This window comes from Pongo abelii, chromosome 1 (genome assembly GCF_028885655.2).
Source record: "Pongo abelii isolate AG06213 chromosome 1, NHGRI_mPonAbe1-v2.0_pri, whole genome shotgun sequence".
In the NCBI taxonomy this organism is placed as follows: domain Eukaryota; kingdom Metazoa; phylum Chordata; class Mammalia; order Primates; family Hominidae; genus Pongo; species Pongo abelii.
Window position 1 is genome coordinate 214,581,272 of NC_071985.2, and position 118,907 is coordinate 214,700,178.

General features: G+C 52.9%; 2 protein-coding genes across 10 annotated transcripts; both read left to right on the plus strand.

The window, feature by feature from the left end:
• Positions 1-22,106: 22,106 nt before the first annotated feature.
• On the plus strand, positions 22,107-73,858 carry IFFO2 (intermediate filament family orphan 2). 2 transcript variants are annotated; one of them, XM_024251158.3, is made up of 9 exons: positions 22,107-23,115; positions 57,264-57,324; positions 58,612-58,707; positions 59,884-60,024; positions 61,345-61,484; positions 66,042-66,162; positions 66,620-66,712; positions 67,628-67,758; positions 69,432-73,858. In XM_024251158.3, the coding sequence occupies exons 1-9, from the start codon at positions 22,451-22,453 to the stop codon at positions 69,535-69,537; spliced, it is 1,554 nt and encodes a 517-aa protein (XP_024106926.1). In that variant the 5' UTR covers positions 22,107-22,450; the 3' UTR covers positions 69,538-73,858. The 2 variants fall into 2 exon arrangements, with proteins under 2 accessions (XP_024106926.1, XP_054396784.1); XM_054540809.2 differs by lacking the exon at positions 59,884-60,024 and having other exon boundaries at positions 22,130-23,115.
• A 1,033-nt stretch (positions 73,859-74,891) lies between these two features.
• Positions 74,892-106,884, plus strand: ALDH4A1 (aldehyde dehydrogenase 4 family member A1). Of its 8 annotated transcripts, none has more exons than XM_009234365.3 (15): positions 74,892-75,669; positions 88,136-88,229; positions 88,788-88,880; positions 91,744-91,791; positions 92,627-92,782; positions 94,822-94,971; positions 95,053-95,127; positions 96,362-96,549; positions 98,881-98,954; positions 100,678-100,874; positions 101,040-101,087; positions 101,856-102,008; positions 102,809-102,930; positions 103,741-103,859; positions 105,359-106,884. In XM_009234365.3, exons 1-15 carry the CDS (start codon positions 75,608-75,610, stop codon positions 105,469-105,471), a joined length of 1,692 nt encoding a protein of 563 aa, XP_009232640.1. In that variant the 5' UTR covers positions 74,892-75,607; the 3' UTR covers positions 105,472-106,884.
• Positions 106,885-118,907: the final 12,023 nt, after the last annotated feature.

Below are 118,907 nucleotides of genomic sequence, written 5' to 3' on the forward strand. Positions count from 1 at the left end.
CAAACTCAGAGCACCTGGCAGGATGGGCCTGGGCTATGACCTGGTCCCTTGTTCTGGAAGAGGGGCAGGCTTATCTGGGTGAGGGGAGCAGGCTGAAGCAAAGCACTTTTCTCTGTGACTTCTCTGGTAATCACAGGCCTCTGAAAACAGGAGTGATGTGGAATCTCCCAGCCCGTTTCCAAAGAATCAAAAGTTCGCCTCTCATCCAGCGTTTAACTCTGCCCTCAGGCAATCAGGTCAAATGGGGATCTGAAGACAGCTTGGGGTAGGGCAGTGCCCAGGGGTCAGGCTGCTTGGTCCCCACAAGCTGCTCTGCGTAAAAGGAAGATGGTAAAAATGACACATCACCCAATTACAAAATGGACAAAGGATTTGAATAGTCATTTCCAAAGAAGATTTTCACACGGGAAGCTGCTCCACATGCTTAGTGCTTTGCATCCTTAGGGAAATGCAAATCAAAACCACAGTGAGATACTACTTCACACCCACCAGGACGGCTACACTAGAAAGACAGATAATAACAAGTGTTGAAAAGGTGGTCAAGAATTGGAGGCTTCATCCATTGTGGTGGGAATGTCAAATGGTGCAGTGGCTTTGAAAAAGTGTTTTCACAAAATGGTAAACAGAGTTACCATATGATCAGGCAATTCCACTCCTAAGTCTGCTCAAGGAAAGTGAAAACAGATGTCCACACAAATACTCGTATGTGAATGTCCATAGCATGTTGGCTATTCACAATAACCAGAGAGTGGGAACAATTCAAATTTCCATCAACGGATGAAGGGATAGACAGAATGTGGTGCATCCATATGATGGAATATTACTTGGCAATAAAAAAGAATGAAGTGTTGAAACATTTACAACATGGACGAACCTCAAAAGCTAGGTGAAAGAAGCCAGACACAAAAGACCCATATTATATGTGATATGGTTTGGATGTTTGTCCCCTCCAAATCTCATGTTGGATTGTAATCCCCAATGTTGGGAGGTGGGGCCCGGTGGGGGGTGTTTGGATTGTGCAGGGTGGATCCCTCATGAATGGCTTAGTGCCATCCCCTTGGTGATGAGTAAGTTCTCACTCAGTGAGTTCACACGAGATCTGGTTGTTTAAGAGTGACATTAACCACCCCCCGGCCCAGTTACACCCTCTCTCACTCCTGCTCTTACCATGTGACTCACATCCTCCCCCTTTGCCTCTGCCGTGATGGAAGCTTCTTGAGACCCTCACCAGAAGCAGATGCCGGTACTGTACTTCCTGTACAGCCTGAAGAACCATGAGCCAATTAAACCTCCTTTCTTGATAAATTACACAGTTGCAGATATTCCTCTATGGCATAGCAAAAACAGACTAACACAGTATGACTCCATGTATATAAAATGTCCAGAATAGATAGATGTATGGAGACAGGAAATAGTGAAATAAGTGAAATTGGAAATTAATGAGTGCCCAGGACTGGTGGGAGGTGTCCATGGTGGGAAAATGGGGAATGACTGCAAATGGGCAATGTTCTAACATTAGAGTGTGGTGATGGTGGCCCAACTCTGAAAATAGACTAAAACAAGTTGAATTGTCCACTTAAAATGGGTGAATTTTGTGGTCTTTAAAGCCGTTTTTTTTTTTTGAATGAATGAGAGTTTTTTTTTTTTTTTTTTTTAATGTTGCCTATGTTGGCCGCAAACACGTAGCCTCACCTCTTTATGCACCAGGACAACTGGCTTGAGCCACCGTGGCTCTCTATTTTTTATTTTTTATTTTTGAGACAGAGTCTTGCTCTGTCTCCCAGGCTGGAGTGCAATGGCGTGATCTTGGTTCACTGCAACCTCCACCTCCCAGATTCAAGTGATTCTCCTGCCTCAGTCTCCTGAGTAACTGGAATTACAGGCATGAGCCACCACCCCTGGTTAATTTTTATATTTTTAGTAGAGACGAGGTTTCACCATGTTGGCCAGGCTGGTCTCCAACTCCTGACCTCAGGTGATACGGCTGCCTTAGCCTCGCAGTGCTGGGATTACAAGTGTGAGCCACCGTGCCCGGCCAATAAAGCTGCTTTAAAAGGAGAGGAGAGAAAAAAAATAAGATAAATAAATAAATAAATAATAAATAAAATAAATAAAAAGAGAGGAGATAGTGATGCCCGTCTTTCAAGGTTGTTGGGGGGATTAAGTGAGAAATCATGTGGATGGTGCCCGAGTGCCTGGAACACAGTGGGAGCTTGTAGCAGGTGCAGTGGGTGACTCCACTGTCCCTCACCCTCATTGGCCACAGCACACACCCCATTTCCAGCTGCTGGCCCCTTCCACTTTTTGCCTGGGACTTTCTCATGCTGCCTCCGCAGGTATAAAGTGATGGGGAATTAACACTCCTCCATCACATATGTAGCTAGCAGCCCTCTGTTAAGTGGCAAACGGGAGTTGGTGTACGAAGACCCCAGATCCCTCGGCTCATGTTCTGCAGTGGCTCCCAGGATCCCCCCATTGGGAAGGAATGAACACTAGTAGCCACCCAAAGGAGGTGGCTGGCTGCCTTCCTTTTTCTGTCTCACTTCCTCACCCCCTACAGAGGTTTTCTGGGATCACCTCCCCAATTTCACCATATTGGGGGGTTTCACAATATTGGCCAGGCTGGTCTCAAACTTCTGACCTCAAACTTCTGACCCCAGTAAGCGACATATTCAGGTACATGAAGCCTTGTATCAGATCAGCTTTTGGGGGCACCCTGGCTTAGGCAGTGCTCCCAAGCACTAGTTGTGATTATGGTCCTATTGGGGGCCAGATGAGTCTCATGACCCCTGCTGGCCCATCCACATCTTGCTCCCAGTGTGCCCCACAAGCCTATTCTCCACCCTGAGGAGGTGAATATAAGGAATGAATTACGCTGAAGGAGCTGAGGCCTAGAGAAGGAAAGACGGGGTCCCAGGCATTCCTGTGAGTCAGTGGAAGTGCCTACACTGAGGATAAGGGCTGGGTTGGCCAGGTGCGTTGGCTTATGCCTATAATCCTAGCACTTTGGGAGGCTGAGGCAGGCAGATTGCTTGATCCCGGGAGTTTGAAACCAGCCTGGGCAACATGGCAAAACTCTATCTCTACAAAAAATACAAAAATTAGCCTGGTGTGGTAGCGTGAGCCTATAGTCCCAGCTTCTGGGGGGGCTGAGGTGGGAGGATAGCTTGAGTCCGGGAGGTTGAGGCTGTAGTGAGCCGTGATCACACCACTGCACTCCAGCCTGAGAGACAGAGAGAGATCTTTTCCCAATAAATACATAAATAAATAAAAGAGCTGGGTGAAGTAAAGATTTACAGTTGTCCCGCTTATCTGAGAGGGCTTATCTGGATGCCTGAAACTGCAGATAGTACTAAACCCTATATATACTGCGTTTTTTTCTATACATACACACCTATGATAAAGTTTAATTTATAAATTAGGCACAGTAAGATATTAACAACAGTAAAAATAAAAGAAAACAATTATAACCATATCCTGTGATAAAAGTTACGTAAATGTGATCTTTCTCTTTCCCTCAACAACTCTTACTGTGCTGTACATATTCACCTGTGTTCAGGCCACTGTTGACCAGGGGTAACTAAAACTGCCGAAGGTGAAGCTGCAGGGAAGGGCGGATGACAGTACTTTGTGCCTGGCTCTGTGTGCAAAGCACTTTCCAGTGCTTGTTCATCCTCATGGCCACTCTATGAGACAGGATGCTACTATTCCCATTTTACTGAGCCTCAGAGAGGTGAAGTGTCTTGTCCAAGGTTATTGGACAATAACTGTCCAACAGCTATTAAGCTGTCCAACAGCTATTAAGTTGTGAGGTTCACATTTGAACCCAGGGCCCGAGCTCTTTGCTACGGTGTTATACCTGGCCTTTCAGCCCTGTTTTGCAGCTGACCCACCTCCTTTCCATTTAGACGGATGGGGACTCTGGTTTGACTAGGGAGGCTCGGCCTTGCTCTGCCTCCTGCTACCTTGGCCCCCAGCCCAGCTGCAAGGATACCATTCAGTCATGTCTTTGGCTGGGGTTTTTTTTTTTTTTTTTTTTTTTAACAGATTTATGTTTAGCGGGGAAGCCCACTCACAGGAGAGAGGCTGGGGCTGGACTGGGAACAAGGACGCTGCTGTGGCCTCCTTTGAGGTCCCACTGACTCAGGAACAAGGCAAGCCTCTTAGTCTGTTTCCTGGCTCATAAACCAGTGTTCATGGGGTACTCTTCTCTGATTTCCTTCCCTTCCTGCCCGTCTCTCTCTCTTTCTCTCTCTTTCTTTCTTTCCTTTCTTTTTATTTTTTATTTTTTTATTTTTTTATTTTTTGAGATGGAGTCTCGCTCTGACGCCCCGGCTGGAGTGCAGTGGCATGATCTTGGCTCACCACTACCTCTGCCTTCTGGGTTCAAGTGATTCTCCTGCCTGAGCCTTCCGAGCAGCTGGGATTACAGGCACTCACTACCATGCCTGGCTATTTTTTTCTTCTTTTTTTGTATTTTTAGTATGACGAGTTTTTCACCATATTGGCCAGGCTGGTCTCAAACTTCTGACCTCAAGTGATCCACCTGCCTCGACCTCCCAAAGTGCTAGGATTACAGATGTGAGCCATGGTGTCCGGCCTGCGCTCTGATTTTCAAGGGTCTGGAAGGAACACCGCAGGGGCAGCTCTTGGCATGGCCCTGCGATCCCTGCGAGAAAGCAGACTTGTACTTGGGCAGACTAGTCCAAGTTTGCTTGCACTCAGTTTGCTTGATTCAGCTGTGAGCAGGGGTAGGGTGGAGGTAAGGAGGAAAAAGATGGGAGGGAACTCACCTTTACTGAGTATCTATCCCAGATCTGACACTGCATTAGGCACTGGGGAATTGTCCCCTCAGGTAAGAGCCAGTCTCCAGTCCCACAGAACCCCCGATCGATCAACTGCAGGGTGTGTGGGAGGGGGAAGAAACTGACAACTGCAAATACAGTGCAGTATAACAGCAAAAATTTATTGAGCACTTACTATGTGCAGGGGTTTCACGGGTGTTATTCAGTCCTAACACTGATCCCAGGCGCAATCTACTGTCACTGCACCCATTTTACAGATGAAGCAGCTGAGGCAAAGAGAGGCTCAGTCACTTGTCTAAGAACACACAGTTAGAACTAGGAGAAGCCAGATTGGAACCCAGGCTGTTTGGCTCCAGAACTTGCAGTCTAAGCTGCCCGTTCTTTGGTCTTATCAATAACAGGAGGCACGGAGGCAGCACGGGGGACAGATCTTCTCTGTTGCGAGTGAAATTGGAGAACACAGTGGTTTCCATACTGATGCCTGATTGAGGCTTTGAAAGATGAATAGGAGTTAGGTACAAAAGAGGCAGGGAGGGTTTTCAGCAGGAGGAACAGCCTGCGTAAAGGTAGAATCCTGTGCTAGCACATTAGGCTTGGGAAGTTGTGACTGGTAGTGATATTACTTGGGGACGGGTTTGGGAGTTACAATTCAGGATCGCTGGAGCATCAAACATAAGCAAGGGAGAGGTGAGGTGAGGCTGGAGACCAGGCTCAAGCCACAGAGGACCTCTCCTGTCCTGCTAAAGTGTGTGAACTTTGTGTAAGACACAGTTCCCTCCCCAGGGGCCTGTCCTGAGCTTGAGGAGACGAGCCAAATTATTAGGAAACGATGATGAATCCACAGCTTCCTCCCATAGAGTGAGGGCAGAAGGGGAAGGGCTGCAGTCCCAGCTACTCGAGAGGATGAGGTGGGAGCATCTCTTGAGACTAGGACTTCAAATCCAGCCTGGACAACATAGAGAGACATCATCTCTTAAAAAATAAAAATAAAAAATAAAAATAAAAAAGAGAGATAGTGGGAAGTGTTTGGGGGACATGCAGAACGGAGGGGGTGTGAGTTGTGGAAAGAAAGCTCAGTAAAGCATATGTTATTTTTAGCCCTGTGTATCCTCCTGCCCCTTTCAAATCTAACTTGAGTTCAAATCCCTGCTTGCTGCTGACTAGCTGTGTCACCTTGGGTAAGCCACTGAACCTCACTGAGCCTTAGTTTCCTCCTCACCTATAAACTGGGTGGAAATAAATGATGACAATCTCCCAGAGTTTCAGTGAGGAGTTCACTGGATCTTTGCCATATCACCAAGATCTTTGCCATATCAGCCAACCACCTCCACCAGGAGGTGGCAAACTCTTTCCATAAAGGATTAAATAATAAATATTTTAGATTTTGCAGCCCATTGTCTGTTGCAACTACTCAACTGTGCCTTTGTAGCAGAAAAGGAGCCTTACACAAGATGTAAACGAATGAACCTGGATGCATGCCAATTAACTTTATTTATGGACCCCGAAATTTGAACTTCATATATTTGTCACTACCACAAAATGTTATTTTTAGAGACAGGGTCTTGCTGTGTCACCCAAGCCGAAGCGTGTGGTGTGCTCATAACTCATTGTAACCTCAACCTCCTGGGCTCAAGCAATCCTCCCACCTCAGCCTCCCAGGTAACTGGGACCACAGATGTACTCCACCATGCCCAACTAATTTTTAAATTGTAGCAATGGCATCTTGCTACGTTGCTTAGGCTGGTCTTGAACCCCAGGCCTCAAGCTATCCTCCTGCCTCAGCCTTCCAAAGTGCTGGGATTACAGGTGTGAGTCACCATGCCTGACTCCCACAAAATAGTATTCTTCCTTTGATCTTTGTTCCAGCCATTAAAAAATGTAAAATCCATTTTTTTTTTTGAGGTGGAGTCTTGCTCCATCACCAGGCTGGAGTGCAGTGGTGCGATCTCGGCTCACTGCAACCTCTGCCTCCTGGGTTCAAGCAATTCTCCTGACTCAGCCTCCCAACTAGCTGGGACTACAGGTGACCGCCACCACGCCCAGCTAATTTTTGTATTTTTAGTAGAGATGGGGTTTCACCGTGTTGACCAGGATGATCTTGATCTCTTGACCTCGTGATCTGCCTGCCTTGGCCTCCCAAAGTGCTGGGATTACAGACGTGAGCCACCATCTCCGGCCATAAAATCCATTCTTAGTTTGTGAACGGTGCATAAACAGGCAGTTGGCCAGATTTGACCCTTGACTCATAGTTTGCAGACTTGTGACCTAAACTATTATATATTTTTTAGATTCACCTTTTACTTACTTAAATTAATTCCTTTGAAAAGGAAATTTTTATCATACCAACGTCACTTAACATAGATACAAGATGGCCATGTAACTATGATAGGCAGGGTGCAGTGGCTCACGCCTATAATCCCAGCACTCTGGGAGGCTGAGGCAGGCGGATCACCTGAGGTTGGGAGTTTGAGACCAGCCTGGCCAACACAGTGAAACCCCATCTCTACTAAAAATACAAAAATTAGCGCGCCTGTAATCCTAGCTACTCAGGAGGCTGAGGCAGGAGAATCGCTTGAACCTGGGAGGCAGAGGTTTCAGTGAGCCAAGATCGCACCATCGCACTCCAGCCTGGGCAACAGAGTGAGACTCCGACCAAAAAAAAAAATGATTAATGCAAATTTACATTATTAAATTCTCAACAGGCCTCTCGTCTGAGCCTGGGGCCTGTTCTTTCTTTGTTGAAGAGGAATAGAGAGGTGTCAAGGACAGATGAGAACAAGACTGAGACTTTCTCCTTGTTGAAATCTGCAAGAAAAAATGGGAAAGGAATGAATGAGATGTTATCTCTTAATATAAGTCAATGTTTATTCAATGCTTTGCCTTGTACAGCCTCAAATCATCTTGGGATCCACGGTGGGAGGCAGCATTGATGTGATGTCATCCAGTGCCTAGAGATCTCTATTACTGGAGACCGCTGGTGGCTGCATGGTGCCCTGAGTTCTAATCAAGATTGCTGAATATCTGGGGAGACAATTTCTGTCTCTGATCAGCCTCTGGGGCATGAGTCAACCTCTGCTAAGTGTTTTGAGCTTGCCTGCTGACAAGTTGATGGCCAATGCAGAGAATTATTATTCTTAAGAAGATAGTAATCACAATTGTGATGAATCCAGGTTGATGAGCCATTAATGCCTGAAGGCTTTGGAGTATTTTTGAAAAGCATCACTAAAATAATAATTGAAATTGCAACAAGGGGGAATCAAGAACATAAAAGCCGACTGAGATAGCCTCGCAACCCTGCCTGCCTTTTCTAGACACCAGCTTGCTGGGGGGCTTCATGAGGCTTGTGAAGAAGACGGGACAAAAGAGTCAGGTTGTTGGGAATTTTAAGGTCCCAAGTGACATGATGCCTTCTGATGTTCTGGGCCTCAGTGGCCTCATCTGAGAAATGGGAATGATAATAGCATATGTGCATGGACCAGATGAGCTCTTCTGGTCCTGTTCCAATTCTGCCAGCTGTTACTCGATGAGATTCTTAACTCCTGGTACCCAGGTGATTGCAGCATGCTAGGTGCTCTCATTCTGGGAGGAAGTACCTAACTCAGAGGTAGTAAACTCACTGCCTGGGGGCCAGATCTAGTTCTTAGATGTTTTTTATTTGACTTGTATAGTTAAATACTTATAAACAGCTTTTGGGATTTATTACATATGGTAAAGTAATAACACAGACAGAAACAAGTACAATACTTTAATAACTGGCTCAGTGAACTGTCATCTAGCAGACATTGGGGTAACCACCAACCAAGCATGGCTGGCCCCTCAGGATTCACCCCGGTCCTGCTTCAGTCCCTTGAAACTGTGCCGTACTTTTTTTTTTTTTTTTTTTTTTTTTTGAGACAGGGTCTTGCTCTATTGCCCAGGCTGGAGTGCAGTGGCATGATCATAGCTCACTGCAGCCTTTACCTCTCGGATTCAAGAGATCCTCCTGCCTCAGCCTCCTGAGTAGCTAGAACTATGGGTGTGCACCACCATGCCTGGCTAATTTTTAAATTTTTTGTAGGGACAGGGTCTTGCCATGTTGCCCAGGCTGGTCAACTGCTGGATTCAAGCTATCATCCCACCTTGGCTTCTGGAAGCACTGGGATTACAAGTATGAGCCACTGCACCCAGCCTGTACTTTAAAATATTATTATTATTTTTAGTTTGGCCATGTGCTGCCTTGCTGTCTTTTTAAGCTGACACTAAACTGTGTTGTTGTTTTTTTCACACCTATTCTGCAATTCTCCGACACCAACTGAGTGTCCAATAATTCAATTCAATTCCGACAGTAACTACTTGGAATGAGTGCAGACTGCATAAGTGAAGGGCTCAGTCCCACAAAACTGCCTGACTTCAGACACTGGTCCCAGGAGGTCACCCAGACTTCTGACCAATTGGCTATAAATCGAGAGTTCTCATGACCCCGCCTCAGGCTCAATATTTCACTTGCACGACTCGCAGAATTTAGGAAAACACTTCACTTATGTTTGCTGGCTTGTCACAAAGGGTACAACTCCGGAACAGCCAGATGGAAAGTATTGGCGGAGGGGCGCAGAGCTTCTGTGTCCTCTCTGGGCCCCCTCCCTCCCACCCAGCACCTCTATGTGTTTACCAACTCAGAAGCTCTCTGAACCCCATTGTTTAGGGGTTTTTATGGAGGTTCCATTATTTAGGCATGATTGATTAAAATCTTTGGCCATGGGTGACTGAATTCCATCTCCAGCCCCTCTCCTCTTCCCAGAGATGAGTGGTGGTGCTGAAAGTTTCAATCCTCTAATTATGGCTTGGTCTTTTTGGTGACTAGCTCTCATCCTGAAGCTCTCTGGGAGTCCCCTCACTAGCAAGCAAAGTACAGTAAATTCTGAGAAACTCAGAAGCCCTGCTGAGAACTAGAAACCAGACAAAAAGATTAAATATTTATTTTTTAATTATATCACAGAGTGCCTTTAAGCAAAGGCATGCACACTCCAATTTGCCACAGACCCCACCATGCCCTGTTATTGCTCACTGCCCTATTCATAGATTTGTTCAGCCTCTGTAGGCATTTGAAATTGTGATGCCCGCTTAATAGATATTATTTGCCTTAATAATAATTGAAACAGTCATTGTCATAATAATAGTAATGATAATGTATTAGTCCATTCTCACACTGTTATAAAGAACTACCTGATACCAGGTAATTTATAAAGAAAAGAGGTAAAATTGACTCACAGCTCCACAGGCTGTACAGGAGGTATGGTTGGGGAGGCCTCAGGAAACTTATATCAAGGCGGGAGTTTGAAGGGGAAGCAAGCACACCTTCACATGGCGGCAGGAGAGAGAGAGCAAAGCGGGGAGTGCTACACATTTTTAAACAACCAGATCTCATGAGAACTCACAAGAACAGCGAGAACAGCAAGGGGGAAATCTGCCCCCGTGATCCAATCACCTCCCACCAGGTCCCTCTTGCAACACGTGGGGATTACAATTTGACATGAGATTTAGGTGGGGACACAGAGCCAAACCATGTCAAATAACAAAGTAGCCATCAACTGTTGGGTATTTATACTATTCCAGGGGCTGTGCGAGCATGTCAGATATAGCATCTTGTTTAATCTTCACAGAAATTCTTTTAAGTTGGCCGGGCACGGTGGCTCATGCCTGTAATCCCCGCACTTTGGGAGGCCGAGGTGGCCTCTCCACAAGGTCAGGAGATTGAGGCCATCCTGGCTAACATGGTGAAACCCCGTCTCTATTAAAAAAAAAAAAATACAAAAATTAGCTAGGCATGGTGGTGGGCGCCTGTAGTCCCAGCTACTCGGGAGGCTGAGGCAGGAGAATGGCTTGAACTCGGGAGGCGGAGCTTGCAGTGAGCCGAGATTGCGCCACTGCACTCCAGCCTGGGCAACAGAGCGAGACTCTGTCTCAAAAAAAAAAAAAAAAAAACAAAAAACAAAACAAAAAGAAATTCTTCTAAGTAAGCACTCTTACTTAAGGACTCTCTTGGTCCATTTGTCTATTTTTCAGATAAGGAAACCAAGGACCAGAGAATTGGGGTACATTTTCTAAGGTAACACAGCAAGTAAGGCAGAAAATTGGATTGAGCCCAGGCTGTGAAGTCGGATGGGGTCATGTGGGGAGTGGGACCAGCTCTAACCTTTGGGGACCGGGTTTTTACTGTATGAGTGGCAGAGGTTTGGTTGTCAGATGCACCTAGCGTCAACCTTCATGCCACCACGCTCGACATGTTACTTAGTCTTTTGAGCTTCAAGTTCCCTATCTAAAACATGAGCACAGTGACAGCCACCTCACAGGGTCACAGTTAGGATTGTATGTCTTAAGCACTGGGTAGAAGTTCCATAAATGATTCTTTGCTGCATCTGGCCGAAGCAGAGGGGTTGCTACAAAGTGTAGGGTCCCCAAGGGGTATCCTAGCTCCACCACCTGCAAGACTCAGTTCAAGGCTACCTGCTCCAGGAAGCCTCCCCAGGTTCTCAGAACCCATGCAGCCTGATTCCAGAACCCATACAGCTTCTATGTCACCAAACACTCCCCCTGGGCCAGGCATATTATCCAGGTGCTTTAAGCTCAGGATTATCTCTACTGCATCCGCCCTGCAATACCTTGGATTTCTCCTTTAATCCTCACACCAGCCCTATGAAGTAGGTATGAGTACCCCCAATTTAAAGGTGGGAAAACTGAGGCTTGGAGAGCGAATTGCCTTCTTTTTCCTCTCCTGCTGTTGAAACATGACCTATGAAGCAAGGTTGGCCTCGAAAGCTGCTTTGTCCTCAATATATCCCCAGGGATTTTGGGAATGGTGAGGGCAGGAGAGATGGCATCAGATTTGGAGACAGAAGTTTGAATCCAGTCTCCACTACTACTAATTTCATAGCTCTGGAAAAAGCCAGGAGCTTACATTTCCTCAAGGGTACAAGGGTGGAAGTTACATTAACCTCGAAGGCTATTGTGAGCCCAAAATGAGATAAAGTGCTCAGAGCAGTAGGCACATAGTAGCTGCCCAATAAATATTTGTTTCATTGCCCTTAAAGCCATGTCTTTTTCTGTGTTCTCATAACACATCTCCAGTTTCTCCCTTGGTCCACTTACCAAATGTGAACAGGTATTCTTGTTATTTAGACACCTGGGGCTGGAAACTTCTGGAAGTCAAGGGCCACTCCCAAATATCTTAAGATTTCCCACTTGGCCTAGTACATTTGATGCAGTCAGGTCCCACCAATGTGTTTTTTTAAAAAAGTGCAAATAGCTTTTCCATTTTTTTCTCCTAATAAAAGTAATCAGCGCTCATTGTAAAATAGGGAAAGAATTTTACCTCCTTCCATCATCTTGATGTGAGGATTACCTGTGATAAAGCTGGTAAGCTGCCTGCCATTGTGTCCGTCACAGAGCCTTCCAAGTATTGTCATTTTCATTTGTTCAAAAAACACATAGGGCATTTCAAAAAGTAAAAAAACATCTGCTGATCTTCTGGGATGTCCTTACTGATATTTTTCCATGTATACAAATTTAGACAATGCACAGATATAAAACACACACACTTTTTAAAATGGTCGTTCTGTGTTTTACAGCATGCCTTCTTACTTTAACGATAAGTGGAGGAACTCTTTCTACACCAATAAATACAGATGTGTTTTATCCTGCTGGATGGCCCTGAGTATTGTACGGTATGGATGTGCCATGACTTATTTAGTCAATCTCCTGTTGATGGCACTCAGTGATTCCCATAATCTGTTCTGGGTAGGGCTGGAAAGTGCTGGGCAGGTGTAGACCAAGGAAGCCTCCCACCGGCGGAGGCCTCTGCAGTTACAAATCAGCCATCAGGGATGTCACCAGGCTGACACAGTGACTTCTGGCTGGCAAGTAATTTTGAAGTTGTGTTAAGGACAATTAGGGAGACATTCCTGTCATGGGGCTGGGATGAGCTCAGCCGCATTCCTCCTTTTCATAGCGTTGGACGGCGCAGTCCTCCGGGACGAAGGCCTTTTGACTCACCCTTTCCTTTCAGTCACCTCCCAGGAGGTGTCTCCATTGCTGCGACTTCTGTTTCAGCAGAAATAAGATGATGAAGCTTCAGGGGACCTGCCCTGCTTCCCTCAGATGGTTTTCCCTGACACGTGAGAGAGTCATTTGTAAACCAGCAGTCAGAGGTGAGGTAAGTGGGGATTTACCGGGCTCACCTTCAGCAAGCCAGTGGAGAAGACAGGAGGGACCCCCAGGGCAAGGATGCCCTTGTCTTCCTTTGCCCTGGGGTTTCTGGAACTCCCAGGGTCTCCCTGGCAGCAACACACTTATCCTGGTTCTGAACTCAGCTGTGGAGTTGTCTGTTGCCCTGAGGCTGTTGTGGACATTGCAGTCTTTAGGCAGGACCTGGCTTACTATTTTGGACCTATGATGTCCAGGCTCTGGAATCTTCCCTTGGCCAGCGAGCTTCTCCTCTCCAAGCCTCAGTGTCTCCATGTGTAAGATGGGAATGATGGGCCTTCCTGAAATTGATGAGGTTAGGATGGAATGAAATGATGCATGTGAAGCCTCGATCTGATGCCTGGCACTCGATTTGATGTCTAGGTGCTCCATAAACCACTGCCGTTAGAACTGATCCGAGCAGGGTGAGGTGAGGATGAACGAGAGATGGTGTGTGGAGCAATGAGAAGGTGCTCAGCGGTGTTGGTTCCTGAGGTCAGGGAGCCATCTCTTTGGACAGAGATAGATGCATCGATTCATACTGTTGGGCACTTTACAGTGCTTTCCCATGATGATAAAAATGAGGCAGGAGAGGCCGTCTCTGCTGAGAGAGGGCTGCAGGCTCTGGAGTGGCCTCAGAGATCCACCCTGATGCAGCACTTGCCCTCTGCCAGGTATCCTTCCAAGGACTTGGGCAGCATTTCATCCTCACCCTCACCAAAACCCTAAGGGGCAGAGGTGCCCTTCCTATTTTATAGATGGGGAAACTGAGGCTGGGAGAGGCCTCTGGAAGAAGCTGTCTTGTTAAGCATTGGGCTTTAAATTAATTAGGGGCTGGGCACTGTGGCTCATGCCTGTAATCCCAGCACTTTGGGAGGCCGAGGTGTGCGGATCACATGAGGTCAGAAGTACGAGACCAGCCTGGCCAACATGGCAAAACCCCGTCTCTACTAAAAATACAAAATTTAGCTGGGCAGGGTGGTGCACACCTGTAGTCCCAGCTACTTGGGAGGCGTGAGAATTGTTTGAACCAGGGAGGCGGAGGTTGCAGTGAGCCAAGATTGTGCCACTGCACTCCAGCCTGGGCGACAGAGTGAGTGAGACTGACTAAAAACAAATTTAATTAATTAATTAGGGCACATCAAAGACAGGGGTACTGTGTCCTCAGGGCAGGACTTCTGGCTGTAGGGAGAAGAGTCAGAAGGCGGATGCTTGGGGCTGGGGCCACAGGGTCTGGCTTCTCCCTCTGGAAGGAGCTGTGAGTTGGGCAGATAGTGTCCTTCCCTCCCTCAAGGAGTCCTCCCTTCCTGAGATGGGGAAGACAGTGAACTGGTGGAAATGCTACAGAGAAATGAATGCTTACAATGGAGAAGAACAGGAGGCCCCTACCCTGGGTTAGGGGGTGTGGGGTGGCTTCTAGGAGAAAGTGCTGCCCTCACCCTCACCAGAAAGTCTAACATAAAAGGGACTGACTTATTAAATGTTAGCTGGGAGGTGGAGCAATCAGAACCCTCATGCATTGCCGATGAGGAGGTAAAATTGCATGGCTACTTGAAAATCTGTTTGGCAGTATTTGCCAATGTTAAACATGTGCATCCCCTGTGACACAGCAATCCTGCCCCTGGGGCGAGTCCCAAGAAGAACAAGTACTGTGTTCACCAAAAGACGTATATGAGAAGGTTCCAGCTTGACTCCTAGTAGCCCCAAACTAAGAAACAGCCCAAATCGGCAGTAGAATGGATAAATAAATGGTGATGCTCATGCCATCTAACTCTATGTAGCAAAGAAAAAGAGAAAAACACAACACACAACTAAATGGATGAAGCAAAACACAACACACATCTAAATGGATGAATCTCATACATGTAGGGTTGAACAAAAGAAGCCAAAACTAGACCGTATGATTCCATTTAATGAAGCCTAGAAAGGAATCTGGGGAAAGAAAAGTCAGCACCTGGTTACCTTTGGGAGGTATCAACTGAGAGGGAGTACGAGGGGACCTTCTGGTGTGTGGGAAATGACCTGGTGAGTTCATCGGGGGTGCATATGTAGGAATTCGTAGAGCTCTACGATTAGTATTTGTGCACTCTACCTATATACGCACCTCTATGCAAAGTCAAAACAAGACAATGAAAGAGAAGGAGAAGGGCTCCCAAAGCTAAGATCTGGCCAATAAGCAAGGGCCAGCCAGTGAGGAGGGGGATGGTGTCTTGGAGGAGAAGCCAGAAAGTGCAAAGACCCAGGGGCATGAGTGTGTGGTGTTGCTTCTCTGCCTGGCTCTAGGGTCGCCGATGGTGCTCCTGTCCTTCTCTTCTCTATGCCCCCTTCCACTCATTTGGAGGTTTCCACTGACACAGTGAACTAGGTTGACAGAAGTCATTTCAAAACATGCTCCTCCAGTCCATGTTTAATGTTCTACTTTTGAGTTGTTGCGGGAGGAGCTACAATCAGAGCAGGAGAGGGGCTGGCCTTGGAATTCAAAGCTGGATTCAAAGCTCAGCTATGCCATGAACTGTGTGTTCTTGGAGAAGCCCTTTCTCCCCTATGAGCCTCAGTTTCCCCATCAGTAAGAAGGTCTTCTTAACATATAGAGTTTTAGTGAGAGAGTTGGCTGCAGGAGGTGTTCAACAGGTGCCCATCATATGGGAATGAGGGAATAAGGTCTGAAGGCAAGGGCCCCATGCCAGGCCCATGGCTCCCCCTAGAGTGACTGAGTGTGACCCTGATAAGGCCTCTGCAAACCCCAGCATTGATCATCTGTCACATGGTACTTAAACCACCTCAAACAGTGCCTGGCACATACCAGGGATTCAAGGAGCATTGGGTTATAATAGCTGGTGCCTAATACGTGCCAGGCATTGCTCCAAATGTGTCATACCTGTGGACTTCTTTTTTGATCCTCCCAGTAGACCTATGGATGTCTACCTTCCCATTTTACAGAGGGGAAACTGAGGCACAGAGCTTTTGAGTGACTTGCTCAAAATCACTCTGTTAATAATTGATGGAGCCTGGCCCTCGTCCCCTGCACCTAACCACACTACCACATGGCCAGAACAGATGAGGCCGCCTAAGCTGCCTCTACTGGGAGGCCTGGAGAAGGTGCCAAAGGCAACCAGGGCTCCCCTAGGGCTGCTGACCAAGATCAGTGCTGTCGGGGCAGCCAGGGGGACACTCCAATGCCCTGACTTTGGCAAAAGCCACGCCCTTTTCGAGGACGGCAAACCCACCCAGAATAATTGTTGAGCCAACAAGCAGCTTAAGCCGCTCATAAGTCCTGAGGTGCCTGTGAAGGCTGAGGCCCGGCAATGAGCTGCCACTGCCAAAACCAGTAAGAGTCACTGTTTTTGCCAAGCTTTTTTTTTTCTTAGCTGTTATCATTGTTTTTTGGGAGGAGAGATGGGACATCTCAGGAATTTGCCTGTGCTGCTGAATTCTCACGTGCAGCATCATGTGGACTCACAGCCACTCCCTATCCTCTGTACCATCATGTTTTACTGTTCTCTTTAATTCCACCATGAAGAGACTTGATAGGAATGTTCTGGAAACTGCAGCCTAGGGGTGGGGATGGGGGATGCGGGGAGTGGGGAGCAGTTTATTCTCCCTGGCAGCAGGACTGAACTTTGGTGCCAGAGGGCCACTGGGTGTGAGACTGTCGGAGATGTTTGTTTTTTTCCTGCCTCTTTATACATTTTATGGGCTTTCCATATTTGCTTAAGCAAAAAAGTTAAAAAATGACAATGATAATAGTTAACATTTATTGAGCATTGCTGGCATTGATTGAGCATTTATTGAACATACTGACTTTCCATGTATGAACTCACTTAACCCTTACAACCACTTTTTTTTTTTTCTGGAGACAGTCTCACTCTGTCACCCAGGCTGGAGTGCAGTGGCGAGATTATAGCTCATTGCAGACTCTACCTCCCAGGCTTACATGATCCTCCCACCTCAGCCTCCCAAGTAGCTAGGACCCCATGGGCATGTGCCACCATGCTCAGCTAATTTTTTTAGAAGTTTTTTTTGTAGAGATGGGGTCTCACTACGTTGCCCAGTCTGGACTCGAACTCCTGGGTTCAAGCGATCCTCCTACTTTGGCCTCCCAAAGTCCTGGGATTATAGGTGTGAGCCACTGCACTAGGTCAGGTATTCTTTTTTTTTTTTTTTTTTAGACCAGGTCTCACTCTCACCCAGGCTGGACTGGAGTGTAGTGGTGCAATCTTGGCCTCTGGGGGTTCAAGTGATTCTTGTGCCTCAGCCTCCTGAGCAGCTGAGACTACAGGCACATGCCACCATACCTGGCTAATTTTTTTGCATTTTTAGTAGAGACGGTGTTAAGCCTTTGGCCAGGCTGGTCTCAAACTCCTGGTCTCAAGTGATCCACTCGCTTCGGCTCCCAAAGTGTTGGGATTACAGGTGTGAGCCACTGCACCTGGCCCCAGGTCAGATAGTCCTATAGTCTTATTTCCAGATGAAGAACTGAGTACAGAAAAGGAAAAATTAAAACTATTGAAATTTAAAAAGAGATCATTAATAAAGAGGAACAAACTACTGATACATGCTACCACATGGATGAACCTCAAAGACATTGTGCTCAATGAAAGTGGCCAGACACAAGAGATCACATATTGTAGAATGTCATTTATCTGATATATGTAGAAAAGGCAACTCCATAGAGACAGATCCCAGATTAGCAGTTGTCTGGGGCAGGGGGTAGGAGTGGGGATGATGAAATATTCTAAAACTGGTTTATAGTGTTGTTTGTACAAATTGGTAAATTTATTAAAAACCATTGACATGGGTGAATTATATAATATGTAAAATATTCCTCAGTAAAGTAAAATAAAGAAATGCAATTACATTCTGCAAATATAACATTTCCTAAGCAGCCATGATCCACTTTACAGGAATTTCTCTAGTAACTAACAGCTCATTCATTTGTTCACCTGAACTCATCTTCGTTGAGCACCTATTATGTGCCAGGTACCATGCCAGGATATGGGTTCCAGGGTGAATCTGATCAAGTGTTTCTGCTCTAATAGAGAATATGGGTTAGCAAGTGTTAGAAGGCTGGGCTAGAAGGGGTGGAGATGCAGATGAGAAATCCAGCAATGACAAGAGAGTATACTTGGGGCTGCCACAGGGTGGGCAGTGCTGGAAGAGCCTGGAGGAAGCACCCTCCACCCAGACCTGGCAGGTACTTGAGAAGGTTCCGAGAAGAGAAGCTTCTGAGAAGAGAAGGTTCCGTGCTTGAGGCTGGGACCTGAAGGATGAGGAGTTGTTAGCAGGTGAAATGGCTGGGGAGTGGGGCAGGAAGAATAAAAGTCATTTTCTCATTCATTTCTTAATTCTTTTATTCATTCACTCAGCAACTGTTCATTGAGAGCAGTTATGCCCATTTCCCTGATGAGGAAATAGAGCCTCAGAGAGGTAAAGTGACTTAGATACAAACCTTAGCCAATCACTTGTCTTAAAAGCCCACCTTTTTCCACTCCCCCCTCTTGCCTCCAAAAAGAGTCTGGACAGGTTAGACACACCGCTGTGACTTTGAGGGTCAAGGAGAGGTACCCTGCCAAAAAACAAAAACCTAATTATCCTTGTTTAGTGAGAGGAGGCTGGCGTGCCCCTCAGGGATGTTCCTTTGTCTGTTGGAACCCTCCCGCTGCCTTGAGGACCCACCTTTAGCCCCCTTTGGATCTTGAATGGGGGAGCCAGCCTGCCAGCGTCTGGGGTTAAGGGGAGGAGACCACTGAATTCATTGTCTGGGCCAGGGAGGACCTACCATTGGAAAGGGAATGGGACCAGAATTCTAGACCAGGCTTTGATACCAATTATTCGGGTGACCTGGGTCAGTCCTTACCTCTCTGTGGTCCTCAGTTTTCTGGTCCCTAAAACAAGAGTACTGGGCTGGCTGTATCCTGAGCTATAGGACTTCTGGCCTCAGACGCCTCCAGATTGATATGGGCTGGAAGTAGGGTGACACATTCGTTCTGATTTGCTCGTTCTGATTTACTTTCCAGGTTTTAGCATCAAGAGAAACCTCAGTTCCTGATAAATTGGGATGGTTGGTCACCCTAGCTGGAGGACTGTTAGGTTAACCTCACCTCACATTTTACCCACAAAGAGCAAGACACGCAGCACCCGCCTTTATTCCTATGTGGCCACGAAACTATTTTCTAGCCATTTTGTTTGTATATATCGTGTTTCTAGGGTTCAGCTGAAAACCCTCCCAGGTCCAGCTACCACTTCCCTCAATTCCTTCAGATCTTCTGGGCTCTGCTTGGCCATCTCCTTTTCCCCCCTCTGCATCCCCTCCCATGCCTCAGGATGGTCTTTTTTGGTTGTCTCCATCAGCTCCCCTGGAACCCCTTTAGCTCCTTCCTCTGCATTTAATGCAGGATCTGTGCCGAAGCAGGTGCTCCACAAGTCATCATGGAAAGTCTGAATATCTCCAGGGCCCAGGGCAGGGCTGCCCCCACCCTCAAGGAGGGCTTCACACCCCAATTCCAGGGCAACTTTGTTGGCAGGACGGATCCTTCCTGGAAGAGGTTGCAGCGAGCCACTCCCCAGGTGTGACTTCTTAACCCTTTCTCTTCCATGGTACCACTCAGGCATTGAGTGGAGCCTGTGGACCCCTTCTCAGAATAATTTTTTTAAAAAGGCATTAGGATTACAATGAAAAGTCATTTTACTAAAAATAGATATCAAAGTATTAACAATTTGTCATATAGTAACATGTGTTCTCCTTTACTAATACATTAGATAAGATTTAGTGGTGGGTCTAATATGACTTTAATTTCACAGTTCTGGTAGCTTAGATGATATCTTGAGATGTTTACAGTAACTGTAGTGTGTTATGTAAATACCTGTGATTTCTACTAGTGACAAAATCACAGGGACATCTACTTGCTGCCTACATTCATAATCAAAGGATATGTTAAAAACCATTGGCTGGGCACGGTGGCTCACGTCTGTAATCCCAGAACTTCGGGAGGTCGAGGTGGGTGGATCACCTGAGGTTGGGGGTTCAAGACCAGCCTGACCAACATGGAGAAACCCCCATCTCTACTAAAAATACAAAAAATTAGCCGGGTGTGGTGGCGCATGCCTGTAATCCCAGCTGCTTGGGAGGCTGAGGCAGGATAACCGCTTGAACCCGGGAGGTGGAGGTTGTGATGAGCCAAGATCGCACCATTGCACTCTAGCCTGGGCAACAAGAGTGCAACTCTGTTTCAAACAAACAAACAAACAGACAACAAAGCATTTAGAGATTAGTGAGGATAAAGATATAACTTTTGTCCACCTCTGTGTCATGGACCCCCCAGAATTCTATCGTCAGTCCTCTTGGGGGTCCATGAACCTCTGCTTCAAGGCAAAGGAGTTTTGATTCCTTAGGTTAGATAAACAAGAACATCATCAAGAGACGAGAGAACGGAGAGTAAAGGGCAGTGTCCAGATTGGGTTGGGTTAAGCAGAGAAAGGTTTCTAGATGAGTGAGTTTCAGAGCTGGGTGTTTAAGGTGAGTCCGTGTTGGCAGGAAGCAAGGAACTGCGGTTGAGGGAAGGAACTATGGGGAAGGTTTGCTTTTGTGGTTAAATAAAAAACACAGCAGACTAACATCACAGCCACATCACTCCAGGGCAAGCCCGTGTCTCCTTTGTCACCAAGAACACCAAGGCATTGTCCATGTAAGACAGTGTGCCTGTCCTCAAGCTTCCATACAAAGAGACAAAACAAACACAAAAGTTAATAACAAGACAAAAATTAAATTGCTATTAAAAAATGCAGTCGGAAGAATCTGAAACATGCCACATATCTGGTTAAGTGCATACAATGTAAGCCACAGGCGTTCAAAGGTGGGGGTTCAAGGTGGGGGTCACCTCCCCTCTGAGGTTTGCGGTGAGGACCAAATGCGGAAATGGACACGAGGCCCGAGGCCAGCATTGTGGAAGGCCGGTTAGAGCATGCACTTTGGACCATTGTGGCTACTTAACGTCTCAGTGACTTTCTCTGTAAAATGGGGATAATAAATAAGTATGGCGCCTGACATATACTAATGTTTGCAACGTGGTTCAGGAGACACCAGAGACTGGAGAGCTTGGCCTTTAACGTGGTAGGTGTGAAAACATTTGAATGAATGAATGAATGAATGAATGGGTCCTCGGGTTGCCTCGGTCTGCCCCAGGCGGCCCGCTAAGCCCCATGTCTGTGAAATGAATCCCCAGCTCTCGGGGTCAGCTTCATCTCGGCGTGTGGGTGTGGGTGGGGAGGTGCTTAGCAGCTCAGCAGAGGCGAGGCCCAGGTCGAGTTTGTGGGTGTCATCCCGGGAGGGTCTTGCTCGGCCTCCCCAACCCCCGTGCTTCTCGGCTCCTCAGTGGGCGGGGGAACCAGCGGGCTTGGCTGTGCCCGGGCCGATCTCGAGAGGACAAGGCCCGCAGCTAGCATCCGAGGAGCCCACCCCCGGGTCCGCAGCGTGGGGCACGTGCCGGCCTAGGCGCCGCCTTATCCCCGGAAGGTCGATCTGGGCCTCCCCAGGCTAGAGTGGGGGTGGGGTGCCGATGCACCTTCGGATACTGTGGTCCCCCAGCCCTTCCAGCCGCGGTCGCCCACATCCGAACGAATTTGGGGCCAAGGGCATTGCGGGCGGAGAGGACAGAGAAACGGAGCCCTCTCGGCAGGCGACGTGGGAGAGGAGCGCCCTAAAAAGTGGAAAGCGAGCGTTGCCGAGGCTGCTGGCCCCTTTAAGAGGCCCGGCTGGCTCTGCGGCAGTTCCAGCTAACACGGTCCCTGGTGCAGCTCTGCGGTCCGGGTCCCCCAGCAGAGAATCGGCACCCGGTGGGGAGGCAGCACCAGACGCAGGAGAGGGCGTGGCCCCGCCGGGGAGCTGGGCGGAGTCTATGCTGCAGAGAAAGCGGGAGAACCCGGAGGTGGGCGGAGCCGAGGGTCTGTGGGTGGGGCCCGGCGCTGCGGGCCTCGTGGGGCGGAGCCTCGGGCTCCGGGAACGCCGCAGAGGGAGGAGGGGTGGGCGGGGCCGCGGCGGGGGCGGGGCCAGTGTCTGCAGTGGGCGGGGCCCGCCGCAGAGGGGGCAGTGCCGGCCGAGAGTCCTCTGCGTGCGGCTGCCGCGGCCCCTCCACAGCGTCTCTGACAGCCCGGGCGGTGCGACCCGCGACCCTTCTGGCCCCGCGCAGATACCGCGGCCTCCACCGCGTCCCGAGGAGCGGCCGAGTGCCCTCTCTCGCCTCGGCGCCCGCATCCGGGGCCATCCGTCCCGCCGTCGCTGCGGAGGCCGCATCTGGCGCGCATCTGGAACCGCCCGGCCGGCCGCGCTGGAGCCCGCGCCTACCCTGGCCCGGCCGCGCCGGGAGCCCTGCCCGGAGCTGGAGCCGCACCTGGAGCCGCGGGCCCGGGGCCCTGAGCCGCGCAGCCGGCGCATGGTGAACTCGCTGCTGTTCGGGGAGATGGCCTTGGCCTTCGGCTGCCCGCCGGGCGGCGGCGGCGGGGGCTGCCCTGGCGGGGGCGGCGGCGGCGGCGGGGCCGGGCCGGGTCCGTCGCCGGTGACGGCGGCGCTGCGGGACGACCTGGGCTCCAACATCCACCTCTTGAAGGGGCTCAACGTGCGCTTCCGCTGCTTCCTGGCTAAGGTGCACGAGCTGGAGCGGCGCAACCGGCTGCTGGAGAAGCAGCTGGAGCAGCAGCAGAGCGAGCGCGAGCGGCGGCTGCGCTACAAGACCTTCTCCCGCGAGCAGGCCGTGCAGACCGGGCCCGAGCTGCTGTGGCCCCCGGCGCCCGGCGGCGGGCACGGGCTCAGCAGCGGCGCGGCGGCCGGCGCCAACGCCAATGCCGTGGCCCTGGGCGGCCTGCCCCCCGGCGGCAGCTCGCACCCGCAGCACTACGGCCGCCTGCCCGGGACCATCTGGAGCTACACGCAGGTGCGGCGCACGGGCGGCGGCGGCGTGGAGACCGTGCAGGGCCCCGGCGTGTCGTGGGTGCACCCCGACGGCGTGGGCGTGCAGATCGACACCATCACGCCGGAGATCCGCGCGCTCTACAACGTGCTGGCCAAGGTGAAGCGCGAGCGCGACGAGTACAAGCGGAGGTGAGTGGCCGCCCCTCCCCCCCCGCCCTGGGAGGGGGCGCCCAGGTCCAGGCTGCCGCGGAATGCGTGTGCGGGACGGGGGCCGGGCGGGCAGCTGGTACTGGCAGGTGGGCTGGAAGCTGTGTTTGCAGAGCGTCTTACGCCAGGAAGGCCCAGTTATCTAGATCCCAGGATGGGGGCGGGCGCTGGCTACCATGGGGGCCACCTCGATGCTGTCACTGGTTAGGCACATTGTTTTCTAGGTGACATAATAACTATCTGTGTTTTATGCGATCTCATTTAATTCTCAGCACAATACAGCGTATTGTGTAAGGCAGTCTTATCCTCATCTTGCAGATGAGGAAACCGAGGTGCAGAAATGCTAAATGATTTGCCTAAGTGGCTTGGCGAGTAAGTGGTGAAACCAGGATTTCAACCAGAGATTTTAACCACTCCTGGCTAGTCTGTCTCCTAGCATAAGTATTTTTACCAAGGAAGTAGGAAATAGGCTCCCCTCCCTCAACATATGAAAAGAAAAACTCTAACCAACCCACTGCCTTTTTATTTCTTGAATTAAATGAGATCACGTTTTTGAAAATGGATGGATCTGCCCCTACCCCCTGGGGCCAGTGTCTGCCGTCTTGCTCCAGCTCAGTAAGGTCCAGCTTGCTGGGTTGGATAACCACAACTACAGCAGGCTGCTCACAAGCTTTTATAAAATGCCTCCTTTCATCCCTCTTCTCCCCACTCCCTGAGTCTCATGGTTTATTGAGCCCTAACAAACTCAGCCTTAAAAGCCCCCAGGAGAAGATAATGTTGGGCTGGAGACTGGACATTGAATGGACTGAGACCACCATCTCTGGCTAGAACTGGGGTCCAGACTCTGCAAGACTGGCCAGTGCATTCCTGCCCAGCCCAGATTCCCCAGCTGGGAAACTGTCATTGCTTCCTGTCTGCAGTCTGGCCGACAATACTGTCTGCTTGGCTTTCCGATAAGAGGAGAGGGGTCTCCTATCCTCCTCCTCTTCCCATAAGAGGAGAAGGGTCTGTCTTTGGCATCTCAGGCCTGGCTGGGGAAGGGGCCCTCTGGCCCTGGCAGTCGCTGTTCCAGGCACAGGCAGCCTTCCATTTGGAGCTATTGGCTCTGAACTCCAGGGCTTGGAGGATGTACTGAGAAGGACCCTTCCTTCCATCTCTAAAGGTCTGTCCAGGGAGCTGGGCATAGGTCTCCTTCCTTATTCTCCCATTGGACAGTCTAGCAACTGGGTAGGATTCAAATGCCAGCCTTATACCTGCTGGTGAGATTATCAAATCACTTGAAAGCCTGTTTGCTCATCAGAGAAATGGGAATAATAAAATCTGCCCACAGTTGCTCGAGGAGAGAGCAGGATGGTGATGCTCTTTGGGAGGTATAAAGTAATCAGGTTGATGTTATTAAAGATGATAGGCACTTTGTGAAGCTAGCAGGGAGTAGAAATGCTGAGAGTCCTCAAGCTCTCTCATGCGGCGCCTAGCTTCCTGGGGGTAGGTCTTACACTCCACTGGGAGACGGGCTTCTCTCCTGAGTTACCTGTTTCTCTGGAGGAGTTGAGAATGGCCCGCGTGGTGCCTTGCCACAGGGAGGCCACCTTGCCACCCCTCATGGTCAACGTCATTAGGGCAGGCTAGGGAAGCAGGCACTTGCTCTCAATGGTGAAACTGGGGAGGGATGGGCCGGGCTCTCCTGTCTGCCACTGTTGATTGTGTCGTCATGCCTCAGGCTTGTGTTGTGTTTGTTTTATTGTGTGTGCTTTTTGGACCTGGCTACTAAAGTGATGGAAAAACCGTGCCCAGTCTTGGAGGGAGATGGGTTGGCATTGAGCAATGATCTATTCAAGTTGCACCCAGGGCGTGGGGTGTGATGTCAGCTTCTGGCACTGGCCTGGAATGAGACGGTGCTGCTGAGACAGGTGGAGTGCAGGCGTCTCTCTTCCCGCCCTTCTGGGATGCGTGCACACCTCTTCTTCCATTTATTTTTTGAAGTTGACTCAAGACTCATGTTGAATTTTTCCAAAGCAGGGATACTCCTTTCCCGGGGCCTCAGTTTCCCCATCTGTGAAGTGAGGTAGGGGGGCTAGAATTGCGGTCCTTGAAACCCCAGGCTTTCTTAGAGATGCTTTAGGGGTTCCTTGAATATCTAATAAAAATGATCATTTAAAAGAACATTAAGACGTTAATACAGTGATAAAAATGTGCTCACCCACCTTTAAGTTCTTAATATTAACTCATTGGGTTCTACTAACATGCTAACTTGTTAGTAGTAAGTTTTGGGTATCTCCTAAGAATTTTCTTTGGGGAGGAGGGTAGACATTTGATAAACATTTTTTAAAAAGTTGAAAAACCACTGGGCTAGATGATCTCAAAGGGTCTTCCCAGCCTTGGCAATATATAAATCTGAGTTTGAGCTCCCAGCCCACTTCTGATCCCCTGGCCATAAGAGAAGTCACCGTCTAAGGGATGAGACCCAGGTGTCTGCCTGGACTGTTGTGTCCATGAAGGGCTTTAAATCATCCCAGGATGTCTATCACAGAACTCCAAGCAATGATGCCCAGAAGGAGCCTAACCCAGAAGGGAAAGGTTCCAGGGTTTCCCCTGGTCCACCTGGAGGAAGCTGCAGTTCCAGAGACCCCCACTTGCTTCCCCAAAGGACAACTTGGGCTGCGAGGCTCAGCGATCTTCAAGCCGGAGGCTTGTTGAGTTCCACCTCCATGATTTCTGGCCACGTTCATGTACTACCGCCTGTGCTATTACTTACATAAAATATTTTAACAACTTCATTGAGGTACAACTTGCATATCACAAAAACTGCCCATTTTAAACGTACAAGTCAAAGATGAGTAAATTCACAGAGTTGTGCAGTCATTACCACAATCCCGTTTTAGAGCATTGCATCAGCCCCCCAAAAGATCCTTCATGTCCATTTACAGAAAATTCCAATTCCAAGCCCAGCCCAGGTAATCACTGACCTGCTCTGTTTCTAGAAATTGGCCTTTTCCGGACATTTCATAGAAATAGAATCACACACTCTTCAGTCTTTTGTGTTTGGCTTTTTTCACTTAGAGAATTTTTTTTGAAGTTCATCCATGTTGTAGCATGTATTCATAGGCTGTTCCTTTTTATAGCTAAAAATATTCCTCTGTAGTGTAGACCATATTGTGTTTATGAATCCACCCAGCTATTCAATGTATTTTAAATTTAAAATGTCAACTGTATACCACTGAGCATCATCTCATGTGCCATCAGTGGTCCACAAACTGTGCTTTGGAAACACCAACCCAAACCAGAGCCCCTGGCCTGGGGTGCCTGGGTCCTGGCCCCAGTCACCACTGCTTTGGTTTTCCCTTGGCCCAACCAGGTCTTTACCACGTGGGAAATGTGGTCGCTGAAGCCGCAATAAGGACAAGGTTGTCAAGCGTTGATTTGGAAACCAAAACAAACATCTCTACTCTGTCACCACCCAGGGCCACTAAAATATCCTGTTCTGACTTTGCAAGCTGGGGGCTTTTCCCTGGAGATTCCCACTGAGTTTATCTGAACTCAACAGTGGAGAGTTCCCTGAGTTGGCATCCAGGAGACCTGGACTTTAGGTCCAGCTCTGCCAATAGGTGCTGTGTGACCTCTTGCCAACTTCTGCCCTCTCTGGGCCTCAGCTCCTCCACCTTTACACGCAGGAGTTCCTGTAGGTGATCTCTCTCAGCTCGCGCTCTACTTTAGGTCAGTGACTCCAAGAGGCCCGTGTCGTGGCTGATCTTTCTGCCTCTGGAGACCACACTGTGTTTGCTGAAGTCTTTCTCTGTTCTGGGCTTCCCCTTCCCTCTCCTGCCTCTGCCCCAGATAACTAGGGTCCAGGCTCCAGGCATAGGCAGTGCTGGCCATCCCATCCCCAGGCTTAACCGGTTCAACCATTTCCCCTGTCTTCATTGGCTCCAAGGAAGGATGCAGGAAAGCTTTAAGGTTGTCAAGAAAAAGGTCCCTCCAGCCTGGCAGCTGCCACGAAGTTGCCATGGGCTGGTAGGGAAAGTTGCCCTGGGCTGGTAGAGGAAGTTGCCCGGCGCTGGTAGTGCTGGCCTAGCTGCCCGTCAAACAGGGTGACTCTTTTGGGGGCCTGGTGTCCCTGTCCAGAAGCCCGTCCAGCCATCCTGGCCCCCTCAGGCCTAGTGTGATTTGCAGCTGGCTGGCCTGGCTCCCCCCGTGCGAGTGTCTGAGTGTATGCGCCCCCCAGTTGAAGTCAGCCTGGAGGCTAGGTTTCTTTTTTTCCTGGTGCCTGGGGTGATTGGAGGGTGGTTTGGGAGCCTGGAGAGACCACTGTGATCATTCAGCCTGGTGGCTTTCAGGTGGGCTTTTTAGAGCCCTGGAGTCCACAGCAGGGCGCCTTGGGAGACTTGGGGGACAGTGGGAGGCTGAGTACCTGAGATTTGAGCCATGTTGCCCACCATAGCTCCATGCCTCTCTGACTCCCAGATTGTCCAAAAAATATTCCATTTTAAAAAGGGTTCTGCTGTTTTAAAGAGAAAGAAACCGCTGATTCAGCTGAGTACTTTCATTTTAAAGGTGGGGAAACCAAGGCCCAGAGGGGGGCTGGCCCTCAGTGCTGAGCTGGGCTGACCTTCCATCTGCCGTGCAGAGCTGGCCTCCCCGCCTCGACATGATGCCCGCATCATCTGCCCGCAGTCAAGGCTTTGTTATGTTCTTTCCACCTTTTTGTGTGTCTGTTTTAAACATTTTTTTAAAAAGCCACTTTCTGGGATGGGAGGGACTTTTGTCACAGCTATTTCTGACTGTGAGCCGGAAGGGGCTGGGCTGTCGGCTGGAATGGAGGACTCCAAAAAGGGATGGTGGGTGGGTCAGCTGGAGTGTCCCCTGCCCGTTCCTGTCACACCCCAGGGGGGCCCTCAAGCAGGTGGGTGCTGGCTCCTGAATGTCCCGAAGCCTGAAGGCTGCCCTGGAATAGAAAGCTGAGGGCTTTGTTCCCTGCCACTCCCATTGACACTTTCGTTATATCTGAAGCTGGCACCAATATGGATTCTTTATTTCTGATTTTCCAGTGAGGCAGCCTTCGATGGTGGAAAAGGGTTTCGCATCCTGGCTCTGCCACTGTCTGTGTGAACATGGGCTAGTGGCTTGGCCTCTCTGAGCTGCCTGTGGGGCTCCCCGCTTCGTCCTCTGTAAAAGAGGGATCATCTTGTTGCTCTTCCAGGGATTGAGAAGGAACAAATGAGGTCTGGTGTTAAGGTACCTGGGGCTTGGCAGATTTTGGGCATACCTACCTCCACCTCAGCCCAGCCCCCTTCCCCTGGCAAGGTCTGTTCCTTTAATTTACAAGGATTTCTCAGCATGGCCCTGACTGCCTAACAAGTCCATTTCAGGGCACGTCGCTGCTCTCTCTGTCCCATGGAGGCGCCAGAGATGGTGTTGGGGGTGGAGGGAAAACGGCTGCTTCTTTGTCCGGCATCTAAGAAGGCTGTTTGACCTACTCTTAGCAGTTGATTTGTGCCTCCGGAAATCTCTCGCCATCCCCCAGCCCTTTCTCTCAACTTCCTTTAAGAGAAACACACAAACCCCTCCATCTAGCGCCTCGGGTCCCTTGAGAACTATATTACAGAATCCCTTGGCTGGGTTGGCATTCTCACTGGGGACAAATTTGGGAGCGATTCTCAGAGCCTCAAGCTAGAGGGAGGGGAATGAGGTCCCAGAAAAAAAAAGGAAGCAGGGAGACAGCTGACGCTGAAGATTCCTTCTCAGAGGAATGCGAGGTGGGGCTTTGCCTTGGCAAACGAGACCGGATGCGGGGCCCCTGGATCCCCCTTCCCCCCACGTGTATGCACACTCACACTCACACACATGTACATGCACACACACACACTCACATACGCATGCAGATGCACTCACCAGGCTCTCCATTCAGTCCTGTGGCCCACGTCCCCACACATGACCGTGTTTGAAGGACACAGAAGGGTAGACCCGGAATTTGAACACGCCCTTTGCTGCAACGAGATGCGTTGCCTTCCAGGAGAATTGATTTAAACTGTGCCATGTGTCAGTGACACCGGAGGCTGTGGGCTTTGCATTTGCAGTCCTGGCTTTTGATCGCATTGAGAGGTGAAGGCTGGCTGGCATTCCATTTATTTCCTATGTCGCGGATGGCTGAAGGCCCGGGACGGGAAGGAGGCAGCCCTGCCATGTCCCTGTGCTTAGGATTAGGGATGTGTTGCTTTTTCCTGACTTTCTGCTGTCAGGCAGTCCTAAGCACCCGCCACCTCCCACCTCACAGCCCCCCACACCCGGAGTTGTAACTACCTGGCATGTGTCTGCCTCCGCATCGACTGGAAGCTCTGTGGGGGCCGGTTCCAGCTCTGGCTTCGTCTCCCACTGGCAGATCCCAGCCGGGACCTGGCCAAGGTCCATGCTGAGTAAATACTCATGCAGCAGGGAGGCCTCTGTGTCTGGCTGCCGTGAGCTAGTAGGCCTCCAGGAGGATGGGACAGAAGATGGACAACACAGACCACGTCCAGGGATTCGGCTGTTTGTGGAGGGGAAGGCCTGCATTTGGAATCAGAAGGCCTAGGCCAAAGTTCAAAGTTTGAATGAACCCCCAAGCCTGGCAGTGTGGGGTGCTGGGGCCCCAGGGCAGGAGTTAAAAGCGGAGTGAGCTTGGGCTAGTCACTGCCTCTCGAGCCTCAGTTTTCTCATCTGTAAAACAGGGATGCTAAGCTCTGTGTCCAGAGGTTGTGGAAGAAGTAGATGGGCTCGCCTAGCTACAGCACAGGGCGTGTAAACAGTCAAGTTCGGAATGATTTCACAGGGCAGAGAGTGGGTGCCCTACAGAGGCGGAGCTGTGCTGGCCCTGTGGGGTGGGCAGAGGTGGAGAACCAAGCTGGAAACTGGGAGAGGGTGTCCCGTGCCCTTTGCTGGCAGCATCTGTGGGTTGCACAGCCCTTTGAGCATTGCCAGACTGTGAGGTGCTTAGAAAATTCCAGGCCAGATGGGAGACTGCTGAAGGTTTGTGACGTTTCCGCCGCCTGCCCATGAGGGGAGTGTCCTCCCACCCACACTGGGCACCGGCCGCTTGGCTTCCTGGGTAGGATGTGGTTTCTCATTCTAGACCTGGTACAAGAGAGGGTAGTTGTCACCCAACAGTAAACCTGGCAAATGGCAATGCCTGGTTCTCTGGAGGGTCTGTGGAGCCCAGGTCCTGGTCTGAGTTTGCCTGTGATGTGGTCTGAGCTTCACTATGCCCACCTGGGAATGGGGACAGTGGGAAGGTGGGCTTGCCCAGCAACCCTGTGAAGACTACATTCTCTCCGTAATGTAGCACAATTCTGTGTATGCCATTTAATCTCTTGCACCTCAGTTTGTTGCTCTGTAAAATGGGGATGTGGTTTCTTAAGAGTTCTGCTTCCCAGGGTTGAGGTAAAAGTCAATTAAAACAGTGCAGTAGGAAAACATTTTGCAAAAGGGTTTGAAAATAAATCAATATGGCTTAATGCTCCTGTTTATTGAGCACCTACTTTGTGCTAGGTGCAGTGATGACTTCTTTAAATATGTGATAATTACGAGAGCAGTCCCAAACGGTGGGAAGTGATTATGCTCATTTTACAAATGAGAGGTTCAGAGAGGTGAAGACATCTGTCCCAGATCTCGCCACGAGTCCGTCTGGGTCTCTGGATCCCAAGGTCAGTGCTCCTCCCAGGAGGTGGCCTTGTCCCATGCCCCTGGAGGTTGCCGAAGGCTGGCTCAGGGTGAGGAGGCAGGCAGGAGGCACGGGGTCTCCCCAGCACCTGTCACAATATTGCCATGGCGGGTGGCAGAATAGGAGGCGGCTGCTGCACTGGGAAGACTCCCTGCTGTCACTTTACAGTAATTATTTCTTGAGAAGCAAATGAATCACTGGCAGTAGCAGGCAGATGAGGCTCCCAGGCCACTGTAGCAGGCCTGTCCAGGCCCCTGCTCTTTGGAGAAGGTCTCAATGGGGGCTGGCAGGGCTGGCAAGGGAGGAGTTGGGGAACAGGGAACACATATTATGACCCGTCTGGTGATTTCCATGCGGTCTCATTTAAACCCGGTGGTGGCACTGCAGGATGGAAACTGAGGCTCAGAGAGGAGAAGTAACTTGGAAGTCAGGCTCCAGATCCAACCTTTATCCTGTGCTGTACCCAGAAAGGGCCATGCCCGTTGCAAGCCGCTTTCCTGCTGTGAGCCTCAGTTTTCACTTCTGTGAAATGTTGCCTAGCAAAGCTGGGGCAGGCTGTGGATCTCAGACTCTCAATTAATGCTCCATTTATCTTGCCCGGCCCCTGAGTGTCCTCAGGGCAGCAGCCAGCCCGAGGTTCTCATCCACGGATCACCAGCAGCAGAGGGCCTCGGGCATTCTGGTGGCTGTTTGGGAGCTCGCCTCCGCCCTGGGCTGGAGTCTCCCTAGCTTTTGCTTTCAGTCAGAGCTGTGAACTTTGCCAGGGAACGGGGAAGTTATTACAATCATTTGGTGCCTCTTGTTGGGGAAGATGAGACTGCTGGGTGTGGGTGTCTGAGGAGCCAAAGTGGTGGTGGTTTCAGAACAGTGGCTGAGTACCCACCGTGGGCCAGGCCCCTGCCCTCGAGAACTCAGAATCTGGGGACATAGACAAATGCGTCATGCCATGTGGCAGCATCACGTGACAACAGCATGTGCCCAGTACCTCTCCAACAGTGCTTGTGGATAGTAGGAGCACAATAAACATGTATTAGTTAATGAATTTCATTAAATATTTATACAACATTTACTCTTTGCCAGGCTTCATTCAAAGCGGTTTGCAAACATTTAACTCATGGAAGCTCTAATAACCCTGTGATTTGGGTGCTATCATTAGCCCATTTTAGAGATGCTAAAACTGAGCCAGAGAGGCAGGGGGGGGAACTGGGCCAAGACACCTTGAAAGTGGCAAGCCCAGGCCTGGTGCGGTAGCTCATGCCTGTAATCCCAGCACTTTAGGAGGCCGAGGCGTGTGGATCATGAGGTCAGGAGTTCAAGACCAGCCTGGCCAAGATGGTGAAACCCCGCCTCTACAAAAAAATACAAAAAAATTAGCCGGGCATGGTGGCAGGCACCTGTAATCCCAGCTACTCAGGAAGCTGAGGCAGGAGAATGGCTTGAACTTGGAGGGCGGAGGTTGCAGTGAACCGAGATCTCGCCACTGCACTCCAGCCTGGGCAACAGAGTGAGACTCCGTATCAAAAAAAAAAAAAAAGAAAGTGGCAAGCCCAGATCTGACCCCAGGAAGTCAGGCTCCAGTTCCAACCTTAGACCTGGGTAGTACCGGAAAGGGCCGTGCCCATTGCAAGCAGCTTTCCTGCTTGAGCCTCAGTTTTTACTTCTATGAAATGGGAGTAATAAATCTGACCTCATGAGGCTGTTTGGAGGACTGTCTAAAATGATAACTGTGGAGCACTTTGTAAACTGGCAAGTGGAGTGCCTGTGGGGACTAAATCCTTGGGAGCCCTGAGCTCTACCCACACTGCGGTTTCTTTTCCAACTTCCCATGCAGGCTGAAGCTCCTTGAAGCTCCATGCAATGCCTTGTCCTCTCTTGCCTTTACGTTCACACCTCCCCTGGATCCTGGGATGGGAGGTTGGACAGAAACCTGCTTTGTTAGACAGCTTAGAGCAGAACGTTTGTGTGGAACCCAAAAGCTGGGAAGAGAGGAACCTGCAAGGTATATTTCTGCTGCCTGTCAGCTCTGAGACCTTGGGAGAGTCACTTTGCCTCTCTGAGCCTCCGTTTCTCATCTGGAAATGGGAATGGTCATGTTGTGTGGATGGCAAGTGCGATGATGGTGCTCCAATTCTGGCTGCCGTGGCAAAAGTCACTAAATAAGGCTGGGGGTTCTGGGGAGAGGAGCTGGGCAGGAATCGAATGGCATTTGGGCCTTGGCCCTGGCAGGAGCCCCTCCACGTGGCCGTGCTGGGGGTGGGGCCTGTCTCTGAGCTGTCTCTGAGATGCTTGCTCAGCGCCCTCTGGCCTGCGTGCTCCGACTCTGGGATGTGTGTTCACACAGACCCTGCTCATCTGCTGCTCGATGGAGAGAGGCCCCTGCAGTGGAGACAGCGCCTTCCGCCCTCTTAATTGGCCATCTTTATTACTTGAGTTATTTAAGACGGTTCTTGGCTCGCTGCCGCCTGTTTGCTGTCTTGGAGGAGGGGAAGAGCTACTGGTCTAAGTAGACCTTGTGAAATTCCCTGGCAGACAGGCTCCTCTCTGTATAGGGTCAGCCTATCTTCCCAGGGCCCGTTGGCACCCCCATTTTGCTCCTGGCCCACTGTGGCAATAGGCAGAAGGCCATCTTGGGGGGTGGTAGTGGAAGCTTTAGGGAAAGCTTGTTGCAAAGTCAGGACCAGAGAGTCTTGGAGGTCTGGGTGGAACACTGGTGAGACCCTGGGGTGCCCAAAACCCAGGGATTCTAGAAGGTACCCAAGCCAGTATAGGGCCAATCAAGAAAGGCTTCCTGGAGGTGACATCACCTAGGTTGTATTTGGAAGGTTCAGTAAGAGTGGAAGAGAAGGAGAGAGGGTGTTCCAGATAGAGAGGACAGCTTGTACAAGGGCCTGGAGTTGAGCTGCTGTGCAGAACACAGTGTGGAGCTGCTCCTGGTGCCCGGGCTTGAGCCTGGCACTGCCAGAACTTGGCCTGTCCTGTGCTTGCTTCTTCCCTGTCTTGTCCTCTCCTCCCTCCTCATGCTCTTCTTGGCTCTCATTTTCTGTCTTGCTCTCCTTTCCTCTCCCTCTTTCCTTTTTTTCTTGTTTTGATCTCTACTCTTTATGGCTGGCTGTCTCACTCCCGTCCTGCTTGGGGCACAGCTCTGAGGGGCATCTTGTCCCCCATCCCTCAGCCAGATGCTGGGCCCTGGTGAGTGGCTCTTGCTGCTGGGGCCTTGTGAGCCCATGAGTATGCATGTATGTACGTGTGTGTGTGTGTGTATACATGCATGTGAGCACAGGTCTGGAGCCTCTGGATTTGGAGCCCTGAAGGTCATTGCCCTGCCTCTGGCCACTGCAGACCCCTTGTACTACGGGGCTGGGGGTAGGGTTTTGACATCATGGTGGGGGGTAAGGGAGGCTGCCTAGTGAGAGAGAAGCTGCTGGTTTGGAGCTCATGGCCACTGGGGACCCTCAGCCTCCCCAGCCCCCATTACGGTCCAGGGCCTAGGATTAGACACAGGTCAGGAATTGGGTGCTGGGGGGAGGCTTGGCTGCTCCCCTTACCTCTCCCCGCCCCAGCCCCTGATCGCCCTGGCTGTCCCTTCTCCCTCACACTTGTGACTTCCTTTCATCCCCTGGATGCCCCAGAGGACTTGAGGTACCCTTCAAGCTCATCTCATCCATCCTCCTGCTTCCAGGCAAAATCATTCCCTGACATCCCAACCAAGTTAGGTATGCCTTCTGTCTTTCAAAGCGACCTTCAGCCATTCTTTAGTGGTTTCTATTTCTCTCTCACCCCTATTTGCATATTCATGACCATTTTATAGATGAGAAAACTGAGGCCCAGCGAAGGAGAGCAGCTACCTTGAGGTCACGCAACAGAGCAGGGGCCGGAACCCAGGTATTTTCACCCTGTCCCCTCCACAGGACTCTCCTTAAACCCTTGAGCTCAGGGCTCCCTCTGGGGGCTGCTGGCACTTTCAGGAGGGGTTTGGAAAACTCCCAGAGGACAGAGCACTTGGAGCAGAGAAGCCACTGCCAAAGGCATGACTCGGAGCCTGTACAGTGGGGTCCGCAGAGACAGGGCCCTGCTCCTTGACCAGACATCTGGGTCCCTGGCGCTATGGATGAAGCTCCCTCCGCCTACAAAAGAGACATCTGAGGTTGCCCGTGGGGTTTGTCTCCATGTTTCAAAAGGCACTTCTCCAGCCTCTGGCCTGGTTTTGTGGTCTTGGGATGCTGACACTGACCTGCTTTCCCAATCTGCCAGCCCTGTGCTTGGCTGCACCATTTCTCTGTGCCTCGTTTTCCTTTTGTATGGGATGGGATGGGATGATGGTACCCACAGGGTGTTGGTGAGCCTGACTCAGGAAAGGCTGCCCTGTCTCCTTATCCCTGGGGTAAGCCCTGGAGCTGGAAGTCTTGAGAACTTTGCCTAGAATGTTGGAGTTGGGTGAACCGTAGAGGCTGATCTTTCATTCCCCACAAAGACCATGTTTCCAGAGCTCCTTGTCTGGGGATGTGGCCTGACAAATAGTACTTTGGGATTTGCACATGTTTTTATATGGAAAGACATTTTTTTTTTAAGACAGGATCTTGCTCTGTTGCCCTGGCTGGAGTGCTGTTGAACAGTCACCGCTCGCTGCATCCTTCAACTCCTTGGGCACAAGCAATCCTCCTGCCTCAGCCTCCTGAGGAGGTAGGACTTCAGGCACACACCACTACACCCAGCTCATTTAAAAAATAATAATAATTTTTGTTGAGATAGGGGTCTTGCTATGTTGCTGGGGCTGGTCTGGAACTCCTGGCCTCAAGTGATCCTCCTGTCTTGGCCTCCCAAAGTGCTGGGATTACAGATGTGAGCCACCATGGCTGGCTGAGTCTTAATATTACATTGCAGTTGGTTTCACACTTACCTTTAAATAAAATATTAGCATTTAAAACATCAGGACTTAAATTTGCCAGATGTGGTGGCACAAGCCTGTAATCTCAGCTACTTGGGAGGCAGAGGCAGGAGAATGGCTTGAATCCACAAGGTGGAGGTTGCAGTGAGCCAAGATCTTGCCACTGCACTCCAACCTGGGTGACAGAATGAGACTCCATCTCAAAAAAAAAAAAAAAAAGAAATAATATAAAACATCAGGACTTATCTGACTTGGAGACTGATGGCCTGAACTCAGCAAGCTACTGCTGGCAGAGCCAGAATTAACCTGATGCCAAGTTGAGGGACTCTCCAACTTGCAGGTTATTCTTTTTCTGAGCCCTAAGGCATAATTCAATTGTGGGGAATTAAAAAGAAATTGCTTCATTTGCTTTTGCTTCATGTTTCCTGTTGGCCCGTGATTTGGGCCTTCTCTTGGGTGGGAGCTCTGGCTCTGAGGTGACACTGCTTGGAGTTGTGTTACTGCTCTGAGCCTCAGTTCTCTCATCTGTAAAATGGGGATGACAATCTTAGCTGATGAGGTTGCAAGGATTTGATGTTGCCTGCAGAGTGCTACATGTGCTGCTGGCTGTTACCGCTCCCTTCCTCCTGCCCTGGCCTGGCTCCCACCAGCCCCCAGGCCCCAATTTGTACATATAAAAACATGAACAAATCCCAAAGTACTATTCGTCAGGCTACGTCCCCAGACAAGGAGCTCTGGAAACATAGTCTTTGTGGGGGAATGAAGGATCAGCCTCTATGGTTCACCCAACTCCAACATTCTAGGCAAAGTTCTCAAGCCTTCCAGCTCCAGGGCTTACCCCGGAGATAAGGAGACAGGGTAGCCTTTCCTGGGTCAGGCTCATCAACACCCTGTGGGTCTCATCATCCCATCCCATCTCATACAAAAAGAAAACGCGGCACAGTGAGAACTGCCTGCTCCCTCCCCCTTTGGCTGAAGACTGGCCTTTTGTGTTCTGAGCACTTCCTCTCCCCAGTAGAGCCTCCTGGGCAGCCAAGAGGAGGTCATGTCCCCTCTCTTCTTGAGCAGACTGTCAGCACAGGGTGACTGGGAAGGCAAGACCTGGCATTCAAGGCTGTGTCCAGTGCAGGCTGTCGCCTGGAGCCTGTGGCTCCTAGGAGGGCCTGATGGAATGTGGGCATGAATGGGGGAGTCTTTCCCTGTTCCCGCCTCCCTGGGGATCATGGACTGTCTCAGCCTCCCCATTGTGTGGATTTGGAAGCAGCCTCAGGGGGTCACATCGCTGGTCTGAGGTCTCAGTATGAGGTAGGGCCAGGATCAGGATTCGAACCTGCCTCTTGCAGACTGTTACCCAAAGTACTCTCTGCCACACGTGCGAGCTCATTCTGGCAGGCTGAGATACGGGAGTTGGAAGACAGGGGTTCAAGCCCTGCCCTGTGCCCAGCAGCAGCAAGGCAGCTGTTCCTCCTTCTGGGCCCCCGTAGGCGATGGGTAGATGGTTTCTGTGTTTTCATAGACTGCCTTGCGAGGCCTTGTGGGTGAAGGGCCCAATCCCAGACCTTGGCAGAGGAGTGACGTTGAAGGCTGGCTTGGCATTGTTTTTCCAGAGTTGACGTCAGGGCAGCTGGTTTAGGGTTTCATCTGTGAGACAAAGGCTGCTTTGTAGCTTCTGCCCGGTTTAAGTCCAAGCACATCACCCCCCAAGGTGGGAAACGAGGTGGAAGGGATTGCAGGGCCCAAACAGAGAAGCCTTGGGAAGCTTGGCTTGCGCTCAGCCCCTCCAAGAAGGGAGCCAAGATCTCATAATTCTATCGCCATCTTGCTCACTTCCCAAGAGCACCCTGTATGCCCACTGCAGTGTTTGAAGCCGCACACATGTGTTCTCTGGAACATTGCACCACTCCAGCAAGGTGGCTGTGGGTATGTCCATTGTACAGATGAGAAAACTGAGTCGTGCCAGGTAAAATGACTTGTTCCTTGTCAAAGCTAGAGAGTGGCAGAGTGGGCATGTGACCTCAGGTCTCTTTGGCTTCCAAGATCACCACTGGGTTCCACCACTAGAGTCTCGTGTTGCACCCAGCTTTGGAAAGGGAATTCTAAAAGCCAAGATACCCTAGAATCAGACTGGAGCAGATAAACCTCATGGCTTTTGTGGGGAACCTGGAGCTTTCTCTTCTCAGGATTCAGAGTTGGGTCACTGCTTTGAGCCTGTGTTGTGTATTTGTATCTGCATGTGTAGGTATTTGCACATGTACGTACAAGTTAAAGAAGGGATTTGGATACTGGAGGGTCTGTATCACTGGCAAGTGATTCCAGGGAGGCCTTGTGGGCAGGTGTAAGGAATCATCCCAGGGGACACCTAGGACCTTCTGCTCTTCTTTCCCAGGATTACCCTACTTGATCATTCATTCTTCCATCCATCTGTCTGTCTGTCCGTCTGTCCATCCATCCATCCATCCATTCATCCATCCATCCATCCATCCATTTGTCCATCAGTCTATCCATCCATCCATCCTTTTCTGGGCCACGGTGCTCAGGCCCTACGCTTGGGCTTTGGGGATGATGCTGCATGAACTGGGAGCTTGCGGAATCTGGGGAACTTGCCAAATGACTGTTAAATCAGGGCTGGAAGAGTCCTTAGAGATTGGTTAGACATTTTCTCTCCCTTTTGTCAGAGAGGGGCAGTGACTTGCCCAAAGTTGCACGGGGCGAGTGGTGGAGCTAGGGCTCAGAGTCAGGTCTGTAGGTCCCAGCCCCATGTTTCTGCTTCTCTGCTGTGTCAACAGACAGTTCTCACTCCTGGCCGGCAGCCCCCTTACCTAGCTCTTCCCTCTTCTGCTGTTTTGATGTGTTCTTGGGTTTTCAGGAGTTGCTGGCAGCCTCTGTTCTGAGAGACTTCCAGAGGTGTCTACTGAACCAGCATGCAGGCCCCAGACTGGGGCCAGGCTTCGCCATGCTCTGCCCTGAGATGACACCCTCCCGCGTCTGGAACAGCAGGTTGGCTGAGCCCCTGAGGGGAGAGACTCCAAGGCCCTGTTTACTTTACCCTACTGGACACTGGCTTCTTTTCCTCCAGGGGTCTCCAGAGGTCATCTGTTTCTTCCTCATCTTGGGGCTAGGACCATTGCAAATCCTGCCTGAAGATCTTACTGCCTAGGAAGCACATTCCAGAGCCCTTTCTGAGACAGGCTGTCCAGTGTCCTTGTGGCCTTTTCCATTGGGAAGTGCTTCCTGGTGTCTAACCATGATCCCTACTGCTGCATTTCCCCCTTTGTTTAGCCTTTCACAGAGGAAGAGTGGTTGGACATCAATTGCTTGGTTGTTCTCAAGGCAGCACCGTTACCTTGCTGTGTACCCTCTTCCCACCTACAATCTCCCTTTTCTCTACTTCCTGAGAGACTGTGCCTTGACTCAGATACAAGTTGAGACACAATCTTCATGCGGAAAAGATCTGGCTGGTCCCTGTAGTATCCCACAAGTTTCTGGGAGGGAGGCACATTCCTTTTCTAGGAGTCAGGGAGCCCTCTGAGCCAGAAGTGGCCTGAATCCCAGGGATCACTCTGGTCCCATCTTTCCTGATGGGGAAACTGAGGCCCAGAGAGGTTGAGCAACATGTCCACAGCAATTCAGCCAGCCTGTCCGAGTCGGGTGTCCTCCTTCGTGTGGCAATGGTGTTTCTATGGTTTGGGCAGGGGGCTTGATAAAGGTGGCCGGTGGCCTCTTGGCCTGGTGGTCCCTGCCGCAGACAGATGTCCTGGAAGCAGAACAGCCAGCCCCATGTGGCCCCAGAGGGCTCCCTGGCCTGGAATCAGTGCTCCTGCCTGCTGGTTCCCTGGGTTGGCAGATTCCTGGCGGTCCTGGGCTGCCCTCAGGGCCAAGCAGTGGCATCTCCTCCGCTCCCACCCACTGTGTGGCTTCCTCTCTCCCACAGCCTCCCAGACTCCCTTTTGGCCCTAGAGGCGCCAGGGAGGCCCCTCACCTCCAAGGGGAGAGGACAGGAGGCCTGAGTGTACACCAGTAATTAAGTTGCCAGGGGGACACTAGCTCCTGTGGCTGGGGCAAGAAGGGGTTAAGCAGTGTTGCCTGCCAGGGCTGGACTCCCAGCTGGTGTCCCGGCCCCTGGGGCCAACCAGGCCATCTGGCCTGACAGATACCACACTGTGTCCCATCTGTCCCAAGGCAAAATCACCAGGAGGAGACTGCCTACTGCCTTTGAGGGCCTGCAGGGGTGGGCGTGGCCCCTGCTGTCTGTCCCTGGGGGGCCAGGCCAGTTGGGAGGGGGCTCCCCACTGGGCAGGCTGTCCTCTGGCCACCCTCCCTGCAGGGTCTCCCTAGGTGTGAGGTGGGGGAGTCTCAGTCCCTGGTGTGGTCAGAGCTTCCTTGTGCAGAAGGTCTAGAGAGGTGCAGGGATGGGCTCAAGGCCACACAGTAAGTCAGCACAGGCAGAGCTGGGCTTCCCCCAAGGCCTGCTGGTGGTTATGCCCAGTGGCTCCAGCTCACAAGCTCATTCATCCAGTCAATAGCGGTTGAGGGCCTACGGTGTGCTGGGCACTTGGTCACTCTGGATACCAGACAGTTCCCCAGTCCCAGCATGGGAGAGGGAACCCAGAGACAGAGCCACTAAGGGGAAGCATGGTGCAGCTCAGCCAAGCCCGGGGCCCTGGACGCTGTAGCAGCCCTCCCAGTAGCCTCCCTCCCAGCCTTCCCAGCAGCTAGAGGTGGGGCTTGCTCACTAGGAGGAGCAAAATGATGTTAGGCACCGATGTTTATGATCTTATGGGGTCTTCACCACCCAGGGAGGTGTAGGGTACTATTGTTATTCCCATTTTACAGATGAGGACACTGAGGCTCAGAGAGGTAAAGTCGCCTTAGCAGATCACCAGCTGGGGAGCGGCTGAGTTGGACACCCATCCCAGCTCTGCCTGACATCAAAGTGTTTTGGGATAAGGGACAGGGGATGGCTGCAAGTGGCCTCCCACTTTGCCCCAGGCTGGCTTCTTCTCGCCGCGCTGGCCTGGACCATCTCCTTTTTGGCTTTTTGCTGAGTCCGGGCTGGGAATCCTGTGGCTGGAGGCCCAAATCTCAGGGGGAAGAGAGCCCCTGCTGGGTTGGAGTTGAGAAGAGAGGCTGTGCTGGTGCAAGTTCTTTTGCATAGCTGGGGCTAGTGACCCTCTTCCTCCCCTGTGTGGGGTACCTGGCAGCATCTGGACAGCGCCTGAGGGATTCCCCTCAGAGGACCCTCCATCCATCTGAGAGCCCCAAGGCTCTGCTCTCCAGTGGCAGCTGGGCCAGGCCAATGGGAGCCTCCATAATGCTGTTATGATTATGTGACCCTGGATGAGTCACTGCACCTTGGTGAGCCTCAGTTTCCCCATCAGCAGAATGAGGGTGAGGAGATGACAAACTCCAATAAAGATGCCCTCCGAGGGGCTTTGCAGTCATGGAAGGGTCCCTGGGAGGCTTGGCTCCATTTCATTCCCCCTCTCATCTTAAGGGGACTGACTTCTCTCTCCAGCCCAATGGGTATGTGGGAGGAACACTCTTGTTTGTGTGTTGTGGGGTTGCCTGGTGCCCAGCCTCCACACTCCCCACTGGTTCACATCAGGTGGAATGCCAGGGCCCGCCATGATGACAGGAGCCTGGGATTAAGTAATGAGTCCGTCCCCTTGAGCTGTATTTAGTCACTAATTCTTTTGGTGCGCGTGTTTGCAGTCTAATTACCTATCTCAGCTGCGCTGGAACCTGCCCCTTCCCAGCCAGTGAGGACAATGACGGCGCTGCACAGACAGGTGGCCGTTGCCCTGTCACCCATCCTTGGTTGCACAAGCCCCACATGTCTTTTGTTAGCTGGGTCCTTGTCACTCTTCCCTCTTCCCTCCTGGAGATTGCTCTGGAATGTTCTCCTCTCCTTACCAGTGGCTGGCAGGCAGCTCCTAGTCTCTGGAGTTGCACTGAGCCAGCTGCTGCCTGTGTGGGACCTTGGACATATCACCTCCCACCTCTGAACTTTAGACTTCTCATTTATGAATGACCTGGATGTCCCCGTCTGATGTCCTAGAATCCTGTGTTCTGTGCTTTTTTTTTTTTGCCCCACCTGCAGCCAGTTTGTGTTTGCCCATCCTCATTTAATCCAGGTGGGGTCATTCACACCCATTTTACAGGTGAGGAGACTGAGCCCTAGGAAAGTGACTTGGCTTAAGGCCGCAGAGCCTTGCTTTCAACCCAGGTGTGCTGACTCTCGCCTGGTGGGCTCTGCCTGGCTGCCAGCCCCTCATTTTGTCAGGCTGCTCATGATAAGGAAAATCTGGGCTCCCAGGCAGCTGGCTCCAGGGCGGCTGCGGGTAAGTATGTGGGAGATACTTACCCTGAGGTGCCCTACATTTACCTCCAGGGCAGCACAGTCACTTGGAATAAACAGTGGAGAGACCCAAAGTACATATTAGGTTTCCAAAATAGCCTTGGGAGTTGCTGTTTTTCTCAAAGCTGTAAACATAACCCTGGGCCGGGGTGCCCCCACACTCTCCTGGACACAGACCCCCTGGGCCTCCTGCCTCTTGACCTGAGTGCCCAAAGACCTGCTGCCCAGACCCCCTGCTGGCTTCCACTTAAGCAAGAGCTGGCAGACACTGGGGATGGGGATGGGGTGGAGAGTCCATGGGGGCTTGGCCAGGCCTAGGCAGAAAGACAATGTCCCAGGGATGGAGAGCCGTGGATACCAACTTTCCCATCATCTGCCCCATGCAATGTAGGCCCAGGCTTCAAGGTGCGGAGAAGAGAGTAGCAGAGTTGGCCTGGACTGTGGAGGTTGTTTGAGGAAACTGAGGCTGGCAGGGAGGGGCTGACAGGGAGGCCATATCTAAGGCGACAGGCCTGCATTGGCCTAGATTGGATCTCCTAGAGAAGGCCCTGGAGATGACACTTACTGGGCCTTTTTAATCCAGTGAGTATTTATGGGGCCTCCTGTGTGCCAGGCTCTGTGCTGGGCACTGGAGTTGCAGTTGTGACCCATAGATGGGCCTGATCTTGAAAGAGATGAGGGCCGGGTGCAGTGGCTCACACCTGCAATGCCAGCACTTTGGGAGTCTGAGGCGAGAGGATCACTTCAGCCCAGGAGTTTTTGAGACCAATCTGGGCAACATAGTGAGACCTCGTCTCTACAAAAAAATAGAAAAATTAGCCAGGTGTGGTGGCATGCACCTGTAATCCCAGCTACTTGGGAGGCTAAGGCAGGAGGATCCCTTGAGCCTAGGAGGTCGAGAGAGCTGTTGTTGCACCCCTGTGCTCTAGCCTGGGCACACAGCGAGATCTTATCTCAAAAAAAAAAAAAAAAAAAAAAAAAGACAGAAGGAGAGAGAGAAAAGAAAGATGAGTTAAGTAGAGGAGACCAGCAGGGTATCAGTAACCTCAGTACCAAGTGGCCCAGAACCTTTGCAGTGCAGAATAGTGGCACTTGACCCTGACCAAGGAGTCGGGTCGGCCTCCTGGAGGGGGTTATAAGCTGGGTCCTGAAGTCACATTAGGTAAGGGAGAGAGAGAGGAAAATGACAAAGGGGAATGGGTGTAGAACCTGTTGGGCAGAGAATGCAGCCCATGCCTTGGAGGTGTGATGGAGCTTGGCACAGGGGGGCTGGAGGTGTTGGGGGGATGCTATTCAGCCTTACTCTACCCTAGCACGTGGCCTTGTTCTCCAGTGCTTATCACCCACCAGGTGAGACTTCTGTCTACCCTTTTGGAGAAGTGTCTGGCCCATTTCTCAGATGAGCCTGATCTCCCAAACCTTGCTCCTTGGGGAAGGTAGAGGGCCGCTGGTGAGGAAGGACAGTATTTATAGCGGGGTCTTCCTGCACCCAACGGAGGCAATATTTTGACTAATGAGGAAACTAAGGCACAAAACATTGTTGCTGCAGGAGCTGGAGTAAGGGCCCAGGACCCTGCTTTTCCTTAGCTCCCTGGGCAACTGGGAGCCTGTGGTAGAGAATGCCGGAGAGCGTTCTCTCCAGCTTGTCACACATGGCTCTTTGGAGGGGCACAAAAGCCTTTTCTACATCTGCACACTTGATCCAGAAACCCAATCTGGGTATCCCAGAGGGATACCTGGACATGTATGCAAACGTGAGAGTACAAAGGTGTTCACAGTCTTGTTTAGATTGCAAGGACTCTGCGCTGACAGTGGAGGACCCATCAAACCGGTGGCCCTGCAGCCACCTGCTGTGTCACCTGCTCAGGAGGATGCTGCCGTATATTGTTAGGTGGAAAAAACGCATTTGAAAACCGCACATGGTCACATCCCATTGTCATTAAAAACCAATCTCATAAGAAGAGAAAATCTCATAAGAAAAAGTTGGGAAGGATATAGAGCCGATGTTAACCGTAATTCTCTCAGGGAGGGGGATTCATTTGGGTGGGTTTTACATTGGTTTTATCTGGCTTACCTGTTTTTTTCTTTTCTATTTCTTGTGTAATCATTGTAAACACTCATGCAATTTAAAGCAAGGGGAAAACGAGCAGGTATTTTTGTCTTTTAAAAATTTATGTGGTTTTGATGTTTTGAGCACGTATACATGACATCATTCAAAATTAAAAAGATGCAGAAGGAGGGGAAATTCTGACACACACTACAACATGGATGAACCTTGAGGATATTATGCTAAATGAAATCAGCCAGGCCGGGCGCGGTGGCTCATGCCTGTCATCTCAATACTTTGGGAGGCCAAGGTGAGAGAATCGCTCGAGCCCAGGAGTTCGAGACCTGCTGGACAGCATGGTGAAAACCCGTCTCTACAAAAAATAATTTTTAAAAATTAACTGGGCATGGTGGCTCATGCCTATAGTCCCAGCTACTCCAGAGGCTGAGGCAGGGGGATCGTTTGAGCCTAGGAGGTGGAGGTGCAGTGAGTTGTGATTGTGCCACTGCACTCCAGCCTGGGCAACAGAGTGAGACGCTGTTTCAAAAAAAAAAAAAAAGGAAAAAGAAAGAAGAGAAATAAGCTATTAACAGAAAGAAGGACAAATACTATCTGATTCTATTTATACAAAGTACCCAGACGTTGAATCCACAGAGACAGAAAGGAGAAGGGTGGTTGCCAGGGGCTGTGGGGAGAGGGGTATGGGGCACTACTGCTTAACAGGTACAGTTGCAGTTTTGTGAGATGAAAGAGTTCTGGCGATGGTTGGAGGTGATGGTTGCACAGCAGTGTGAATGCACTTAATCCCACTTTAAAAATGTTTAAGATGGTAAATTCTATGTTATGTGGTTTATTTATTTATTTATTTACTTTTGAGATAGGGTCTTGCTCTGTCACCCAGGCTGAGGTGCAGTGGCGCGATCTTGGCTCACTGCAGCCTTGAGGTCCTGGGCTCAAGCACTCCTCCCACCTCAGCCTCCTGCATATCTGGGACTGTAAGCGGTGCCACCACACCTGGCTACCTGGCTAAATTTTTTGCAGAGATGGGGTTTCGCCACATTGCCCAGGCTGGTCTGGAACTCCTGGGCTCAAGTGATCCACCTGCCTCGGCCTCCTCCGAAAGTGCTGGGATTACAGGCATGAGCCACCGTGCCTGGCCTGTTATGTGTATTAAGAAAAGATACAGAGGGGACAGAGTGACCGTTCTACCCCATAATCCCCAGCCACCCACTTCCCCGCTGAAGGGAACCGATGTTTTCAGTGTGATGGTGGATGCTTGGTTTCCTTCCTCCTGCCCCTGGGTACAAATGAGCAGTGACAACTTGGATGGGGCCCCTTCACTCATGGACAGAGGAAGATGCCCCCTGGCCCAGGGCAAGCATTCCCTTCCATCCCTGCTTGCCTGGCACAAGGCAGCCAGTGCCCAGAACTTCCCACGCTTCTTGGGTTGAAGGGATTGAGGATCTGAGGCTGGAGGAGACAGAGGTCCTGCCCCGGCGAGAGCTCCGGAACTCGCCTCCCTTCTCTCAGCGGGAAGAGAATACTCTTAATCCACTTCTGTGTCCCCAGCACTTGGCTCCTGGGTGAGCACTTGGGAAATGTTTGTTGATTCTGTCCTGGGGGAAGAAGATGAAATGTAAGCCGGCAGCCAGCCTGAGTTGGGCTGTGGGAGATATTCTGGGCTGCTGGGCCTGGGTGTCTCCAGAAACACCCAACGCTTGCTCATGAAGGCTCTCCTCATGCCAGGTCTTGTGCCAGGCACTGGGATATGGTACCGAATTGGACACAAGGGAGATGGGACATCCTCCTGTGTGTCTTGACAGTCCGTGTGTTGCCGAGCATTGATAGCAGAGGGGGCTGGTTTGGCACCCAGGTACCCTGCCTCATCCCCGGGGCCTTGGCCAGTCTACCCAGAGGAACTGCCCTCAAGCAGAGTTACCCATTTTCCATGGCAGGGAGGACAGCAGAAAGGCCGTGTTCCATGACTAATCATAGCTTCCATCTATTGAGCATTTACTGGGAGCTGGGCACTGTGCTAAGTGTGAAACGTGTGTTGACTCATTTACTACAACAACCTGGCAAGGCAGGTTCTTCCGTTAGCCCCTGCTCAAAGCTAGGGGACCTGGAGCACAGGTGGTCAAGTGCTTGGCTCAAAGGCACACAGCTCAGAAGTGCAGATCCTCTGCCCCTCCTGGCATCCCAGTCTGGGGGGGTCAGGGGTGGGATCTCTGCAGTCAGTGCCTGGGGACCGGATGACAAGCTGCAGCCTCCCCGCAACCCCATGATTTCCATAACGCAGTGGAGCCAGAAAGAAACAGACCATTTTACAGACCAGAGCAACAAGGGTGCTGCTCTCTCAGACCCTGGAGCCAGTGACAGGGAAAGCAGAGAAGGGATGAGAGCCTCCGTTTATTCAGAGCCTGTGTATACCCTCCTTTTCACAAACTGTAGCAGCCTCCAGAGGCAGGGGGGATCTTTATGATGACCAAATGGGGAGGCTTAGGGATTGGAAATCACTTGCCCAGGAGCGTGTGGTTGGTACCACTGGGATTTGAGCCTTGTTCCATCCAGCTCCAGAGCTTGGTGCCTTTCTTGCTCACCACGTGCCGGCCCCAGCTCGTTGCCTTGGCAGTGGAGGTGGTGGTGTGCCGAGGCCTTCCTGCACCCTGGGTTCTCTGGCGCTGAGAAATAAGTGCATGGGCAAAGTGGCTTTTTTTCCGGGTCAGTGACTGTGACCCCATGTGTACACATCTGTGCATCTGACCCTAGCATCGTAACCCAGGGGCATTTTCTAAGTGATGAGCTGGGGGTGTGGGCAGGGAGTGGGGCTTATGGAGCCGACGAGACACCGTCAGACCATAGAGAGGCTGCCCAGGCTTGGGAGCCATATGGACCTGGATTTGACCTTGAACAGGTCATTTCACCTGAGTGTGTAGAGTGGGAATGATAACATCCGGCTCACAGAACTGTGGTGAGAATTAGAGATGGTGGGAGTTGAATGATTAGCACCTAATCAGCATTTTACAATAAATGCAAATTCTTCCCTTCTCGTAGAAGAGTGGAGTCTGATGAGAGAGACAGGGAAGTGAAAATTCACAGCCCCTGGATGCCAGTGCTGAAGGAGTGGGTTCAGGACTGGGAACATCACAATGGGCATAGTGACTTATTCTGGGAAAGTCATGAAAAGCTCCCTGGGGGAGGTGATGAAGGGGTACCCAAGCCTGGAAGAGGGTGGCAGTGGTACTCCAGAAACTTCATGGTGGCCTGCAATTTGCGATGCAGACTTTTCCTCACTGTGAGATGCTGGTTGAGACAATTTCCTCCTTGGAGTGGCCTGGTTTTTTAGGGGTGGGGGGAGTGCCCACGTGGGTGTAGTTTCTAGACAGAAGCAGTGAGAGGAGGGCACTGCCAAGCATGCTGCTTGGGATTATGAGTGTCCACAGAGCTGCAGTTTCTCCAAAGGTGTTTTTTGTTTGTTTTTGAGACAGGGTCTCACTGTCTCAAAAGATGGAGTGCAGTGGACCAATCCTAGCTCACTGCAACCTTGAGCCACTAGGCTCGAGGGATCCTCCAACCTCAGCCTCCCAAGTAGCTAGGACTACAGGTGCGTGCCACCATGCCTGGCTAATTTTTAAAATTTTTTGTAGGGATGGGATCTCACTATGTTGTTCAGGCTGGTGTTGAACTCCTGGCTTCAAATGTTGAACTCCTGCCTCAGCCTCCCAAAGTGCTGGGATTACAGCCGTGAGCCGCCATGTTCAGCCTCTCCAAAGTTGTTTTCAATAAGCAATACCAAGTGGGAGTCATGTTGGGAACCTGGGCAAATATAGACAGGGGGGAATTGGACAGGTGGCTCAGAAAACAACTGAAACCTCAGACTGGCATTGGGGCAGGTGACCCGGGGGTTCCCTGGGCCCCATGTTGCCCCAAAAAGCCAGCAGCTGGCCTGGGTGAATACCCTTAAATGCCTTGTGTGTGTTGGAAGGTGCCATGAGAACAGCTGGGCTCTCCTGCCCTGGACCCACCTGCTGCCACAGTGGCCCTTGTTAGGACAGACCTCAAAGGGCTGGGCATGCCCATTAGTTCCTGGGGTACATCTATGGGGTGTGGACGGCGAAAGCAGGGTTTTCAGTGGGTCTTGCTGACAGGGGGGTTCTGTGGCATTAGCACCTGGCTTCTTTCCTTCTGCCACCCTGTCCCCTTGTACTGCCAGCCACCCAGCCAGGTGAAGGCGGCATCTAGCTCATTATCATGACCATCAGCAACATGACTGCTATGCAGACAGTGGCTCTGGGGTCAGATGGCCCTGGGTTCAAGTCTGACCCCTCACTTACGATGTGGTCCAAGAGCATTCTCCCAGCCTCTCCCCACCTCTCTGAGCAGCTGTCATTGGGAGGTCGTGAGGATGAGAACGACACCAGTGGCATGCTCATGGTAGGCTAGTCACTGTTCTGGGCACTTTTCGTATGCTATTCCATGGAATGTGGGCAACACCCCTCGGAGCTGGGAGGTATTACCAAGGCCCAGAGAGGGTCATAGCTTGCTCAAAGTCACAGAACTGCAAGATGGATAGCTGGGATTTGATCCCAGGACCCTCTGGCTCCAGAGTCCCTGCTCCCCTCTTCACTACACCCACTGGTTGGAACGCAAGGACAGACGTCTCAGCTGGCTTTTGAGCATTTGTGGTTTGTCAGGCGGCTTTGTGGTCAGTGTAGGATGCTTGTCCAGGGATCATGGAAGTTGTTTTCTGGCTTGGCTGGGTGGGCCCTTAGAATTCATCCAGTTTGACATCATTGCATTACTGACGGGAAAGTGGTGCCAGAGGAGGGGAAGGGACTTGCCCAAGATCACGGAGCCAGCTGGGGCAGAGGCAGGACTAGCTTCAGGACTTCCTGTACAAGGCTGCTGCCTTGTTGCCTGAAGGGGTGTGCGGCTGGGGGGCCGGAGCCCAGTTAGGGGCTTGCCGTTCTTTCCCACTCACCTCTCAAGTCCTGTTGGCTCACCACAGAGAGCCCAGAGACCAGCTAGCTGCCCTGCAAAGGGCCCCTTGGTCACCAGGAAACAAGTGGGGGGAATGTCAGGTGGGGGGAATGTGATGACCCCACACAGCTCATCCCCCCTGCCTGGCGACGGGACTCACTTTCACCTCCTTGCTGGGAAAACTCCTTAGCAACTCGATTTCAGTGCTGCCTCTCTCAGTTGCTCCTGGGTCCCCAGAGGGCCAGGACAGGTTGGAGAAGTGTCCTTGCTGAGGGGGCCCGGATTTTTACCCCCCCATTTGCCCCTCCCTCCCCCAGGTGGGTAGAGCCAGGGTGACACCGGTGAAGAGCATGGGCATCATCCTTCAAGGGCACCTGTGTGCCTCACTTGAGCCTGCTTTCCTGATCCGTCCATGAGCCCTACAAAGTGGGATTGCTATCCCCATTTTACAGAGGTGGAGACTGAGGCTCCTAGCTTGAGGTAGGCAGGCCCTCAGGGGATCACACAGAGGCAGATGACTTTCTCAGCTCACCTGTCCTTCCTTCTGCAGAATTGCCTACAACCTTTGACTCTCTAAGGCCTGCGGGGCTCGTGGCAAGCCCTCAGGAACTGTTTATGGAATGAATGAGTGAGGGGCAAACGAATGAATGCATGCTCCCACACCACGCTGGTTCTTCTTCTGGGAGAGGGCACCCAGCGGGTGTCTGCTGTTGAGTGCAGGCTGTCAGAGCCCTGATGGCACCCAGGATAACTCTGGATGGAGTTGGTATCCCTGAGGCTGTCACCACTTCTGCACTCCAAGGAAGGGCCCTATCCAGGGTGTGCAAATAACACTGCAAATATCATGTCCCGAGGGATTTTGGGAGATCCTATTACAGATGGGGAGACTGAGGCCCGGGGCAGAGAAGGGACTTGCTCAGGGTCATGCAGCGAATTAGCAACGCAGCCAGCACGTGAACCAGGACCTCCTGCTTCCTAGCCCAGTACCCTTTCTTCCACAGGGAACTTCCCTATGGATGTCAGACCCCTCTGCCTCTCCCCTGAGCAGCCTTGCGCAGACCTGGCCTGCTGGGATCCCTGGAGGAGGCTGCAGTTTCTGGTTGAAAGCAGCTCTGTATGTCTGTGTGGGTGGCAGTGTGCTGGGGCACACTTGATCAGTGGCTTCTCAAACCTGGCCCCCATCCCCAGTGTGCAGCCTGTGCTCCATCCTGCCCGGGCCATTACTGCCCGCCTGTAATGGAATCGGCTGCCCTGGTTAAGTGTTCACATTAAATTAATACCTCCTCTGTGGAGACAATCAGTTGGCATTTAATTTGTCTTTCCTTCCGAGAGCAGCAGAGTACAGCTGGGCAGCCGGGCTCTGATGGGCACGTCTGCGAGGCAGCCTTTCCCGGGGATCAGGGGCTCCATGGAGATGGGAGCCGGGAGGCCACAAGAGGTGGTGCCAGGTGTCCCCGGGGGGTGGGGCTTGGGGCAGGCAGGAGGGGGCCTCTTCCATGTGCAGGGGCTTGAGCTTATTGGCTGTCCATTTTCGGGGAGCGCGCCACGTGGGAGAGGAAGTCAGGAGGCAGTGCATCCACACGTGCATCAGTGCTGAGCTGCCCGGGAGGTGAGCCCTGTGTTAGCAGTGGTGGCGGGATTTCCACATTGTATTCCCAGCCCTGCCCCACTCCCACTCCCTTATCGGATTTTCTTTCTGCCTTAAATATGAATTGTCTGTGGTATTCGAGGGGGATGGTGTGCAAGGAGGAAGTTGACTCGGTTGTGGTTTTCAGGTTCTCTAGAAGGGATCAGAAGAAGCAAGTGGGTGCTGTTGGGGGCACGCAGCCCTGACCCCACTGGGGAGCCTGCTCTATTCTTCCCAATCCATTAGCTTCTGTGAAACTGCATTTGCAGAAAGGGCTCCCCTGGTCAACCACTGTGCCTGCAGTCTCTTCCTCCAGCTCAGATATTATTTTAGAGAAGAACAACTGGTTGGGGCCCCCAGGCTTGGCCCTGGCTCTGCTGTGAGGGTGCCTCTGTGCATCTGCAGGTGGGCAAACACAGAAGCTAGGGCAGTGCAGAGCTGAGGGGCATTGGCTGGGCCAAATCTGTGGTCTGAGCCGCCGGGCTCCAGCATAGCTCCCTGGCCACCTGCACCCAGCCCTGCTGCAGTGGGGTGAGCTCCCTGAGGCCAGGGTGGAGCTGAGAAGGTGCCAGCCCTCCATCTCCTGGGAAGGAAGCTGCTCTCTGCCCCCACCTGCCCTCTGCCAGAGGCCAGGCCCACGCTTGGCCCAGAATGAAGTCTTCCACTGAGGGCTCCAGCCCAGCCTCACCTGAGCTCGTTTCCCCTCACCTGAGTGAGTCGGCCTAGGCGTGCCGGCCGCTCGCCTTCCTGCAAGGTGTGGGCCGTTTCCACACCTCCCTCCCAACTCTGGAGGTGGGAGGCAGCCACGCGCTGTGCAGTTCACATGGAGCTGCTGAACACCCATGGTCTGCTGGGTGCTGGGGTGCTTTCACCCACACCGTCCCCTTCCTGTAGTTCTCACAGCCACCTTCAAAAGGGGGTGGCTGGTTTCCTGACTCACACAGGGGACAATTGAGGCCCAGAGAGGGTAACTGACTTGCTTAAGATCACGTAACTGGGAAGTGATGGGGCAGGATTTGAACCTGTCTCTTGCTGCCCTGGCGTCTTTGGATGCTCATTCCAGGAGCCCCAGGTTCGTCCCTGGAGGCTTCATTGTTTTGCTGGGCCTGCACCTACTTTCCTCCTGAGCAGGAGCCTCGAGCCTCTTTCTCTGACTGCACAGGAAGTGAAAAATCTGTGAGTCAGCCCCTTTGCTGGTGACTTCAGCTTGGGTTTCCGCCCCTCTGTAGGGCAGGATTGTCGGTCCCTTTCCTGCCGGTCTGTGTGTCATCTTGAGCTGACGGGAGAGGGGGAGGCACTGGCCCTGAGTGGGGTGGGGGTGGGGACTGGCATAGAATCTGCCCACCCCCTTTCCCCAGAGGCCAGCAGAGACTTCTCGTCCCTCACGTGATTCCAGTGGTGGCTCCTCAGGAATGCGGAGAGACCACATCTGGCTGGGGTGGTGCTGCCACCTCCCCCTCCTGGCCACCAGCCTTAGAGAGTGCTTGTTCTGCTAAGATGGTGGCCGAGGCCCCCGATCTCAGCTGCTGTGTGCCTTTGTGGAGTCATTTCCTCTCCCTGCACTCTTTGTCCTGACATCCCTGCCTCCCCTCCCTGGCCTAGGGCTGTGGGAAGTGGGAAAGGGAAGGTTTCTCCTTCTCCTGCCTGCTTCCTGTCCTGGCCATCCCTCCCCCTGGCCTGGCCTGGCCTCTCCCAGGAGAGGCTCTGGAGCCGAATGGATGAAGCTGAGTGCAGGGGCTATGCTGGGAATTTGCCTCCTGTGAGCCCCTGGGCTGGGATGGTTCAGGCTAAGGATGCTCTGGGGGCAAGGAGCTCTGGCTGGAGGCGAGGGCCATCAGGGCACTGAGGAGCAAGTGCAGCTTTGGATTCATTCAATCATCCATCCATCCATCCTCCATCCATCCATCCAACCAACCAATCCATTCGATAAATATCTGACTCCTTAGCAAGTGCCCAGCCAGTTTTAGGTGCAGGGAATACAGCAGCAAGCACAGGAATGATCATCATAACCAGCTCTCTGGGCCTGCAGAAGGACTGGACCCCCACTTGAGACCCGGCTCCTGTGCCTGTTTTCCCACCTAGACCAGGGAGCTTGCCTCTTGCTTCCTCCTTGCCCCATCTCTGTGCCTGAGACCTCCCGAGATGAGTGCCAGCCCCCGGTGGCGGTGGGGAAGGTGGAAGTGGTGGTGACCACACAGTGGAGCCATCACTGACCCTGGCATCATGGGACTGGTTACTTTGGGCGAGAGCTGTGTGCCGTGGGATCCCACGACCATGCCACTGGGGAAGAGGAGATCCTGGGGCCTCCGCTGCTTTAAGCTGTGGGGCAAACAATGGAAGTGGATGTGAGGCTTGGGGAAGAGATGACATCTGAGACAAGCCTGGGAGAATGGCTAGGGTTTCAGGAGGCTGAGGAGGAGAGAGGAAGAGGGGAAATGAGTTACCTGACCTCTGAGCCTCATCTGCAACGATCCCCAGGGGAGGGCTCTGTGGGATTTTATAGAGGGAGGTATGAGTGCCTAACGTGGTGGATACCACTGAGAAGGTAATCAATAAATGTCCCTTCTCTCATCCAGCGCTAGAAGAGAGAAGGATTTGGAAGTTTTATGAGCTGTTGGGTCAGGGTGGGCAGGCGCAGCTCTCAGTGATTCAAGCCATGTCGGCCGTGGCTGGAGTTGTCCATAGGCCATGGGTCTTCATTTTCCCACCTGTAAAGTGGGGACAGGGTAGCTTTCCAGCCCAGTGCATGTGCAGTATGATGGAGGGGATCCATGGAAAGGCCCTGCCCTGCAGAGAGCACTGGGATGTGTTTGTCACCTCATTTTCCACCAGTGGTAGGCCTGTCAATATCCTGGAGTCTTCAAAAGACCAGAAAGGACCCCTCCCCAGCCAACAGAACAGCTCCTGGACTGCTGAGGGAGACTCGAGGAAAATGGCCTTTGTGCCCCAAAAGTGATCTCTTTATGTTCACTCCAGCCTTCCTTCCCCTTTCAGCCTTAAAGGGCCTGGGCGTAGGATTCTGCCAGACCTGGGTTCGAATCCAGATGCTGCCACTTCCTAGGCAGTCTTTAGGCAAGTTGTTTGCTCAGCTGTGGGCTGGGGCTGGGAGCGGGGATGGTGCAGGCTGAAAGGAAATGATGTCCGCAACCGCTGATCCAAAGTAGGTGCACCCACCTCTTGGTGGCAGACAGCTCCTGGCCTGTCCCTTCCTGCTGCCCTCTTTGTTTCTGTTGGTCCCTCTACCTGAAACACCCTCCCCACTGAAACCTTACTCTTGTGGGCAGACCCAGGGAAGAGGGAGGGTTGTGCTTGGGAAGCAGGTGTTGAAATCTCTGTGCCAGCAACTTAGTTGACCAGTTCTCAGTTAAGCTGAGTGCTCCCTGGCTCTGGGTGGGTGGGCAGGGAATACAGGTGTCTGGAGTGCCGTAAGAAACACATCGCCCACCTGGCCCTTCATGCCAGTCCTCAGAACGGTCCAAGGACAGAGCTTTTCTGCATTGTCAACACTGGAGCTGGCTGAGCCAGGTTTTCTCCACCACCGCCGGGAGGGATGTCAGGGCGGGCGACAGGCTCTTCAGTCAAGCCAGCTGCTGTCCACATGCGGGGTCTGTCCTCAACCTCCTGGGAGCAGGCCAGCCGGCTGCCTCCCCCGTCTGGCTTTGGAAATAAAAAGCCCATGAAATCATTTGTGCAAGCTCATCCTGGGGGTGTGGTATGTGCAGCTCAGGAAACACGATTGAGATGTGGGGTTGGGAGGGTGCAGAACTTGGGGTAGGAAGGGGGAGGTGAGGTGGAGGGGCTGGGTTGTGTGGTCTTCAGAGCCTGGCCACTCAGTGCCATCTGTAGCCCAGCATCACTGGGGAGCTGTCTGCCCCAGCCCTCGCCTGCTGAACCGGCATCTGCACGTTAATAAGATGCCCAGGTGATTGGTATGCACATTCTACGCTGAGACACACTGCTTTAGAGACTGGACTAGCTTTGAGTCCCAGCTCTCTGCTTGCTAGCTCTGTGACCTTAGACAAGTTACTTTACCTCTTTGAACCTCAGCTCCCTCATCTGCAAGATGGGCTTAGTTAGAAATTCTTTCCCCAAGAGGGTTAATAATTCACATTCAAGCCAGTGATGTGTGTGTCCAAGGCAGTGACCCGGGTGTGTGGGGCCCAGACCGTACCCCCCAGTTAATGGTTGCTGGTGCTGTTGCTGTTATTGTGTCTGGAAAGCCAAAGATCTGGGCTCCTGCTGTCACCTTGGGTGGATTTGGGGCAAGTCTCATTCCCTCTCCGGTCCTCGTTTTCTCCATCTGTACAAGGGGTCTGTTGGCCCCTGCCTCGCCTTCCTCATGAGATGGTTGCTCAAAGGAGAAGTGAGGGGTGCTGGGCCTCATTCCCAAGGGCCCCTCTGGGGAATGGGGAGTGTCAGGGAGGTGCCCCTGGGTACCTGCGTCCAAGGGAGGAGCTATGCCATTCTTTATTTTTTGTGCCCTTCTTTGTTACTCCTGCTCTTGCTGCAAGATGTGTTAGCAGGCTGGCTCTAGACGCCAGGCTGCAACCAGAGCCATGCTGGGGCTCGCCCTTGCACCTGCCCTGCTCAGTGGCTTTGGAATTGAGTCGCCATTCTCCCTCTGAGCAGTGTGGCCAGGAGAGATGATTCAGCTCAGGACCTGTGCTCCAGCCTTTACCCCCGAGGGAAGCCCCAGACGCCCTGTGCTCCTGGGCAGGGGTGGGGTGGCCTGGGAACTTTCCCCCCTTTGTGATTCCTGTCCCCAACGTGGGGCCTGTTCTTCTCGGTGAGAGGTGGCCTGAGACCGGACTCCTAGCCTCGCTCCTGATATACTGGGTGATCTGGGCAAATGGCTTGACCACTCGGCCTCAGTTTCCCCATCTGTACAATGAGGGGAGGTTCAGTGAGATGGTCCTGGCTGGATTAGGCCCTTAGGTTCCCTCCCTGCCCCCTCTTAGCTTCCTCTGTGCCCTCCAGCCCAGGCAGGAATCCCAGCCCCTTGCCCTCCAGGTCCAGACCCTGGAGCCCACGCAGATCTCAGCCTAGCAGCTAATGCTGGGGCTGGGAAAGGCCGGAGAAAAGGGGGAGAGGGAGAGAGTGTGTGTCCTCCAGGAGCCCTGGCCGGGACTGTCTCCTGTGGCAGAGAGGAGGAATTTTCCTCTGTGTGTGCAAACAGTATCCGTTTTCGCTTGTTTCCAAAAGCCGGTGACGTAACCGGCTCTCCGCCCCTCCCTCCCCTCTGGCCTATTTTTAGCTGGCCCCGACAGCATCCTAAAAGGATTCCAGACTGCCCTGCTCCCAGGCCATGTAGGGAGGGTAGCAGTGGGGTGAGGAAGGAGAGAAGCTCCTCTGTCTGTTCCAGGATGGACAGACATCCCAGGAGGGAAAGAACCTGCCCCCAGCTTCCTCCAGGGAGGGAGGAACTCTGTTGGAGGAGCTGGGTTAGGGCCTTCAGGCTTTGACAGTTTCTGGGTCTATGAGGAGCTCCGCAAGGGGATTCTGAGCAACCAGTCTGGAGCGTCCCTACCTGGGTTTCAGTCCTAGCTCCACACTATCTCACCCTGGCCTTGGGTTCAGCTTGTGCCTCCGGGCCTTGCTTTCTGCACCTGGGGATAATGACGGTGCCTACGCCATAGGTCGTTACGAGGATTGAATTAACTTCATGTAGAACAGTGCCTGGTACAAAGTAAGTCTCAGTGAAGGTGGTTCTGGAGTTGGTATTATCATCCAGTCCCGGGGAACTGCTCCCACCCCTTCCTGTAGTTAAGGGCAGGGGTCCACTGAACCCTCCTTTGCCTTCTCCCCTCCTGCTTTTCCTATTCAGCTTCGGGCAGTACGCGTGTCAAAGTAGTGGTGTGGAAGCCCTTGGAACAACAGGTCTTGGCACATAGTAAACGCTAAATCAGTGGGAACTGTATTTATTGAGTTTTGTTTTAATGTAATAAAACAGCCCCACCCGCTGACTCGCTGTGTGTCTTTGGGCAAGACGTTTACTTAACCTCTCCGAGCCTCGGTTTCCACATCTGTAAGATGGAATGATAACACCTACGCAGGAGAGATCTGTGTTGGTTTGGGTAGGCTGTAGGGCATCGCAATGCTTAGCACAATAAAAGTTTGTTTCTTGTGGGTGCAAAGAACAGCCTGAGAGGGGAGCTGGCTGCAGCCTGGCTCCTAAGGACTGGCTTTGCTACTGCATCTTGCAGCAACAACAGGAGCAGCAGTGCTTGCACAGCACTTTACAGTTTGCATGCAGGCAGGGTGGTGGTCCCTCTCACTTCTGTCTTCACGAAGTGCTGGGCTCATACCTTAACGTGGCACTTGTCACTGCCACCTGGTACTCTGGTTATACGTCTGCCTGGCTGTCCTCTCACACCACCTCCCTTAGGCTGGGAGCTCCCAGAGGGCAGGCAGGGATGGATGCCCCAATGCACCTTCCTTGCCCAGCTCACGATAGGCCCTGGGTGGGTGTTGGGGTTGTGTCTGAGGGCTGGACTGGCACAGGGAACTCACCTTCTGACCACCTGTTCCTCTTGGCTTTTGCAGATGGGAGGAGGAGCTCGCCAAGCGCATGAACCTTCAGACCATGGTGGATACGCTGCAGGAGGTAAGAGCCCTCAGATATCCCGACCAGGAGAGGCACGCCAGAGAGCCATGTGGCCAAGGGGCACAGTCTTCATGTGGCAAAGCCAGGAAATTCTTGCACAGCCCCTACTCTGTTACCTCCTACCGCCTCAGTCTCTCCTTTATGGAGCCAAGAGATCCCTTCCACTTCCTCTGCTTGGAAGCTAGGAATGGACCAGCACAGTGTTGCACAAGAGCTCTGATGCAGGGGTTGAGAAGCCTGGGTCCAGGTCCTGGGGTGCAAGTCCTAGCTGCTGTATGACCTGGGACCAGCGACCCTTCTCACCAGTCACTGTCTCCCCACCTGAGGCTTGGACTATGTGGTTTGTAAGCCTCCAAGCAAGAAGGGTGCCCTCGGTTGGGGCTGAAGGCCTTAGAGAGGGCAGGTGGGCATGTCGCAGGTGGGCTCCCAGCCTGAGCAGGCTCTCCGTGGTTGGCATTTGGGAACATTCCTCTTGCTGCTCTAGCTGGAATCTCTGCATTCTGGGCTCTGCAACTCCCCCAACTGCGGTGTAACCTGGGCAGCAAACTTCATCTTCTCAGCCTCTATTTTCCTCTCTGACAAATGGGAACAAGAGTAGCAACCCCATGAGAAGGCATGGAAAGTTCTTCCAAAAATGTCCAGAAATTGCGTTCTGATACTGAAAGCATTTATCGTCTAAGAAAGTTAGAGACAGATTAAGATAATTGTCAATGCGTAGAAGGAAAAGGTTGAATATCTCCCTTTCTTTTATAACGAAAGTGCTTTTTTCTTTATAAATTTAATGGGTTCATCGTCAAATATGTGGGAACTATAGAAAAGCCCAAAAATAAAAATTATTTCCAGTTCCCCCTTCCACAATTGAAAAACTGGCGTGTGACCTTCCGATCTTGTCTGTGCGGACACACACCCACGCTCTTCAGACACATGTTAGGTCCACACACATGACATTGTCATTTTTGAAAGCAGAGATGGCCCAATACTGGCAGTTTCACATGGATTGATCTCATATTTTTAATGTAATAGGATTGCTTGTTAATTAACCTGCTCTTTTAATACCGTCCATGGATTTTCCCATATAATAGATAATCCTTTGAAAAGTGTTCTAAGCAGTCAACAGTGTTCAGTGGGAAGCCAGGCTGGGATGAGGTCCTTGGTGCCCCTTCCCTGGCTGCAGGTGCCCAGCTGGGGTGGACATCGGGTGCCTAGGGCTCTGGACTCAGGTGTCCAGACCCTCCTATCCCCAGAGGTCCCGGCCCCTCTGAAGCCTCCCCATCTCCGTCCCCACAGGCGGCACAGGAGGCTGATGCCATCCAGGAGGAGATGAATGAGAAGATCGAGCGGCTCAAGGCCGAGCTGGTGGTGTTTAAGGGGCTTATGAGTGACGTAAGTGCCGCCCGCCGCCCCTGGGTGTCATGACCTCCCCCACACCCATCATGCAAAATGCTTCATTCCCTCCGAGGCTCTGGAGCTCGGCTTCTAGTTAGAATCCTGGCTGGCTGTGTTTGACCATGAGGATGACGGATGCATTGGATGCATCGGAGACCAGGCACCCTCCTCCCGCCCCCTCCCCACTTCTGCTTCCCTCGGTCTGAGTAGAGATGCATTAATCTGCCGCTTAACCCATCCCGCCCTCCCCTGGGCTCCCCTGATGGTCTGTGTGTGTTTGCTCCCATTCCTTCCCAGCTCGCCTTGATGAGGGCAGGCCTCGGTGTCTGGGCGCAGCGGGGCGTCTGGCAGGTTGGGCCGGGTGCTGTCTGGTCTGTGCGGGCCTGAGAGACTCGCAGGCCCAGTGGCCTTCGGCAGGGTTGCTCCATGAGGTCAGGAAAGGCCATTGTGCGTGTCTTTTTGACAATCTGGGGCCCCTCTGAGTATCCGTGGATGGGGGGAGCTGTTGGCAGCAAAGGGCTCCTTGCTGCTGGGGACCCAGGTCTCCTCCCCCTTCAAACAGTGGGCAGTACAGGGGGAGACCCCACCAGAAGGCAGAAGGGGCCAGAACATGGGTGACTGAGCCTGGCGTGGCTCCTGGTGTGGAGGGGCGTGAAGCTGGGTGTGGTTGGTAGAAGCCTCCCAGGACCTTAGTTGGAGGCCACTGGGCTCCCTCTCACTTGTGTCCAAGGGGATCAACCCTGTGGTCCTCAATAACTCCCACTGCTGGGTGTGGGAGGCATCCAGGAGAGAGAGCTGCCTGTGTGGGGGACAGGTGGGGTGTGCAGGTGGGAAAAGAAGGGCTGTCTTTCTCCAGCGGGAGTTGTCTTTTTTCTTTGCTCTAACAAAGTGAACACGGACCCTGTGTCTGCTGAGAGGATGCCTTCCAGCCCTTAGGGAGAGCAGCACACACGGCGTCACACTGGCCCCTGACTCCCAAGGCCCCAACCCCATCCCACCCTGAGCAGCGCCGCCGCAGCCCTCCACTCCACGGAAAAGCCCAAGGCACCCTCGGACTCTGGAGGCCTCCCCACACCACCCCTGCTGACACCTAGGGGTCTCCCCACCTCTCTGCCCAGCCCCCCAAGCTTGCTCCATCCCTCGCTCATGTAAACCCTGCTGTCCTCCCTGCAGCCCATGACAGACCTGGACACAAAGATCCAAGAAAAGGCCATGAAGGTGGACATGGACATCTGCCGCCGAATCGATATCACGGCCAAGCTGTGCGATGTCGCACAGCAGCGGAACTCGGAAGACGTGTCCAAGATCTTCCAGGTGACTAGGGCTGCCCTGCTCACCAGCCAACCCCCCACTCTCCCAGAGCAGCCCTGGCCTCCACCCCTGCCCGGCCAACCCGTTTCCCTCCACATCCCACTCACTCCCTCCCCTTCCCCGAGAGGTAGCACTACCCGACCCTGTGGCCTCCCCAGGAAAACGTAGAATCAGGCACCCGTGGACTCATAGGCTCGTCTGACTGCTTCATCCTATGGCTGGGGAGACTGAGGCCCAGAGGGTGATGTGCTATGCTCAAGGAAGGAAGTGGCAGAAATCAGTCTCCTGCCCCTCCAGGGCTTGGTTCACCAGCCCACACTGTACCCACTGCCCCGCTTCCTGCCCCTTCCTTTGGGTGCCAGAACTGGGCATCATCCCCACGGTTGGGGAACCCTGGCCAGGTTATGGGGAGAACTGGGGGAGCTGGCCTGAGCTCTGGTAGAGGGGCCTCAGAGTTCAGAAGAGGAGCTGTTGGCCTTTGACTATTTTTTATTCCCCCCCAAAGAGGCTCTCGATACCCCCCCGACCTAACGTGCAAGTGTGGGTGCCCCCGAGAGACGGCGATCAGGTTAGCGCCAGTGAGGCTGTCTTCCGGAGAGGGCTTGGGGGGCCAGTCCAGCCGAATGAGGCACATGTCATTCTCCGAAGGCTGCTTCTTGAGTTTCGGGTTGTGGTTTGGCTTTTGCTTGAGCCCAGGGCAATACGGTGTGTTGTCGCTCTGTGTGTGTGACTTTGACGTCGCTGGGCCAGATCCGGGCCTCCCTGGGGCCCTGTCTCCACCTCCATGCCTTCTTGCTGTCCCTCTGCCGGGAAGCAGGGGAGGCCAATGCAGCCTTCGTTTGCTCGTGGCTTGTCTGCTTGGAGTGGAAGCTTTCGGTGAACCTTGAGCCGTCTGTCCTTTGCCTTTGCATGTGAGCAGGAGGGCTCTGGGCAGCATGGGGCCGTGTGGCCTTTGTCAGGGGTTCTCCGTCTCTCTGGCTGGCTCTGAGATATCCCAGGCGACTCTGTGTCCTGGTCTGGCCTGCTTCTCTCCCCAAACTGTGGGGCTGCTTCTGTGGTAAAAGGGCGAGCTGAGCCGGCGCACCCACCAGGCCGCCCAGGGCAGGGAAGAGTCCAGGCCGTCTGTGTCCCCCTGCATGTCTCCCACCTCGCGCTTCCTGCTAACGCAGCCTGCTTCTTAGAGGACCTGCACCTTTCCTGGCACTGGCCAGCCCCAGTCACGCTCATCATCCTGTGAGATGCCGGCTCCCTTCCCAGTTCACCCCTACCCTCCATCCTAGCCGAGCCCCCCCAGTTACCTTGATTGCTTCCTTTCCGGTTCAGGTGGTCCCCAAAAAGAAAGAGCGTAAGGTGGCTTCCGATGATGACATCTCCGAACAGGACGGGGAGGTGAACCGGTTCTCAGACGATGAGGTCGGCTCCATGAACATCACTGATGAGATGAAGCGCATGTTTAACCAGCTGTGAGTATCCCCGTGGCCCGCACACTCTCTGTTTCCCCGGATTGCTTGGGCAGGGGCGGTGAATGGGAGGCTTGGGCTGAGAGTAGCTCGCAGCACTGGAAGAATTTGGATTCATTTCCTTTTTTTTGAGACAGGGTCTCACTTTGTCACCTAGGCTGGAGGCTGGAGTGCAGCGGCACGGTCACAGCTCACTGCAGCCTCAACCTCTTGGGTTTAGGGATCCTTTCATCTCAGCCTCCCAAGTAGTTGGAAGCACAGGCATGTACCACCATGCCCAGCTAATTTTTAAATTTTTTTGTAGAGACAGGGTCTTACTGTGTTGCCCAGGCTGGTCTCAAATTCCTGAGCTCAAGCGATGCTCCTGCCTCGGCCTCCCAAAGTGCTGGGATTACAGGCGTGAACCACTGTACCCAGCCAAGATTCATTTTCAACATTTGTAATTTGGGAAATTTCATATGTTCAGCCTCTCTTGGAAGCTCGAGGAGGTCAGGCATTGCTGAGCCTGGGGCACAGTTGACAGGGCTGGATGGCAGCTGCTGAATCTGGACAGGCACATACTCTTCCATTCGCCAGCATCCTTTATGTTCCCTGTCTGCCATTCTCCTGCCTTTCCTTTGAAAGCTTCCTCCAAAAAAGCGGTGGGAGAAGGGGTGTTCTTGCCCATGAGATACAGGGGCTGGGCTGTCCCCTCTCTGGTCATGTGTAGACATGTCTGTGTCTGAGGATGTCATGAACCCAGAAGGGGCAATGGCAGAAGTGATCTTATTTGTAGGCTATTTTTTTCTTTCTTTTTTTTTGAGACAGAGTCTCACTCTGTCACCCAGACTGGAGTATAGTGGCCAGATCTCGGCTCACTGCAGCCTCTGCCTCCTGGGTTCCAGTGTTTCTCCTGCCTCAGCCTCCCAAGTAGCTGGAATCCCAGGCATGCACCATGATGCCTGGCTAATTTTTGCATTCTTAGTAGAGGCAGGGATTTACCATGTTGGCCAGGCTGGTCTCGAACTCCTGACCTCCAGTGATCTGCCTACCTCAGCCTCCCAAAGTGCTGGGATTACTGGCATGAGCTACCGCACCTAGCCTGTGGGCCATTCTTGAGCAGACCTTAGCCAGACCCACCTGCACTCGTTTGCCCTTGGTGGGCTGGCTGTGTTGACTGCACGGCTTGCAGAAATGGCTCCTGATATTCACTTGGAGGGGGCTTCACAAATGTCACTTTGCTCACTCCAGATGCCCAACCTAGGAGATGGGGTATCACTCCCCTTTTGTAGACAGGGAAACAGACTCTGAGAGAAGGGACTTGGGCAACACCACTCAGCTAGTATGTGGCTGAGCTGGGATGCAGAGCCAGGCCACCTCCCATGCTAGTGCGCTTTCAGTAGGAAATGCCGCTTGGGGTGGTGGCAGGGTCTGGGCTGGGTATGGTCAGTGGTGGGTGAGCCTGCTGGTGCCAGCTCTTAGAAGCTGCTATACCCACTCCAGGCAGAGTGATGTCATATTAGTACCTTAAAATTTGCCATTGCAGGAAATCGGCAAATGCTACCAATCAGAGCTCTGGGAGGCTCTGCCACCTCCCAGAACCCCCCCAGAGAGGGCATGCTCCTTCTAGCAGATGCCTTTGACATCATTTGTTTGAAAAGCCTGGGGCACAGGCTCTCCTAACCTCCCTGCAGAGCTCTGAGGCTGGCTCAGAATTCCATAGTCCAGAGCTCACTCCGCCCAGCCCCTTCATTGTACAGATGAGAGAATGGGCTCAGAGGGGCACACAGAGCCAGGCCCCCAACTCTTGGTCCAGTGCTTTGTCCCCCATGCCATGCTTGGAAGAGAATTCTCTCTTCTGTCCCTATTCTAGGCTGACTTTTAAGGTAGACAGGAGGCAGGGGCAGGGTTGGAACTGGGTGGGGACAGGAACTCTTTTGCCTGATACTTCCTGGACCTGCCATTCCCTTGAAACAGAACTGAGATGGGAGCTGTATTTTGGGGGATTGCTATTTAAGGGTGATAAGGAGACCCCTAGATTCTTGATTCCTCTTTTGGTTACCCGCCCCCCCCCCCATCTCATAGTCTCATCTTTTGCTGCCTGCCAAGAAGGGCTTTTTTTTTTTTTTTTTTGAGATGGAACCTTGCTCTGTTGCCCAGGCTGGAGTGTGGTGGTGCGATCTCAGCTCACTGCAGCTTCCACCTCCCGGGTTCAAGCAGTTCTCCTGCCTCAGTCTCCGAAGTAGCTGAGACTACAGGCACGCACAACCACACCCAGCTAATTTTTTTTTTTTGTATTTTTGTAGTAGAGACTGGGTTTTACCATGTTGCCCAGGCTAGTCTCAAACTCCTGGCCTCAAGTGATCTGCCCACCTCGGCCTCCCAAAGTCCTGGAATTACAGGCATGAGCCACTGCACCCGGCCAATAGGGGCTTTTGGAAAGAACCAGTGGTTGGGTCTAGGTTTTCTGAACATTGCCCTGGGCATTTCTGAGCCTAAGACAGGATTGTATGCCCCGGAGATCCCAGGCTGGGTCCATGTGGTTAAATTAAAGGACTTATCTGAAGAAATTGTTGCCCCTGCTTTTATAAAGTCCCCAGGGCATTGTTAAGCTGACCAGGAATGGGGTGAGCTACAAAAGGAGACAGATCAGAGTGGAAGCCAGGGGGCCCCATGGGCAAAGGCTCCAGTATGTAGAAAGAGCATTCAGATCCAAGTCAGGTGAGACTGGCTGCAGGAGTGGGCACCTCAGTGTTGATAGAGCTAAATTGGGTTCAGTATAGAATTAGATTTAGCTGATTGTAAAATTACCTAAGTTAAAACAAACAACGAAACCTCTGATCACTTTGATCACCCCCCACCCCCATTCTGCAGTTCTGTGTGGGACGCCCTGACCCCACCCCAGGCGGGGGGCCCTGGGCCTTTCACATGGACATCTCCACCAGCTGTGGGCAGGACCCTAGCCAGGCTGCCCCTGGCCAGATCTGATGAAGTGTTTGAATAATGCAGCCGTGTTACAGTTGTGTTTTGTTTTGATCCAAGTTGGTCGTTTGGGCTTCAGACCAAGGAGAAGAGGGGGAACATGTGGCTGTCCCCCGCTGGGGCCAAGGCTCCTCCTCAGCCCCACTCTGCAGATTTGTGAAGTGGAGGCCTCTTCCGAGTCCCTTCTCTTGCCTGTCATTCTGTCCTTTCCAGCTTCGTGTCCCTCGGCTGGGGTTTCCTTCAGATCCCAGACGCTGGGAAGGAAGTGAAGTCAGGAATCGAGTGTGTGATGCAGTGACCGCTGGACCCTGGCGGCTCCCGGCCACATGGCCCTCTCCAGCACCCGCCCCCACCAGCTCAGGACCCTGGACTCGGGGAGCCACCTATGGGCTCCTGTGGGAATGGCTTTTGGAGGGGAGCTGGCCCGGCCTGACTCCAGGGGGCGCTTGAGACAGCTTTTCACCAGACAGCCTTCTTGGGACCTGGCCAGTCCCCAACCCAGTCCATTGGGAACACTCATTGCTCTGGAGGATCCAGGAAGGAGTTGAGGGAGGGCAGGCAATGGGGACAGCCCTGGGATGGCAGTCTGGAGACAGGGTCCACACTGTCCTGTGCTACCGATACACTGGGTCAAGTGATTTCACTCCTACAGACTCAGCCTTCCCCTCGGAAAGAAGGGTATGTTGGATGAGCTGATCTTTAGGTCTCCTCCAGTTGGGGTAACCACTTTGGGAGTAAGCACTTTGGGGTAAGCACTTTGGGAGCATCTTGGGAACCCCTTAGTCCCAGGCAAACCTGCCTGGTTGGTCAACCTACTTCTAGTTCTAGCCAATAGGGAGGTCTTGACATCTCCCAGGCTTTGAATTCAAATCTCATTTCCAGTATGTATTGGTCTAGAAGGCCACTGAATCCCTCTGACCCTCTGTTTCCTCACCTGCAAAATGGGAATGATAGTTATGCTTACCTCATAGGATTGTTTTGAGGGTGGAATTGTTTTGAGGGCGTTGCATTTTGCTGCATGCTTAGTGGCTGGTCCAGTGCCCAGCACCTAATGGGTGCTTGGGGAGTGTCTTGATGGGGAGGAAAAAGCTGTAGGAAACAGAAACATTTGGCATTCTAGCCTGTTTCTGCTACATGCTAGCTGTGTGGCTTCAGACAGTTGAGTTATCCTTTCTGAGCCACCATTTCTTCATCTGTAAAACAGGTATAATACCAACCTTTCCAAATTGCAGAGAAGATGATATTATATTGAGCATCTCACTCAAACTAGGGGCTCAAGAAATAGCTGTTAAATGAATGAGGAAAATTGCAAGATTGGACTTGGAGGAAAATATCTTTAGTCCCAATTAATTAAAGCCTGACATTCAAAAAAATACACATTTTTAATTGTACAAATAATACATAAATACATTCTGCATTTTAAAAGAGTTAAACTCCTTTTGGATAAGGCGAATGTCCCCTTTGGCTTACTACCCCTGTCTTTCCTGAGGACAGCCTTGAAGCTGTGTACCCGCTGGGCAGTTGCCCCTTTCTGTCCCCTGTATGGGTCCCTGGAGCCTGCCTTCTGTTCAGTCATGCCCTCTGGTGTCACCCCCACAGGCGGGAGACCTTTGACTTTGACGACGACTGTGACAGCCTGACGTGGGAAGAGAATGAAGACACGCTGCTGCTCTGGGAGGATTTCACCAACTGCAATCCGACCATCGACCTGCAGGGCGAGGTAAGCCGAGCGCCTGGCTTCCCAAAGGCCAGGACTAGGGGCCTAGGGGGCACCTCCTTTCAATGGTCCCTCATCCCTGTTATTTTCCTACAGCCCCCACCACCCAGCTAAACTGTCCCCTTTGGGCCGGGTGCGGTGGCTTACGCCTGTAATCCCAGCACTTTGGGAGGCCGAGGTGGGCGGATCACCTGAGGTCGGGAGTTCGAGACTAGCCTCGCCAATATGGCAAAATCCCATCTCTACTAAAAATATAAAAATTAGCCAGGCCTGGTGGTGGGCACCTGTAATCCCAGCTACTCGGGAGGCTGAGGCAGGAGAATCGCTTGAATTCAGGAGGCAGAGGTTGTAGTGAGCCGAGATCGTACCTCTGCACTCTAGCCTGGGTGACAGAGTGAGACTCCGTCTCAAAAATAAATAAATAAATAAATAAACTGTCCCCTTTGTTCTATTTCCCCAGCAAGATGAAAACTTGGGCAACTTGATCCACGAGACCGAATCCTTCTTCAAGACAAGAGACAAGGAGTACCAGGAAACGATAGGTCAGATCGAGGTAAGGGCTCGGGACATGGAGCCCACTCGTGAGGCTCTCCTGAGGTCCACATGGTTGAGAACCTGGCGATCAAATGCCCGTGTGTCATGGGCAGGGGCTGGTAGAGTGGGGCAGGTGCAGGATCGGGAGTCAGGAGGCCTCAGGGGCGGGTAACATCTTTCTTAGGGCCTCAGTTTCCTAATCTGTCAGATGGGGGTGGTGACCTTTGCCTGCCTCAGAGAATTAAAAAGAATATATGTAGCTGAGATGATGATCCCATAATAATCACAGAGCTGACATTCGAGTGATAGTGAGTGACGCAAGGTGCTGAGTACGCCCAGTATCCTTACCTCTACCCTATGCAGTAGGCACCGTGCACCCCTTTTACAGAGGAGGAGAAGAGGTTGGAAGAGACCAAGTGACTTGCCCAAGGCCTTGCGGCCAGGAAGCAGCATTGAAGTATAATTCTCTCTGGCTCCAGAGGCTGTGCACGTGATCACTTCTATAAATGACAGTCATTGCTATTATGCAGGAGAAAGGGAAGCCCAGCTCCTTCCCTAGAGGAAGTATCACTTGATAGAGGACAAGAGTCAGAAACATGAAAAAGCCTTCAGGATTTTTGTAATCAGGTCTGGATAAGGGAACCCAGAGATGCTGAGTTCTCAGAAGCGGGTGGGGTGCATCAGAGCCAGGCTGCTGCTGGGGTTGCTAAGCAACCATTCCCCTTTGGCCAGAAGGAGTTCTAGGGGACGTGGACCCATGTGCACAGAGCAGAGGGTGAGGGAGGTTGATGTCCAGAGGCAGGGTCCTGATGGCATGGTGTCCAGTGGTGGCCTTGATGGCACCATCCCTGAGGAATCCAGGAGGAGAGGTTGTTGAGGCTTCTGCCATGAGGATGACTTGCCCTCACCCTTATTCCTCATTGGTTCCTCCTAGCTCGAGCTGGCCACAGCCAAAAGTGACATGAACCGACACCTGCATGAATACATGGAGATGTGCAGCATGAAGCGAGGCCTGGATGTGCAGATGGAGACCTGCCGCCGGCTCATCAAAGGCTCTGCAGACAGGTATCCGCCCGTCCTGCCAGGGGATTCAGCTATGGCGTCCTTGGAGGGGAATTCCCAAGGCTGCAACTCAGCCATGTTTCATGCTCCCAACCTGTCTCTCTGTCCGTCCGTCTGTCCGTCCGTCCGTCCATCCATCCATCCATCCATCCATCCAGTGACTATTAGCACATCTATGTGCCAGATGCCTTACATATCTAACCTCATGCAAGTCCCACCACCACCTTGCCCCTTGTTGATTCAATAGATACTTGTCAAAGGTCTGCTCTGTGCAAGACGATGGGGCCAGTAAGTATAGCCCCTGCCCTCAAGGAGCTTAAGCCTCATTTTCTGCTGAAATGGGGAGCAGAGGCAGACAGGGCATGCTCCCATTTGCTCACAGGAAGTGATTTCCCTTCCTTTCCCATCTGTTAGTCTGTTCTCGTGGTGCTATAAAGAACTGCCTGAGGCTGGGCGTGGTGGCTCACACCTGTAATCCCAGCACTTTGGGAGGCTGAGGTGGGAGGATTGCTTGAGCCCAGGAGTTCACGGCTAGCTTGGGCAACATAGCAAGACCCCATCTCAAAAAAAAAAATGCCTGAGACTGGGTAATTTATAAAGGAAAGAGGTTTCGTTGACTCACCGTTCCACATGGCTGGGGAGGCCTCAGGAAACTTATAGTCATGGCAGAAGGCACCTCTTCACAGGGCGGCAGGGGAGAGAATGAGTGCCTAGCAAAGGGGAACCCCCCCTTATAAAACCATCAGATCTCGTGAGAAGTAACTCACTATCATGAGAACAGGATGGGGGAAACTGCCCCCACGATTCAATTATCTCTAACTGGTCCCTCTCATGACACGTGGGGATTATGGGAACTACAATTCCAGATGCGATTTGGGTGGGAACATAGCCAAACCATAGCATCCTCTTCCAACCCAGGGCCTGTCCCCAGGAGACTGACATGTGTCAGGCATGGCACATAAAGCAGAGCCCCTGCCTTCAAGGACACAGCCTTGTCGGGGGACAGCCGTGCTGAGAATGAGCTAATATGCGGAGAATGCCTGCCACACAGCACAAATACGTTGTCATTGTTTTGCTGCATTACCGTACGAGAGGGAGGGACAGCTCTGTGGGGGGGCAGATCTGTGTGCAGGGCTGTGGCCTTGCCTTTCAGACCTTTAACTCCTCGAACCCCCAGAACCCACTGTGGTTATCTCCATTATTCAGACAGAAGAGCAGGCGCTTAGGCAGGTTAAACGGTTTGCCCAAGCTCCCCCACCCCCACCCCCACCCCAGCTCATCCGAGATAGAATCAGAACTGCAGCCCAGTGATGTTAACCATATCCTGCATGGCCTCCTTTTGAGCTCTGAGTCATTCAGGGTTTACTCAGCACCTACTATGTGCCCAGACCTGGGTTAGGTGCTTGGAGGGTAACAGCCAAACTTGATCCATGGTCCAGCTCCCAAGGGGCTTTCTTCCTAGAGAAGCCAACACAGCCAGACCAAGTAGGGGCTGGTGCAGGGGGTTACCTCATGAGTTTAAAGGATCTTAAGGATAGCTGAGTGAGGCAGGAGCTCAGGACCAGGCCCCTCTGAGAGTAGATCTTATAGAAGTGGCAGCTCAGCCTTCCCACTCCTTGACCCTTCAGAGGCCCAGGGCTGCTCTCTGAATTTCCCCACTCTCTTGTGCTTCTCAGGAATTCACCGTCCCCCAGCTCCGTGGCCAGCAGCGACTCAGGAAGTACAGATGAGATCCAGGATGAGTTCGAGCGGGAGGCGGATGTGGAGCCCATGGTCAGCTGATGACTGAGGCCCTGCGAGCCTGGTGGTCTTGGTAATGGGGCCCTGCCACCTCTCCTCACGGGGCCAGGAAGGCCCCTCGGAGTGGGGTTCGAAGCCGCACCACACAGACTTTCTCTGCCCTCCCTTCTCTGGAGGCCCCGAGGGACTGCTGCTTCCTTCCTTCCTTCCACACCACCAACGGGTGCCCCGTCTCCATCCCCCACCCACCCAAGGAATGGTGCTGTCAATTTCTATTGTTCTCCACATTACAAATGCAGACTTCTGTGCGGACTTTGCAGTGTTAACTGTGCCTTCTCCCTTAAGCTGAGCCACTTTGAGCTCCAAAGAATTATTCCTAGCAGGTGTTTTTATACAGAACTCTAAGCTGAGGGCCGGGCCAACTGGCCGAGGTGTAATGTGGTTTCTGCCGTCCGTCCCACCTGCTCCTCTGATTGGCCGTGGGCTATGCCCTCCCTTCCTCCTGAGCCAGCCCAGACTGGCCTGGGGCTTGGGGTGCTCTGCCAACCCCCAGGAAGGAGCCTCTTGCCTCTGTGAGCTTTCTAGGCCTGGGTAGGGACCACCCCAGTTTTCTCGCTCCCTGAAGGAGAGAAAAGTGGAAGGAAGGGAAGGAAGACACATCTTAATTTTTTGGGGGATCGAGTGGCAAAGTTGAAGGGACAAGGCACTGTGAGGGGAAGGCGGAGCCTCACTGTGTTTAAACTACTATGCAAAAAACAAAACAAACAACAAAAGCAGATTGCCTTATATCATTGTGGAAGGCAGGACATCTCCTGGGCTCCTGGCTTCCCCCTGGAGCTGGGAGGGAGGCTGGGGTTAGGGTGATCTGTGTTGCAGCACTGATTGGGTAGTGTGGGTTTGGCCGAGGTTGGTCATGAGGCCGGGGTTCCCGCAAGGCACTGGCCTGCCTGACCGCTTGCTGCCTTCCGGACCTCTGGGTTCAGGGCGGGGGCGGAGGGATCCTTTATTGCCCTGGTAACTTGATGTTCTTCCCTCCCTCGCCAGCCAACAATAGAGGCTTAGAGATCTGTAATTTCTCTGTGAGAAAGTCTGAAGGAGCCAGGCCTGGTCTCTGCTCCTTTCTACCCGCCTTGGGTTAGGACTCTCCGGCAGTTGCCTGCTTCTGGCTGCTGGCAGGAGAGAGGCCGGGTGGGCTGCTGGCAGTGCAGCCATGGCCCATGGAGTGAGGGCCATCCTCTTTCTGCTCCTGGGCACACGCAAGCCTCTCTCAGCAATTCTCTCGACTGGCCAGTCGGGGTATTGATCTGAGCCAGCATCCCCCAAGACTTGAATGGCTTGAGTGGGCCTGCGTTGAAGGGCACTGTGTGGCAACCCTCCCGCTTCCAAATCTCAGCTTGGAGCCAGCTGAGCAGGCTTTGCTTTATTATTATTTTTTAACCCTCTTTTCATACCTACTGCAGTGGGTCTGTTGCCAATTTTAATTTTTTGTTGTCCCAGGAGCTCCCTCTAGTGGTCAAGGTAGCAAAATGTGCCCAAGGACTAGAACTTGGGTCCCTCTGCCTTGCCTGGAGGCAGAAGGAGGGGGCTCTGGGTTTCACTGGGATTGTGGTCCCCAGGGGTCCATGGCCTTTAAGGCTCTTCTCTCTTTTCTGTTTCCGCCACCTGTGTTACAGTCTTAAAAATACTGTACATAATAGATATATGTAGAGAGAGAGTGTGAGAATGTGTTAGTGACTGACTACGTGTGATATAATTTATCACGATTTGGTGGCCTTCGTCATGAGTTTTTTCCTTTGTTTTCTTTTGCTGCGGGCACCTCCCACGGGTCCCCTGCGGCAGTCTGGATGTGACGCTTCCATAGTCAGCATCTCTTGTTAGCCAAACAGTTCCCTTTGGCAGGTACTTGGAGGGACAATGGTTTTGGAAGAGAGACGGCCCTTCTCTCTCCTCACTGACCCTTGTTCTAAAGGTTACAGGGTTCAAACATACCTGATTCTTGTTGTTATTGTTGTTGAATTTTTATTTTAACCAAAGGTTATCAGAGCCAGTTGGGCTTGGACCTCAGCTGCTAAAAAGATTTTCCGTTTCCTCGAGGGCAGGAAAACATCCACCCTCGTGGGTCTCCTCCGTCCAGGGCTGAGGGAGGCGTTGGACAATGTGGTGTGGGAGTTTCGTGGGCAGCGTGGAAGCCAGCCCTGGGTTGTTCCCCAAGGTGGTGGGAGGGTGACAGATATATCTTTAGACTTAAGACTGTAAGGCAGCAGTGTTAGCATTGGAGTAACTAAGGTTACTGTGGTGATGGGTGTCCGGCAGTATTATTTTTACTTCCCTCCTTGTATACATAGGTGATTTGTCTTTGAGGACTAGGGTACTCTAGGGAGTTTGAAAACTGCAGGAGCCAGAAAGAGATCCTGGCCTGAGAGTCCCTTCCGGCTGGCTTTTAATGTCTGCTCTCCTCTTGGGAGTGAGGACTTGGGGCAGGTGGGTGGGAGAGAGAAAGCCAGAGTGTGATGGGCCTGCCTCCTGGGCTGGTTCCTGGGTCCGGCCTGCCTGCCTGCTTGCCTCTCCACCACATGCTTTTTTCAGTTAACGTCAGTGGGCCCTGCTTGTCCCTTCACCATGAGCCCACAGCTTGCCAAGAAAGACCCCAACGCTCGCTGGGGCAGCACCAGTCCTAGCTGGGACGAATTGGTCCATCCTTTGTAAAGCTGTAAATACTTAATTTTGACTTTCTATTTCTAAGCCCAGTGTCATATTGACACTGGTATTTTAGAATTGTTCTCAGATGGGCTCTCCTGCGCTGCCCTCTGTCTCCTATTTTTGGGGGTTTTATACAAACAGAGGATTGGGGAGGGATAGGAAGACTAGCATCCTTTTGGCTCCCTGGTTGGTTGTGAAATACACACACACACACACACACACACACACACTCTCTCTCTCTCTCTCTCTCTCACTCCTCTGAGACTCCAAACAGAGAAAAAAATTATTGGCAAATGAACACATTTTTCTTTCTTGTCTTGAGAAAATGTCTTGAGGTCCCTGAAGGGCCAAATCCATCATGGACTAACTCTGTGGGTAGAGCTCAGATGACCTAGGGAGAATTAAACCACTTACGCTTGGAATGGGAGGAGAGGGGGTGGGGTGGGGGAGAATATAAGATGTAACTTAAGCTAAATGTAGTCTATTTATAAAGCAAGAGACTCTCATCTATTTTTATGAAAGGAAGGGTTTTTTAATCTAGGGTAGGTAGTTGTGGTAGCCCAGCATTTTCCTGTGGACGAGACATGGTGCGTGTTGTTGCTGGATTGAATGGAACCCATTCCTGTCCCCTGGCCTCGTCTTCTGTCCTCACTTTTCGTCATCCACACCCATGAGCCGCTTCAGCAGCGTGTAGGTCCCACTTCACCCCATTCTCCTCTCCTCTGACCCCTCAGCTCCTTGGGGTCTTGGGGCGAGGATCTGAGGGGGGCGGGTGGGCTGCAGGAAATTCAGAAATGTGGTGGGTGGGGGAAGGGACAAGGTACATTAGGGAGGGAACAAGCTGGGCTCTGGGGGTAGGCTCTGATTAATTAGTTACTCTGACTCTGGTCTGCCGAGATCCATTTCCAACCCAGTTGCGTTGGGAGAGGGTTGGGAGGCAGCAGAGCATTGGGTAACAGTGGGAGCACACGACTTCCTTAAAGCCTGGGCCTTCGTGGGTCTCAGGTGGTCAGGCAGCTGGAGCAGGAGTGGAAATGGCGTAAGATGCTCATAGCCCAGCCCTGGCTGTGTCTACTCCAGGCCAAGCCTGGGCTGCAGTCCTTGCCGTGTGCCCCCCAGGGCCTGGGGGGGAGGGATCAGGGTGCTGGGGGTTTCCTAGGACAGGGGTCTTCCCCCTTGAGACACCAAGCTCTGGCTCTAGAAGAGCTCTCTCTTGGAGTGGGGAGTCTGGAGGGGAATGGGTGGGTGCAGGTAAAGCCAGATTCTCTCTGGAAGGGAATTTTCTATGAATGGATGATTTCCAGGCTCAGGGTGGGCTGTGCGTTAGTTCTGGGCAAATCCCTCACCAAGACCCCTCCCTCCCAAGCCCTCAAAGAAACGAGGCAAAGCCCTTCCCTGCAAGACCCCTTGTGGACGTTTTTGCATCTACCTGATTTTTAGCCCCATCCAGGGAGAGTTTATACCCCATGATTCCATCCTGCCTCACCGTTGCTGTTGTCTGCCAGCTGGGTCTAGCATCACAGGGAAGGGGGGGATTTATACTCACGGAAAGACTACTGATCCTACCGGAAACCAACCTGTTTACTGTACTGTTGTAAATATCATGCCCTTTATATCCTGTATATTGGCTTCTTTTAAATAAAGTGAAATGTCTTAGAACTGATGGTGCTTTTTTTTTGTTTTTGTTTTTAAATAGAAGATGAATCTAGTGTTGGGGGAGGGGTAAGAGGACGGAAGGCCACAGAAACACTCAAACTCATTAGCTAATTAGCCATAAAATAGGGGATTTCATATCACCTGTTACATTTGTAGCTCACAGTAAAAGCTTTGGAAGATGACAAAGCAGGAATCATTACACACATTTTACTGACGGGGAAGAGAGGACACGAGACATCACAGGCTCAGTAACTGGCTTGGCCTGGTTTGGAACTGATGTCCTTTTAACCACAAAGCCCCCATTTCTCCAGGCTCTCCAACGTACCCACAGGAGGTCACCTTCCCAGGCTCTGGATTTGACACTAACCAACGTTCTAGTTTTTCTTGTAAATGGGCACGTTCAGGGCAACATTGCCCAAATGTGAACTGAGCTCACCTGTCTAGGGTTTTCTCCAAAGATGAAGACAAATAGCCGCCACCAATTCCAATTTGCTTTTTGCCATTCCTAATACTTGGCACTTAGGTAATTTCCCTCTCCTACTCTTCATTTAAATGTTTAAATTCTCCCAAAGTATCTTAAATGGTGTAATCTGGAGAAAAATAAGTGGCTTAAGATCACGGGGGCTTTTTGAGTTGGGTACTATTACCTCCGTTTTACAGATAAGGAAACTGAGGCCCGGAAAGGATATGTAGTCTGCCTAGTGCCCTGCCGAGGAACCAGAATCAGCATCGGAACTGACTCCTAAGCAGGTGCCCGGTTCATGCTGCTGGAAGAAATATAAACAAATTAGAACATAGAGTAAGGAAACGTAACATTACTTAAGGAATAGATTGGGTCCCTGAGACCTCGTCATCAGAGAAGCCTTCAGAATCCAAGTTTTAAATAGCATTCTAGTGTTTACCAAGCACACAACATTTTGCAAAGAAAGCTGAAATTTTTACTTGGGGGTAAAAGGCTCAGGAACAACTAGTTTTGCGGCCAAAGGCTTTAAATGAAAAGCTAAGCTTTGGCCAGCTCAGGTTTTATCTTGCATTGATCGTAATCTGCAAGGAAGCTAAGAAGCTGGCCGGCCCCGCGCCTGGAGGGTAGGTGGAGGGCGGCTGGGTCCTGGCCAAGAAGCTGGAAGGCAGGCTCATTCCAGGGGCCGCAGCCCCCTGGAGGAAGCAGGGGGCTGGCCGCGCTGTGGCCCTGCGGGGTCGAGGAGTCTGGTAGCGGACAGGTTTCCAGTCTTGCACAAGCCACTGGCGGCCTGAGAGAAGTCAGTCGGACGACCACCGCACCCGGGGCGCACCCCAGAGGGCCGGGAGCAGCGAGTCCTTCTGCCCCGCTTCGGCACGTGTTCCATTCCGGTTATCTCATTGGCTCTATTCAGCCCCTCTCTGCTCCGCTTTGGAAGGCTGCAACAGGACCGCCCCGCTGATTGGTTCAGAATCTTTGGTGTGTCACTGGTCGACAGGGTTCACGCCCTCTCCCCGGGTCATACCATAAAGAGAGGAGGGGAAAACGCATGCATTTCAGGACTTCGCTTTCGGGTTCCCTTGCCCTGTGTTATGTAATGCCCCCGTTGTGGAACTAGAGACATCTTTTATTAGCCGAAGCTAAATATAGTGGGACTTTGGCTGATCCCGAGCTCGGAGGACAGCCGGGGTAATCCGTTTCCCCCCGCGGATCGAGGTGGTGCGCTCTGGACGGGGTTGTGCATTCTAGCCGCGCCCGGGCGGACGATCCAGCGAACAGCCCCGCTGCGAGCCCGAGATGCTGCTGCCGGCGCCCGCGCTCCGCCGCGCCCTGCTGTCCCGCCCCTGGACCGGGGCCGGGTGAGTGAGCACGGGGCCCGGGGCGGGCCGAGAGCGCGCCTGGGGCCCGGGAGCCTGGGAGTCACTGGGCGTCCCCTGCGCCGCACTCCCTCCCTGCCGGACCCCCAAGCTGCCTCGGTCAACGCCGGGTTCCTTAGGGGCTCCCCTCCGACCCCCACCCGGGCCTTTCTCCCACTGAGATCCCTTAGCCTCCTCCCTCAGGTAGTCACCTTCCTTTAGCGAGGGGACCCCTCTTCCCGAATCCTGCGACCGAGTAGGGTGCCTCGGTGGCCCTGCCGGTTCCCACGCTCGGAAATTAGCCTCTGTAGTCACTCACCTCACTCCTAATACTGGATCTTCGCAATTTGCTGGCTTCCCCTGAGGGGCACTTCTATTTTTAGCACACCACACATCTCACTTCCCCACCCTCGTCTCACGTTCAGTGCCCCCATCCCGCCCCGGATTCCCCGAGTCCTCCTCTCCTTCTACCAAGATTTCTACCTCTCTCTTTTCCGCTCCCCACGCGCCCCGCCCCCCCCCTTTTTTTTTTTCAAGTTAAATGTTGGACAGAAAAGAGGATTCCTTTCTTCTTGTAGGTGGAATAATCATATTTATGGAGTGCTTATAATGAACCAAATGCTGGCCAGGCACTTGGCAGGTGTCTTATCATGAGGATTAAATGAGTTAATACGTGGGGAGTGCACTGAACAGTCCCCAGCAGAAAGGCAGCGCCCGGTTATTATTATTGCCACGATCATCATCATTATCACCTCTATTTAAACTTCTCACTCCTGTGAGGCAGGTATTATTCCAAATAATGAAGAAACCCAGGAGCAGTTCAGGGGTGGAGCTGCCCTTCAAATCCCGATTTGCAAACCTGACATTGTGGAGCCAGGTGCCTGGACCCTTGCCCACTCAATGACAAATATTCTCAGAGCCCCTCCAGCTCGGAGCTAGGTTTGGAGAGGTAGGTGGGACACAGACCCTGCCCCAGAGGGGTTCCTAGTCTGGTGGGGCTGCCCACCTGTGGATCAGCCCCCACTCCCATTTGAGTTTTGTTTGCTTGACCTCTGGGGCTGTTAGTGGCTGTGTCTTTCCTGATGAGCTGTGCCCTTTCTGAGTTAATCAGTGGCCCTCTCCCTTCCCCCAAGGGATGGCATGGTGGTGCTCTGAGCACAAGTGAGTTTCAACACTGCTGTGTGTCCTCTGTGGGTGGAGAGGGGATAGGAAAGGGTGCAGGAAGAGGACATGGGACAGAGGGGTTCTTCTTCTAGGCTGATACTGGGGCCACACTTGCCATACTCCCTGTGTGATCCCGTTTGCAGGCCTTCCCTGCACTCTGAGACTCAGGAAGATGGGGCTTATAGAGTCCTGTGTTTACTGCGTGCCTGCTGTGAGCTGGTGCTCTACCAAACACCCTGGAGGTGAGGAGTACCCAGGGAATTTACGTGGGGTGGGGCCTTTGAGGAGTTTTCGGCTTAATAGGGGAGAAATGCGTAGGAAAAACCTCCAATATCTAGTAGAAAGCAATCCATATTCTAAAAGATAAGCCCATGATAACAATAATTATCAAGCAATCAAGCACCACGGGCTTAACACTGAGCCGGTAAGTACTGTCTCATTCCTGTCTTATCATGGGAAATGATCTGCCATTCAGAGATATATGACTGAAATTACAGTTGGTCTAAATCCAGATTTATGCTCTGAATTATGAGGCCTCCTGAATTGAGAGGGGAAAGAGAAAGAGCATTTTGCAGCCGGTTCCCTGAGCTCAGGTTACCCCTTTGATACAGCAGCTGGCCGCATGCCCTAGACAGGATTTCTCAACCTCACCACTATTCGCATTTGGGGCTACATTTTGGTTGCTGTGGAGTCTGTCCTGTGCACTGTAGAATGTTTAGCAGCGTCCCTGGCCTTTACCCACTGCATGTCAGGGGCACCCCCGGCCCTGACAATTACAAAAAAAAAACCCTGGCCCTGACAGGAAATACAAGTTCCCAGACATTGCCAGATGTTACCTGGGGGACAAAAATCACCTCTGGTTGATAGCCACTGCTCTAGAGGAACAGCTTTGGTATTTGATCACTTGTTCATTTACTCAGCGAACATTTAGGGCACACCTGTGACGTGCCGTGTCTGCATTTATGGAGAAACAGTCATGGGGCATTTTCAGTGACATCCCTCAGTGTCGTACGTGTAAAACTCTAGTCCTGAAAAAAACCGCTGCTTTTGAGGAACGGGTATAGGAGATGTTTCTTAGTGTTTTCTTTTTTGCCTTGAGTGCCAGGAATCTCTGCTAGTTTTAAAAAATACCCTTGATACATGTTTTCTTTTAGTTTAATACATGTCCATTGTGAAAAGTACAGATAAGGCAAAAAAAATAGAAAAATCACCTGGAATTGTACCACACAGAGGTACCCACTGTTAACATTTTGATTCATGTCCTTTAACTTTCCATGAATATATATGCTTTAAAAAAAACCTCATAGAAACAAGCTCATCTGCCCATACTTTACTGTAGCTTGTTTTTTCCCTTTATACACTTGTCTGCCTTACAGTGTGTTCCCAGGCCCTGGAACTGTGTCTGGCACCTGGTAAGCCCTTGGCAAACATTTAGGGAATGAATGAACTTATCATGTGAGCGCTTCCTTGTCAATCGATATTTATCACGGCCAGCCTCAGGACAATCACCATAAACGTGTGGCCTTTATAGGTGGGCCCAGGGATGGCGGCTGGTGACAATGACTGCCATTTACTTTTTATGTGGATTATTTTACTCAGCCTCTCAGCAACCTATGATGTAGGGGTTACCACCCCCATTTCACAGATTAAACAACTGAGGCCCATGGAAATTAAGGAAAACTTGTCCGAGGCCTTGAGCTGGTGAACACCAGGCCTCCCAACTGACTGTCTCTTTTCTCCTTTAACCCTGACTTCCTGTTTTTTTCTCAATCAGCTTTACCATCAATGTCCTCAGTTCTTGTTGGAAACAGGCGGGATACAGATTAATAGTCAGCCCAGGCATGTAGTAGGCTTATAAGAGTTCACTTCTGTTCCTTACTTCTTGTGCCAAGCCCAGACATGACTCCTGCTCAGCCCATCTGACATCAGGGGGCTTGTGGGCCGGAATTGGCTACTGCCGTGTCCCCTGCAGTGATCTTGGGTAATTTTGGACTCTTCTCAGGCTACCTGATGGTTTAATTTTCAAAATATCAAAAGCATACAATGCTTTTCCCAGTCTGCCCGGCCCTTGGATGGGCACAGCTTGCCCTGGGTCGGGGGCTGGCATTTCCCACCATTCCTTAGACATTCTCTACTCTTGAACTCCTCCAGCCAGTGGCTGGGGCAGTGCCTTTGGCCTGGAATGTCCTGCTGGCCACCTCGGTGAGTCCATCCAGTGCTTTGTGGCCTTGGCAAGGCAGCTTCTGTCCGTTCAGTATCCTCTTCTGCAAAATGGGGATGATTGTATTAACAGCCACGTAGCAGGTGGCTGCAAGGATTAGCGGTGATGTGACCAGTGGTTTCCTGGATGCTGGTACCAAATGTGTGCTCTGTGAGTATTTGAGTGAAAGAATAATTAAAACCTGTGATTATCATCACACTTCTAAAGTAGTGAAAGCGCCATTGAGGCAGTGTTTGGCAGTGGCACCCATGGGAGCAGCCTGCCTCCTGTGCCCGGCATCTGGCCCGGCACACAGTGGGTGTTGAACGGTTGCTATTGAGATGGTCCAGAACACAGCATGGCTTGGATCCTGGCTCCAACTCTTGGCAGCTCTGTGGCCCCGGGCAGGTTACTCACCCTCTCTGGGCTCCCTTATGTTCTCATATGGAAAATAAAGATGACAGTAGTAGTCACCTTATAGGATTGTCCTGCGGGTTAAATGGTCTCATACATGAAAAGCACTTTGGAGTGCCCAGCACCTGAAATGCTTAGTAAGTGCTGCTGTGGTTATGATGATCCCCCTCTCCCACCAATGGGCTTCCTGGAGTGATCATCTTCGATCAGGAATATCAAGACAGCAGGGGCCCAGCAGTGAAGGATGGTGGCGGGAGGGGAGGTATGGACCTCAGATGTTCTCGGTCTCTTCCGTTTATTCCAATTAAGTACCCCAGATGCCAAACCCCTTCTGTTATTATTGTTGGTTTTTTTGTTTGTTTGTTTGTTTGTGTTGGAGACAGAGTCTCACTCTGTTGTCCAGGCTGGAGTACAGTGTCACGATCTCAGCTCACTGCAGCCTCAACCTCCTGGGCTCAGTCATCCTCCCACCTCAGTCTCCCAAGTAGCTGGAACTACAGGCACATATCACCATACCCAGCTAATTTTTGTATTTTTTTTCGTAGAGACGGGGTTTCACCATGTTGGCCAGGATGGTCTCCACCTGCTGGGCTGAAGTGATCCTCCTGCCTCAGCCTCCCAAAGTGCTCGGATTATAGGCGTGAACCACCATGTCCAACCCTCTGTTAGGGTTTTGACCCTGCTCGCCTCAGGGGGTGGAAGAGACTTCTCCCCTTCTTACAGCCTCCTTAATCCCCAAACCTTCCCTTGCCTGGCAGAGGTCATGGCATGGAGTCAAGAGTCCCTGGGCTGAGCTGCTGTGCCAGTGGACAGCTGAGTGACCTTGGGCAAGTCACTGCCCACCTTGGGGCGGCCGCTTTCCTCAGGTGGAAATGAGGTTCTAGCTGTATGGTGAGGAGGATGAACGTGTCCCATCAGCCCCACCTGACCATGGGCCTCTGAGATGTTCCAGGTGCTTCAGCCATACTGTAAGTCTCCTGAGTAAGGAACTCCTGGGGTCAAATCCTGCTCTGTCACTCATGAGCTGTGACCCTGAGCCAGGAGTGAGTAACTCTGAACCTCATCTGTAAACAGATCATTCTACGGTCGAGTATCCCTCATCTGAAATGCTTGAGAACAGAGTGTTTCGTTTTTTGGGTTTTTGTTTTTTTGAGATGGAGTCTTGCTCTACCTCCCAGGCTGGAGTATAGTGGCAAGATCTTGGCTCACTGCAACCTTCACCTCCTGGGCTCAAGCCATCCTCCTACCTCAGCCTCCTAAGTAGCTGGGACTACAGGCACACGCCACCACGTCCAGCTAATTTTTGTACTTTTAGTAGAGATGGAGTTTTGCCATGTTGGCCAGGCCGGTCTAGAACTCCTGACCTCAAGTGATCCGCCCTCTTCAGCCTCCCAAAGCGCTGGGATTACAGGCATGAGCCACTGCGCCTGGCCGGAAGTGTTTTGTATATTGGACTTGCTTGGATTTTGGAGAATTTGCTGAACCAGTTGAGCATCCCTACTCCCAAGTTCCAAAGTCCAAAATGCTCCAATGAGCATTTCCTTTGAGCGTCGTGTTGACACTCAAAAAGTTTCAGATTTTGGAGCATTTCGGATTTTGGATTTTTGGATCAGAGATGCTCAACCTGTCATGCGTTCCTCATACACTTGTGTGGTGGATTCAGTGAGATGATCTTGTCTCACTTAGGTTAGTGCTTGGCATGTGGTGGCAAGTGCTTGACAAATGTTGCCTGATGTTTGCTGGGCAGTGGCTGAAGCAGCTCATCCCTGGCGTTGGGTCTTTCTTCTTTTTTGAGACAGCGTCTCGCTCTATTGCCCAGGCTGGAGTGCAGTGGCACGATTTTGGCTCACTCCAACCTCTGCTTCCCGGGTTCAAGCAATTCTTCTTCCTCAGCCTCCCAAGTAGACGGGATTACAGGCATGCGCCACCAAGCCCAGCTAATTTTTGTATTTTTAGTAGAGACGGGGTTTCACCATGTTGGCCAGGCTGGTCTCAAACTCCTGACCTCAAGTGATTCACCCTCCTCAGCCTCCCAAAGTGTTGGGATTACAGGTGTGAGCCACTTTGCCTGGCTGGGCCTTTCTTTCCCTCCAGGCCCCGCCCTGGGCCCTGCACTTCTCTGCTCACCTGGTGTTGCCTTTATCTCAGTGATAGGGAGGATTAGCCTTATCAGGCTCCAGATAATGGCTGGAAAAGCCAGGAGGCTGCATGAAGCAAAGATAATTTCCTTTCTATTTCTCCTCTCCTTGTCCTTGGCCCCCCCTCACCCTAGCCACTGGGGAACCCAAGGGGCCAGTGTCCAGCCCCAGGTGATAGCAGAAGAGCATTGGCCTTGGAGTCCAGTCCTGGGGGCCTGGTGTCAGCTCTGACACTCATGCATTGATTGCATTTCTCAGGTGCTTACTGTGGCCGGTCAGTGTGTTAGGCTTGGGGTGCCTGGTGGTGAATGGAATGGGTACGGGCTGGCTGTGTGGAGCCTGTGGCCTGGCGGGCACACAGATGGTCAGTCAGAGCTCTATAATAGGGTTTTCACTAGTGCTTCCAGAAAAGTCTAGAGCTATGAGAGATCCGATAGGAGCCCCATTCCGGCTGTGTGAGGTTGGACCAGTGGAGGGCATCTCAAGCAGAGAGGACCCCAGAAGAGACCGGGGTGGCTGGATTGCAGCAAATGGGGCAGGGCGATGGGGAATACGTTTGGAGGCCTTGGTAAGGGTTCTGATGTCTTTATTTTAGAAGAAATGAGAAGCCACTGAGTAGTTTCTCACTGAGCTCCCCACTGTGCCACCTCTCTGATGATCAGATTTTCATGTTAACTTTGGTTGCGGTGTGGACCTGAATGACTTGGAGACTGGAGCAGGACTGGCATAGCATGAGTCCAGGTGAAAGTGAATAGTACCTCGGACCAGGTGTCTTGGACAAGGTGGAGTCTGGGCCCTCTGTGTCTTTTCAGTTTTTCCCTCTATAGATTTCTGAAGCTGCGTTGGCTGGCCCGCAGCTCCTTGCAACCCTGACATCTCCTGGTGCAGAAGGTGAAACGGTGCATGGCCTTTGTAGATCAGATCCCAGTACTTGCAACCCTGACATCTCCCGGTGCAGAAGGTGAAACGGTGCATGGCCTTTGTAGATCAGATCCCAGTACTTGCAACCCTGACATCTCCCGGTGCAGAAGGTGAAACGGTGCATGGCCTTTGTAGATCAGATCCCAGTACTTGCAACCCTGACATCTCCTGATGCAGAAGGTGAAACGGTGCATGGCCTTTGTAGATGAGATCCCAGTACTTGCAACCCTGACATCTCCTGGTGCAGAAGGTGAAATAGTGTGTGTCCTTTGTAGATCATATCTCAGTACTTGCAGCCCTGACATCTCCCGCCGCAGGAGGTGAAACGGTGCATGGCCTTCGTAGATCAGATCCCAGCATTTGTAGCCCTGACATCTTCCGGTGCAGGAGGTGAAACGGTGCATGGCCTTCCTGGATTGGATCCCACTTGTAGAGGGTGAGGGGGACCAACTTGAGGTCTCCGGCCCAGGGCATGAGCAGAAAGGGCACTGCAGATTTTCAGGGAAACCTGAGTCAGATTCAGACTCTGCCTTGTGCCGCCTTCCCTAGGTGGGAGGACTGAGGGCTGCTCTGAGAAAGGTTGGGTTGGATCCATATCCGCCTCCCAGAGCCAGGCACTTCCTGGGTGCTTGGAAAACGCGTGCTGAATAATTGAGTGAGCTGTTATTGACTGATCCGATCTATCTCTGCATCATTGCCATGTGGAATAAATGTGTACTGACTGCATAAATACGTGAATGGATGAGGAATGCCGTCCTGCCAAGAAGGTCTTCATGGATCCTCAGAGAGGCCCCAAGTCCTGTGACTGATTCATCTCTGCCTTCACCCGAGCAGCCAGTGGATGGATACTCCTGTTAGCCCAAAATTGTTCATGAACCAAAAAGAAAAAAGAAAGAAAAAAGAAAGCACTGATGGGTGGGAGTCCCTAGGTTATTTTTAGCTGCAGTTGACTCAGGCTGAACTTTGAACTAGTGTCTGTTCTCCAGGCCACGCTCAGAATGATGGACGGACAGCTGGGCCAGTGCTTGGAGACTTCCAGGCACAGAGAAAGCCATGGGGGCATGTGATCCTGAGGTCACAGTGGGCATCTGGGCCTCTGCCCTGTGGAAGGAGGAGGGAGGCCTGCAGGATCTCTGACTCTGACATTTCCTGGGAGGGAACGGAGAAAGGAGAACTGGCCGCTACTACATTTATTTATGTATTTTGAGATGGAGTCTTGCTCTGTTGCCCAGGTGGAGTGCAGTGGCACGATCTGGGCTCACTGCTACCTCTACCTCCTAGGTTCAAGCGATTCTCCTGCCTCAGCCTCCTGAGTAGCTGAGCGTATAGGCGCGTGCCACCATGTCTGGCTAATTTTTTTGTATTTTTAGTAGGATGGTGTTTCGCCATGTTGGCCAGGCTGGTCTCGAACTCCTGACCTCAAGCAATCCGCCCACCTTGGCCTCCCAAAGTGCTGGGATTACAGGCGTGAGCCACTGCAACCGGCCTACTACGTTTTAACCTGGGGATGGAATATGGTGCTGTGTATTCCTCCAGTAGTTGCTGAGTACCTGGGCCAGCCCCCGAGGCTGTGATTTTTGGGGGCATCTGGGAGCCCATTTGTCTCTGAAAGCCTAATCTAGTGAAATAGCATTCTGAGACCTTTACAATTTTCTTTGGAAAGCAAGAGCAGGAGGGGTGAGGAAAGGCCAACACTTGTAATCCTCCTGATGACCCTGCAAGGTGCATCATGTCAACCTTAAATAGTGAGATTCAGAAAGTAGGATTAAGTAGTTTATTCAAGCTCAGAACTTGAGCATGGCCACTGGGGAGCATAGATTCAAGTTACCTCGAATATATACTCCGATTAGCTGCAGTAACAACTGGGATTTTAAGGTGCGGAGGAAAGAGGCAGTTTCTAAGTCATTTACCAAAAATTTATATTAAAATAATATAAGCTACTGGCCGGGCATGGTGGCTCACGCCTGTAATCCCAGCACTTTGGGAGGCCAAGGCGGGTGGATCACTTGAGGTCAGGAGCTCGAGACCAGCCTGGCCAACATGGTGAAACCTCATCTCTACTAAAAATACAAAAAATGAGCTGGGTGTGGTGGCGGGCACCTGTAATCCCAGCTACTTGGGAGGCTGAGGCAGGAGAATTGCTTGAACCCGGGAGGTAGAGGTTGCAGTGAGCTGAGATCGCACCACTGCACTCCAGCCCAGGTGACAGAGTAAGACTCCGACTCAAAAAAAAAAAAAAAAAAAAAAAGCTACTGATTGGCTGTGCATTGTTCTTTATGTGACACTTTCCGGGATCATGAAGTTAATGGATGAGGCAGCTAGTCAGAAACAAAATGCCTTGAAATAATTGCCACTGGGTGTGGATGCAAAGGGCATGACTCAGGTCCGGTATTCGTGTCTCCCTGGGCCTGATACCTTTTGCATACTTCACATAGCTCACACTGCTCTGAGCTATTTTTCTCTTTTCGGTAGTATTGTCCCCATTTTCCAGGTGAGGAAACTGAGGCTCGCAGACTTTCTAAGAATGCACTGAGGTCATGGAGCAGGTGTGAGCTTTGCCTCCAGATTTGTCCACTTCTGGGGCCTGTGCTTTTCCCGTCCACTGGGACCTGGGCTCCAAAGAGGGGCTGGGACAGACTCAGTTATTTAGAGTCCCGCTTCTCGGGTGAAAGAGTTGATGGTGATATCTGGCTCACCATCTTTGGTGGGTGTGGTGCTGTTGAGGCCCAGAGCGCGGCTGGAATACATGGTCAGGAGCTTAGCTGAGGTCCCTGTCAGAAGCTTCCAGATGGTCCCAGGGGATTGACACTGCCTTGCCCCTTTCTGAGGGACTGTGGAGACTCGTGGCTGCCTCTCCATTCTTTCCATGATGGTAGACGAGAGAGGGCCCTGCAGATTTTAATGTATTTATCATTATCAAATCTCCATAGTAACCCCATGAGGGGGTGTCAGTGTTTTACACAGGAAAACTGGCTTCAAGACATGTGACTTGCCCAAGGTCACACAGCTAGTGGGAGGCAGAGTCGGGGTGGGGAGTGCAGAGCTACCAGCTCAGGGTGGAGGTTGGTGGGGAGGGAAGGGGAGTGGAGAGAAGGTCCTATGTGCTCACTTTACCTGCCAGGATCTTGGGTGCCCTGCCCCTGCCTCTCCCTCTCCCTCTACCATACAGGCCCGTCTCAGCCCCTCCGTCTGCCTCCTTCTACCTGGGATGCTCTTCCCAGCTCCTCTCAAGCCTCCTTTAAGTCCCTCTCAGGGTCACCTCCTCAGAGAGGCCTTCCCTGACCACCCTGGCTGAAGCAGCCCTGTTGTCCCCCTTGTTTGCCATGCTCACTATCTGCGGTTACCTTGCTTATTTCCTGACCAGGCCTCACACTGAAGGTCACCTGTGTGCAGCCAGGGGCCTCGCTGTCTCTGTCACTGCTTTATCTCCAAGGTCTGAGACGGCACCAGAGACCCGGCAGGTCCTCAGTCAACCTTGCGGAATGAACACAGGGCCTGGCCACACTCCTTTGGTTTTGTGTCCTTCCTTCAGGCCTCCCAGGCTGGGTTTTTGAGCCCCAGACTCCTTCTGGCCCCCGACACTCATAGCCAGGCCAGTCTGTCTCCCATAGGGCAAAAACAATCTCACAGAACACTAGCCTCAGGCCACGTCCCTCTGAGACCTTGATCAGATGAGACACAATAAGCCCTCTTCCTGATTTTTTTTTTTCCTTGAGATGGAATCTTGCTCTGTCATCCGGGCTGGAGTGCAGTGGCGTGATCTCAGCTCACTGCAACCTCTGCCTCCTGGGTTCATGCGATTCTTCTGCCTCAGCCTCCCGAGTAGCTGGGAGTACAGGAGTGGGCCACTACGCTCAGCTAATTTTTGTATTTTTAGTAGAGACGGGGTTTTACCATATTGGCCAGGCTGGTCTCAAACTCCTGACCTCAAGTGATCCGCCCACCTTGGCCTCCCAAAGTCCTGTGATTACAGGTGTGAGCCACCACGCCTGGCCTCATCTTCATGATTTTTGTCTAAGCACGGACAGAAACAAGGTCTCTGTGCCACCCACAAAGCTCTGCACATCTTGGTAAATGTTCCTTTTTCCCAGTCAGCCTCACCCCCACTTTCTGACGGCAGCCAATCCAGAGCTAACCCTGGCTTCCTTAAACCCTCCCCAAGTCACCCTGCCAAACCCCATGGGTTTCCTAACAGCATCTTACTGAGATGCCCTGTGGTTCCCTATGCTGTGTGTTTTCTCTCATTGCGCCGACCAGTGAACCCCACCTGTGCACCTCCAGCTGTTCTGGGTTGTCTGGGGCCATTGACACCAGACAGAGGTGATATCTGGGCCTTCTGGACTCAAGTGCAAGTTTCGCCTACTCTTGATCTTGAACTAGTCATTTTCCTTTTAGGACCGAAATGCCCTTATTTCTGTAGAGAGATGGCTGGTGAGGCCCATCCTATGCCACGGTAGATGGGAAGTTTGTCAATTTCAAGTGCCCTTTGGGCATTAGCTGACTTTGTCATGATGGTTCTTCTCATTTACAGTGGGGGAAACAGGCCTGAAAGGGAAGCCCCACAGCTGGGAGGTGGCAGAGCTGAGGCTCCAGCTCTGGAATGACTGACCCCAGCGTCCTAGCTTTGAGCCACTTGACCTCCCACCTTGTGATCCTCAGATGTGGTAGGGGGTGGTGGAAAGAGGTCAGAGGATTTGAGCAAGGCGTTCTTGAGACTCAGTGCCCTGGAATCAGGCACCTCACCCCCAGGGCCAGCCCTCCCGGGGCTGTGAGCTGAGCTCAGGGCAGCCCTCCAAGTTCCTGCTCCACATCTTGGACATTCCTGTCCACCCGAGGCTCTCAGCCCTTTGTGCCAAGGGGACCTCAGCTGGTTCACATTCTGAGGAGACTGTGTTCTGGAATGTGCTGCCCTTTCAGCTTAGAGCGAGAAGGAGCTTGGGTCTTTTTGGGATAAAGCCTGCCTTGTGGGAGAAGAAAGGGAGAGTAACGCTTTGCATGTGCAAAATACTTAAACATGGTTTTGCATCTATGAGTTTAAACTTCAAACAACCACGTGAGTTCGGTGTGATTATTCTTACTTGATAGATGTAGAACCACGCTCACAGGAGGCAACTCACAGGCTCAAGGACACATAACCGTGGGACTGGGACTTGAACCTTGGGTTGTGGACCCCCAAGGTGGGTTTTTGTTGTTGTTTTGAGATGGAGTTTTTCGCTCTCTCACCCAGGCTGGAGTGCAGTGGCATGATCTCAGCTCACTGCAACCTCTGCCTCCTGGGTTCAAGCGATTCTCTTGCCTCAGCCTCCCGAGTAGCTGGGACTACAGACACACACACCACCGCACCTGGCTAGTGTTTAAAATATTTTTAGTAGAGACGGGATTTCACCGTGTTGGTCTCGAACTCCTGACCTCAAGTGATTTGCCCCCCTTGGTCTCCCAAAGTGCTGGGATTACAGGCGTGAGCCACTGTGCCCAGCCCAAGGTGGGTTTTTGACCCCCCACTTTCTAGTTGCATTGGATTTCAGGCTCTGGGTGCCCACCTAGGACCCCCTGTCAGAGGTAGAGGGGCTGGGGGCTGGTGGTGGGGCCGCTGCTGACCTCTCTGTCTCTGTCCCCTGCCCTTGTGTCCCAGGCTGCGGTGGAAGCACACCTCCTCCCTGAAGGTGGCCAACGAGCCCGTCTTAGCCTTCACGCAGGGCAGCCCTGAGCGAGATGCCCTGCAAAAGGTAATGGGAGGATGGGGGGCACCTGAGAGGTGCAGGGCATGGAGCAGAGGCCGTCCCCAGCAGCCCTGAGATAGCGCTCCATGCCTGCAGCCATCACCCGCTTCTGTCCTTGCTCCCAGCCTTGGGAGGAAGCCTGGGAGGACTGTGGGTCTGAAGTGTGGGAACAGCTGGGAGGACCAGGGTGGCAGCCTGGAGCTACTTTGGGATTTCTCAGGCCAGGTCAGATGTCATAAGCCCAGTTGTTTTATACTTAAACATGTTTTCCAGTTAACTGCCAGCATTTTAAAGATCATGAGATTTCATATAAGTTTCAGGTGCAGTTTTTTTATCTCTGTGTCATGGGTAGACCTCACCTTCCTGCAGGGTGACAATGGCTGGAGCAGAGTCCGGCTGCCCCCGAGGGAAGCACACATTCTCTGATGGCCACTGACCCGGCCTGACCCCCTTCTCATTTCTGTGTCAGCCTGGGCACCTCCGTCTGTGGACTCTGCGTCAGGGTTTTAGATGGGAGGAAGCGAGGAAGGCAGTGACCATACCCACTCTTGTCCCTCTCCCCAGGCCTTGAAGGACCTGAAGGGCCAGACGGAAGCCATCCCATGCGTGGTGGGGGATGAGGAGGTGTGGACGTCGGACGTGCGGTACCAAGTGTCGGTATGTCCAGCGGGTGGGCAGGGCTCAGCCCCTCCCCTGAATATGTGACCTCTTTCTCTGACAGCTCGTAAGCTTATAATGTGTGGGCTCTGACTTCAAGGCCTTTATAGTGCCCCTCCCCACCCCAGATTTTGAATTCTGTGGACCAGTAAAACTTCCCAAAGCAAAGGATGGCACCCACACTGCATCCAGCCCATAGCGGCATCCTGTGTCTGGGCAAGAAAGGCCGTGAGGGGTCCACACAGCATCTTCTGTTATTCCTCATAGATTTCTTGCCAAGGGGGTTTGGGAGCTAATGACAAAGAGCTGGGCCCCAGGCCCCGAGCGCCTCAGATGGCATTGGCCTAAGAAGCCCCCATGCTTGGAGTTTATCCATCCAGAAACTGGCATGTACTTTACGTGGGCCAGGAAACTCATAGGTCTGTGATTTGAGGGAGAGTAAAAGGTCGGCCCTTTTGCAAACGGGGAAAGCACATTCTGGCTCTGTCTGGCTGAAACCCTGGGCAGATGTGTGCAGGGGGAGGGGTGACTGAGGGGGAGGACCCAGGTCCCCCACTCTGAAGGTTCCCAGGACAGCCTGGGGCAGGAGTTGACCACAGAGGTGTCCTGGAGCTCTAGTTGCTGGGTCAGGACTACCTGGAGCTGTCTAAGCGTGGCCTGGGGTCTGCAGGCATTGGCCAGGTCACTCTGTCTGTCACTGGGTGTGTGTGCAGGTGCCAGCTGACAGCAGCACCCGCCACCCAGCTCCCTGGTTGTCTCTGTAACTGCCTAGAGCTTGCCCTCACCTGTAGCTCCCCAGGCGTCTGAGGCTGCATGGCAGCTGGGATTTTTCCAGGCAGCGAGGCTCCGGCATTCTGATAAGCCCCTGGGTGGCTACTGCTGATTTTCATTTCCCACATTGCCACGCCGACCTGGCTGGAGGTTCTGGCCATGTGCTGATCACTGTGGCACCCGACATTTGGGGTACTGGGGTGTGTGGGGGCAGGATGTATGTTTGCTGGGACATAGCGCTGACAGGGCTCTGCAGTCCACTGGGGCCCAGGTCGCAGCCACCTTCTCTGCCCCTAAGCATCACAGGCCAATCTCAGGTATGGTCCGAATACAGAGTGACTGTGCCGGGCTTTAACATGAAGGAGAATGGTCACTTTCTACTCAAGCCTAGACCAGCGCTGGCCAATAGAATTTCCTGCAGTGATGACAGAAACGTTCCAGATCTGCATTGTCCGTTCCAGCGGCCATGGGCCACCATGTGTGGTTGTCGAGCACGTGAATTGTGGCTCGTGGCTACTGTTTTAGACAGGAAAGCTCCAATAACCCACCAGAAGACGGATAGGTAGCAAAAGTGTCAGCTATTACGATATAAACTATCTTGCCAGCCCTAGGAAGGAAAGAAGTGAAATTTCTCCCTGCTTCGTTGGTCATGCTAGCATTCACCACTGCCGGTGAATGCTAGGGTTTGAAGGGAAGACAGGGGTTAAAGACACACACACACAGAGACAGGGCGGCTGAAACAGCAACACCAGTAATATTGCAGAAACCTGAGGAAGTGGGGGACCAGCTTAATGCCAGGGCCCACCGCTGCTTACAGGCTGGGGTACTCATCGGTATGGGTGAGACGGGTCTGGGCAGTACGGCTTGCTGCCTGGCAGGATATTGATAAGATGTTGTTATGATCAGGTGGTTTGGTCCTTTCCGGTGGGATGTCATCGTGGTGTTCCTTGTACCTTTACCCAGCAAGATACGATAGGGAATTTTTTTTTTTTTTTTTTTTTTTTTTTTTTAGACGGAGTCTCGCTCTGTCGCCCAGGCCGGAATGCAGTGGTGCGATCTCGGCTCACTGCAAGCTCTGCCTCCGAGGTTCATGCCATTCTCCTGCCTCACCCTCCCGAGTAGCTGGGATTACAGGCGACCGCCACCACGCCCAGCTAATTTTTTGTATTTTTAGTAGAGATGGGGTTTCACCATGTTAGCCAGGATGGTCTCGATCTCCTGCCCTCGTGATCCGCCCGCCTCGGCCTCCCAAAGTGCTGGGACCACAGGTGTGAACCACCGTGCGCGGCCGATAGGGAAGTTTCTTTAGGTGGGCCTTTGTCCGCCTTGCAGTCAGGCGGCTGAGTCGGATGTTTCTCGTGGCCTGAGCTCCTGTGAAATGTTTCACTTGGACCAAGGTCTGCAAAATAGCGGGGAGCTTACAAAATGGTGTGGTTTGGACCAACACCAGGTTGTGTTTATAAATGTTTGTTGAGGATCTTCCTATTTAGATTAGTAAATCTGGGGCTTAGGAAACAATTGCTCTGTCCATAATAGCTTCCGGGCAGGGCGGAAGTCCCAAGCATGTCACAACACCGGTGCATTCTTTAGGGCCTCACCTGGTTTTGTTGCCCATGGTGGCAGCCTCATGCTGGACCAAAGAATTTTCATCCATGATCCCCTTTGCTTCTCCTGTCCATGCTAAGAGACAGGGAGGGCAGTCCCCATTTCCTAGATGAGGAGACTTAGGGGAGGAAGTGAGCTTACCTGGGGCCCCACAGCTAGTAGGTGGCAGAGCCAGGATTCCAACCCATGTCTCTCAGACGACAAAGGTCCGTGCTTTCCTGGAAAGACCCTGTGGTCTATGCCTTTCTCCTGGACCCTGAGCCTTCTGGAGAAGGAGCCATGTCTTACTCATGGTATAGCGGGTACACCAGCACCCTTAACAGGGAGCAACCTGTGGCCTGGGCACTGGGGAGGGCTTCATGGGAGCAGCGGGGGAGAGCAGGCGTGTCCAGGACTTTCCTGGAAAACTGACTCTGAGCCCGGCCCTCTCCGTCCTTATCCTGGCACCTCCCTCCCGGGCAGGGACCTCACTCTTCTCTCCTTTCAGCCTTTTAACCATGGACATAAGGTGGCCAAGTTCTGTTATGCAGACAAGGTGAGTGAGCCTCTGCGCCTGGTGACCCAGGGGTTAGGGTTGCTGCCGCTGCCCTGCCCTGCCAGCTGCTGATATGGCGGGGGCAGGGGGCATCAGTTGCTGTGTCCTTCTTTGGCCATGGTGGGTAGGTGGCAGGGGGTGGCTGGCACTGAGGGAGTCCCTGGGTGATGTCTTTGACTGGGCCAGGCATGCAAAGGTTAACTTGAGCCAAATACAACCTGCCTCAGCCAGGGCTGAGACATTCCCAGACACGCCCATTGTGGTGGGGCAGACCTTGGACTGGGGAGGAGGTGGATTCTGGAAGGCTGAGTCAGGGCAATTGGAGACACCATCGATGGAAAGCCAGGCCAAGAATTGGCACTGGAAAGGGCCAGCAGGAGGGGCTGGGGTGGCTGGGGGTCCAGGAGCTGGCACTGTGTGCCGATGAGGGCAGTTGGGGTCTGGGAGGCCAGCAGCAGAGCCGTGTCTCAGGCTCCAGTTGACCTCAAGTTTCTGGATGGTGGGTTAAGGGGCACCAGGTCCCAAGAATAAGGTAAGGTTTTAATTAGAGCATGAGAGAAAGTGGAGCCAGTTTAACAGCTGCGGGACTCAGTGCCAAGGCCTCGGAGAGCTGACCAACCTGGCCGGGCCCTTCAGGCTTCAGACTGGCAGCCACTACAGGCTCTGATGGGACACTGTTGTTGGCAGCTGTGGTGGCAGGGGGCTGAGGGCCCAGGGAGACAGGCATTGTCCCTGGATGGAAGAGAGTGGCCTTCCAGGTCTCTCCTCCCTCGCTTACTCCCCAGGGCCTTTCCCGCTGCAGGCGGCAGTCCCCAACCTCTCCCTCTCCCTTTAGAGCCTGCTCAACAAAGCCATTGAGGCTGCCCTGGCTGCCCGGAAAGAGTGGGACCTGAAGCCTATTGCAGATCGGGCCCAGATCTTCCTGAAGGCGGCAGACATGCTGAGTGGGCCGCGCAGGGCTGAGATCCTCGCCAAGACCATGGTGGGACAGGTGAGGTGCTGGTGGGCCCGGGTGGGTGGGGCGGGGTGGGGTGGGAGTCAGGCATGCCCCACCCATGGCAGCAGACATCAGCTGAAGCGCTTCTGGGTCCCAAGCCCTTTTGGGGACCCAGAGATGTCCTCAAGGGGCAAGGCCTAGGAGCTGGGATGGATGATCACAAATTACTAGGCGAGACAGACTGTGCAGAGCCCGTGTGTCCTGCCTTGGAAATGTCCCCTCTCCTCCATCCCTCTGTCCTGGCTCCTAGGCTTTTGTCATGCTTTGCCTGGACTGGTGGTGGCCTGCACTGTCTCCCTGCCTCCTAGCTTGGTCAGCCCCTTGCTGCCCTCAGAGTGGTCTTTCCAACACCTCCAGGATGTTACTCCTGGCTTATGACCCACCTAGACCTCTCCACCACTGAGAGGCAAGTCCCAAGACCTGAGCCCCATACCCAGCGCCCTTCTGCCCACCTCTGTCCGGCTTACCCACTGCTCTGCCCTTCCCTGCCAAGCTGTCCCACCCATAGTGTAGCCATTTGGCATTTAGCAGGACTCCCTGGTCATGGCAGGCATCCTCTCTGCCTCTGTACACGTGTCCTCCTGCCTGGAATGCTTGCTGTCTCTTCCGTGCTCAGTGAACTCTTACCTCCTGGTCCAGCCCAGATGTCACCCCCTCCGTGAGGCTTCCTGAGCCTTCTCCAGCTGAAAGGACTATTCCTGCCTCTGTTTCCCCAGAGCATGTTGTTCCTGCATCAGTTACAGCTCAGATTGCACTGGAGTATATTGAGTTCCTAGGTACTGCCCCTTTACAAGCTTTTTGGACATAGTAAACATGTCTTGACATTCTCGGTCTTTTTCTGGGCTTTGCATGATACCTTTCAGGAGGCATAGCAAGCCCCTCATCAATGGTTTTCTCTGCACAGAGCTGGCATGACAGCTCCTCACCCTGCTAAATGCAAGTTGAGTGAGGAGTGGCTCTAGCAGGCAGAGTGTGTGGGGGACAGGAGTCGAGGGAGAAAGGGTTATTTCACCACCTCCAGGACCTGAGCCCTACGCTGCCAACTAACCTGGGTTCCTGAAGGGTAAATTGCAGGAGCCAGAACCCAGGCTGCTTTTTGGATCAGGCATTTGCCACAGCCTGCTTCCCGGTCCCCATGGTGAGAGCCCCCTCTGCTGCACGGAGCTGGTATGACAGCCCCTCATCCTGCTAAATGCCTTCTTTGATTGGCTCAGCAGCCCTCTGGGGTTGGCGTCGGCTCTGCGTATTCCCGGTGAGCCGCACATTGCTGGGAAGACACTCTAGGATCAGTTTAGGCTCTCTGTATTTGTCCTAAGACTCAGGAACTTCTAGGAAGCAAGGTACACATCTTAGCTCAGCTTCTTGGGCTGTGTGTCTCTAATAGGTCGTGCACCTGCCAGTGACCTTGGGTGCCAAGAGGGGGCCACGTCAATCTGGAAAAGCCCCGTTCTTGGCTGTCCACAGTTCTTTTCCCTGCAGCCCACATTTGCTGTAGTAAGAATGGATGGTTTAAGGGAATCATAGTCACTCACCTCTTGGTTTTTGGCCCAAACTAACCAGCAAGGCCGAACACCATTCCTGGGGAAGGAGCCATCCACCTCCCACACACCGAGTCTCTGTCCTGGTTTTCCAGTGGCCAGTCTCCAGCTCATGCTAATCTACCCTTCTGTCTGGAAGGCTCTGATCCTGAATTTAGTCTGAGGCTTGACCATAGATCCTTTGCCATGCACCACCATTCAGAGTTGCTATGAAATGAAGACAGTGCATGGGAAGTACCTGGCCTGCTGCAGAAGATCAGTAAATTCTTCTGATCCCATCCAGCCCAGAGGGCTGGCTGTAGGAGGTGCTGGCTCAGGGGCTTGAGAATCCTTTCCCCCTTAGCCCCTGGGATGGGACCTGGTCAGCCCTCCAAATGTTTCCTGGTCCCTCCTGGGGCCCGGCTCAGTGCTCGCTTTGGGCACAGCGTCATATGTGAGAAAAGGATGGACGGGAGGCTGTTGGCTGCTCCTGACCCCCGGCCCTCTGCCTTGCAGGGTAAGACCGTGATCCAAGCGGAGATTGACGCTGCAGCGGAACTCATCGACTTCTTCCGGTTCAATGCCAAGTATGCGGTAGAGCTGGAGGGGCAGCAGCCCATCAGCATGCCCCCGAGCACCAACAGCACGGTGTATCGGGGTCTGGAGGTACCTGCAGGAGGCAGTGGGCGAGCAGGCGGGGGCAGCCCAACGCTGTGGGCCTGACCTCACCGCTGCCTCCTTCCCCAGGGCTTCGTGGCGGCCATCTCGCCCTTTAACTTCACTGCAATCGGCGGCAACCTGGCGGGGGCACCGGCCCTGATGGTGAGATGTGGGCACAGGTGGGACATCGGCAGCTGGTTGTCCTCCTGGTCCCAACAGACAGAGGCCACCCTGAGCCCCTTGGGTCTCAGCCTAGTCATGGGGAGAGGCAGAGAAGGTGGAGGCAGCTTAGGGCTGTAGGTAGGCTTTGGGACCAGAGACCCAGTTTGAATCCCAGCGTCGTCCCTCTCTGCCTGGGAGACCCTGGCAATCCCTGAACTTCTCTGAGGCACAGTTTCCTCACCTGCAAAGTGGAAATAATAGGAAAGCCTCCATGACTGGGTTGTGAGGCTCAAATGAGACACATCCAGCAGCAGGCAGGGCTGGCCCGGAGCTGGCTGAGTGTTGGCGGCTCTGTTGATGATCATTACCGCTGACCTTCAGTGCTCACCATGTGCCTGCTGCTGTCAAGCACGGCATGGAGATGATCTCATTTTATCCTCTCAGCAGCTCCGAGAGGGAGTTGTGACTCTGCCTCTTTGCCAGATGACAAAACTGAGACACACAGCCGTGACTTACTTGGCAAGACTGAGTGACTAGTAAATAAATGATGGAGCAGAGAAAGATTTGGATGTAGTCTCTCTCAGGGTTGATGGTATTCAAGTCACTTCTCTGCCATTATCGGAGTGAGGGTGGCTGTTACTGGATGAAGTCCCAGGCCTATGTGGGAGACGCAGCCCAGCTCCCAGACAGCCTGGGTGGGAGAGGTCCACGTAGTCATCGGGAACCCCGAGCCCCAGACAGGGGCGCTGGATGCTGATGCCGGGGTGTGTACTAGGGACATGGATGGGGACGTCCTCATGCACCTGCGCACAGACAAACATGGTGCATAGCCAGGCAGCCACGTGCCTGGCTGCTGCACATGCCTGACCCAGGACATGTGCTGAGAGAGCCTGTGTGTACTTGCCCCGCCGCGCCCGGTGAGCACTCAGTGACTCTAGCACTAAGAACAGACCTGCCCAGGTGATGGCAGGACCGATCGGTGCAGGCTTCTGGGGAAAGGGAGCCTTGGCCAAAGCATGGGGCAGATCAGCCCGTGCCGGGCCTCCTTGGCAGGGACTTTTTTTGGAGATAGGGCCAGACGCCTTGGAGGAGTGGGGTCGGGTAGGGGATGTCCTGGTTGGCACAGAGTCTGGTGGTTCCAGGTGAGGGACGACCATGCTGTAGGGTGGCATGGGGTGGGGGTTGGGGGCTGGTGGCACCATCCTCATGCATCACTGAAACACCTCCCGGGCAGGGCAACGTGGTCCTATGGAAGCCCAGTGACACTGCCATGCTGGCCAGCTATGCTGTCTACCGCATCCTTCGGGAGGCTGGCCTGCCCCCCAACATCATCCAGTTTGTGCCAGCTGATGGGCCCCTATTTGGGGACACTGTCACCAGCTCAGAGCACCTCTGTGGCATCAACTTCACAGGCAGTGTGCCGTAAGTCTCTGGGGATGGTGTAGGCTGGGGTGGCTAGGGGACGTTCACAGGCAACCCTGCTCACCTGCTGTCTGCCTGGGGATGGGGCTATGAACCCAGGGGTCGTGCACTGACCCTACTCCCTTACTTGCTGTGTGGCTATGAGTGAGCCACTTCACCTCTCTGAGCTTCCATTTCTTCACCTGTACAGGGAGTGATTGTCCTTAATTTGCAGAGTCATTGCAAGGATTAAACATGTTAATGAACAGGAAAGAGCTTCGCAGGCTGCAAGTGCACCCTACAGCTGTGGGTGATATTGATTTCAGTGCTACCTCTGCTACTGGAAAGGGCACAGGGGAGCACAGAATGAATTGGAGGAGTCAGGAAGGCTTCTTGGAGGAGGTGACATCTAAGCAGAGGAGTTGGCCAGGCAGAGGGGAAGAGGCAGGAGAAGAATATATATGCTGGGAGAGGGAATAGCACATACGATGTTGTCAAGCCAAAAACATGTGCTCTGGGGCATGGCAGGATCCTGTGTGGCTGGAGTGTGGAGTTTGGGGGCGATAAGGCAAGAGAGTGAGGGCAGGACATGGTTTGAGTTGAGGTAGGGGAGGCAGGCCACTACCTCATCTCGACCGTCCACGCACTCACTGGCTGAGCAGGAAATTTGGAGCTCACACTAAGGCTCAGTGGTGAGCACACACCAGGGACAAGGTCCCGGCTCTCAGGCTGGAGGTGGCGGCGGGGAGTGGTTCGGTGACCATAAGATACTTGGGAGTCTGCAAAGGTGTCTGGCCTTTATCCTGAAGGTGATGGGAGCCACGGAAGATTTCAAGCAGGGAGAGTGGCTGAGTCAGAGTTCTGTGTCAGCCAGAGTTTGCAAATAATGGCCCCCAAATTGGATCTGGCAAGAGGCTCCACTTTCTTTGACTGCTAACGGTGATGGCCCAACTTTGTATAATTGGGACAGTTTCATAGATAAATCCAAATATTGGCCTGTCTTGGTCCCCTGGACTTGGATGCTCTGATCTTTCATTTCCTGGTGGTACCACTGGCTGGAGGTGGGTGGGTGCGCTCTGGCTCCCCGCATACCTGATCCACCCGGTTTCCTTTCCCTGCTGGCTCTTCTGGGCCCCTGTGTTTGCACCCTCATTCTCAGTGAACTCTCTGTGACCTGACGCAGGAGACTGGCCAGGAACTGTCGACCTCCAAGGAGGGGTGGTGGGAGCTTGAACCCGGGCAGAGGCGGGGGATGTGGAGAAGGGGCAGGTTCAGGTGAGAAGGATGCAGGGAGGCACAGTGGCCGTTTCCTATCCTGGAGTTGGGGTTGGGGTGGGTGTGGGGATGAGGGGGGTAGTCAGCAAGAATGTTTGAGATGGGCATGTGGGAGGGTGAGCAGGCTCGGGGGAAGATGAATCTCATGTTGGTCACTTCGGGTGTTATCTGGGTGGCGATGCCTGGAGGCAGCCAGAGGCCCGGGTCTGCAGCTCGGGGTCCTTCTTACCTCCTCTTCCAGGCCCCAGGCTCTGCCACCCCCTTCCCCACAGCTTTGCTGGGGGTGGGAGTGGGTGGTGGCAGTGTTAGAACTGCTGAGAAGGGCCGTTTTCCAAAAGGCCTGCTCCGCCAGCCACGGGCCCCTGGGCTCCCCGCCTATCAGCAGGTGGAGCGGGCCTGGCCCCCATTCTCCACGCTCTGATGAGCAGCGGGCTTAAAGGTGGGAAGGCCATAAATTAGTATTAGCTACTGTGTCGCTGGCTCCCGGGTGATTAGCATTTTTATTGTTTTGTGGTGCTGAGGTTGGTCACACTTGGAGCCTGGGGAGGAGACGAGGCCCTCCAGGGTGGCAGCTTCGGGCAGAGCCTGAGCTCCCTCTCCCAGGACTCTCCTCGGTTTGGCCTCTCAAGCCTGGGCGCTGGGCTTGGCAGGGATCCTTGGCAGACCACAGCGGGGTCTGTTCCCTGCCAGGTACCTGCGGTGTGCCCAGCATGTCTTAAGCACATGCCTCACACTTGAGCTCATCACAAAACAACCCTGCCAGGTCAGGATTGTTCTCCCTGTTTCCCAGATGAGGTGCAGAATTCGAGGCTCAGAGAGGTTAAGTAATGAACCCAGGATCACACAGCCCTGAGTGTCCTCCTGGCTGCAGAACGTAGACCTCCTCTGTACCATCTTGCTGCCTAGCCCCCGTTGCCTGCTCCCCGTAGTCTTGGAACGCAGCCTGTTCCCAGCTGCCATCCCAGACTTGGCTCCCACTCCTGCTGGGCTGCCCCCTGCAATGCTCCTTCCTGGGCTTTTGCGCCCCCTTCCTCTGGCCTGGCTCCCTGAACCCCGCCCTTTCTCCTATGGTTCCAGCACCTTCAAACACCTGTGGAAGCAGGTGGCCCAGAACCTGGACCGGTTCCGCACCTTCCCACGCCTGGCTGGAGGTAAGGCCTCCCTCACCTCCTCCTCCCCTGTGGACCCAGGTAAGGCCTCCCTCACCTCCTCCTCCCCTGTGGACCCAGGGACCCCTCCCCTGGCCGTTATGAAAGAGGAGGGAGGTAGAGGGGATCCAGCCACGAGTCAGGTGGACGAACCATTTCAGGCACCAGCACTGCCCAATAGAACTTTTTGTGATGAGGGATGCGTCCGGTACCTTCACTCTCCAATACGCAGCCACCAGCCACACATGGCCATGGAGCCCTTGAAGGGTGGCCTGTGTGATTGAGGAACTGCGTATCTAGTTTTCTTTCATTTTAATTAAGTTAAATCTTAGTAGCCACTCTTGGCTGGTGGCTGCTGTGTCGGGCAGTGCAGCTCTAAGCAGAGGCAAGTGCAAACGCAGAGACCTGAAGTGGGAATGAACTTGTAGTTGAAGAAACAAAGCAAGGCCCGTGAGTAGGGAGGGAGGAGGGCTGGTAGGAGAAGACGGGCTGAGAGGTAGGCAGGGCTGGACCTTGTTGGCATATTAAAGTTTTCCCACAAAGAAACAGTTTCATGGTCAAGGAAATTTGGCATGTGTGGTGTTAAAGCAAAATGGACTCCTCCCGTGCAGAACTTCTCAGAGCCTTGAATGCTCTAATACACATGGCACATCTTCAAGGGCAAGGTCTGCCATGCAGTGTTTCCCACACTCATTGGGCCACGGAACCCCGTTTCTGCAAAGACCCCCATGGACCAAGTGTTTTGTGGAGCACATTTTGGGAATGTGCTGAGACCTAGAGGGAGGGAGAGCTGCAGCCAGCACATGACCAGCAGAGCTGGGACCGGTGGTTCAGCATGTTTCTCTGGCATGAAGTGGGGCCCACCGGGGAGTCTGGACCCTGTTCCTGGACTGGTGGGAGTTCGGATGGGGGTGTCAGGGAAGGTGAGCACTCCTCAGGGTCAGCTGTGTGGCTTTCTGCTCTCAGAGCCTCCTTCCCTGCCTCCCTGAGGGAGAGAGGCCGCTGGTTACCAATTTCCAACCTCGAGCAGATGACTTCATCCCTCTGTGCCTCAGTTTTCTTGGCTTGAAATTAGGGATAGTAACGGGAGGTTGTTGTGAGGCTGCGGTCGGACAAAGCGCAGGGTACTTCGTCCAGAGTTGGGCAGCTGTTAAGTGCTTTCAGCTGCTGTTAGCTGCTGCTTCCCACAGGGGGAGGAAACTGAGGCCGGGAGAGTGAAGTGACCTGCCTAAAGCTCCCTCCCACTGGGGAAACGGGGGAGTGGTTTCCAGCACGGGTGGGCAGGAGGGGCCCAGCCCTGGCAGCCGACATACGGTGGGCTCCAATGTTCCTCGTGGACGAGGGCTCAGGACAACCTCACAAAAAGCTGTGCCCACTTCTGGGAATGGCTGGCTCTCGGGGGCCTTGGGTTCTCATCCGTCCTCTGCTGTTTTGTTGGGTAGTTTCAGTTTTCCCATCGGTGTAATGGGGCTGTTGGACCTGATCACCTCTGATGCCCTTCACCCCTCCCTGGGCCTCAGTTTCCTTATCTGTGGAGTGGGAGAATGGGCCTGGCCCGTGGGTCTCTGGGATGTTGGCCAGCGCTCACTCTGAGCTTCCTCCCGCTCTGGGCTGCTCCGTGCTCGTGTTTGTCCCGGGCCGTGGATGGCGTAGGTGGTGCTTTGGGCCCCTGGGCAGCTCGGGGAGCCGGCTCCTCTGGTCATTTCCCCACCCCCGGCCCCTGTAGAGTGCGGCGGAAAGAACTTCCACTTCGTGCACCGCTCGGCCGACGTGGAGAGCGTGGTGAGCGGGACCCTCCGCTCAGCCTTCGAGTACGGCGGCCAGAAGTGTTCCGCCTGCTCGCGTCTCTACGTGCCACACTCGCTGTGGCCGCAGATCAAAGGGCGGCTGCTGGAGGAGCACAGTCGGATCAAAGTGGGCGACGTGAGTGGCACCGTCACCCCCGCCGCAGCCCAGCGGGGGGCTGATGGGATTGGGTCCCCGGGAGGGGAGGCTCCTCTGCAGCCGGGGCTGGGGTGTGCGGGGAGGGATCTCCCTTTGTCTCGGCCTGCAGTGACTCATCTCTTCTGGCGCCTCCCTTGCCTCCAGCCTGCAGAGGATTTTGGGACCTTCTTCTCTGCAGTGATTGATGCCAAGGTACGGGGTGGGAAGTGGACGTTCCTGGGTGGGGGCAAGCCCTGGAGTGAGTGGGAGAGGGAGGAAGAGATACGGGGTACCCTGACCCAGGGCATGACCCAGCCCCACTGCTTTGATCAAGGCAGCTCAGCAGCCACACATACACCTCCAGCTTCAGAAAGGGCAGAATCAGCCGTAGCCAGACAAGAGCTCATCTCGCGGCCACCCTGGAACCAGGCTCAGCGAGCTCCTAATAGCATTTGCATGAGTGCATGTACATGTGTGTTTGTGAATGTGTTCATATAGGGCTCCGTGTGGCTGCACATGTAGGTCTTTCCATATAAACACATATATATCCATTTGCACATAAGCACACACATGCATATGTCAATAAGTCCACCCACACGCGTGTACCTGGAGAAGTCATGCAGATCCCTACATACTTAGAGACGTGTGACCATGCATATGCCTATATATGCATTCATTGACGCGTGTCTATGTTTATATGTGAGTGCACCTGTAGTACTAACACACGTACACTTGTGTGTGTACAGACACGCGTGCGCACACACACACACACACACACACACACACAGTGTGCGTGTCTGTCCTTGTCTCTGCTGCGGTTCAGCCAGACCCTGGCTTTTGCCCTTGGCATCCCCTGCCCCTGCCCCTGTTTCAGGAGTTGGGCCCTTCAGGTGCAGGTGTTTCGGGGTGAATGTGTTGTGGGGGCTGCCGCAGGGATGCCTTCCCAGCTTCTTAGACCTCCCTCCTGCCTGCCCACCCCAGTCCTTTGCCCGTATCAAGAAGTGGCTGGAGCACGCGCGCTCCTCGCCCAGCCTCACCATCCTGGCCGGGGGCAAGTGTGATGACTCCGTGGGCTACTTTGTGGAGCCCTGCATCGTGGAGAGCAAGGACCCGCAGGAGCCCATCATGAAGGAGGTGACTGGGGTGGGCAGCCTGGGGTCCAGAGGAGGACAGTCCCACCGGAGCACAGCACACACAGAGTTCTCCTGGAGACGTTCTCCCATTTCACAGATGAGGCCCTAAAGGGAGACCCTAAAAGGGAATGCCTCCTACTGGGAGTAGAGCCAGGTTTTGAGCTCAGGCTGCCTAACTCCAAATCCGGGACTGTGTCCTTGACCCTGACTGGGGTCCGAGCATTTCCACTGCCCACAGCAACCACGGCCACCACAGCTATCATAATGGCTGACACTGATAGACTTTTACTGTGGGGCCAGCTGTGGCTGAGCACTTGGCTGAGATGGGGTGGGTTTTACTGTTCCCATTTTACAGATGAGAAACTGAGGGCAAGGCACTTGCCCAAGTTGGTAGTGCAGGGCTGGAGTGTGCCTGAGAAGATCTTCCCCCCAGCCCCTTGGTGGCAGAGGGAACCATGAACCCTTCTGGAGGGAATGGTATCTCTGGGCAACTCTCATGCCAGCTGCTGCTGGAAGCCTCTGGGACCTGGACCCTTTGTTCTCCAGGTGTGGATTTGGCAGGGAGAGCCAGAAAATGTTTGCATCTTTTGCTGGCTTGCGGTGGGATGGACAAGACAGGGAGCTGGGCACGTTGCTGTCCTGGAGGGAACCCAGGAGGAGGCGGCACCTGACCCTTCTTGCAGACACTGAAGTGTAGACTGAGGCCCAGGGACTAGGGACAGGGTGAGCCAGAGCAGGGGCACTGGGAGGGCTCAGGGCCCTGGTCCTGTGGAGGGTCTGACGCCGGGGTCTCTCTCCTAGGAGATCTTCGGGCCTGTACTGACTGTGTACGTCTACCCGGACGACAAGTACAAGGAGACGCTGCAGCTGGTTGACAGCACCACCAGCTATGGCCTCACGGGGGCAGTGTTCTCCCAGGATAAGTGAGTGGCCCGTTCGCAGCCCTGGTGCTGTGCTCCGGGTGTCCTGTCCGTGTCGGCTCTCACCCCATCCCCACCTCCTGGACGTGGTTCCCAGTAATAATGCTGCCCCTACCTTCTCTCTGTCCCCTCCCCTCAGCCCAGACAGGCAGCCCAGGCTCCCCACATGGGCCCACAGCAGCAGGCTCTTTGTTGCCAGTACTGGTGGTGCCGGTGCCAGGGCACCACTGGGGACCAGTGAATCTGAACCTCTAGGGGCAGGGCCAGGAATTGGTGTCTTCGACTGGCTCTGCAGGATCTGATGTTGCCCCACTGAGTGAGGTGATTGTCCCATGCTACAAAGCAGGGCAGGCCAGGGGCTACAGAGGCGGAATTCGAACCTGGGTCACATGAGGCTAAACTTGAGGCTTCGCCTCTTCTTTCCTCCATGGCACTGGTTGCCCCCATGTCTGCCTCTATGAGAGAGTGGAGGTGAGCTTGGAGAGGGAGGAAGGGTGTGGGCCTGGGAGCTGGAGTTTCCCCTGCTCCTGAGGGACAGGAACACTGGACCAGGACAGGCCACTCCCTTCAACTTCGCAGTAGCCCTGCGACGAAGCATGCCAAGCCCCTCCCCAGAGGAGGAAGCTGGGCTCAGAGACTGGGTAACCTGACCGAAGGCCCACAGCCAACAGCTGGCCAACATCCCTTATCGCTGACTCAGCCTCATGCTGAACCTAGAAAGCCAGTGTGAGCTGGAGCAGGGGTGTTGAGGCTGGAGCTGGGGCTGGAGGGGAGATGAGCTGGTTGCTCTGTCACCACTGCTCTGCTTTGTAGGGACGTCGTGCAGGAGGCCACAAAGGTGCTGAGGAATGCTGCTGGCAACTTCTACATCAACGACAAGTCCACTGGTTCGGTGGTGGGCCAGCAGCCCTTTGGGGGGGCCCGAGCCTCTGGTGAGTGGGTCCCCCTTCCCACAGGGGAGCTGAGTTCTTGGTGGGAGACCCTAGATGTTACATCTCGAGGGGCTTCAGAGTAGTAGGAAGGATACCATTTACTGAGCGCTTATTGTGGGCCAAGCAAGCGCACTAGCTCAGGGTCCTTTCCGCAAACTCGTGAGCAAAGAGACTATTCTTCCCATTTTACAGAGGAGGAAACTGAGGCTCAAGGCCACATGGCCCTGGTGGGATTGTAATTTTGGCTCCAGCAACCACACTTTCTGCACCACAGCCAGTGTCCCTTAAGTCCAACAACCTCTACTTCACAATGGGAAACTGAGGCTCAGAAGGAGCAACGGCTTGCCGAAGGTGACTGCTCCTGAGTGGCAGAGCCAGGGCTGAACCCAGGCATGCTGGGGTTTCCCACACTGACCAGTTCTCCAGTTCTTGATGGATGCTGGCTGGGTGTCTACACCTTGATGCTAACTGCCTGGGGTTAGTGCAGACCCCACAGGTTAAGAACTCAGTCGCGTAAGACTGACCCCCCAACTTCAGATGCCAATCACAAGTACTAGGACCCCAGGTTACCCACGCCTCGTCTGACTTTGCGACACATCAGAAGTTCCCACGATGCCCTCTTGAGTTTTGATATGTTGTTAGAACGGCTCACGGAACCCAGGGGAAGCGAGCTTACTATTACCCATGTATTGCAGAGGGTATTTTAAAGGATACAGATGAACAGCCAGATGCACAGACACATAGGGCAAAGACTGGAAGGATCCCCAGCATGGGCACCTCTGTCCCCCTGGAGTTTGGGCTGTGCCACCCCCTTGGCATGTGGATGTGTTCACCAATCTGGAAGCTCTCCTGACCCTGTCCTTTTAGGTTTTTATGGAGGCTTCATTACACAGGCACGATTGATTCAATCATTGGCCATTGGGGTCGACTCAACCTCCAGCCCCACTGCCCTCCCTGGAGCTGAAGGTTCCAAGCCTCTAATCACAGGGTTGGTTCCTTTGCCAATCAGTGCCATCCTGCAAGAGCCCTCATTAGCATAAACTCGTGTGATTAGAAGGAGCTTGTTATGAATAACGGAAGACGCTCCTCTCACCCCCATCACTCAGGAAATTCCAAGAGCTTTAGGAGTTCTGGCTAGGAACCAGGGATGAAGGCTAGATATGTATTTCTTACGGCACCCCAGGACCATACCAAGTCCCTGCCTCTCAGTCCAGTGCTCTCTCCACGCCGCACCTTGCCTCTTAGACATCCTCGCATCCCAGCAAGGATGCAAGGCTGGGTGCGACGTGGAGAGAACAATGGAGGCTCCTCACAGACTGGAGACTGGAGGCAGGGTCTCCTGTCCATCCCTCTGGCTCTTCTGCATGCCCCAAGCTTGGCAGCAGGCCTGCTGCTGGCCGCTCACACTGCTGGCCCGTTGATTCCATCATCTCCTCCCTTCCCCTTCTGCCCAGGCTGTTGTGTCTTTTCGGAGAAAAACAGAAGTGTCTTTTCCGCAGGAACCAATGACAAGCCAGGGGGCCCACACTACATCCTGCGCTGGACGTCGCCCCAGGTCATCAAGGAAACACATAAGCCCCTGAGGGACTGGAGCTATGCGTACATGCAGTGAGCCCCTCTCGGGCTCCACCGTCCAGCTGTCTGTCCGTCCAGGTGGCCGACCTCACTGCCCAGACCCCACTCCAGCCCCTCCACCCCTTCTTCATGCACAGCTGCCTTTCTATGATCCGGGCTTGACTCCCTTCTTACCACTGTATTCTGGCCTCTCCCACGCCTCAGGCTCTGGTTTGAGATCGTGCTGGGGAGGAACATGGCCACTACCCCTTATCCCATCGGCCATGTAGGAGGTATGACCCTGGTGCCCGGCAGGTTCTCCCTCTCCCCTCCACTGGGCCCAGTGGCTCAGGGACCTGGGGAAAGGAGATGGAGCAGCTCTTGGGATCCTTTGGGGAAAAGGAGGCCATTCTGGGCCCCTTGGCAAACCTCACCACTCACAGAGGCTCCTGGCCTTGATCCCTGCCCCTCCAGGTGTCCAGGGTAAAGTGTAACTCAGACTGACCTGTGGGGCACAGGGGGTACCAGCTGGCCTTGCCCTCTCTGGTCTGGGCTGTCTACCTTCCTCACTGTATCTTTGCCCAGACCCACCTGGGCCAGTAGGCCCCTGTCCCCAGCCACACACCTTAGATGCCGGCATGCCTTACTCCAGGTGCCTGTGTTTGGCCGAGGCCTGTGTGATTCCTGGTCTGCACCACATGGCGGGGTTGGGGGGCCACTGGAGGCCACCTGCCAAGGTGTGGGATGGGATGGTCCTGCCGGTTTAGGCCGTGATTCTGGAAAACCTTGGATGGGCCTTCGTCCTATGTCAGCCTTCCCTCGGATCCTCAGGCCCTACCTGTAGAGACCTCACTCCTAGAGCCAGTCTCAGGGTGTGGGATTTCCCTGCAGGAGCTCGGCCACCACTGTACCATGGTGACACAGGCCAAGGCAGACATTGCCCCTCCCTTCTCCCAGCCCCCAGAGGCCTGGCCTTGGGTTCGTCAGCGTGGGCCGAGGACGTTGCCTGTAGAATCCTCCTCTGCGTGGGAGTGGCTCTGTGCGGACCAGTCCCTCACCGGCCCATTCTTTTTTTGACGCAGCCAATCTGTGACCACGATTCCTCCCACAGATGCCTCCTGCTTGGATTCTGAGTGGTCAGGGATCCGTAAAGCATGACTTTCAAGGATGGTTCTTGGGGGACTGTGAAAGTGTTGGGTCTTCCTCCAGGATGCCTGCATGGGACCCCCCCTGGAGCTGGTGTGGCCGTTCCCCAAGTGCCACTGGCCCATGGATGGGGGTGGGTGCTGGTGCCACCTGGGCTGGGTGTGGGTTCTGCGTCCTTCCAGGATCTGTGTCATTTCCCATGAGGGGCCAAGGCAGGTGGCTGCGGGGGGCACGGGCTGGAGTATTCTTGGTTCTACTGGTTCTACACTGTGAGGTGGCAATGGGATTTGCTCAGATGCCACCCAATAAAATGCCTGTTACTTAATCAAAGTGGTGGATGGTCTTTCTGGAGGGGATGGTGGGGGCAGCCAACATCGTTTAAGTCTGGTGGCATTGCCAATGTGTCACCTGGTCGTGGGCACAGTGCTCTCAGTGTGACAGAAGGAACAGTAGGTGCTGATGTTTGAAATTGTCTGTTGGAGGTGGTGGGGCTGGGTTCACATCCTGGCTCACTGCCTCCCAGCCAGATGATTGGCACAAAGTTATGCAACCTCTCTGACCTTCCATCTCTTCATCCATAAGATGGGGTAACCGCCCCCTCTCCCCGCCATGGGGCATCATGAGAATTGAATGAGTTAACACATACACATGCTTAGAATAGTGCCAGACACGTGATGATTCAAAAATATTACCCATAAGGCCGGGTGCGGTGGCTCACGCCTGTAATCCCGGCACTTTGGGAGGCTGAGATAGGTGGATCACTTGAGGCCTGGAGTTTGAGACCAGCTGGCCAACATGGTGAAACCCCATCTCTACTAAAAATAAAAAAATTAACCAGGCATGGCGGCGTGCACCTGTAATCCCAGCTACTTGGGGAGGCTGAGGCAGGAGAATCGCTTGAACCTGGAAAGTAGAGGTTGCAGTGAGCTGAGATCACGCCACTATACTCCAGCCTGGGTGACAAAATGAGACTCTGCCTCAAAAAAAAAAAAAAAAAAAAAAAGAAAAGAAAAGAAAAGAAAAAGTTACCCGTTACCCATTTTCGTTGTAAGAACCACTATCGTGTTGTGACGGTTAATTTTATGTGTCAATTTGGCTGGGCATGGTGCCCAGGTATTCGGTCAAACATTCTGGGTGTTTCTGTGAAGGTGTATTTGGATGAGATTAACATTTAAATCAGTGGAGTTTTAAAAGTAAAAAGCAAGGCAGGTGACCGTTCATCCTGTGGGTGGGCGTGGTCTAATCAACTGAAGGTCTTAATAAGGTGAAGAATGAGCTCTCCACGCAGGAAGGAATTCTGCCAGCAGATTACCCTTGCACTGAATCACTGCAGCTCTTCCCTGGGCCTCCAGCCTGCTGGGTTGCCATGCAGATTTTGGACTTAGTAAGCCTCCATAATCGCATGAGCCAATTCTTAAAACCTCTCTCTTGCTCCTGTTCTGTGTCTCTGGAGGACCCTGATGAATATGTGTGCTGAAGGCCGTGTATGTTTCCTTACAACAGCCTTTGGAAGGAAACTCTGCCACCCTCCCATTTTGGAGAGAAGGAAATTTAGGTACAGAGGTCAGGGGACTTCCTGGGGGCATGGTATTGCTGAGACGTAAACCCTGGTCTGTTGGGGAAGGATTCGTTCCTGGTACAGCCACAAGCAGGCACATATGACTGCTGTCTTGGAAAGACACGCTCAGCTGGCCAAACGATGACTGAGAGGAGCCACTGTGGCCAGTTAGCTTGAGCCCGGGTCTGTGGGCCCTAGCCCATGCAGGCCAGGTGACTTGTGGAGGGGTGGAAACGTGTGACCTGGCCTGTCGCCACCTGCCCATGATGTAAAAGGGGCTGTTTTGTAAACCATACTGACACCTCCAGGGACAATAGGCAATACCCAGAGTGCCCTAGGCTGGAGCACAAAAGGGAAGGGTGGCAACTGCATTTATAGTCGTGGGACCAGCAGGCTGTGAATGTGTTTGAACCATTGGTGTGACTTGCTCAAGATCACACTGAGACAGAGTTGGCTAATTACTAAATGCTTTACCTACCTGGTCGCTTAGAGCCTTGGCAGTGACCTTACCAGGTAACTGTGGCAGGACCCACAGAGGTCAGAGGTGGGATAACTAGCTCAAGCTCATGCAGCTGGTTAGGAGGAAGGCTGGGGCTTGCACCCGGGTCTGTGGCTGCCCACGGCCCATGCTCCTCGCCACCTGCTCCACTGGGCTCCTGACTTCCAAGCTCCTCCTCTCCTACTGTTATTTTATCCAACCTTCCTCAACCTGCAACCTGTGCCTCCTTTTGGACTAGGGGTGACTCAAAGCTGTTGCTTACCCTGTTCTCTCTCCTCTCCCTCGTCCCCTAGACTTGGGGCTGGTGGCTCTTGAGGGCCCAGTGCCTGCTCGGGGACCTGAGGCCTCTTTGCATGGTCACCACAATAAGTCCCTATGTTTGCGGTGGCCCAAGGAGCCCCTTCATTTCCCTGCTGTGGCCAGGGCCAGGGCTTGGAGCGTGAACCATTTGACTGAGGCCGGATGTCCCTGCCACCACTGTCCCACGGGCCGCCAGTGGAGCATGCCCTCTAAGGAAATGAGGGGCCACCTGTGCTGGCTGCAGGCCACCAGGCTGACCCAGAGCTCCTTGGGGTGGGGGCGGGGGGGTCAGGGGAAGTGGCAGGAGGCAGACCCACCCTCTCCAGAGAGTCTTCATTTTCACTGGTTCATCCCCACCCCATTCATCGTCTTATTTCCTGGGTGTTCTGTTTAGGGGCCAGATTAGTAAATAACAAGAGCCACCATTGTTTGAACGCAGGCTGTGTGCCAGGCATTGGGCTAAATGCTTCGGGCATCATGGCCTCGGATCCTCACGGCAGTCTCATAAAGTAGGTGCTGTTACTCCCGTTTTACAAAGGAGGAAACTGACACCAATGGGTTAAGTAACTAACATGCCAGTAGGAAATGAACAAACTGGGTTTTAGTTCCACACCTCTGACTCCCAAGCCCCTGGCCATCACCACCACTGCACGGTGCCCTGGAGCTGGACAGGCGCTGGGCTCAGATCCCAGCCTTAACCCCTTGTTCCTGTGCCTTGACCTCCCAGCTTCAGACTCCTCCAGGAGCTGAGAACCAAATGAAATATTTAAAAACAAAACGCTGCATCCCATGGCCTGCCAGGGTGAGGTGCCCAATCAATGTGAACTTTTAATTTTCAACCTCAACACTTCTTCATCCTAGATATGTGTGTTCCCAGGAAAGAGGAGAAGCCAGATTTAAATGAGCACCCATCAATAGGCCAATTGTTCCTACGAATTCTCTTGGACCACACCGGCCAAGGCGGTATTTTAGCCCCATTTCACAGATGAGGACTGAGGCTTAAAAAGGTGAAGAGAGACCTGCTTAGTAAGGGACAGGGGCAAGAGAAGAACTTGTTTCTGATGAACATACCAGCAACTTCTTGTCCTCGTCCCTCACAGGAATCCATCCTTCTGGGTGTTCTGTGCATGGATGGGAGGAGGCACTGCTGCTGTCCTGGCTCTGAACACAACCAGCCAGCCTTGTCCTTCTGTGTCCGGGGGGCTGCCAACCCCCTTGGATGATGGAGCAGGTACCACATGCCCCTCAGGCACCCAAGGTAGAGCAGAAGACTGTTCCATGCCTCTGCCATGCTTTCCCTCAGCCCTATGTCCCCAGGCAGTTGCCCTCATCCCCCAAGCATCTGGTCCACAGAGGTTGGAGGGAGGTGACGTTCTGTTGGGCAGCTGCTCCAGGATGTGCATCGGGGCAGACATCGCTGGAGGGAGAGTGAGGCTTAGCGAGGGAAATGCCCGGAAGAGGCCACACAGTAAGTGGCAGAGCCAGAACTGGAACCCCAGTGAGTCAGATTAGAGTCTTAGTCAAGAGCCATAGAAAGTCATAGACCCCAGCCTTTTACTAGGGCTAAAATTGAGGGTCCCAGCCGGGCATGCTGGCTCACACCTGTAACTGCAGCACTTTGGGAAGCTGAGGCAGGAGGATCACTTGAAGTCGAGAGTTTGAGACCAGCCTGGCCAACACGGTGAAACTCCGTGTCTACTAAAAATACAAAAATTAACCGGATGTGGTGGTGAGCACCTGTAATCCCAGTTACACAGGAGGCTGAGGCAGGAGAATCGCTTGAACCAGGGAGACAGAGGTTGCAGTGATCTGAGATTGTGACATTGCACTCCAGCCTGGGTGACAGAGTGGGACTCCGTCTCAAAAATAAAAATTAAAAAAAAATTGAGGGTCCCTTGCCAGTACCATGCCAGGCACAAAGCCATCGGCACTGGAGTGCATCATTTATTGGTGATCATTTACTAAACAGGTGCTTGATATATTTATCTCATTTAATCACCATTTGAGGGTGCCTAAGGCCATTTTACAGGTGGGGAAGCTTCAAGGAGTCAAAGCCTGCTCGTTGTCCCCTGTCCCTTGGGCCAGGCTGGGGCCTCAGGAGCCCCACAGAACAGAACCACTCCCTCGTCCTCATCCCAGCCCTTTATTTTCCGTTAAGATCTCCCTGAGCCTCTTCCTTCCCAGGCTGAACATCTTTTATTCCTTCAGCTACTCTCTGTGCGATGTAGTTTCTGGATTTTGTCTACCTAGTGACCTGCTTTCGTGATGCCAGAGAGTAGAGTCTGGAATCATCCTGAACTGGGATCCAGGCTGTGTGACCTTGGCTGAATCACATCCCCTCTCTGGGCCTCAGTCTACTCTGCTGTCAAATGGGGACATAATGTTGATAGTACTCATCCCTTACAATTGTTAGGAGGATTGAATGATCTGAAACGTGAAAACAGATTTAGTGCCGGGCCTGGTGGCCAGGAACAGGTCAGTCAACATGAGCCAGTACTGTTAAGGTCATGCACCCACGTGAGGTCTGATCACCACATCAAACGGCAGGATGATCACCTCTCTTGTTCTGGACAATCTGCTCCTTTGGCTATAACCTTAAATTTCACTTGGCTTACACGAATACAGTGGAAAGATTAAGAGCTCTGGAGTGCAATGAAAGTGGATTCAGGTCGGGCGTGGTGGTTCTTGCCTGTAATCCCAGTGCTTTGGGAGGCCGAGGAGGGAGATCACTTGAGGGCACGAATTTCAGACCAGCCTGGGCAATGTAGTGAGACCCGACTTCTACCAAAAAAAAAAAAAAAAAAGAAACAGAAAAGTTTAAAAATTAGCCAGGAATGCTGGCATGTGACTGTGCTCCCAGCTACTTGAGAGGCTGAGGCAAGACATCTCTTGAGCCCAGAAGGTTGAAGCTACAGTGAGCCATGATCACGCCACTGCGCTACAGCTTGGGCAACAGAGCAAGACAGCAAGATCCTTTCAGTTAAAAAAAAAAAAAAAAGTCAATTCCCAGGGACTTTGGACAAGCCACTTAACCTCCTAAGCTCTGGTTTCTTCATCTGTACAATGGCGATACAAAATCTTTCACAGAATTCTGGAGAGCAGATGCGGTGATGTTTGAAAGCACCGCAGAGGCTCCAGAAAAGCTGCTTCCTTTCCTTTAGGCTTTAGTCACTATTACCCTTTTGGCTCTTATTGAGCTTGTGGTCATTTGAGACCTCCAGCTCTTTTTCTGCATGAGAGGCAACCTGCTTACTGTCACTCAGCAAAGTTTGGTGAGGAGGCTTGAGTGGATTCCTGGGTGCGAAAGAGTATCCCAACCACAGCAGAGTCCCTTCCTCAGGTCTTAGCCGATCCCTGGCTTCCCAGCTTTAGGAGCCCACACCACTCCACTCCTTGGACTTCTTGTCTCAGAGGGGTTGGGTGAGGAGTGCCGATGAGGCTGGGCCCTCTGAGAACTGGCTTTGAGGCCTTCCCAGCAACCCTCTTCCAAGGTGCTTCTGAACCAAGTGGGTTGGCTTAGGGACTGCCCATTTCCCAGAACTTTCTTGGGGTGGCCCTGCATGCCCACCCCCTCCCCATCATAAGCCAGACTGGAGGTAGGTTTCTAGCGGCCCAGTTTTGTCCTGGAGTATGGAGTGCTGGTGAGAAAGAGGGAGAGAGAATGGTGGGTGGGGAAGCAGGAGACAGGGATGAATGGAGAGATATGCAAGTAGAGAGACAGAGACAGATCAGAGGGTGGGGCAGGGGCAGCAGCTGATGTATCCCCCAGTCCCTAGGGTCAGGATCCTCTTGGGGGCTCCCCCTGTGCCCCAGCCCCCATCCAACCACAGGGCAGGGGGAGGAAGGATGTTCAGGGCAGTCCCTTCCAGCCGACATGCCCATTTCCTTTCCGTGCACCTCAGGGGAAGCAGATGCCAAGGCAAATGGGCCGCTCCTGGCTGGCTGTTTCCATGGCTCACCCCTCTCTCCTTCCCCCATGGACTTTGCATAAGTTTGTCATGGCTGTTGGTCACCTTGGCAGCCATACAGGTATGAGCATGGGGACCGCAGGCCCTGGACCAGAAGGTGAGGGTGATGGCTGTGTCCAGCCACGCGGGGGCATGTGCTGTGTGTGCGGCACTGAATGAGAATCCCAGTGACATTCCCAGGCATTCCCAGGCATCTGTCCTCAGGGAAGCCAGTGCTCTGGATGGCATCCGCTTGCCCCTTCTAGATGACGTCAGGGCTTGAGGGGACCTTGCAGATCATCTCAGCCCAGAGTTCTCAGATGAGCCTCAAGGGCTGGCAATGCCCTGGATGTGGGTGCACGGCTGCATTTGTTGGGGGTGTGTTGGTGTGCAGGGCTTTCGTCAGAATCTCAAAAGGATGATCACTTCAAAACCATTAAGAAGCACTGAGTCCATTTTACAGACGGGAGGATGAGGCCCAGCGAATGGAAGTGACTTGTTCAAGGGCAGCATCGCAAGTTGGGGCAGAGCTGGACCAGGATTTTGACTCTCCGTCCAGTTTGCCTTCAGATTTCAGTCTTCAGAGAGATCATCTATCCATACTGGCAGCCCACTCTAAAAAGCCCTCCCTGTCAATGGGACCCCCATTATTTCTTCCTCGTTGGAGCCCCTGCGTCTCTACCACTCCCATTAGCCCCCATTACGGTGCTGGGTTGTTCCAATTCACATACTTGCTATGTGCTTTTGAATAAGTTACTGGTCCTCGCTGAACCTCAATCTCCTCTTCTGCAAAATGAGGAGATAGTAGCACCTTAAAAGGTAGAACAGGCCAGGCGCAGTGGCTCACGCCTATATTCCCAGCACTTTGGGAGGCGAAGGCGTGTGGATCACCTGAGGTCAGGAGTTTGAGACCAGCCTGACCAATATGGTGAAACCCCATCTCTCCTAAAAATACAAAAATCAGCCAGACGTGGTGGCACATGCCTGTAATCCCGCTACTCAGGAGGTTGAGGCATGAAAATCGCTTGAACCTGGGAGGTGGATGTTGCAGTGAGCTGAGATCGCACCACTGCACTCCAGCCTGGGTGACAGAGCAAGACTCCATCTCAAAAAAAAAAAAAAAAAAAAAAAAAAAGAAGTAGAATAAAACAGAATGGCGGAGCATGACAAGGGCTCAGCGCAGCACCTGGAGGAGAGTGAGCACTCAAATCACGTTAACAACGTAGATTGCTCGTGCTCACTATCACCATCATTGTCCCATGTTTCACGGCACAGACCCTGCCTCCCCCAAGGAGCTCTTGGCTGGTTGGTGCCTTCCTTCCTCTTTACTCTATCCAGGTGGCATCACACACTGTCCTTGATGTACTTTTGATTGACTTTATTAGAGCAGAGGGCTCAAATCCCAGCCTTGGCCCCTTGTTCCTGAAAGAAATCTGCCTTTCTGGACTTGGTCCAGAAAGAACTTGGTCCTGAAAGTCAATGTGCCTTTCTGGACTTGGGTGACTGCCCCTCTCCAGGCCTCAGTTTCTCTATCTGTATACTGGGTGGCTTTGTGGGTCTCTGTAGGCTCTCTCTGCTCTGACACAATACATCACACTGAAGATGGGCCTGGTTCCCCAGTGTCTTCCAGTGTACACTGCCCTCACCCGGGCCCTGGTTTCTGTCTCCGGATGGTAAACCCTGCCACACAGTGGGCTCAGCCGGTGCCCACTGGATTAACAGCTTGCTTAACCATTCTTGTTCTCTACCACCCTCCCGGTCCCAAACCCTGAGACTGGGGCTTTGGACCGACTGACATGGAGGCAGATGAAGACAGTGCAAAGAGGGCAAAGAGGGCCTCCCCACTCTATAGATGAGGAAACTGAGACCCAGAGAAGGGAGAGTCAGGCCCAGAGCCCACATGTCCCAACACCTCACGCAGGGTGCTTCCTTTTGTTTTATGAGTCCCCTCCTCCCATCCACTGGGACAGGGACAGGCCCTGATCACACAGCCAATTCTGCCTCTTCCTACAGCACCAGGAGGCCTCCCCCTGTTGACTTAAAGGCCCACAGGATGGCCCTGCCCCAGGAGTGATCAGCGGCAGGAGAGGGGGTGCCCTGAGATCAGGGCTACATCCTGGGGTTCCCAGTTAACTTAGATGCTCTCTCTCTCTGGCATACCCCCATCCCTAAGCTTTGCCAAACAATGTGGCTTTTCTAGAAGTCTCCAGAACATCCCAGTGCCTCCTGGCCTCTTTATTCCCCAATTCAGAACTGACATGTGTAGTCATATGTGCCTTCTTGTGGCTGTACCAGGAACGAATCCTTCCCCAACACCTGGGGTGGGACCTGAGTTGAGGGAGGGCAGGGCCATCCTGGAACCCCCATGGCAGGAGGTGCAGTGACAGCCTCTGTAGGCAGAACACACTTAGCACAGGGGCTAAGAGCTTGGGCAGCCTGGATTTACATTCTGGCTTCACCACCTAGTAGCTTTGTGACTTCTGGAAAGTTGCTTAGCCTCTTTGAGCCTCAGTTTCCTCATCTTCAAAATGGTAGTAAAAATGGCTACTTTGAAGGGGAGTTGTAAGAATTAAATGATAATGTATATAAAATGCTTGGCACAATGCCTGGCAGTTAATAGACTCTGGGTGGATTTAATGCACACCAGGCGTGGTGATTTACACCTGTCATCCCAGCACTTTAGCAGGCAGAGGAGGGAGGACGGCTTGAGGCCAAGAGTTCATGACCATTCTGAGCAACATAAAGAGACCCCATCTCTGCAAAAAATTTTAAAAACTTAGCTGGGTGTGGTGGCACGTGCCTGTAGTCCTAGCTACTCAAGAGGCTGAGGTGGGAGGATCACCTGAGCCCGGAAGGTCGAGGCTGCAGTGAGTTTTGATCATGCCACTGCATTCCAGCCTCAGTGACAGAGTGAGACCCTGTCTCTAAAAAGCAGAAACAATAAATCACACTCCAGGAAAGGCGCTATTTGTTGTTACAACTCACTCACAAACCCCTAGGTATTTGGCAGGGCGGGCATCTATGGTCTTGGAGGCCCCTAGAATGCTATCCCAGGAGATCCTCCAGGGACCCAGACCCAAGGAGGCCAGTGTGGTTGTGGTTTGTGGCATGTGCTGCAGGAGAGACCAGGCTGGAAAGGCCAGGAAAGGGAGGATGAGTGAGCTGGGGCCGGGCTGGGGAGGCCTCAAATGCCAGGACAAGGAGCTCAGACTTGATCCAGCTGGTGACGGGGAGCCCCGGGGGGTATTAGAGCAGAGGAGTGATTAGCTGACAGCTGTGGTTTGGGGTTTTAAACAGTCAGTGTGGGGCAGATGGAGGGGTGCAGAAAGGGGGTGATGAGGGTCTGCGGGGGTGTGGCATGGAAAGTGGGAGGGCATGGAGAGAACCCATGGGGCAGTGGTGGCGGGTCAGCGCTGGGGTTTTGGGCCAGCTGACATGGAGGCAGACACGGGCAGTGCAAAGAGGGGCTCCCCACTGTAGAGATGAGGAAACTGAGACCCAGAGAGAGGAGAGTCAGGCCCAGAACCCGCACCTCCAAACACCCCTTACAGGGCACTTCCTTTTATTTTATGAGTCCCCACCTCCCATCCACTGGTTTACACAGGCCCAGAGAGGGGCAGGGACAAGCCCAGATCACATAGCCAGTTCTGCCTCTTCCTGCAGCACCAGGAGGCCTCCCCTTTTTGGCTTACAGGCCCACGGGATGACCCTGTCCCAGGAGAAGTCAGAGGCAGGGGAGGGGGTGCCACTTTGGCTCTGCAGTGGCTAAAGACATCCAACATCCTTCAGGGTAACTTCGAGAGGCTTTGGGACACAAAGGGGCACTTTCAGCTGGTCATGGAGCCCACGGTGCCCCCTGCGGCAGTTGATTTCGTTGTAAAAAAAAAACAACCTCGCAGTTTGGCAAACTCACCTTTCTCCAAGCCTGCTCCACACCCCCCAGTTTTATTTAACTTAATTCCCACACCAGGTCCATGAGGCTGAAATTGTTATCCTTGTTTCAGTGGGGAAGAAACAGAGCCTCAGAGAGATTAAGTAACCTGCTCGTGCTCATCCAGCAAACAGCTGATGTCAAATCCAGGTGGGTCCTAGTTATGTGGTTTCAAGGTTCCTCAAGTAGAGTGGACACACGCAGCAGGATCCGGTTAACCATGTAAGGCTGGTAGCCAGTGCCCAGCGACGATGCAGACAGGAGGCTTGTTGCTGCTCAGAGCGGGGGAGGTTCCCTTGAACTGGGGGCAGGAGTGGTTCCTAGGAGGAGGAGAAGCTCAGACTGGGCCCTGAAGGAGGAGCAGGGCTTGGCTGGGGTGGGGCAGGAGACAGCATGTTTTTATTTGTTTTTTTTTTTGAGATGGAGTCTCACTCTGTAGATGGAGTCTCACTCTGTAGCCCAAGCTGGAGTGCAGTGGCACGATCTCAGCTTACTGCAACCTCTGCCTCCTAGGCTCAAACGATTCTCGATTCTCGTGCCTCAGGCTCTCGAGTAGCTGGGATTACAGGTGTGTGCCACCACACCCAGCTAATTTTTTGTATTTTTAGTAGAGACTGGGTTTCACAACGTTGCCCAGGGTGGTCTCAAACTCTTGAGCTCAGATGATCTTCCTGTCTCAGCCTCCCAAAGTGCTGGGATTACAGGCGTAAGCCACCATGCCCAGCCGAGCACAGGGTTTTTGATCACCTTTTTGTACCTTGAAGTCTCTGCCCATCAGAACCCTGGAGCGCAGCAGCCGGGTATGTGCCTATGACAGACCCATTCCAACCACTTGGTGTGTGGCAGGTTCCCTAAGGCTCGGCCACATGTTGGTAGGGCTGGAAAGGAACAAAACAGCACTAATTGGGCAAGGGTCTCTGATTCAAATGGGTCCCTAATTCACTGGAGCCACCTCCCCACCTCTGACTCCTTGGGCGTATTCACCTTTGAATTTAGGAATTTTCAACTTTCTGTTTTGCCAACAACCCTGCCCTTTGGTGAGGGGTCCAAGGGGTCGGGGACCCAGAGTGAGTGTTGCTAGGCTGACTGGTGGCAGCCTTCAGAGGGAGGCTGCCCTCCTTCCCCCATCCTCTTCGCCACTGCTGTTTTTTGTTTTGTTTTGTTTTAATCAAAAGCAGTAATTTTGTGATGTAATGTGATGTAGCGATGAAGGACCCAGCCCCGGAGTCAGACCATGTGGTTTGAATCTCAGCTCTGCTAGTCATGCAGCCTGGGCTGGATTTCTCAATTTCTCAGTACCTCCATTTCTTCATCTTTGAAATGGGGTTAGTAATAGTGCTGGTTACTGCAACCATTATATGAGATGATGAACTGCAAACACCAGCATGATGCCTGGTTCTTATTGACAATGGCTACCACTTTCTCCACACCTATACATCACTACATGCTTGGCCTGACTTAGCTGGGCTCTAGAGCTTGGGCTGTTTTGGCCACAGTACTCTGTTTCCTGATAGCACTTATGTCCTTTACTCCTGAAATATTTGAAATGTCAGGAAGATAAGACTTGTCTTTGGACAAGTGGCAGAAGGCCAGGGCATGGCCAAGTTATCAGGATGCTCTCTCTCCTTCCAAATAGGGTTCCCCTAGACCACCTAGCCCCTCTATGCTCTAAGAAAGAATCATCATAATTCCAGCATCCTTTCCTCTCCCTGGGACCCCAAACCTCTCCACCTGCTCCAGGTGCCCCACAGTCAGTGGCAGGACCATCGCTATGTAAATGTCTGTGCAAATACCCTAGTGTCAAGCCGCCAATTCTCCAGTGAGGCAGGACTACCTCCTGAGACCATCACTTCCCAGCCATGGGGCCCAGGGCAACGACCATCTGCTCCCTGTTCTTCCTCCTATGGGTCCTGGCTGAGCCGGCTGAGAACTCGGACTTCTACCTGCCTGGGGATTACCTCCTGGGTGGTCTCTTCTCCCTCCATGCCAACATGAAGGGCATTGTTCACCTTAACTTCCTGCAGGTGCCCATGTGCAAGGAGTGAGTCTCCAGTGTGGGGCTGGAAGTGTCAGTGGGGATGGGGTGGGAGGCCAGGCCTGGGCCTGTGGGTCC

Coding starts and splice junctions, on each gene's coding strand:
- IFFO2 (XM_024251158.3), top strand. CDS start 22,451: ATGGTGAACTCGCTGCTGTTCGGGGAGATGGCCTTGGCCTTCGGCTGC. Junction 57,325..58,611: donor TGGTGGATACGCTGCAGGAG/GTAAGAGCCCTC, acceptor CCGTCCCCACAG/GCGGCACAGGAGGCTGATGC. Junction 61,485..66,041: donor AAGCGCATGTTTAACCAGCT/GTGAGTATCCCC, acceptor TCACCCCCACAG/GCGGGAGACCTTTGACTTTG.
- ALDH4A1 (XM_054520696.2), top strand. CDS start 75,608: ATGCTGCTGCCGGCGCCCGCGCTCCGCCGCGCCCTGCTGTCCCGCCCC. Junction 92,783..94,821: donor CCAAGACCATGGTGGGACAG/GTGAGGTGCTGG, acceptor TCTGCCTTGCAG/GGTAAGACCGTGATCCAAGC. Junction 96,550..98,880: donor AACTTCACAGGCAGTGTGCC/GTAAGTCTCTGG, acceptor CTATGGTTCCAG/CACCTTCAAACACCTGTGGA.